Below are 144,179 nucleotides of genomic sequence, written 5' to 3'. Positions count from 1 at the left end.
GCATCAAGACTTATTTTGTAAATATAATATCTTTAGGGAGCCGACCTAATCATGAGGTCTTAGGTTTTGTATAAATAATTGTAAGATGTATGAGTGTATGTGTGAGTGTGTGTGAATATTGAAGATCATTGTGAAGAGCGAAAATAAGTAGATCCTTGTGCGAATCACACAAATATTATCTGAAGGTTGAAGGAAAGGTTCTAAAGGTGTTTGGCACTCATGGTCAGAGCTTAAACTAGTACTGAATCCAGCATTGTAGATGCTATACTAAAGTAGTACATTGTTATTGGATTTAACCATCCAATTGTAGTCAGTGTGACTCCTATTTTGTGATTGAGCAATGAGCTCTAGGTGGTTGGCCTTTCTGCTTGTGCATACCCCATTATTGTATTCACTTACTATCTGCAATAGTATCATCTTATTGTGGGTAAGGTTTCCCACCATGGTTTTTCCCCTTACAGGGTTTCCACATCAAAATCTTTGTGTGATGTGTTGTGGATGTTTTTTCTTTCTGTTTCATGCATTAAGTTGTACTGCTATTGCTATAACTGTTAATCTATTTTACCAGCATTGAGTTTTAAGTTGAAATAATTGGTTTTGGGTTAAATTTATTGACAACTAAGTCACCCCCCCCCCTCTCATTTATCCTTCCCAGTTCCTAACAAGTACTTCTTATGATTTGTTCATAAATGCGAGGAGTAATCATAAGGGGATCATCTCTATTGTTAACCTTTACAATAGGCAATTCATCTTGGAAGAAAGTTATAGCATGTGGTCTAGAAGAAGGATTAGGAACCACCTTTTGTAAGTCTTCTTGAATTAACTTATGGTTTGAAATTGAAGTTTGAATCAAGTCCCAAATGGAAATCTTAGCTAAGATATCTTGAAGTTTCTCAACAAGATCCTTATCAACTTGTTTCATAGCTTGAGGCGGGGAAGTAAGGCATGTTGGTAAGAGACATTGTATTGGAAGAGATAAGTGCTTAAGGATTGTTTAGGGGTTGTCATTGATGGAAACTTAGATCCGAAGCTTCATCCAAATTATGCATAATCATCCTACTAGAATCTTTGCTTAAATCTAGAAGGTGGAACACAATGTTCGGGTACATTGAGTAGAACTCAATTTTGGGTGCACATTTTTCCTTGTGGTGGAAGAGGTAATTGATTTGATGATTGGAATAGCTTAGTCCCCAATCTTAGCCTTCGGTATTGATCCTCGTGCAAGATTGAAGATCTGGTATTTAGCATTTCAAAAAAACAAGGCTATTTGGGTGATTAGTGTTGTAGCGTGTTATGCAGAATCTTTGGGATGAATTTGTTGATTGGTTCTAAGTTTGAGATTGTCGAGCTAACATATGTGAAGCATATAATCAATTTGTTTTGGTCCGCATGTGCATTTGTAATCAGATTGAGCCTACTCTTTTTAACGTTTCGTGTTTTATAAATATTTTTGGAGCCGACATGTTGGTGACCTAAATCAAGTGATGTAGATATATAAGACCAATTTGTTTGATCATTTTGGTGATCTATGTTAGTGTGCGATGATTTCATAAGCGTTTGACTGCAGTTTCACGTGCATTGTCTTTGGATCTACACTCCAGTGTATGATAGAACAACAAAACTGAGCAGCGTGCCAGAATAGTGGAAGTAAGATACTTTGTGCTTAACCAGAACTGCACTTTAGCATTTGTAGATGCTATTCATCAGTTCAGACATTCAAGTTGTTATTTGTAAATATTTGTAGGATAGTGAGTCCTCCGGGGGTTGTAGCCCTCTCTTGTATTTCAGCAGTGAGCTCTAGGCAGTGTGTCTAAATGCATGTGAATTCCCCTTGTAATGTTACTATACTCCTGATCACATTATTTTAATAATGGGGGTATCAATCCCACCATGGTTTTTCCCTTTCTGGGTTTCCACATAAAAAATTTGGTATTATGGTTGTGTGCTTGTTTGTATTGAGTTTCTACACTTTACTTTTGTTCATTTGCATCAAGTGGTTTAAGAATCAATTCACGAAAGTTAAATATTGCAGAACACTAATTCACCCTCCCTCTCAGTGTTCATTGATTCCAACAATTGGTATCAGAGCCTAGTTCCTCGAAGGAATCCTAACAGCTTGAGGAAGATCTGGGATAGTGAATCGATGGACTTCGGTTTACAGAAACAACTCAGTGTGTCACTAGAAGATCTAGATACAACAAGAAAAGACCCAAATAGCCGAAGAAGAAATATGAGCAATGTTGAAGACTTCATTGAATCATTGAAGGAAAAAGTGAACACATCCAGAGAAAATAAAAAGAATCTTATGGAAAAAATAAAGGAAAAAGAATACCAAAGCATTGATAACCAAGCCCTAAAACACAAAACAGATGAATGTGAAAAAATTGCTAGAGAGAATATTGTCTTGAAGAAAGAAATGCAATCCATTGTGATGAAGTTGACAAAGGAGATTGAAGATAGGAAGAAGAATGAGGAAAGTTTGACTCAATCACTAAAGGATAGATCTAATGAATGTTGTAGACTAATCATGAAAATGACCTACTAAAGCTTGAATTGATACACTCCAAGAGCAATGAGCAAGAGCTTAAAAGGAAGATCATAATTCTAAGAGATGAGCTTACCACTCCTAATGAGTACAAGGAAAAATTAAATGCTATCTCAGCTAAACTAGATCAGATGCTACAAAGTCAAAAGAGTAAAGGTGATATGGGAGGACTTGGATATGAGAAAGGAGAAAGCTTTGGATCTAGTCAAAGAAATGCTAAACCTCATCATCAAAAGAATAAGAGATCATCGGTAAGATAACCTAATGCTTACAAATTCAATGGTAAATGCTTTGTTTGCAATAAACTTGGTCATATGGAAAGTCAATACGGAAATAGGGCAAATCATAATAGTTCATCATTCTCCAGACAATGTTTCAATTGTAATAAATATGGAAGTATGGTAAATAGGAGAAATATGAGATTTTATGCTTGTGGAAGATTTGGACATATTGCTAATCAATGCAGTTCAAGGATAAATCAAGGTAATTCTAGGCCTAATCAGAGAAACAACATTGTTTGCTATGCTTCCAATGAATCCAGTCACATTGCCAAATTCTGCAAAAGTAATAATATGCATAAGAATGCTCCGGCAAACAAGAAAAAGTAAAATGATAAGGGCAAAGTGAAGATTGAAGAGATCAGAGAGCAGTACAAGACAAAATGGGTCAAAAAGGGTGATTCAAATGGAGTAAATGAGGTAGTACCTGATTCCAGTGTTGGAACCTCATCCGATAACTAAGGTACTTGACCTTAGAGGGAAGCTTTTCATGTAGATTCTTAAAACCCCCTTTCTAATATCTGTAATTGGTTGTGGCAGGTTGCAGATGATTGTGAATGATTGTTCAATCGATCCTAAAGGTTCTCCAAAAGACTTCATGCCGACTTGAGACTCCAAAATATTATTCATGAGATATAGAGCATCCAGAAGAGTTAGGGTTGAGTATGTATTACACCTAAAAGCTAGGTATGTTATGGATAAAAGGGTGGTTTAACTCTCATTTCTCACATTGCGTTCAAAGCAAAAGAGCAAGAGAGCCTGGAAAAGAAGACTATGTAGTGAACCCAGAGCTTTGAAGAGATTTGGCAAAGATTTCTTGCATCCAATTAGAGACTAAAAGGTATTTTTAGAGTTCGATAACTTTCTCTATTTATAACCTAAAATTCGACAATGGAATCATATGGTGTGGTGATTTCGTTGGTTGTTGACATAACTGATAGGGCAAGGCCAAAGTTTAAGAAACACCCATATAAGTCGATGGAAGATGATCTGAAAGGAGCATTTTCATCTGTTCCATATGATATTAGGGCTTACATCCATTGTGTTGGTGTAAATAAATATTCATCATGGATATTATTACACTTTACTTCAATTAACTTAGGATAATGCATCTCTTCGTAGTTTGGATATGAGACACTTAGGGAAGTGTGCACATAGGGATATAGCTTGTAGGAGAAATTCCACCTTTTGTGGTCTGATCTTGTTGTTACACTCCACATTTTGTGGGTCATCCACCACTTGTGGAATATTATATTATTTCTCCTACCTACCCCTAGTATTTCTTACCTACCCTTGTTTCTCATTGAGCCACATGTCATGATTGTGTGCTCGTATATCCATATAGCCTTGCCTATATAAGAAGGCTCATATTCATTGTATTGGTTAATCCAGTTGATCATTTGTATAGGGATGAGAATACAATTTGTTCTTGTCATTCTATTGTCTCTCTTTATGTTTTTCATTGTGCCCTTGATCTTGGTAAAATCTCACATGGTGTCAGAACTATTGAGGCTTCATTGATTGGTTTTGGGAGACATTTTGGAAGGCTTCTATTTTCGGATCTGAGGTACTACACATTTTGGAGGCATCTTAGAGCATTTTTTACCACACCATTGTGTCTGAAAGGTCGTTTCCATGAAAATCGAGTATAAACTCAACCTGTTTTGGCGAAAGTCAAATTTTGGGTGTTGGAGAAATTTTTTGCCCAAATGAGGTGGTATGGTAAGGAATTTTTGGATTTTTTCAAAAACAAAAAAAAGGTTTTGAATTTTTTTTAGGGGGGGGTCTGTACCTTCTGCCCAATCAATAGCACACAGTCAATGCCTAGTCAACCTAGTCCAGGGGTGCGTCGGCCATTTTAACGATCAGATGACCATCAAATTTAGCACAGTGTTTTGCTAACGTCAACATTTTTTGAAAATTTTATACCCCTCTCCATTGAGCAGTTTGGATTTTTGGGTCAACTTTGGAGGCTCATAACTTGCTCAATTTTGCTCCTTTTTGGGTGCACTTTTTTTTTATTTGGGCTAATTTTTTATGCTCTTTGCAATGGTGTGGTTATTTTTTGATTTTGGTGCACAGGTCTTTTGGAATTTTTGGATTCTCTCAGTTGTACCTATCCAATCCTCAATTTTGCAACTTCAAAGGCTTCATTTGAGCTCATACGACCTCCTTTTCAGGTGTCGTTTTTTTTTAAAGTGCATATTTTTTTGTCTACTTTCATAATCTATGATCATTTTTTAGATATTTTGAGTGGATATTGTACTTTCATATATTGGTCTTTTTTGGCCTATTTGGTACTTGTAATTTGCTTGGATCTTAGTTTAGATCACTTGCATTATTAGTTTGAGTCTCATTTGGCCTTATTAAGGTAGTTGTAAAGTTTAAATCAGAAGTTCACTTTGCCATTTTTTGCAAGTGGCCCATTGTACACACACTAAGTGTAAAGTGCCCCATCATTTTATTTTTTTTGGGTGGGGGGGGGGGGGTTCTTTGATTGAGTGAATTTGGGGGGTGTCTTATAGGATTGTGCCTCTCTTTCCTTGTGCTCTTTCATTTTTGTTGCAATGAGTCCTCATAAATTTCCACCTTTAACTCCACATAATTATGCATCATGGAAAATTAAAGTATGGAGAAAATTAATGGAAAAAGGTCTCATGCATTACATAGATGGAACAATAGCAACAGCACCTGATCCTAAGGTTGATCCTAATGCTCAGATAAAATGGATCACTAATAATTGCATGGCTCTTGGAACTTTGTGTAAGTATGTATCAGATTACCTCATTTTTCACATTGAGAAGTGTACTACAATCAAAGAGGCTTAGGATATGTTTCAAAAATTGCATGGTCAAGTTGTTGAAATCAAAGGTTACAAGATTGACAATGAGCTCACCAACTTGGATCCCAAGAATTTTGATACAATCAAAGATTATGTCACCAAAGCAAATGAGCTAAGAGCAAAGTTTAAGGATTGTGGAATTGACAAAAAGGATGCTCAGTTGATATTCAACTTGTTGGAAAAGCTTGCACCAGAATATGCAGCATTTGTTTCAAGCTTCCAAACTCATCATTTGACAATGGGGAGTTCCTATATTATGCCTTCATTTGATGCTTTCACAGAAATCTTGATATTGGAACAATCTAAGTTGTTGAACATGGGGCTTCTCAAGTCTTCAAAGTTCAAGGCTTTGGTGGCTAATCAATGGAGTCAAGGCAAATATTTCAACAAGAAGAAGAAGCAATCTAAGTCAAAGCCATAGCAAGAAAAAGGGCAATCATCCTCTCCATCACAAGGCAATTTTTCATCTTCTTCCAAGAAGGGGACTCCACCTAAGAAGGATAAACCAACTTGTACTTATTGCAAGAAGTATGGTCATGGTGAGCATAGATGACACACCAAGCAAGTTAATGAGTTGAAAAATCTTCTTAAGAAAAACAACATCAACTTGTCATCCACCTACACAAAGAAGGATTCATCTCCTTCCTCTTCCTCACAATCTAAGGGAAAAGGGAAAGTATTTGTGGCTACAATAGGTTCTTCACAACAGTGGATACTTGACGTGTGTTTCTCTTATCACATGGGTTCTACAAAGGAGCAGTTTTCTTCATTGGAGCCATGAAAGGTACCTCACATTTACATAGGTAATGATACACAAGTTGAGGTTGAAGGGGAAGGTTTAGTTGACATGGATGATGGAACATTTGAGAATGTTCTCTATGTTCCTAACTTGTTTTCAACCTTCTCTCTATCTACCAAATCACTCACTATGGGAATGGGAAAAAGGTTGAGTTTACACCTGATTCAGTTGTGGTAAAGGAACTTGATGATGATGCCTTGTTAGCAATGGGACAAGTTAATGACAACTCAAGGCTTTATTCATTCTCCCACTTTGTGCCAAGTTCTCCTTCTAGAGCCTTGCTTACTCATTCAAATTTAGAAAGTAAGCTATGGCATGAGCAGTTTGGTAACCTTAACTACCGCTACCTTCAATAGCTCAACACTAAAGACATGGTCACAGGTCTACCTTGAATCAATTTTTTAGAGGGTGTATGTTTAGGTTGTTCCATGGGAAAGCATCCTGAGGAGAAGTTTGATAAGGGGAAAGCTTGGAGAGCTTTGGAAGTTCTTCAACTTGTTCACAACAATGTAGCAGGTCCATTTCCAGCACCTTCATTTAGTAAGGCCCGCTATGTCCTCACCTTCATTTATGACTACTCCCGCTTCACTTGGGTCTACTTTCTTATTCATAAGAGTGAAGTATTTGACAGATTTCAGGACTTCAAGGCTCGTGTGGAGAATTAATCCGAGAAAGTGGTCAAGATTCTTTGTACAAATAATGGAAGGGAATATGTAAACAAAAGACTTGAGGATTTTTGAATATTTGAGGGGATTTATCTTCAACATTTTGTTGCATACACTCCACAACATAACGGAGTTGCAGAGTGCAAGAATAGAACACTCAAAGAAATGGCTAGTTGTATGATGCATGCACGTTCTCTTGATCCCACCTTTTGGGTAGAGGTTATCAGTTGTGCCACACACATCCAGAATCGGGTTCCTCATAAAGATTTACAAGGTATTACTCCTTTTGAGGCTTGGGCTGGTAGGAAACCGATTGTGAGACATTTTAGAGTCTTTGGGTGTCCAACATGGGCTCGCATACCTCAGCAAAAACACAAGGCATTGGAACCTCAGAGTAGGCCTTGCATATGTGTTGGATATCCTGAGGGTTTTAAGGCATATTGATTGATGGATCCTAAGACACATAAGGTGTTCATTGAGAGGGGTGTTCATTTTGATGAAATCTCTCCTAGCTTAGCCTCTCTACCTCCTCCACCTTCCTCCATTGTGGATAGTGATGCTAGTGATTTAGATGATGAGACTCCTTCAACTCCGATTTGTAGGGTCCACTTGTAGTTGAGGAGCCTCGTTCTCCACCTCCACCTAGATCTCGTTGGGCTCGATAGACACTTCAGTCTTATCATACACTAACAAGTTTTGTCTTAACTATGTTTTGAGTTAACTCTAACCTCTAACTCAAGTAAGCGAAAATAATTTAAATTAAATGAGGAATACTAAAAGAGTTAGTTATTATCTCATCAATTTTAATCAATAAATTAATTTAACCAAAAATCTCTAAATTAATTGATAAAGGTAGTATTAATCTCCAATATCCATTAATTGCTTTTAGAAACTAAATAAATTAGTCCTAGCACTTAGATTATTAATGCCTATATTTTATTTTAACAATAAATAAAATGTGATTAATCTAATTCGACTAAAGGGTCAATTAAATCCATAATGTAAATTGCCCTATAAAATTTAGTCTTGAATAGCCTAAATTTAGATGAACCAAAATAATAATCTCCTATGGCCAAATAACTTACAAAGCCATTAAAATTCCCTAAAAGATTAAACTCCAAAATAATTAGAATTTAAAACATCATTTTTTTAAATATACCCATATGTTTATTAAAAACATATATATAATATAAACACCTAATAAAATAATTAATCTACAATTTGATCTCTCTCTCTCTCTCTCTCTCTCTCTCTCTCTCTCTATATATATATATATATATATATATATATATATATATTCATATTATTATAAAAATACCCATGAAACCCTAGCTAAAATATATTATAAAATGCCCCTTACATTTTATAATCTTTTCTTATTTCTTTCATGCTACCCTAACCCTAACCGGGTTAGGGTTTTATCTTTTTCTTATTGTGCAAGGCGGAGGAGTGTTTGGTTGTGTAGGTCACGAGAGGTGGCGGCCATGGAGCGCTCGAAGAAGGGGAGGGAGCAGTGGCGGTGCTGGGTGTCGCCCACTGTGTGTCCACACAGTGGCAGCGACGGGCCGACCACTGTGTGTCCACATAGTGGAGGCCGCGGGCCGTCCACTGTGTGTCCACACAGTGGTTCGGCCCTTCAGCTCCCCCCCAAATAGTTTATTTTTTATTTTTATAAAAAATTTAAAGATTCTTTTCATCTTTTTTTTAGGGGGTTTTAAAATGTAAAAATACATTTATTTAAATATAGATATAAATATATTTTAAATATATATACATATATATTGGATGCATATTAAATTTAGGGCTATCTCTACTATGCAATATATATTATTTTTGTTTGAACTTTTTAACAGATTGATTAAAATATTCAGATTTAAATCAATGTATTTTTTATTTTATTTTTAAATATCTTATTGCTAAAATCAAAGATAGACTATTTAACTTTAGATTTATTTTCTGCATATAAGTAAATGACAGAATTAAATAAATTTAAACATTAACTATATTTAGACTAGAAAGCATTGAAATAAATCTTAGAAATAGACATGTTAATTTTTAGATTTATTTTCTGTGAATAAATAAAAGGGAAAATGACAGAATTTAATAAACGATATTTGCATTTCCATAAATAGGACTAAATGTTTTATTTCTAGCTTACTAACTTACATACTTTCTACTTTACTCATTTCTCATTTTTCCAATTTGCATAAGGAGATAAAATGAACCTTTATTTTCAAAACTAACATGCATACTACAAATATTATTTTAGTAACTATAGGGAACTTAATCCAAGATAAACATTTCATTTTTTTTCAAACAAAATAATACTTAATAAAATTAATGCATTTCTTTAAAGTGTGTTTAAAATACAATATAGCCAACAATACAAATGGGTGATATACCCAACTAGTCTCTCTTTTCTATTAAATGAGGACTTTGAATAAAATAGATACATTTTCTTTTTAAGGTAAATACAACATGCGACTTTTTATTTACATTCCTGCAACTGAAAATATAGCATCCCTTTTCTTATTCTTTTTCTGCAACCCAAATAAAAACAACAACTCCTAGCTTGACTTTTTCCTTCCATTTCAAGCAACCAATAATTAAATCATAAGGCTTGACCATGGAGTGCTCACCTCCCAGCCTAGGCTTACTAGAAGCCACCCCCGAGCTTGGAGAACCAAGTCCTAGACAGGTTACATACATGCAAACACAACAAGCAAGGGAAAAACATACAACAACACTTTCCCAACCAAGGCTACACTTCATCACAAAATGTGATGATTTTACATGGGTGGTAGTGGACCAAATACCCTGAGGAGACTGCAAGAATGGTAGATCACAAGGCCACCTCATGGCAAATAGAGATATATCACAAGTTCATTAACCCCACATCCTTATGCCCCCCAAGGCAGTCAAGCCATACTTTCTCCCCTTATGACCCCCAAATGTATAAACCAGGCCATGCAGCAAGGGTCACATATACACCCCTTGAGTTCACTCTCAAATGAGAGCCTCTCACTAAAGGGTTGTCAAACTCCTACCACCCGCAAGACAATCCTACTCTCCCAAGAGTAGAAGGCCTTGGTTACTCCCAAATCATAAGAAATGCACAAAAGAATAAAAGAAAGGTCGCATAATATTTTTTTTTCAAAAGAAATTATAAGACAACAACTTTTTCATTCAAACAATCTTTCCAACATCAACATGCAACTTAAAAAGAAACAAAAGAAAAAGATGAACCAACCTTCAATCTGCCCAAAGGTTTTCTAGAACTAGTTTGAGGATGAGCAGCCCAAATCCACAAATCTTCCTTTTACACTTAGCCAAAATTCTATCCCAAAACTAACTTTTCAAAATGCGTAGTCTCCAAAAATGGAGAGTGGGTGATTACCCACAAAATCTATCATTCTTGCCTAAGAAGACATCAATGAGAGTTCTCACAGGTTTCTAAAACTGAAAAAGGAAAAAGTAAGAAAAAGTGGAAAAAGGATCTCTCATCAAAAAGGAAGGTTATCTAACCTAGATGGCACCTTCTAAATTCAATTTTCGCTCACCTTAGGAAACCCACTTTTTGAGGTGACTAAATAGTCACATGGGAGTAGACACATGCCTAAAAATACTCCTAACCCATAGGTATACCTTATGAACTTTAGGGAACAACTTTAAACTACCCCTAGGAGTCCATTTGACCCCTTATAAACCCATCTGAAGTTAAATTTCGGGTCAAACCTGTGTTTGACCACTCCAAAGACTCTCTACCCAAGGAAAATTTAGAAACACATTCAAATGTTTGAAAAAGCTATGGTTGAAATAACTCCCTCCAAGAGACAAGTCAAAAATCAAGACATAAATCAACACGTGTCAAGTGACAATAAAATACATTACAAAATTACACATGGAAATTGTCTCTTGTTGGATTTAAATAAATCAATAAATAAAATTTAACACACATGCATCATTTACTATTACAAATAAAATATGATACATACGGGGTGTTGTCTCTCCAAATAGACAACCCCTGGCTTTATGAACGTACATAGGTCTAGGTTTGGTTCTCCGTAATGTTTCCATGGTCAGATGGATAATTTTCCTGCGCGTCTCAATTACACATTAGTAATTCCAATAACGTCATATAATATTAAACACATGAATAAGAATACACATCAAACACTCTGCATACAATTTACATTTAAACAAATCGATATATCTCATATCCAAATAAATCCACATAAGCAATTATCATAATCCACATAATTCTGATCCATACATAAAACATGCATCCTATTTCTATCATCATAGTAAAGTCCTGCAATTCCAATAATGACATACATCATCACAAAGTAATCCTATTCTAGAATCATATAGAGTTCTATATCTATAATGCATAGAAATGAAGCATCAATATATATCAATGTTATCCAAATCATGGAATCATATAAGTTCCAAATCCATAATGCATAAAAATAAAGCATCCATAATAGTCTCAACATGACAAATACTAAAATGCTAGGATGATTCGGGGTAGACCCTCACACCCTCCCCCTCTAGGCATGAACTTCTTCCTGGAGTTCATAAAAAAGATGGGGGTACAGTGATCTCATGCATGTTGCATCCTCCCATGAAGTCGTAACCTCATTATAGCAATCCCACTGGACCCTAACCTGGTCCAGCACTCAACCTCGAAGGGCCAGCGTCCGGCATGCCAAAATGCGAATGGGATCCTAAGCTAGTTGTCCATCTGAATCCACCTGCAAGGCATCCCAATCTAAAATATGAGACTCATCGTAGATATACTTCCTTAAAACTGATACATGAAACACGTCATGGATGTGTGACAGGCTAGGTGGCAATGCTAAACGATAGGCAATTGATCATGTTGTTCACCAAATCTGGTTAACCCAAGAACACCTGCAAATCTATCTATGAGATAGCCAATCTCAATGAATTAAACACTTCAGGGCCTAGACAACATAACATAGGACCCTAATTGATCCTCCTGCACTTTACATTCTGCTAGACCTAGGGGGGACACCCTTTTGATGCATGAAATTAACTCATTTACTCACCATGACAGCATCAATGAAGCAAATAAACCATTCCACAAGCTCACCCAATTTAGAAACACACTACAGATTGGCTAAATCTGTATAAACCATAAATGAAAATAGAGCTTGGAATGAAAAGAACACACCCCTACACATAAAAGGAAATAGGTTTGTCTTTTAAAATTGTTGATCTGAAACTATCCCCAAATCTGCACGACCAGTGCCTTGTTCATTGGACAACAGAGTCACACACAAAATTGCAAATATGTATCCTAGTTACAAAGTAGTTTTCCTTGAACAATATCCCTGCATTAATACCTTATACTAGTGCATTACTCAATCCATTCACAAGATCATCAGATCTAGGACACATTCCATTATTCATGACTGATCATAGAGTTTAAAACCTTCATTGAAGGATACCCACAAGCAATCACACAACCTCCTTGAGGATTGAATTCATAATAATGAAATGCATATACATAGACAATAATGTGGGAAACTTACTCATGCCTGACACAAGTAAGATCTGCAACTAGAAAACAACATCTACAACACTGCATTGCAACCTCTATACCCTGAATAGATTCATAAAACTTTACAAGTTTGGGTCAAGAAACTCAGAAATGGAAGCCATGAAAATTGGAGCACTTCCTCCAAAATTTTGGGACCCTTACAATGAGAAGAAAATTGATATAAGAAGGAAGAGGGAAAAAATTAGGTCTGCAACCGAAATTGCCAAGTGTCTCTTTCTCTAACTAAATTTCATTCCTGTGAAAATTGCTCCCAAAATATCTTATCTTTGTTAACATTAACTACATAGCTGCATTCCTCATCTCAAGAGCTTTCTAACAATATATAATACTTGCCATTTTGAGTAAAAATAGAGCATTGGGAAAATTAATCACTCATGTGTGCACATCATTTAAATTTTTTGAATTTTTAATATAGTTTGCACTATATATTTAATCTGACTTTAATCTTCATTTTTGGCTCCTTTTTTGCCCTGATGCCTTGCCATGTGGTAGCCCCTGATTGATCGATGGGATCCACTAGGCGCCACCTAGGATGACACCTCATCACTGCCACGTGCACGCTTTGTCACTGCCACTTGTCTGTCCACATGTACGCCACATGTGCACCAACTATGTGCCACGTCACCGCCACCTCAGTCACATTGGGATCTGGGCCCCCATGCGTGGGGTCCTCTTGGGCGCCCAACAGGCACCGTCTGTCAAAATCCTTGAGGCTTTGACATTATACTTGGATGGAGATTTTTATATAAATATAAAAAAAAAACACTTCCCAGTCAATGTGGGATATATAGTTTTGCCTAGGACTGCGATTTTTTGAAACTTTTCCTGAATGTCTTCATTTTCTTCTCACATCTCATGTCATTGCATCAAAGAGGAACACACCATGTTGCCTTTTGTTGTGTCCAACGTGGGAGGAGGGAGTGTAGTTAGTGTTTGATTGCATTTGCTTGAGGGTTTAAACCATTATTTCCACTTCCACGCAGCAGGGGAGGGAAGATTAGTTTTTTGACGCCACCAACAAATTTGGTGAAAGGTTTTCAGATTGCCACTGAATAACACAGGGAGGAAAGACATGACATTTACACCTTGCAAATTGCACTTGCATTCGAAGGTTTTGAAACACGCCTTTTCAAAACAGGGCAGCCCATTTCATTTGCTACATAGAGGACAGTGACTGCAATACACCTTCCAATAATGACCACCTCCAGCAATAAAAAGGCAGTGGTCTCTATATGTTGTGATGACACAATCTATTTGGGATGTTACCTCCTTGATGCCAACAATAGTTGCCTCTGGTCCATCATGCAAATGACACAAATCCTCTGACTAAACTTGACTTGTAAAGTAAATCTACAGCTATTTCCATGTGTCTCATTGTAGACATATCCTTATAGAAAGACATCAATTCCTTTGGACTTATTTCAACACTTCGAGGAGGAGTTTCACATTTATACCCAACAAAGGGAAGTGTGGTTTCAACAGTAAAGGGAATGGTGATATTTGTTGAATTAAATGAAAATGTTCTCCTTAAAGAATAAAGATATCTGTATGTACTCTTGGAATAAGCCAATTTTGCCAAGTACAATGCCATCATACTTTTGTTGAAAGGCTTCAATTGCTTTGGTAATTTCTAATGATTTATTACCTTGGGCAACCACCATGCTGCCAATTGCCAATTTGCTTGCAATTTATGTTGCCCTCTTGCATTAGTATGTCATATGTTCCGTTTCCAGCCAAAAACAGTGGATCCCCAAATAGTTCTCATTCAAATTCACAATGAAATGTCTGATCACTTATCTTGTATGAGCCTCCAGCAGCATCTTTGATGTTAAAATCTTTTAATTTGCCACATACAAATTTGCATTTGGTGTTGGACTCTCTCTGCTCTCTCGTTGTTCAACTGGCGAATTGAAATCAAGCCGGCATTGATACACATTACCATGAATTTAAGACCATTTTCGCCATAAAATTAATGCACAGGCATTTATCCAGGTCGGGCCCTGAAGTGGGTCCGACTACAAAAAAAATTGTTTTCATTCAACTGGCCTTAGAAAAGCCTCAAGAACCTTAAACATACCTCTGGAAACTATCGGCATCATTTTTGGATCATTAAACTGCATTTTACAACTTTCAGGCACTTACGCCACATTTTCGCATTTAATCGCGAAGACATATTTTTCAAACTAGTTAAAACATCTTTCTGGACCTCGCTATCTGACAGGCGTGTACTCTAATATACAAGCATGAATTCTACTAAACGGTTTCTCAAGACAAGTCTCGAGCAAAGAGATGTTAATCATCAAAAAAGACCAACAGGCTTTGTGGACACTGCGGACCTGATGAAGTCAATGTTCTGGCAACACATGATGTCTTTCTCAAAAATACCAAACGACCTCCGTAGACCCTCAAATTTGAAACACAAGTACCTTGAAGTACATATCAAAACTTAGAACTCTTAGCTCAACTAAAAGTCTGACTGGGTGCAAATGGTGTGCTCATGAAAATGGCTACATTAACTGGTATAACACTGAAAGTACGGATAAGTGAAAATGATGACTCAATGAACCCTTTTGAAAACCGATCAAACGGATTGGTAGAGGCTTGAAACTTGAAACATTGCTTTTTATTCATACCAACAATATCCCAAAATAAACTTTAGGACATGAAACTCACTGAGGAAACTTTTACACTTGTGCAAAACAGGGCTCCGACTAGTTGTCGAAACAGGGACTTGTCAAACCATGCAAACTACAAACAGATTGATCTTCAAAAACTGAGAAAATGGATTCATTAAGACTTGATATTTTGCACGGAGGCACACTTTTATGCATAGAATTCAATCCATTTTTAAATTATTCATGGCGATCAACAGGGCAAAAGATGCAAGCACTCAAAGTAGGCTACTCAATAAAATCTGCATTTGCACCTAAAATGCACTTTCAGCTCACCCCTCGAAATGGGTACTTGATCAACCGATCCAAACTGAATTTTGAAAGTTGCACATCACTGCATAGGCCAAATGAAAGGTGTACAACAATTTTCCAAGCCTTACCCCTTGAAAAACAATTGGCTCCATTTTGCCCTCTCTCTAACTGGGCCATTCAAACTGACTCATTTGGAAATGCAAAGCAAAAATTTGAATTGGGCCTCAAAACTTGACTCAATTTTAATGATTCCCAACAGTGGCTCTGACTGGGGATGGTTGATTGCTAGATCAACACAAGAATCTAGAATCTATGGTTAAGTAGACCACTCAAGAGGATCATTCTCTTCTCTTCTCAAAAGCAAGGCTTCCTTATTCTACCCAAATAGCAGGGCACTTTATTGAAAACCACACAACTGAAGCAAAGCGACTTTACAATATATACAAACATACTTACAACTGATCATAAGTTGCTCCACTTTCCTCAACATTTACCTCTGTCAAAAATTTAATTTTCATCTCTTGATATCATGATCCAAACAAAAGCACCTTCCGGTAACAACTGAGCATAATCATTATAGTCAAACCTTACCATCATACTATTGAAACAGTTGGTGTGCATGCCCTTTGCCTGATTTTGAACTTTATAACCACACACTAATTCAACAAAAGTAAAATCATGAGATAAACCACTACAAAGGCCTTCCCACAAGCTGCCATACCTTTCACTGTCCCACTCAACTCTATCATTTTCAAGGGCATCATCATGCTGAACTTCAAAAATAAAACATTTATTCTCAACATTGTAATTTTCATCAACACATACCTTACTATCATTTAAATCAATAGAGTGAGGGACACTACTAACTAACTGATGCAAACAAGGGACATAAACATTTTGGTTTAGATGTGATACTTCCCTATGTTGATCACACTCTTTACCATCCTTGTTCATCAAGCTCAAAACCTCCACATTCTCAAAATCCAATTCATGAAAAAGAATGCATACCTCTGGCTGAAGCAAATCCTCAACTGAGTTTTCTTCATTCAAACTTATATCCACTTGAAAAACTTCCATTTGTGGTCTGAAATAATCATCACACAACCCATGCCTCTTACCTTCATCATGAATTAATTTTTTACAACATGTGCTACTGTTGTTTGGAATTTCATCAGCATTATGGACCGGTTCATCATTTACAACATCTGGCTGATCATTTATTTCTTCATACAAAGGGTTAGAAACCAAATGAAAAATCCCTTTATGAACATTATGGCACGAAAATGGTTGGTTCGTATCTATATCAACATTGAATAAAACATTAGTAAAATTGCTAAAGATACCATTCGCCCTATCATCATAATCATCTTCATCAGACAAAGAAGAAATTGAAACTAGGCTGGGACAATCCTCAATGTTCCATGTTTCACATCCATAAGATTTCATCCTATGACCATCATTTTGAAAATCAAGATAATCATACTTATCTTGCCACAACTGATCTTCTTTACCAATAGAACACTCGTCATCAGCCAAAGAACAAAGATGAATATTGCTATCATTTACTTCATTTGATGAGTTTTCAGCATGTTCACTAAAATTTTCTGTCATAAAACTATCTGTTAGATCAGCATGTTGCTCATCAAGTGTACAAGCATTCAATTCACAGTCCTTTTCTAAAGAATCATCTTCACCATATTGCAAAAGGTCTTCATTAACAACTCGAAGGCTCTCCAACATTTGAACCTTCTTGTCCACAACTTCAAGAGCTTTCCTAAGTTCTACAATCTTCTGGACTTGCATTGCACTTTGTTGTTCCATGTGAGATTTTGTAGAAATTTGTCCATCCATGTGTGTTATATCTTCATTGCAATCATGTGTACCATTGATATTTTCTAAATTTACTTTGTGCATAACTTTCAAAATAGAAAGATCGTCAACATGATTAGAAGAAGTGAAATTTGAAGTGAAATCTGAAAATACATTTACTTCATCCTCAACACAATTGACATTATCAATATTTAAGTGAGGATCAACTATTGTTTGCACTAAACAATTCTGATTTTCATCATATTGCACATTTTCACTTGCACAAACAACAACACTTGGTAATCCCTCTGTATTTGGTATTTCAACATCAAATACATCAGCAGCATGTAAAGATCGATGGTCATCACCATCATTGTTTTCATCATCACTAACCTTGGGAGATGCATGATTAACTTGATAATTTGCAATCACATAGTCAGCATAATCGGCATACAAATCAAATGGTACGTATCCCTTATATATATCTACCTCTGTATCAACATTTTCACAACACTTCCCACTGATCATTCCATCATTACTGTGAGAGACAACTGACATTAAAAGCAGAGGCTCTTGAATCTCATTCAAATTTGAATCACATGCATCAACAAAACCTTTCGAAACTGTAGAGCTTGATGCACCTAGACAAGGAATGATTTGCTCAGCTTCACATGGTATTTCACCATTGAAGGTACTTTGGCATGAAACAACAGCAGACACGAATCTCTTCAAGATCCTATACTTCAAGTTATTTTCCATATCCCTAGCTGGGTTAAACGCTTCATACAAAGTCTTGGGTTCTTTGTTTCTCAATAAGAAACTCATCTTCTCATCAAATGCACTCATATAAACATCTAGACATACTTTATCATCAAGTTTATACTTTCTAGAAATTTTAGACAAAGCTTGTGAAAATCTGATATTAAATGTTGGTACCAATTCATCTTCCCTGATTTGTATATAAGTGAATTCTTTCAGCAAATCACAATCACTCATCTTTTCATCAAATTGGTCTATGAAATCTGAAACTAATTCTTCCCATGAGGAAATACAATCTACCAGCAAAAAAGAGAACTAATCTCTTGCAACCTCTTTCAATGACTAGACGAATAACTTCATGCACATCTTTTCACATGTTGACATGTTGATTCTGATTTCTTCCCACTGAATATGGGCAAATATTTTCTAATTTCTGTGGGTATGGGATTTGGGTAACCCGGAATACCTTCAAAGTTTAGAGCAGCAATAGTATTTCATACCGAAACTTTTCCTATTATACGGTTGTGACACTTCACTAGGCATGGCTCTATGTGGAAATAATTGGGGCTGAAAAAGTTCACTACACATTTCTTCCTACTCCCACAAATAATTATACGATCTTGGTAAAAAACTTCAAGCACATATCCCTATTCAAATCTATTCATTAACATTGCTTGACATAAGGTTTTCCAAATTTGCATACTATGGAAGATCATATACACTGGATATTTTAGCATCATAGATATGCAAATTAATTTTGTGATTCCACTTTCCCTCTAGACTAGTGTTGTTCACTAAATGGGAAAACAACATTACACATTCAAATTTTCAGAACAAATATCTTTTGCATTTGAAACCTTTGAAAATACTTGGAGATTTGCAGCTATATAAAACTTGTAGATCTGAAGATTTACTTCACATTTCAGCACTGTCTTTTACCTCAGAGTCGTCACCTCTTACATAGAGGATATTTTGAACAGCAGAATACCATTCAATCACAAATTTAAATTCTCTGTTTCTCTTTCAATCTCGCTGCAATAAACACTCTTCCAGACTATTTAACACTGGTATGAACCATAGAGTCACCACCCAAATAAGGAATCAGGGAAAAGTTTGCACACAGCTGCAAGAACTTCTTACAACTTTCAACAATGAATTTATTGTTACTCCTTCATAAAATATGACATGAAACACAGATCATTCTGCAGATCTAGAATAAGGAACATTTATTTCATCATAAAATCACTTTCAAACTCTGTGCATACACAATGGCCTGACTAACTGGATGAAATCAAGCAATTTCTATTCAACTTCCCCAGCAGAGTTGCCATTTTTGTTGTTCACCAAATCTGGTTAACCCAAGAACACCTGCAAATCCATCTATGAGATAGCCAATCTCAATCAATGAAACACTTCAGGGCCTGGACAACATAACATAGGACCCTAATTGATCCTCCTACACTTCAGGTTCTACTAGACCTAGGGAGCACACCCTTTTGATGCATGAAATTAACTCATTTACTCACCATGACAACATCAATGAAGGAGATAAACCATTCCACAAGCTCACCCAATTTAGAAACACACTACATATTAGCTAAATCTGTATAAACCATAAATGAAAACAGAGCTTGGAATGAAAAGAACACACCCCTACACATAAAGGGAAATAGATTTGTCTTTTAAAATTGTTGATCTGAAACTATCCCCAAATCTGCAAGACCAATGCCTTGTTCATTGGACAACAGAGTCACACACAGAATTGCAAATATGTATCCTAGATACAAAGTAGTTTTCCTTGAACAATATCCTTGCATTAATACCTTATACTAATGTATTACTCAATCCATTCACAAGATCATCAGATCTGGGACACATTCCATTATTCATGACTGATCATAGAGTTTAAAACATTCATTGAAGGATACCCACAAGCAATCACACAACCTCCTTGAAATTGACAAATTTCATCCTCCTTGAGGATTGAATTCATAATAATGAAATGCATATATAGAGACAATAATGTGGGAAACTTACTCATGCCTGACACAAGTAAGATCTACAACTAGAAAACAACATCTACAACACTGCACTGCAACCTCTATACCCTAAATAGATTCATAGAACTTTACAAGTTTGGGTCAGAAAATTCAGAAATGGAAGCCATGAAAACTGGAGCACTTCCTCCAAAATTTTGGAACCCTTACAATGAGAAGAAAATTGGAATAAGAAGGAAGAGGGAAAAAATTAGGTCTGCAACCGAAATTGCCAAGTGTCTCTTTCTCTAACTGAATTTCATTCTCATGAAAACTACTCCCAAAACATTTGATCTTTGTTAAAATTAACTACATAGCTGCATTCCTCATCTTGAAAACTTTCCGGCAATATATAATACTTTCCATTTTGAGTAAAAATAGAGCCCTAGGCGAATTAGTCACTCATGTGTGCACATCATTTAAATTTTTTGAATTTTTAATATAGTCTACACTATATATTTAATCTGATTTTAATCTTGATTTTTGGCTCCTTTTTGCCTTGACACCTTGCCACGTGGCAGCCCCTGATTGGTCAATGGGATCCACATGTATGCCAACTGTATGCCATGTCACCGCCACCTCGATCGCATTGGGATCCACGCCCATGTGTGTGGGGTCCTCTTGGGCGCCCAACGGGCACCATCCATCAAAAGCCTTGAGGCTTTGACATTATACTTGGATGGAGATTTGTTTATAAATATAAAAAAAAAACCATTTCCCAATCAATGTGGGATATATAGTTTTGCCTAGGACTACGATTGTTTGAAACTTTTCCTGAATGTCTTCATTTTCTTCTCACATCTCATGTCATTGCATCATAGAGGAACAAACCACATTGCCTTCTGTTGTGTCCAACGTGGGAGGAGGGAGCGTAGTTCGTGTTTGATTGCATTTGCTTGAGGGTTTAAACCATTATTGCCACTTCCACGCAGCAGGGGAGGGAATATTAGTTTTTTGATGCCACCAACAAATTTGGTGAAAGGTTTTCAAATTGCCACTCCATAACGCAGGGAGGAAAGACATGACATGTACACCTTGCAAATTGCACTTGCATTCGAAGGTTTTGAAACACACCTTTTCAAAACATGGCAGCCCATTTCATTTGCTACGCATAGGATAGTGACTGTAATACACCTTCCAATAATGACCACCTCCAGCAATAAAAAGGCAGTGGTCTCTATATGCTATGATGACACAATCTGTTTGGGACGTTACCTCCTTGATGCCAACAGTAGTTGCCTCTAGTCCATCATACAAATGACACAAATCCTTTGACTAAACTTGACTTGTAAATTAAATCTGTAGCTATTTCCATGTGTCTCATTGTAGACATATCCTTATAGAAAGACATCAATTCCTTTGGACTTATTTCAACACTTCAAGGAGGAGTTTCACATTTATACCCAACAAAGGGAAGTGCGGTTTCAACAATAAAGGGAATGGTGACATTTGCTGAATTAAATGAAAATGTTCTCCTTAAAGAATAAAGATATATGTGTGTACTCTTGGAATAAGCCAATTTTGCCAAGTACAATGCCATCATACTTTTGTTGAAAGGCTTCAATTGCTTTGGTAATTTCTAATATTTTATTACCTTGGTCCTTTGGCAGCAGATAGTGCCTCCATTTTTTCAAAGCTTGAACTAGTGCATACATTTCTAAGTCATAAGAAGAATATTTTCTCTTTACCTCATTGACTTTTCACTAAAGAATGCTATAGGTCTGCCTTCTTGGCTTATGACTGCTCCTATGGCCACATGAATATCATCACATTCAATCTAAAACACTTTGTTAAAATTAGGTAAGGCAAGTACCAGTTGTTGGGCTACCTTTTTCTTGAGAGTTTCAAATGCCTCGTTTGACTCCTTTGTCCAAGAGAACCTACACTTTTGACCATCTTTTATGGTTTCTAACATTGGAGCACATATCTGACTGAAACCTCTTATGAACTTTCTATAAAATTTGGCTAATCCATGGAAACTTCTAACTTCATCAATAGTCTTAGGAGTAGGCCAAGAAAGAATTGCATTTTCCTTATCCCGATTCATCTTCAAGCGACCTTTGGAGATCACAAATCCAAGGTAGATGAGTTCTTCTTGCATGAACACAGACTTCTCCATATTGATCATCAATTCCTCTTCACTCAACTTTTTCAAAACCATGTCTATATGCCTGAAGTGTTCTTCCTTTGTCCTGCTAAATACTAAGATATCATCAAAATACACTATTACAAACTTCCCTGTGAATTCCTTCAAAACTTCATTCATGAGTCTCATGAATGTACTTGGGGCATTAGACAAGCCAAATGGCATAACCTTCCACTCATACAACCCTTCATTTGTTTTGAAGGTTGTTTTCCACTCATCACCAGGCCTAATCCTAATTTGGTGGTATCCACTCTTTAAATCTATTTTAGAAAAATATTTTGCACCTCTGAAACAATCAAGCAAATCCTCTATCCTAGGCATTGGAAATATATACCTTATGGTGATCTTGTTGAGAGCTCTTGAGTCAGTGCAAAGCCTCCATGTTCCATCCTTTTTGGGTGCCAAAACTGCAGGGACCGCACATGGGCTAAGGCTCTTTCCAATTAGGTCAGAATCTAGCAACTCTTGAATCTGCCTTGCCATCTCCTCATTTTTTTGTAGTGTGAGTTTGTAGGCAGCCTTATTAGGCAATGTAGCCCCTGGGATCAATTCAATACTAAAACTAATCTCTCTCATTGGCAATAAAATCCTTGGCACTCCATCTGCAACTATTCCTTGGTATCTACCAATGATCTCCTTCAAGTCCGAACTGAGACCCTTGTCCTTTCCTTCTGCTCTGTCATCTGCAGCAGGCTTCTCCTTTGGGGTCGGTACTGGGAACAATGCAAAGCATATTCCTTCTTCCATCTTTATCTCCTTGAGGAATGGTTTGCCCACCATCATCATCACTTTGGACTCAGTTTCTTTCTGCTCTTCATTGTTTTTAGTCAGGAGTAGTAGCTCTATGATGTTGTCATTCTTTGTGATGGAATAGGTATTCCTAAAGCCATCATGGTGTGCTTTGAGGTCATATTACCACGGTCTTCCAAACAAGAGGTGACAAGCATCCATGTTAACAACATCAAACAAAATCTTATCTTTATATGCACCTATCTAGAATTCTACCCATGACTGCTCTTCTACAAGTGTTTGTTGCCCCTTTGTGAGCCAAGACACCTTATAGGGGTGTGGGTGGGGTATCCTCCTCAATTTCAACTTCTCTACCATTTCTATTGACAAAAAATTCTCAATAGACCTTGAGTCAATCAAACCTTTACATACCTTTCCTCCTGATTGGCAAGTGGTGCGGAAGATAGACTTCCTTTGGGGTGGCTCCATAGGTGTCGGTACCTTCAAGAGGGTTCTTCTCAAAATTAGTGCCTCGCGCATCTCTGGATAACCATAAGAAGTAGGTTTACTCCCACCTTGGAAATTTGATTCTTGGGTTAAGTTGGCTCTCCTTTCTCCTTGGGAACTAGACCCCATCTTCTCTGGGCATCTGCTGGCAATGTGTCCCTCTTGGTTGCAGTTGAAACACTTTATTGGTCCATCTCCTCTTCCTGATGATCTATCTCTAAAATTAGGCCTTCTCCCTCTGAAGTTACCTTTGATATTGCTATCATTCCTTGAGGAGTCTTGACTGCTCTCTCCTTGAAACTCAAAATTGGATCCTCAACCTCTGAAGTTGCTCCTTCCTCTTGGTTTCTTACCCCTTCCTCTACTACTCTTCTCTTGTCTTCTTTTGAGCTTCTCCTCTACCTTTAATGCTAATTAATAGCATTTATGAATAGTGTCAGGGCACAAGAGGTTCAACTCATCTTGTATGTTTCACCTTAGGTCGTTTAGATACCTTGCCACTCTTTCACTTTCATCTTCAACCTTCTTAGACTTTATACTCAATTTCTAAAATTCTTCAGTATAGGAACACACATCCATCTCTTTCTGTCCAAGATTCTGCCTTCTCTTGTGTAATTGGACTTCATAGTCCTTAGGTACGTATACTCCCTTGATCTCTACAATCTTCTTCTTCCAAGAGGTGATCATTCCTCTTCCCTCTTTTACTCTTTCCCCTTGCACAAAATTCCACCATGTCAAGGTTGCTCCCTACATTTTTGACTTGGAAATCTTCATCTTTTGGTTGTCACCAATGTCGTCACATTCAAATAAGTTTTCCAAGGACTCTATCCAGTCCATCACTCCATCAACATCCATCTTCCCACTGAAAATAGGAAGGTTTGATTTTTGGTCCATGGTTCTCCTCTCCACAGACTTCAAGGCATTGACCAGGTACATATGCTCTACAAGAACTTCCTCTTCTTCCTTCCCTTGTGGGTTATCCTCTTCTTCTCCCACTTCCTCTGAGCCATCAAGTCCTCCTCTCTCTAGTATGTCTTGCGAGTTCTCAATCAACTTCCTAAGCCGATCATTCTCTTCTATGTTCTCTTGCACCATCCTGGCAAGTTCCACATTTGTCATCTTTGGAGGCATTCTTCTAGCCTCACCCTCTAATTCTTCTGCTGACATGTACTATTCTTCTTCCCAAAAGGACTCCTCCTATGCTCTGATACCAATCTGATGCAGAGCCCTGGTATAGATATAGGATAGGTTCTCCTAATCCAAGAGCACACCGAGGACCCTAGCAATCACAAAACACTACCAGGGGTCAAGGAATATCAGTTTGACAAGTCCCACATCCCTTTCTTCCAAAAAAAAGAAGGTTTCCTCACAAGGTCACTTCTATTGAGTGTCTCATAAGGTCTTTTAGAGGTTCTTAAGGGCCCTATAGACAGCAATGGATAGGTCCCTTCTCCAATGTATCAATGACTATTTAAGGTTTGGTTTGAAGTCCCTTAGGTTAGAGAGACCCCCTTCTATCATTGATTTAGGTTCCCTCTACCGGTTTGGGGTAATTGTTGCAATAAGGCCTACTAATCCTAGTAGCCCTGCCAGACTGGTTTTCCACACTTAACTCCTTATTTCCCCAAAGGACTCAGAAAAAAAACTCCAGATTTGGATACCCTTTTGAGATTTACAAAACATGTCCCAAGGGTTCTAACTGGTTGGGAACACAAGATTCCAAACCCTATCTTGGTTAGGAGACCTGATAGCCCCAATTAGGCCTCTTTTACAAAGAAGTGTGTGGACACAAACCTTAAATTACCAAATAAATTAAAGGAACACCCTTAGGGCATGGTAAATCCACCAATTCCTAAGTTTTAGGCCATGATCAGACCTCTAACCCTTGATGTGAGACCTGTTTTCTTACACTTACACAGTGGCCACATGGAGTTGCCCACCTTAATGCATCAAACCCTTGCCTCCAACTGGTCTTAACCTGAAAAAGGCCTTCAAAATCCTAAAATACATTGGCCATACTTGCATCCCCTCCAAATCCGTGAGCCACCAATGAAGGATCAGCAAGATGAGGGCATTTCTTTGCAAAACCCTAGGCAAAACTATCAAATCTAGACCACTTCCAAAAAATTTCAGGTTTATCCCTTGTCTTGGTGACTTAGGACCTCAGACTTGATTGATCTAAAAGGTGATTGTCCACTCTAACACATCCCATTGGTTTCCTAATTCCAAAATGTTCGTACAGTACAGTACATTGTGCAGAACGACAAAATTGCAGGAAATTCTCAGAATTCTATTGCTTCAATGATGCCAAAATGTTTACAAAACTTCCTCTCCCCCCAATGATGATTTTTAGTGACATTTTATACCTTACTCAATGGTTATCAACCACCTTTTGAAATGAGGTGACCGTTGGAAAGAAGTAGCTATCTATAACCAAAGTTGTCATGTTTGAGCAACTTTTGACACATGTTAAGTCTGCCTACCTAGAGTGGTTTCAACATGTCTTAAGCCTTCCTAAGACACCTCCAACACACAAGCACCTAGAAAATACTCAACTAAATAGCCCTAGGCCCATATGGCCATGGTGGCTTATCAATTTGTCAAATCCATGTCATTGGGTGACAAGGTGGGGTTTATTACAAAAATCAAACAAACAAGACTACCCTATTACATAGATTGAAAGGTCATATTCCCATGTGTGACCTTTATCCTTTATTGCCCTTATCATCTTAGTCATGAGGTGCTCCTGCACCACTTAGAATTCAAATTTAGAAATATAAATTTAAACTTCATTCTATTGAATTTTGGGGATCAAACCAAATCAATCCCAAACTAGTTTGAAATTAAGCTTGAAACCACCTTAATAATTTTGAATTAGAGAACGAATGTATAAATGTAAGTGTGAATCATGACATTATAATAAATAATCAAATAGAAAATATATAGAAATAACTTCAAAGATGGTGAATGCAAATAAATAAAGATTAGATTGTTATTGGCAATTGGAGGAATTGATTATGTGTTGCATTGATGTTTTGTCATTGATAGCAACATTGGTTGTTTTGGTTGTTTACTAGTTTCTGGTAGGTTCTGGTAGAGTGGTTGGATTATGATATTGATCTGGTATGCTTTGGTATGCTTCAGTTTGTGGAATTGGTTTGGATCTATCATCATGCTATTTAGATGTGTATCATGATTAGTTGGTTCAGGATTTGATGACTCGGGAGCTATCATTTGTTCTAGTAAGCCTTTTGGTCACTGATAAGGGGTCTACCAGTAGAGCTTTGTTGAAGATATTTTGATGCACGTGATAAGTGGTGTTGGCGTGACTTCTAGATGGCTTTCAGGATGCTGATGGTTATCGTGTTCATGTTCTTGTTGATCGGTGGTGTTGGATTTGGGTCTTGACCTAATGTTATCTTATTCGGCTAGGTTATGGACTGGTTTATGTAACATGTTGGTGGATGATCCCGATGCATTTCTGATTGGATCTATTGATTGGATTATGTTGTTTCGGTCTTAGGCCAACTTGGTTGATCATTGGATTACGGGTTTATGATATGAATTTATTGTATTATCTTTTAGGTGGCCGACCTAATTGCTTAGGTCCCGGGTTGGTATAAATATGATGTAAGATCTCTTTGTAGATCGTGGGTTTTTGGGATATAGGTTTATCTGTGTGAAAATAAGGTTGTAATTTTATGTAGAGGTTTTGGTCGATCATAAGTGATCGAATTGGGTTGGTGAAAGAGGTTTAAGACCTCTGGTACTGAGCTTAACCGAAACAGTATTCATGCATAGGAGATGCTATTCTTCCAGTTCACTCTTCTTTCCAGATTGTAGTCTGTATTTATTTTCTAGTCAATGAGGCTCCTTTTGTGATGAGCAACATGCTCTAGGTTGTTGGCCTTCCTGCATGTCCAGGCCCCACTTTATGTAATCACATACTTACTGCAGAACTATTATCTGACTATAGGTAGGCTTCCCACTGTGATTTTTTCCTTTACCGAGTTTTCCACGTACAAATCTTGGTGTTATCTTTTGTGGATGGTTGGTAAATGTTATGTGGATTATATTTGTGCTTAACTGTTATATCTGTTATTTGGGTAATAAGGTCTTAATGCTTAAAGTTCTATAATCTGTTAACAACTGATTCACCCCCGCCCCCTCCCCTCCCCACCCCTCCCCTCTTAGTTGTTCACCAGTTATCTAAGTTGTCTAACAATTGTAAGCTAAACCAAACAAAAAAACATATTACTTATCTTTAGATTATTAAATTTAAATCATTACATTTAAATGGTTGTGGGCTTGTCAAGACCCGATCCTCATCCCATGGGGTTATAGGAGGGCTCACCCTATCTTCAGTTTAGTTCCAAATCACAAGACTATTCACTAATTTTCCTTGTAGAACTTTTTTTTAAAAGTAAGTCATTTTATCAAAACAAACACATTCCTTAATGAAAAATAAGGTGGATACACAAATTTCACCCTTTGAAGTGAGATCACTATTTCCAGGCCTAATATTGTAATTGAAGTTGCGAAATCAAATTACGAACTGTGTTACCTTTGCGAAGATGGTACTTAAAACCAACATAACTTTGATAAAGAACCAACTTTAATCTAATTGTGAGCTTGTTATGACTCAATTTATCATCCCTAAAAGTTATAAGAAAAATTTACACTATCTTAAATTAATCTATTAATTTCCTTTCAAAATAAAATTATTTAAGTCATCCCATCAAAACAAGCACAATCCTAAATCAAAAAAATGAGATGGGTAACACAAATTTTACCATTAAAAGCATATACAAAGTGAGATCAATGTTTCTAAGCCTACCCTTGCAATTAAAGTTATGAAGTGGGGATTTGATGAAGTCAAATGTATGGCAAGGGTCTTCGTAACAACACGGTGCTTAAAACAAACATAAATTTGATTTTAACGCCAACTTTTATGTGGGTGTGAAATTGTTAGGGCCCATTCTCTCATCGCTAGAGATTATAGGGAAGGCTTGCTTTTTCTTAAGCTAATATGTTGATTTCCCTTCAAAAGAAAAAGTTCAAATCATTCCATCGAAACAAGCACAATTCTTAATGAGAAATGAGATGGGTAACACAAAGTTTAGCATTAAAAGCATATATGAATTGAGATCAGCGTTTCGAAGCCCACTCTTGTAATTGAAGTTGTGAAGTTGGGGTTTGATGAAGTCAAATGGATGGCGAGGATCTCCCTTTCAGAAAAAGTTGCTTAAACCAACATAAATTTGATTTTACGAACCAACTTTTATTCTCTCAGACCGTTTTACGTAACCGCCGACATTCTGTTTGCAGATCGACTTGCGTGAAGCCCCGCATTTTTCTGAATCGAAAGTATCTTGGTCGCTTCATTTCTGCATCAAATTCTGGTTCTCAGCGTGACGCTGGTTTCATTCTCTGGGTATCTCAATTGGGTCCATGTGAGGGCATTTCATTATCAAAATGGAATATGAATGCGCAGGAAAGGAGAAAAAATGTCTAACTCTCAAAGCAGATAACGAAAGAAGGCCATTGTGGGTATCAGCAATGGGCAGCATAATCTTGGAAACATCTTCAGAATTTTACAAAGAAGCCGCCGATTTCTGCATTGCAATTGCAGAGCCGGAGAGCAGGCTTCGGCACTTCCATGAATACAAAATCACACCAGCTTCATTATACGGTGCAGCCTCTGCGGGCTTGGATGCGGAGAAAATGATAAAGTATCTCAAAATGCTGTGCAAGACTGATCTTGCCCCTGAGATTATTCATATGATTCAAAAGCACACTGAAAATGTGGGGAAATTGGCTTTGTATTTGAAAGATGGGAGTATTGTTGTGGAGGGCATTTCAGTGCAACCCATTAAGACCATTTTGCCCTACGTAAGGGACGTTGTTATAGAGAAAATATCAGAAAAGAGTTTCAAGATCGAGCCATTGAAGATTGAGTTTGTGAGGCAAAAGTGCAGGGAAATCAATTTTCCTCTTGTAGAAATATATGACTATAAGAATGATAAGACTTGTCCTGACTTGGGCATAAAACTAAGCCCTAAAGCGCAGCTTAGGCCTTACCAGAAGAAAAGTGTGGATAAAATCTTTATAAATGGGAAGGCCAGATCTGGGGTTATTGTTCTTCCCTGTGGAGCGGGTAAATCGTTAACTGGGGTTTATGCTGCTGTTCGGTTGGGGAAACCATGCCTGTGCTTTGCAAACACATCAGTGTCTGTAGATCAATGGGTTTTTCAATTCAAGATGTGGAGCACAATTGGGGCTAATAGAATACAAGGGATTACAAGTAATACCAAGGCCTGTGAGGTTAACTTGAAGGCAGATATTTTGGTTACTACTTATAGTATGTATGGATACACTGGTCATAGGTCTAAGGATTCTGAGGAGATTATAAAGGTGATAGAGGGAAGAGAATGGGGGTTGATCTTGATGGATGAGGTTCATATGGTTCCTGCAAGGAATTTTAGGGATGCTGTTGCGAGGACCAAATCACACTGTAAAGTTGGGCTGACTGCGACGCTTCTTAGAGAGGATGAGGCTATTCAGGATCTTGAGTTTATCATCGGCCCCAAGGTATGTAACCAAACCTAGAATAACTGATATGTTGGAATGTTGTTAATGGCCAAATGTTTGAATATTGTAAAATCACTTATACATTTCAATTCTTAAACTTTTTCTACACAAATTCTAACCCAAAAAAATCCATATCATTAAATATCTTAATTGCAACATATTTATCATTCTAATTATGAAAGAAGGGTTTTAGATATTTCTAGTGATTCTTTTGAGTAGGCATGTGACATTACCAAAATGTATCAATTAAGTAGTGAACAATTAGCTTATATAATCTTATTATAACCATTATTTTATTTGTTGATTACACCAAAGTTATTACTAAATGAGAGACTTGTAGATTATGCCACTTTAATAGTAAAAAAAATGTTGTAGAAAAATGCAACTCTAAAACCTTAGCAAGATTAATATAATGAATGTAATATCCTCTAAATCACATGTATAAAATAACATTTAGAGAATGTTAAATATCATTTTATAAACACCCTTTCTCTTGTACACATGCTTGACTATTTCTAATATCTACCCATATCACACTAGCTACGTTATCACCTTTCATCTAATTCTAAAGAAATATATTGGACCACATAATTGTATTTCTTAACCCCCAAAAAGTGATAATGTATTACTATCTAAGTGAATCCCCTAGGTGAAAGCCTCTTTATAGACAAATATGCATTAGATTAATAATGCTATAATTCTTTTGTGAACATTGCAAGTGAATTTTATTGCTCATTTGAAGAATGGGATACAATACACATATAGGATCCTTCATTTAGTTGTGACTAAAGTGTTCATTTAAAAAAAAATCATAGAAATTACTAAATACTTTCTTAGACATTATTGATGAATTTGCTACTATGCGTGCTTATTTGTAGATGAGGATGAATTTTGATCCTTCGAACATGTTCATCACTCTTTTTTATTGTTCTCTAAATTAGATTGTGGTCCAAATTACTTAAATTTTTACCACACTCTTTTAGTTTAGAAAGGATTCCTAATGCATTCAACATGATTTAGTCAACTAGGCATATACCACTAATTATTTACCCTCAAGAAGGTGTACCAATATTTGATTTTATACCTTTATACCTTGGTGAATATCACTTAAACACTTATAATTATTTTCATCATATGTTTGAAGGAAACTATTGTTATTGCTAGCTAAAATTTGTGCCTCAAGAACAACTCCTTAATTGGGTGAGTTATATCTGCTATTATGTTTTAGGTGGAAATCATTTAAGTTCTAGTATTATTTTCAAGTTTAAGTATTAATATGTTTATATATGAGTTTTGGTAGAATTTTTTAGTGGTTGGACAATTCAATATATGTCAAGGTAAATCCTATTATTAATTTTTCATTACCTATGCCTATGATATTTGGTTGAAAAAAATTATGGTTGCACCATTCAGTGTGTATCTCTAGCAACATATTCATATGAATTATACCGGGCAATGTAGATATTTTGTTAGAGAATGCCAATGAATTGACCTTGAAAGTGTAGATTTGTGATGGTTTGACCATAAAGGAAGTATTACATATTTATTTGTAAGTGGTAGGAAATGATTTGCATAGAAAAGATCCTTGATGTAGCAATTACCACTAACACACATCATCATTTTCATTTTGAAATGGTTATAACATTGAATACTCAATAAAAAATATTAGTATAAATGAAGGACACTAGCATTACATCTTTGCAAGCTAGCAAAGGTATTGGGAAAGGTGTTTTATACACCTTGTTAATAACATTACAGATGGAAAAATATATTTAATTGTGATGTACCTTAAATATGTCAACATCACAGTGTATTAGATATCTTCTAGGACACTTTTATGGTTTACATAACATTGAAATAAATACATATTATGGATGCCACATTGGGAAAATCTTTAGTATTGATAAAAATTGATGTTAAAACACAAATATGAGACTCGTGGTTTTGAAATATCATGGTTTTGAGGCACATGGTTTATATTACAACTTGGTTATTGTGAAACATTGCATCTACAACAATGAGCACATGAGTAGTTATGGAGTTTGGCCCATATAACCTTTGGATCTTTTATTAAGGTGTGATTGAAAATATCTTGTATTTATATGTGAAAGCATGGATTGGGATGTGTAGATACATGGTTCTCATTTTCTTATTCACATGTAGGATACAAGAGTGCTTGGTATTTTAGAAGACTTGAATGTGTTGGGATTAAGGTGTCTCAACCTTAGAGTCCAAACATGTTTGTTTTATTTTATTTTTTATTTATTTTATTTCACTCACTTTAAAAGTCTTAAAAATAGGTGACTAATGTCATAAATTGCTATGTTGGAACTATGATGGTTTCTTTTGCTTAGTATGACGGTTACTAGTTCAATGGAAGAGTCATGGAGATTTATTATTTGGTAATTGATATTTATTTTTTGAGTTCACATTTGACAATTGGTGAAAGGTAGGTGTTGCATATGGCAAGGTGACCATTATGGATGAAATATGTTTTGTTTCTTTGGAAGTTTCTATTAGGACTATCAATTTTGTCTTTTTTCATATTGGTTTATTCATAGTAGGTCTTCCGAGTGCAACAATTATTTGAATTTTAAAAATTTAGTTAAGTGTTTGAGCCCAATGTACCTTGAATTGGCCCTTTTTTTCTATTTTATTGTTGACATGTTCAATTGGTTTTATTTTAAAAGGGGGTCCACTTTATGGGTTTTTGTTTGTGTCATGACTAGCCCCCTCTATGACCTTAAGATGTATTTACTGGTTGATTAAGTTTTTCCCTAGGTAGGGCTTTGTTTTATTTTCCTTATCTTGAACCACATGGCTCTTTGGCCAATCATTTGATTTAATTTCCCCATGTGGCCAATAATGCTTTATGAAGACTCCATTTTCTCGCGACACTCCTCAAAACATCCAATGTTGCAGTGCGGGTATGCGGGAACAAAGGGAAAAGAAGACACATAAAGAGATGTTGACCCTGCAACCCCACGGTGTACTACCGCGTTGTCAAAGTAATGTGCGGGTTTACAAGGAGAAATGAAGGGGAGACATATAAATGGATGTGAGCCCCACACTCCCATGTAAGTCACATGAGAGGGATTAGGTATGTTGCAGGTGTGCAGGAAGAAGGAATCCAAGGAAGATATTGACCCTTCACTCCCACCGTATAATGACGAAGCACCAAAGTATGTTGCAGGCTCGCGAGGTGGAATGCGAAGGAAGAGGCCACAGAAGACGACTACCCCACATTATCACAGGATTCATATAAAGGGAGCAGAGTAGCTTGTGGGTATGTGGGGATAATGGAAGGCAAAAATAGAAAGATCTTGTCTTCCCTCGAAGATGATACCGAAGGAGAGGTGTAGTGCAGATTTGTGGGGTTAGTTTCAAGCAATTCAAAATGCCATGTGGATGTCCTCGATGGAAGTCAAAAACAGTTACGTCATTGGATTTAATGCAGGAGAAGGTGTAGATGAAGCAATATGCAAAAGGCGCCAGCATGCTAATAGGCCGGGAATGCAAATACAACGGCCTGAAAATGGAAGCTCCCGATGAATCACTTGTAGAAGATCATCACCAGTTAAAACAATCAGGAGACTTGATGTGTGATAAGCCCAAGAGAGGATTGCAGTCGCATGAAAAGTTCCATAAATAGGGATGATGAGTTGTCACAAAGAGAGACTAAATTGGTGTTTAAACAATCATAGCAGATACGTTGTAATTTTTTTGAAAAGACAAAAGCTAAAAGGATGCTTTATATGCATGAAACGATAGGCTTTGCTATTTTTAAGGATTATCAATTTAGAACTCTGAGTTCTTCTAAGTCATTGATTAATGCATTGATCAAGTAGTGTTACAAATATCTCCCTTTATGCTTTTATGAAAATTGTCTCAGAATGGATTGTTTATGTGTAGAAAATGATTGTATGCCTATATGATGTAAATTCAATATGGAGAAAATTTCAGTAGATTGTCTTGTAGCCAAAGGGATATTGAAAATACGAGAGGTAGCTAAAGGGATATTGAAAAGCAATCTCAGTTGCAAAAGGCCTTTCAAAAGCTACCTATTTTCATCACTTCATTATATAAGGACCAAGAGGCAAAGGGAATGGGGAAGAGAACAAAGAGGATAGGGGAGAAATAATGGACCCCCTATTCTGATCCCCACATTTTCCTTTTAGCTTCTCTTCTAGTTCCTTGAGTTACTCCTCTACTTTATCTAGTGAGTATCTCTTGACCTAAAAGTCATCAACAATGTGATGATGGTGTGGCTCAAGTAGTTGGTATTCAAAGACATCTTATTCTTAGACATTAATGTTTTACAATTTACAAACTTGTTAAGTTGATTGTTGAACCAGCAGATGCATAAGAATGAAAGTAAAGTGTTGAAACATAAAGCAAACAACCACACAACCATAACACCAAGATTTTTACGTGGAAACCTGGAAAGGGAAAAACCACGGTGGCATTTTAACCCACAATATTATTATACTATGGCCAGAAGTATGATAATATTACATAAGGGGATTGCACTTACATTTAGGCACACTGCCTAGAGCTCACTACTCAATTACATAAGAGGGCAACAAACCCGGAGGACTCACTATCCTAAAAATGAGATAAGGGAGTAATTACAATGTCTGAACTGGAATATAGCATCTACAAATGCCAAAGATCAGTTCTAGTTAAGCACAATTTGACTGTCAAATGCTACTCTACCTTTTTGCCCTATTTCGTAACACAGTCATCTACCGGAGCACCAATTCTACATTTTGATGCTCATTCGCATACCACACATCCACATTCGCATATTCTATCCCAAAAATGATCATCTGGATTGACATTATATATCTGCACAACCTAATAAGATCTCAAACATGTCGGCTTCACAAAAACCGTATAACACGCAACATGAAACGTGTAACCTTAAGTTGGCTCAATCTATCCACAAATCCATATGCTGAACCAAGAAGAATGATAAAATGATTCATACAAGTCGGCTCAAACTCCTCGAACACGAAACCAATCACCAAAATCAACCCAACAATTATGCAACACATGTTACACAAGACTATCTCTGTTCTAATTGAATTACCAGATATCGAACCTTTAATCTTTCTCACGAATCAACACCGGATATCAAGATCATGAAGTAATCTACCTTGAACCTCGATTCATCTTCCTTAATCACTGCAACCAAAATTACACCCCCAAAATCAAGATGTGCACAATGATCTCATGCTCTATCGGTTATTGTGTTCCACCTTCCAGACTTATATGACTTCTGGTAAGTCAAATCTATGTACACCAGATGTGATTTCCAAACTGGGTTGCCATCAATGACAACTCCTAAGCATCTCTCATGCATTGATCTTCACCAAAACAGTGTCTCTTGCCAACAATCTCCCCCTTTGGCATTGATGGCAACACTGTGAAAAATTAACTGTACACTTAGGACTGCAAACCTTTAACTGCAAACCTTTAAAATTTAAAACTCTCCAAGAATCTACAAGCTACCCCTAAGAATTTACACCATTTTTCACTGTGCTCTCCCCCCCTTTGACATCAATGCCAAAGATAGGAATCAACCAAAACTTATATACATGGATATGTACAATTTCTCACAAAAACTTGAAATTATCTGCAAAAATTGTCCTAAGGGACAACAAATGGTTATCCCATGCCTTCTTCAAACTCTCCAAAATGTTGATCATCCCACTGAAGAGATAAGTGTGCATCTCAGATCCATGTTTGTCTGCCAGAACACTCTTATTCAGAGAATCCTTAGCATCTTGCATGCTACTCATCAAAGAATCTATCTGGGGAGTGATAAGACTCCTCACTTCACCTACTCTACCCAAAAAAATTTCCTTCTCTTGGTTTAGACTCTTAATAGATTATCCAATATACTCAAAACTTGTGGTTCAAAATTGCTAGTCGAGACTGATTGGGGTGCATATTACTGAGATATGCTAGCAAGATGCCCTTCACATTCTCTTATTTTCTTGTCACTGTCTATAGTAAACTTGGGCATAATTAGACATGACTTGTATATATGACCACCTTCATCTAATGCATCTTGAATACCTTTCAATCTAGTTACTAAGCTTATTCTATCATCCTCAATCATCTTCAAAAATGTTTTCAATCGCATGGCATTAAATTAATTCAAAACTCTAATATCTGCTGCCTTCTCCAAGGACTCAAAATGAGATTCTACAACATTCAACATACTCTTAAGCTTACCGGATGGATTATCATTGTGTCCGGTTTGAAAGATGGCAACATTTTCTCCAAAATATCTCCTGCCAATGTTATTAAGTCTTTGTCTGTGGTGTCGAACTTAAGAAAATCCTCACTGGCTTTTGCTTGTGTGAGAGTTGATAACTTTAATGCTTGAATCGGAGATAGGGAACTTAGATCAATAGGCCCTTGACCAAAATAATATGAATCAGTAGCAATCTGTTATCCTTTGTTAACAATAGTCTCTCTTGCCACTATCACTGGAGCCTGATCTACCTTCTCCTCTCCTTTCTCCTTTCCTTCTCCCTCTGCACTTGCATCTTTACCATCATCCTTCTTTGCATCATCTGTCTCCTCAGTTGCCTTCTCTAAAACAATTTCTATCACCAGAGGATCCTATACAACTTCACCGGAGTCATCAATATTAACACTATTAGGATTATCTGCTACTATAGTTTGTTCATTTGGTTGCCCTTCCAGAATGACCTTCTTAGATGATTGATTTTCCTACTTATCAAGAACGACTGCATGCACTTCCAGAACATATGTGTCCTATGATTTCTCTCCTAGATTCACATCAATTCTGTGATCTATCAAAAATTCTCTCAAAATTACTTTTGTCTCTTTGGTTACCTCATCTATTTTGTTGAGCATAAGTTTATTGACCCTCTTCTTGCTTCAGAATCTCTCCTTTGCAAGCTTTAACAATATAACAACTTCCTCTTTAGAAATGATAGAGGATAAGTTTACTAATACATACTCCTTTATTCTTTCATCCTCTAAACTTGTTGTACACATCCTTGCATCCAAAATGTCATACAAGCTTTTGGGTATCATGGATGACAGTTCTATTAATGCTTTGCTATAAACATCCATGTACTGAACAACTACTTCCTATGTGGCTCTTTGTTCTTTATCATCAAAATGTTCATAGTATACAAGCATATTTTTCAAGTTACCATCCTTGAGCACTTCATCAATTATTTCTTTCAAAGTTATTGGTGGCATAACTTCATATGTACCTTCAACTTTGCCGCATTTCAGAGCTTCATCTAGTTTTGACTTCTATTTCTTGCTCGCTCTGGCTCTACTGAATGGCTCAACTTCATCTCTTGGCTTCTTTGTTGGCTGGGCTCCACTAGATTGAGGCTTCTCACTACTCTAGCATAAGTAGCTATCTTCTTTACTTCTCTGACCTCTTCATCGGATTCGATTTATTCCTCTGCAGCTACATATTTTCTTTGTGGCTTCTCTTTCTTTCTCTTCTATGCTCCACCGGTTGATGTTGTTTATGGCTTGGGTGGAGGAATAGACTTCTGCACATCGGAGGTAGGTGCAGACTTACTCTGTCTTGGCTTGGTCTTCTTGGGAGGAGTGGAGACCGCTTTAGTCTTGGACTTCACCATGTCTTTATCCTTCAGTATGTTTTTCTCCCTAGCCCTTTGCACAACTTCTTTGGTTATTCCCATCTTCTCTACAAGTTGTTCAACTTCCTTTTTTACTTTTCTCTTCTTTGTCGATTCAATAAATTTCTTGTGCAAGTCAAGATCCTTCTCTATGTATGTACCAAACCTTTCTTCTTTCTCATCCATCGGATGACTCAATAGGTGTTGAGCATATGCATCAAGTGTATTTGCATCCACCTCATACCCCATGGGCATGATCCAAACAGTCCCCAACTCAACTGCCTCCATATGACATTGATCCTTGTCAATCATGAAGCAAATTTTTTTCTTATATTTCTATACAATCTCTTTTGGGATCCTCTCTCTTCTTTGCATCATGGCTTGAAATGATTTAAAGTAACCCCATAAAGCAGATTTATGAGTTACTATGTCACCCAATCCTTGTAAACCTTCCTTTATTTGGACTGCCACCGGTTTATCATAAACCCATTGAATCTTTCTAATATCAAGGATCTCATTTAAGAAATAAAGTTCTAAACAAATAATCAGAGAACCAAATTTGAAAACATGCTTCTTGTCCTATTTTATCTTCTTTATGTTGCTCATCAACTCACTAAGAAGCACTCCACATAGGTCATATTTCTTGTTCTCTTTGAGTGTCTGATAGGTTGCATAAATTGCAGTACCATATACTAAATTTTGTCTGCTAGACTGGTAGACTTTGTATCCTATGACCATTGGGGCAAATCTCACATCAAACTCAACAATATCACTAAAAGTCATAGACCGTTTGTCATGCTTAGATCTGGTTACCTCCATTACAGTAGTATTCTATACATGCCTAAGTCCAGGGATCTCATTGGTAGCATTCAAACAAGTAACTACTTGAATGACTTCCTTCGTGTTTTTGTGAGGTCTATCAGCCATATAAATTCATCATGGATTCGACTCAGAATATATATCACCCATTCGGGCTCATCAAACGCCAGGAAATGAACAAACTGAATAAAACCCTTATCTTGCAATGACTTGAAATCAGGTTTCAAATTCCCAAAGTCATCCATCATGTGCTTAGTATAAAGTGACAACATATCCGCATTACCCTACTCCTCAATGTTGCAATGAATGTATGCCCTAACATCTTCATTATTGAACACATCGTAAGGTACAGAGGAAAACACTTCGTTCAGATCGTCTTCAACCGACTTAAACATGTGTTTATTAAATATGGGCCATGCTCTCTCAGTGATTTCAACGACAAGTGGAGTTGCAATGCCATAAGATGATGCCATTTCAAAAAGTAGGGTATGAATAGATAGCTCGTAAATGGATAAATATCATTTCAATCTCAACCAGATGCAAGGAGTCACTGTCAGATCACTCTTAAGCTTTGATTTTGTTGCAAAACACAAGCAGAAAAATAAGAACCCAAAAATACAAAAGAATAAGGGGAAAATTATCCCAATAATTAGGACAAGATATAATAGGTGTTTAGGATCATACATGATCATCCCTAAATTTTCTAATTTCTATTTGTCAAATAGGACAAATAACAAGGTCCTAGGTGTCACGGATGGGCTCTGGTGAAACCTTAAATGAAAATGAATGCCCCCAACACCATCCAAGCTCACTCAAAACCTAATGAACACCCTTCAAAGGGTTCCCTAAAATTTCTACCTTCGCAATGCATCTAAAATTGGGTCAAACTGACATCTCTAGCCTCCCAAAATCATCTCTAAATTGAATAGGAAAGTATGAGCTCTCGAGGTGAAACCAAGAAAAACAACTGGACACTAGCAGGCTAGAGGGACATTAACATAGTATGCTTGGTGTCCTCTACCTACACTAGTATATCGAGACCATGTTGGAGTCCCAGAACCGTGTTGTTTTCCTCTAGACTAATGAACTTGCACTGACATCCACAACACGCGCATTGGTCCAAAACAAGTGAGCTTCTCAGATTGATTTTTTGAATCCCTAGATACAAAAAAACCCTCTAGTGAATTCTAAAAGAAAATTTGATCCCTGAATCAAAAGAAAATTAGAAAACGATGAGAAAATAGGTGAAGTCTTCAAACACCGGGTCACTGGATGACTCCAACAACACAAGGAAGAGTCTGGGAAGACTCATTTCACCACCACTCAACCCAATTCACCCACAAATGGCACAAATGTACACTTAGGTGTCTAACACAACTAGAATCTACAATTGGACTCCAAGAAACACACATTGGGTGGTTTCGATTAACCCTGGATTGGCTCCCAAGAGCTTAATCCAACAAGGGTTTGGTCAACATCACATGACCACAATAGGATATGACCAATATAACTCTAATACAATGAGAAACACATGTATATTCTTTTTAAGCACCAAACCAAGTGTTCCTATGATATCAACATATAAATCATCAAATGAGAGGCCTACAATATCATCCTTGGTGGTCGATTCCAACACTAGACCATGTAAAGACACATCCATTCTCACAATATATATCATGATTACATAAATCTCTTGGAGTTTTCCATATACAAATAATCAATGAATGTAAATCTTCATCAAATTACATAGATTAGAACTTGCATGAATTGAAAGAGAAGAACAAGTGTTGTGGAAGGAGAAGGAACTCTTCGACTGCTCATGATCCAAGTCCTCTAGCCCCTGACAATAGATGGTAATGCCACCCAACCATGTGGAACCCATAGGTTATAACCTCACCATGCTCATGCAGATTGTCAAACAACTAAAAAATTCATACACTCAAGCAACAGAGGCAAATAGGCTCACACAAGAGCAAACATGGAGTAACACTCAACATGAACAAATGATCATCTAAGAACATAAAGCTACATCAATAAATGTGTGTGTGTGTGTGTGTGTGTGAGAGAGAGAGAGAGAGAGGCATAATCCTTAATTCAAAAAAAACAAAAAAGTTCAAGAATAATCCAATCTCATCAACCAAAGAGATCACGATGCCAAATGGCTGTCAAATATGGATACCTCTAGAATCCATCAATAAGCACAATCACATGGAAGACAAATCCTCTTTGTGGGGCTAATCATAACTACAGGGCTGGGTACATAGGAAACAAGAGAAGAGAGTGTCATCACGCAGCTCAAAGGGATGACTCACATGGAATCAAGTAGTCCTCTCATATGAATGATGAGACTCAACCATTCCTAAATAATGCCCTATGTATGACTAGGCCTTCCCAACTCATCCTTAGTATACATGAGCACTCAATGCCATGAGAGGGGAATCCACTTTATCTTGGTTCATTTTACTAATGTGTCATTAGTTTTCACTTGATTACAAAATGTCCAATGAGTTACCCCTGCAGTCCCTTTCTACCTGGCCCCCATTAGACACCACTCCTTCATTGGTCCAGTTATTGACCCTAGGCTCAATTAAATCAAAACATTAAATTCATGACATAATAAAAACATGTAAGACCATATATTACCACAATTAAGCCCAACAATTCCTAAATTCATCAAATAAACACAATATGCATTGGCATACCAACAAGCATCCAAAACATACTGAATTGGTTCTAAAGCCAAGAGAAAGGATCTGTATCGATCCAAAAATAAATTTTTATTATATAATACTATTATTATGTGGAATAATTTCACATTATAAACACCAAATTCACATTTTGATCAAAAGGCTAAATTAACTAAAAACCAGTCATAGAGGCCATCCACCATTGATGAACCTCCAAAAAGCTCAAACTTTCAAACTTGTCCAATCAAAAATTCAAGAAAACCCATTGGTCCATAGGTGAACAACAACTCATTTATCCAATAAAATATAAAATTTGTGTATCAAATGAAAATTTGGCAGAGTTTCCTTTTGCAAAACCATGATTTCAAAATCAAATTCATCAAGAGAGCTCACAAAAACTGGGCAGTATAAAGAGTTCACCCACATGAATCCAAAGAGCTTCTACCCACAAATTTCCTTCAAGAATTTTCCTCCTAATCAACAAGTCAAAATCTTCATTGTAGAGTATTGTCTAGACATCCACAAATAAATCAAATACATATATTAATAAATATACATATGTGATGGATGTAGTTCTTGGTGGGTATTGTCTAGACATCCATTCATCACTCGTCCTATCACTATGTTGATTTATAGTGATATCTCTTTTTTGGAGAGGATTTTTGTCCCATGAGATTTTTTACTTCTATTTATTTGTAAGAGATTAGTAGCAGGATTAGTTATACATACTACCTAACATAGCCTAGTTGTCAAGATCCATCATTATCATTTCATATTGCACGTTTCTCCCTAAGTTGCACTTAAGGTGGGGTGTTCCCTATTTACAGTACTTAATTCCAACTTAGGCACATAGTATTATTACATGTTTCTAGGTGAGTATGTAGAGTTTATTATTATTTTATTAGTGCAATGCATCTAAATTTAAATTGTGTCGGGTGGTTGTCCTACCCTCACACCTCATTGGTGCTCTCTTTCTCACTCACGCCTTTATAAGAAGAGCATATGTACATTTGTAGATATCCCATGACAGTATCAATATCATTTCTAGTTATTTATATTTTCTCTTGATTTTGGAAGTTGTAGTTGTCGTTGATATTGGCTTGGGAGCATTGCTCCAATAATTAAATGTTTGCATGTCATAGTTTTTTATGGGTATGTTATCTTAAAATGATTAAAATTTTATTCTTCAAGTCCCCAAATATTGATTTTGTGATCCTTTGATTTAACTTTGATGTGTAATATTTTCAAGAAATAATTTTCTAATATGTAAATTTTTAATTTTTATTATATATGAGAAGATATTGAATGCCTAATTGTATAATTTTTCACCTTAACTACTTTATGCTAACTATTATATTATTTTGTGTTACAAGGTTTATGAGGCGAATTGGCAAGAGTTGGTAGAGGGTGGGTATCTTGCAAATGTAGAATGCTATGAAGTGTTATGCCCCATGTCCAAGGAATACATGAGAGAATACTTGAAAACCTATCACTCATATCATGGTGGGGGTTTCTATGGTGAAGACAACAAGAATATTCAACACACTCTCTATAGTTCCAACCCCAACAAGCTCATGGCTTGTGAGTATCTCATTAAATATCATGAGCAACAACGAGACAAGATCATTGTTTTTTCTGATAACCTATTTTCTTTAGACCAAATTGGTACTCGATTACAGAAGCTCATAATTCGTGGAGAGACTAGCCACCAAGAGAGAACTGAAGTCATCAAAAGGTTTAAAGAGTCTGATAAAGGGTTCACTGTTTTGCTCTCGAAGGTGAAAATTTGATATTCCTTATTCTCTTTGATTTAAAATTAATTTACATTTACCATTAATATGTTATATCTAATTTTAATGTTGAATCATGTCATGTGTAGTTTTGTTTTGATATCTCGGTTTGATTTTTGGTTAGAATGACCTCTTGCATTACACTTTTACCTTCTATACTTATTCATACTTGTCATAAGAAGTTGCTATGTTGAAATAAAATTTATCTTAAGATTGAAAGATTACTAGTCAACTAAATACAATAGAGATATGAATAATAATATTGAACTTGAAGGAATTTATTTCACACCTAAGGAACATGAAAACAAATTGAACAGTAGATTCCTCCATTGATTTCTTATTGCAATTACCTATTGTCTAACCTTATAAATTTCATATGATTATAGGATTTTTTTTCATATTTGTGTTATTTTTGGTGTTCATTCATGAAATTATTTAGTTTTATATAATTTCATACATGTGTGTGTATGTGAACCTATTCATGTATGTGTACCTATGCGTGTATGTGTATGTGTAAGTTTACATGTATATGTATGTGTATCTTACCTAAAAGTTCTTTTATTTGTCATAATCTACCATAATTTTCAAATTCTAATAATTTTAATTTATATATGTCTTCTATAATTTTAGATAGTCTATAATTTAACCCTATGTAAATTAATTTCCTATTCACTTTCTTGAATCTTTGACTACTATTGAATAAATCATCTTTAATTATCACTTCTACTTTTGTAATATATACCACCATTACTCATGCTTCTTCCAACTATAACTTCTAGCACCATCAGATAAATTTTTGTAAAAAAAATTAGAGTTCATGAATATTGAACATTGTATTCCTCTATATTTCACATAAAGGTTCATGTCTTCCTTACCTTTATTCGTTTAATCTCATTCATTTTATTATGTCCTACTATTTGTTTTCAATTTCTAACATTTTTATTTTAAATTTTATTTCTCTTCTATGTTCTATTTCCTTCGTTTCATGGCATTGGCATGATGTGATGGTTAAATTGTGGTGTTGTTGTTCTTTCCATCAAGGTTCATGCCCCACTATAATGCTATTGTTGAATGTACAAATGGGGATGAGATCACATTTTTTTTTAGCTCACCAATCCATAGCTCTAGGTTAAAACTGTTTAGCCCTTAAATAAATATTGCCTTCATTTTTTCAATTATTGTTACACAAATTTTGTTTGTATTCCATGTGACTAAAAGACTCCATATTTTAAACTCAATTGATGTTAGTAGTAAATTTCCCACTTATCTCCCTATCCACTCTTCTCCTACACTCACCTTCTACTAGGAATGTCCTAACATTCTTTTAATAATTTTAATTCTATTATTTTCTAATATCTCAATCATTATCCTCTTGACTATACTATTCAATCTATTACCTTCTAGTTTTATACATCTCCATTTTTTCTTCTCTTGATGCATTGATATTGAATATCTAAATCTATTTTGATAAGAAAAACACACTAAAATATTAATTATATAAATAATAACTAAAGGTTTCTCTTTTAATATTACTTATCTATCTTAGTCACTTGTTTGTTTTATATCAACTACACCCTTTATGGTATACACTAATTTTTTTCTCTTGATTCTTCTTTTAAAAAGAATATTTATGTAGTGTTGTAAATTATATACCTTTACAATGTCACACTAGTTTTGGACTCACTTTGGTAGATGTGCTTAATTTATGCATGATTGGACCTAGTTTTAGGATTGTTTCCATAAACTTGATTTATTTCTCTATTCCCAACCATTTTATGGCTCAATTTGCTAGGACTAGGGAACCCAACACCCCTATCCTCACAATTTTAGCCCAACTTTGAAGAACAAAAGTTGACCTGGAAAATAATAGGGATTTACCTTTTTTTTTGGTCCTCCCCCAAAGATTGATTTCCAAAATATGTAAGTTGCATTAAAATACAACTCCCTCTCTCAATTCAATAGCCTACACATCCATACATCTAAAAATTCTTTCAAAAAGCATTTTTGAAATTGAAATCATTCAAGTGTACATATTTGCATTCAATGGGCAAAAGAATTCAAGCATACAAGTTTGTTGTACATCAATCATGATTAATTATATTGTGTTTTTTTATATTGAAAGGATTCACTAACATGTTACAAGATTTCACTCCATATTAAGCCTTGTGTGAGATTACATGGCAAGGTTTCATGCTTGAGGTAATATATTGTCAATTAAACCTTTCACTATTGGTTTAACCTCTATCCTTGTGAGAGCACACGCTCTGATATCATCATTAACCATTTTGGAAGTGTAAACACTTAGATGTGGTTAAAATTAGGAAAGCTCCTAAATGTTTGTTTTCATTTTTCATACATGCAAGTTCAGATTTGACAATAAGAAGGCTACAAGAGCACAGAGAAAACAACTACAAGTTGCAATAAACTTTGAATGGGTAAAAAATCATAAATTAATTCACCCAACGCAACTATCTTGTTGTTTTGAGTTGAGTTTTTAGGAGACAATATCATAGAGCCTCCTAACCAAATTTCTAACCACCTTATTCAATTTTAGACACATTCATACTAGGCTTCCTAGCACCCAGTCTAGCATAGTTTGCTCTAAAGTTTAGATCCAAGTTTCACTCTATATTTTTATTCTATATCTAGCTTATTATTTTAATTATTATTTTTGTATCTTTTATTTTCTATCAAATTCAATCATATTGCTATCATTAATATAGTCGCATACATACACTTCATAATCTCATTTATTTTGCAACAAAGGAACATAACCCTAGGTGCCTATATGTCATATTAGGATTATAAGTAGGCCTATTGTGTTCCAATTTTATGAAATGAAATTGAGATCATTAGTTTTCAATGATCTGCCTAGGATCTCATTTCCCTACATTCCAATTTATAAAAACTTGTGTGACTTTCATTTCTTCTATGCTATATTACTTTCCTACATATTGTTACTTCATGTAAGTATTTGAGTCTTAACTACTAGCTATTTGAGTAAATAGGATAATGATCGCTTAGTAATTAATGAATCATCAATTAATTATTTAGGCCCCCTATTACTTTATTCATTGAAGCTAACTTGGGAGTATTTTTCTATATTTATATTCAGTTAATTATAGGTCATGGTGTCTCATAACATCTAGGTCATGGTGTCTCGTAACGTAGGATTAGTTTTTGTTTATTTTTTTGATTATCTCTTTTATAGTTAGTAGTAGGTGTATGCATCTAAAAATGGTCAATGCTTGCAGTGCCATACTTTAACATGATCGTGTGACCATATTTTAGGGTTTTCACATTTTTACTAACATTTCCTCTATGTCGTGCATTTGGTCTTTATCATTTGTTGGCATCTTGTCATTCTTCTGCAATTCTTCCCCTTTTGATTTTAATCTCTCGCATTTTGAAATATGTCTTGTTGGTATTATTTCTGAATTGCAATCATTGGTCGTAATCAATCTTGTCATATCAATTGGACATTGCCGATCCTAATTTGTGTCAAATTAGGGTTTTGTCCTAGGTTTCAATCATCTTCAATCAATTTCGATCATTTTGGATCCTCTTTCAATTGTCAATTGTCAGTCAATCTTGTCAATCTCAGTATCATGCCAAATTTCATCAAATCGACCTTTTATCAATCTTTAATAGATTTTTCATCAATCTCAATCAATCATCAATCCTCGTCAATTTTGAATCAATTAGTCATTGATCCTTTATCATTTGTCATCTATCAATTTGGTCCTTCTGTCAATCTTGATCAATTTGTCATTGATCTTCATCAATCAGTCAACATCGGTTCTTTATCAATTATTAGATCTTTATCATTTAATTATGATCAATCTTATATCAACTGTTTCAATCTTGTCATGACCTAATTTTCATTTCTAATTTTTCTTCTAGGGTTTTATGATTTAATCATTTAATCCTATTAACTTTTCCCTTTAGGTTAAATAAATTTATTTATTTATCCTAGGTCCCTCTTGTCACAATTAAAGATTTTATTTAATTGGCTAATTGTGTCCCCTTTGTGAGTTAATTAATAAATGAGAATTTATTAATTAATGTCACCTAATTTCCTTTTTCGTTTTTCTTAATTTCTCCAATTTCTCTCTTTTCCACCTAATTTCTAATTTTTGAATTTAAAAAATCCCACTAATTTTCCCTTCCTAACTTTTCCCACTAATTTATCTTTTTTTTAAGCTTCCCTTTGTCATGATTTGTGAAGCTATTTTTATGGCTAATATGTCATATAATTTGAAAGCTATTCTTCCTCAATCACGTCATAAGCCATGAAGCAAATTTTGTGCATAATTGTGTCATAATTGATGAGCACAATTTGCTCTCAATTTGTCATATTTTAACATAGAAACTTGTCAATCAATTTGTCATCAATTTTGTCATTCAATTATGCCATTTTAAAATCAATTTGCCTTTTCCGAATCAATCATTCTAGTTTCATGATTTTTCTCAATTTCGGTCTATTAATTCAGCTTCTTTCTTCATCAATTCCAACCACAATTCGAGTACCCTTATGTTTCCGCTTTCAAATCCACCACTTGCAATCATCTTTCTTGCAAATCTTTTGCATTTGTAGGTGAAACGCACATAATTTGGAGGAGAAAGAATAACAATGGAGGCCAAGGAAGGAGATTTCTACATGTGGTTTGCGCTTTCATTTTGAAATCTTGTCTGTTCTTCCTTTATTTAATGTATTGGGATTTATTTTCATAATTTGTTAGTTTTTTGTGGTTATCTAACTCATGGGTTATGGATCTTATACTCAATTTTCCATGTACATTTCTTGGTGAACCTGATGTACTGCATTCCTTGAAACCAGACAACATGATCATCCCTTCGTCACAATATTATCAACTTTTGACAATGAAGATTAGAATGTTTGTTTGACTTGTTTGAATTTGCGAGTTTTATCTTTCATTGATTTATCTTCGACCATGTTCCTATGTTGCTCGATGAAGTCACTGAGTGATTTAGAGTGGTCGGGATGGCTCATGGTCCTTTTTTGTTTTTGTCTTTTGTTTATGGAGTGTTTCTAGCATTCTGAGGCAAGTATGTTTTGGGTGTCTGTGATAAGTACGTTCGCTTTGTGAACACCGCACATGCCTTGAACCTTGACACACGTAATGTCTTAGGTTGTTTTTTACTCATTCCTTGTTTGCAATGTGTCTGTTTTATGCAAAGGGATTGCATTATCACCCTGGCCTTCATTTCCATGGTGCGCCACATCCATTTTGCCATATTAAATAAAGGCTCTAATTCAGTAATGTGCACTTGTGAAAGCAAGGTTTCTTCCCTCTTTTTCTTTGTCCAATTTCCACTTGCTAACATTTCTTCTATCAATCATTCAACTTTTTATCTCTAATCAACTAACTATTCTTATGTTCCCTCTCTAACATTTCTTCTCTTCTTTTCGAGAGATCATTCATTCCTTCCATACATAAACAATCTCTCGAGGGGGCATCCCACCTCCATCCCTCGACCTACTGGGCCGTGATCTTTTTAATTATTCTTTGAAACAATGCTCAGAATCACATTGTCTCAAGAGGGGCAATATGTAGACACTCAAAATTGGTCATCACTCCTATGTTGCTAACCTAATTTTTAACATGTCTTCTATGTTGCATTTGATCTTCATCATATGTTGATATTTTGTCATTCCTCTAGTTTTAGTCCATTTCAAATCCAACCCTAATCCGTCTTCTTCATTTGCATTTGGTCCTAAATCATTATGATTGACATTTTATCATTTCCAAATCATTCGAATCGGTCTCATCTTGACAATTAGAGTAAATTCCCTCTTTGTTGATAATTAATCAATCAATAATTATCAACCTCATTATCAATCAATTTCAATCAGTCCTCTATGACACTTTATCAGCGTTTCATGGCACTTTACCAATCGATCTTATCAATCCTTTATCAAGTCATTGTCAATTGATCTTATCAATCTTATCAGTCTCTTATCAAAATCATTATCAATCTTGAGTCTTTTTTGATCCTTTGTTCTATTTTGTTGTCAACCTCAATCAATTGCCATTAATTTTTATCAATTATTAGCCAATCAATCATCATTATTAGGGCCTAGTTCATCTTAGGGTTGGTATCTTAAATTATTCAAATCATTTCCCTAGGTTGATTAATTAAATAATTAATCAACTCCTTTGTTAACATGCCCCTTTTTGAATTTAAATAAATATATATCTATTTATTCACCCTCTTTGTCCATGTCACAATTAGTATTTTTATATATTAATTGGCTTATTTGAGTTATGAGTGGAATTAATAATTAAAAATTATTAATTCCACCTCATTTCTCCCTCTCCCACTTCTCCTCCTCTTTTTTTAGCTTCCCTCCTCTTTTCTAGCTTCCCCTCCTCTTTTCTAGCCTTCCACTTTCCTCATTTTTGAATGACAAATTTCCCTCCACAATTCACTCATTTTGTCATAAAATGACATAGCAATTCGTCATAAATCCTTGCATAGCAACTTGTCATAGTTCTTTGCATAGACATATGTCACAAATTTTGACATAGAAATGTGTCATATTTTGTCATAATCATTCCCTTTTTGAATGAATTTTCCCCTTTCACATTTTCATTCCAATTTCATATTCTCATGAACTTGCCTATAAATTGAGCCCATTTCTTCATCAGTAACATCCACATTTTGAGTAACTATACGCTATCAAATTAACTTCAAATCTTTGAATCTTCTCGCCCTTGCTTTCAACACATTTTCAATTTGGAGTTTGAGAGCCACATACAATTTGATTAGAGAAGCAAGAAGGACAATGGAGGGGATCATTTCAAGCATATGAAGGATGGTTTGCATTTTCTTACCTTACTTGCTTATGTTGTATTTTGTACCTTCATTGATGTGGGATTTATGGCTTTCATTTCATGCCTAACTTTTCCTACCTCACAGTAGGCATTTTAAGTATTTCTTAAGTAATTGGCTTGCGTGCCATAAGCATCAGACTTTTATTACTGTTGAAAACTCTGTTAAGTTTGTTAACTCTTTATATCATCTTACTACTAGCAATATGTTAGGTAGAAGGTGGTTAGCTCATAACAGTATGTTTACTTACAAGGACATAATGATTTTTGAAGTTATTTTTTAGAGTGGATGGTAGTGGTTCTTATGCTAGCTGTGTGATGCTAGACCTTATGTTGTTGCTCTCTAATTTTGTTGTTTTGTAGGATTCAGGGCCTTCTCCGTGCTAACATAATAAAAAACATAGGATGAGAACACTTATCATGATCTAACTCAATCCTCATCAACAATTTAATCTAGTGCTTAAATTATATTTTTCCTTTATAAAAATGTATTCCTTAATTGTAATTATCTATTTTAATCTAATTGCATCAATTCACTAGAGGTTAACCTCAATATGAGATGTTTGTGTGGATCAATTCCTTTCTCAAGGTTGCATAACACTTATTCATTCCTTTCTCTCTTTAGATGTGATATGTATTTTCATTGCATGTGATTTTGGGAGATATGGGGTTCACTATTAATCCAACATGGTATCAAAAATAAGATCTATAAATTCTTATCCAAAATCAGCTCATCCTAGAGAAAAATGGGTATCATTGTTGGATCTAAATGACCAAAAAGTTTTAAAATGCCTATCAAATTGCTAAAAATGAAAAAAAAATATTTTTGGGTGGCTAGGCATCTTGCACAAAAAATCCATAAGTCCATACTATCTTATGGTCTTGCATTGACACCAAACCACCATGAATACTCTTGGTATATCTTGTAGATTAGGGTTTCATCTATTCTCTAGTTTTGCTCTTTATTCTCTGAAAGAAAACTCAAAAAAAAAATTAGTGGTCAACTCAAGTTTGGCAAGGTCTCCTTTGGTTGATCTATGGTAGCTATTAGCATTGTTGGCCACCCACCCATTTGTGATAATCCTCCCTCCATCCAATAGTGATAATTTTTCAACCAATGAGAATAGGTAAAACTTCCTATAGCAACCATCACAATATTCAACAATTCCATATCAATAGAATTTGGTGGTATAATTTTTTTCCAACATAAAATATTTCACTATCTCCACAAAATAAACTAGGAGCACCTTATACATTCTAGTGACCAATATTTACTTTTATAACCATATTTTTTTGCTAGCCCAATTTAATATTCCCAAAATATTTGCTAACATCAATTCATACAAATAGCCTAGGTTACCCCCTCTTAGTCCCCATTTTCCCTCAGTATCTATTTTTTCTTTTGGCCATAAATTGGGTGTATGGCATTGAAATCAAGAAAACAAGATATCAATAAAAGGTTGGTCCAATTAATTTTCAATAGTATAGGTCTTTTCAACAAATTTTGTTGTTATTACATTTTATGCTCAGTTAAAGTTAGGTCATCATTTTTCGCTTATAACTTACAATTTTTTGTTAGATCTTTGATATTTGCAATCTTACAACATTGGAAAGGTATTTTAGAACTTTTTAGACCTATATATGCAATTGTTCTAGAATCTATCATAGGTAAATTTTATTTATTTTTTGTGTTTTCACATTCTAATGAATTATATTGACATATTGGCATTTGCGAAAGGATTTTTTTTCATGAGATGATTTATTTTGATCTAGTTTACATGCAATGAGGTTAATGGTTTCTATTTATTTATTTATTTAAGGAGATATATGGGTTTTTAATATTAGACTCCTCTCTCTAATACTATCAGTTAACATCAACCATTCATCTCTTGACAAATCTCAACCCTTGATCAATCCTCCTCCCAATCTATAAATTGTATCCCAAAGCCAAAAACAAAATTCAAAGTCATGTTGTTCTATGAAGAAGAACTAGATATCATCTCTCAAGTACAAATCCATTGAAGCACAACCACATACATAGATTGTGTGCGCAACAAGATGTTGTGTGTGAGAGATTTTAAGATTATTCTCAAAGTTTATCCAATATGTTTGCTTAATGGAGTTACAATTAAGTTTCAATTAACTTTTTATTCCATTTCTTAAGCCTTTTTAGCATGTATATATTTTTTATTCATAATTATATCTGACCACATCAATAGGTAACTACTTATCTAATTGTTAAAAAAGCCATAAATATATGTACAATTATGTCTCTTTCACATCTACAATTTAAATGAACATATAATGAAAAGTATACAAAACATTTGCAGCAAGATATCAAAGAAATTATTAATATGTTGTATAATTTAATATGATTTCAAGTGGTCATGTGCTTTTCAAATGATTATTTTATACTTTGTTAATGACTTGAGACTTTCTAAAAATACATATTTCTAATATTATATAATATCTGATATGTCAATTTCTAAATAATTATAAGATCCTTACACAATACCTTGAAACTAAAATATTTTACATTTGAATTAAATACATCATATTGCAGTGCACAATCTAACCTATTAAAACAACATATTTAAAATTAGAATTAGATCGATCATATTGCATTTCACAAACTAATCCATACTAACAAGACCTAATGATCAAATTGATATAAGTGATGGATAAATAATTGAATTGATAGTTTAAGAATTATAGTTGTTTTGTGCTATTGAGTCATTATGATGTATTATTTCACAATTTGTTCACATTATCATTGTCTTAAATGAATTTAACAACAATTTCTATTGATGAAAAGTAGTATCTAGCCATGAATATTATCATGCATCCTTGAATAGCCATCGATATTATCATTTTTCATCTTGCATGCTTTCTAGCTATTGTCATCCTGATGATGGATCCAATGTTGATGCAAAAAACTTACACAGAATTGAATTCAGAAACAACTGATTTAGATCTTATGAATTGTGGAAACTTAATGTCCGTTATCATATGAAATATTTAAGGATGTGTGTATCGAAACAGGTGGGAGATACATCACTGGATCTGCCAGAGGCGACAGTGGTAATTCAGATATCATCTCAGGGTGGATCAAGGAGGCAAGAAGCCCAGCGGCTAGGTCGTGTTCTACGTCCAAAGCCCACCAAAGACAAATTTGGCGTTATAACGGGTGGCCAAGCTGTTTTCTACTCTCTTGTTTCTCAGGACACCATTGAAATGTGCTTTGCCAGTAAAAGACAACAGTTCTTGGTGAACCAGGGCTACACTTTCACCTCTATGACTAACATTCCCACAAAGGAGGAGTCTTCTTCACTCTTATTTTCTAGGGAAGATGTTCAGGCCCAGCTGCTTCACCTTGCTCTCCAAAGCAAATGTGATCAGGAACAGAAACAGCCGCCTGAGAAGAAGAAGAAGAGAGAACATAAAAGTAGTTTGTTCAAAAAGAGGTTCAAATGATTCCTCTTAAGGCCTAACTGGTTGAAATTAATGGGTTTCAATTCTAAATTAGTTTATACTATATGGTATTGATCTCTATTTTTATGCTGATAGGTCTAAATCTATGATAACAATAAAAGAGACTTTCTTATCTATTTTTAAAAAAAAAAACGCAAGTTTGATGTAAACACATTCTGCTTTTTCGAAGATCAAAACTTCTACCATCAACTCTTCTTCCTCTGCCTTGTCTATGAGATAGAGATGTTTTAGCCAAAACAGTTCTTTCAAGGCCACTAAGAGAAATACTAAACAAAATAGGTCTGTCTTTATAATAACTCTCAATTTTGTAGTTGATAATAAGAAATACCATATGTCTGGTTGAGAAGAACATAAATAATATATAATTTAATAGTGACAGAAATTAATGAGCTTAAGTATTTCTTAAAAAATATGTGAGAGGAAAATCAAAATGTCTATTAGTTCAAGGGGTTGAGCTTAATTGGTTAAAACACTGGATTCTCACTATGGAGATCCAAGTTCAATTCCCAATAAGAACATCTAAAAGGAATTCTCTTAGCGGACTTCGACCTATTACCTACCAAAAAAATAAAATCAAAATGTCTATTAAATAGAACAATCTAATAATTTTAGTGAGTGATTCTTTTTAAAATTATAAGAGTTATTTAAAATAATGTTAAAAAATAATAATGCTATTTAACTCTATATTTAAAGGTGGTTACTTCTAATATAAAGAATTGATTTTTTAAAGGGTATTGCAAATTTAATGTCTTAGTAAATTTTAAAAATGTTGTTATATTTGTTTATTTAATTTTTCAAAATGATCCACTTTTTTACATAATGTATTGTAAAAATATGGACATCTTTAATTGTAATACTATTATAAATATATAGAATCATACATATGATTAAATGATGTTCTATAGTTCAGCAAGAAAAGTTTTAAAATTGTATGATTATCCTTTTATAGTCTTTTTAGCTCATGAATTGTCATCTCCATGTATCTCTATATAGTGCCTTGCTTCCAATCATGGCATATTAGTTCCTCTTTGAGCCCGAAATAACCTTGAATCGCATGTTTCTCACAAATCGCCTTCTCTGACCGAATTCGAAGTTCACCAATGTGCCTTCATTTTGCCTAAGTATCCCAAAAATCATGACGAACTCTAAGATCGTGAAATCCTTCATCAGACTGAAATGGCAAAGAGTTTAAAATCACGCACTTCAAGCATTTAGGCCAAACTTTCTAATCTGACAAAATCCTCCATGCACTCGAGAATCAACTTAAAATCTATAAAATCGGCTTTTGGGCCGAAATTGGCAGGAGGAAACTGCACATTCTGACCAGTTTGCCCGAAAACCACTTAAAAGCTCTCAGAAAGGCTCAACTTGCCGAAAATGAAACAAGTAGAAAATCGCACATCCATACTCGAAATTGAATTCTATTTGTTCATTTTAAAAAAAAGAACTACCAAGATATGTCTCTATTGATACATATGATATAAAAGAAATATGTAGAGTGCTAATAACTATATTTAAATTTAATTGTAACATTTTGAAAGATTGGAATCATCAATATATTGTAAAGCTTGTTTTAAATATCAAGTGGAAAAATATTTAGCTTCAGTCATAACCTTCTCCTTTGAGAATGTAATAACGCTCAAAGTAAATTTATAATATTGTTTACTTCTTTTTGTGATTAATTACTTGAGTTCAAGAATTGCCCATCTTTATCCTTGAAGCTCTTCAACACATCTTACCATTAAAGAAATAATAATATAGTAATTGGTAAATTTAACTATAAGAATGTAGCTACTTTAGAATAGATAAAAAATTTACACTTGTAAATAGTAAAACAATGAACTAAAAACATTTTATGTTTAAGAACCTAACTACACTAAACTAAGGACAATTTATTAAAACAAGTAAATAAAAATTAGAGATAACCTTTTTTATGAGAAATTACAAAACATGGAAATAACAATCATCTAGAATCTAATTACTAATAAACTAAGGCCAATTGCATAGTCCAGAATGCCAAATAGAATAACTAAACCCTAAACCATACCTCACATCAATCTCTCCCTTTTGCCTTGGGAGAAAAGGACATACTATGTATTAAATTCTCATCTGTTTCTGGAGGAATATTTTTTCGTCTATACTACCACCTAATCATTCTTTTCCCTATGGATACAATCAGTCACAATGGACTTTAAATAAACTTGAACTTCTTTTGGAGAGGTGGGAGTCACATTCTCCATGGAACCCAAGGACAAGAATGGAATGTTTGCTGACAAAGATTCACTTGGACCCTTGCTAGCAAAGCCATAGGAGACTAGCGCATACTGTTCGACACATGGCTATGGTGAGGGGGTCCCCTTCTAACAAGGATCAAATCAAATCAACAGTGGAGAGGCTCTACCCCATGCCATCAAGTCCAACTCTTCTTGTTGTGCAAGTTTTTAAAATACTTGAAGCCCTTCTTGAATAGTAGGCTGCAAAATTTTCATACTAGAATTACCTTCTAACACCTGAGGGGATGTTCACATAGTCAAGTATTGAGACATAAATTATTTGTGCTATTTCTAGATTCAACTATGTGAGATTCTTTTGCATCAATGTTTTGAACCACAATCTACAATCCATCATCAGAATACAAAATGAAAGCTGAAGGAAAAAAATCACTCATCCAAATCCAAATCCATTTTGATTAAAAATTTTGTAATTTACTAGAGTAGATTTTTAGTACCTTCTGAAGAATGCAAAAAATTACAAAATAGATTGTCTATCATTTCAACCCAGAGTCTCAGGTCAAGGGAGGTGAAGCCAACATTGGGATTGTGGCAGAGTCTCCCTTAGGACCAAAAGAAGGGTATCCATGTTTTAAATATATAGTGTTTATCCTGTGACCCAAATTCTTATATTGGATTATTGTTTACTTTTGTTTTGCAACAATAATTTAAAAACACTTATCCCATGATTCCATGAGACTACTTAAGTACAATATTCACTTAAGTTTAGGAAGTTGGAGTGTTCTCATGCATTTTTTAATGGAAAAAAGATAAATTAGAATCTTCCTCTATTTTAGTGTAGCGCATGAAAATAATCTTTGAAAAAGAGGGGGCTAAAAATAAACTATGTAGTGAGAAAAATGACTCTTACCTTCATGTAAAAAAAAAGACCCTTGTCTTCATGTATATAAAAAAAAGACACTCGTCTTCAAAAAGAAATTGCCTCTTTTTTATTTGTCCTATTTTTTTCTAAATTTTAACTATAGAATTTATTAATATTATTTTTATTTAAAAATATAATTTAAGATGACTGCTTAAAAATAAGCAACAAAATTGAATACTCGTGGGAACACCAACTCCATAAATTGTTGCTTAAAAAATAAAGCAGTGGTTGCTAGCCAAAATAAGCCAAGCAACTCTATGGGGACCTACCCTTAGTGTAGGGGCAACAAATCAATTTGAGAGTTAATCAATTGCTTCTATTTCGAGGATGCCCATTCATGTAGACATTTCAAGTTTGGACATATGTCATAAAATTTACCAATGATAGCCTAGTGTTTGAGTGAAATTTTAGTGGTGTTCGCCATTGCTTTCTATTAAATATCCACAAATCTTGCTCACATATTGATTCAAGGAAAAAATTTCAATTCTATTAATTATCCATATTTGATTTAAGTGATATTGAATAAAAAGGGTAAAAAAATTATTGAAAATCAGAAAAAAGCATTACACAGAAAGGTGGAGCCCCGAGGCCCCAGAGAAAACAACCAACCCAACCACAAATCAACCAACTTCAAAACCATCCATGTCCTCAGTGAAAATCTTTTGCAACTCTTGATAGTAGTCCCTAGAGAGATGCTCCCAACCTTCCACTTTCCAATCACTATCATGATCTGAGGCCCACTTGGCCAAACAGTCCGCCACTCCATTCCATTCACGAGGAATATGGATGAAGGACACCTGCTCCATTTAAGAGCTAATTTGGAGATTTTGTTGAGCAATCCCTGCCAATTGCCAGTGAATCCCACTCACCTTCTGCTTAGACAACAAGTTAACAACAATTTGTGAATCTGCTTCCTACAACCCAACGCCAAAGCCCGCTCCAGTGCATAAAGAATCACTAAACCCTCCATAAAATTATTAAACTGCCATCCTTTATGCACCAAAAAGAAGAAAACAACCTCCCTCCTGTTGTTCCTACCAACACCCCCTACTCCAGCAAGGCCTGGGTTACCCCTAAATGATCCATCAGTGTTAATCTTGATAAACTCATCCTGAGGGGGTATCCACCTTCCCACCCTTTGCACCTTCTTAATAGCCCGTCTACCTCTCCTAACATAAGCAGAGGTCGGAGATAGCTCCTACAATCTAAGCATACTCACAATATTTGCCTCATTTCTACCCAACGGGAAGTTTACCTCACACTTAGCTTCCACTGTCTCCCGAATCATAACAGTGATCCTATTCCAAACTTGTTGAACAAACAATTTGGCCTCACAAAAAATCCTCCTATTCCTTTCGAGCCAGATCTGCCACAGAATGAAGATGGGCCCAATATACCAGATAGTCTGGATGAAGGAGGACAGAATAGGAGGTCTGTCCAAACTGCTCCAAAATTCCACCAGAGAATCTGCATGGACACAAGGATGCTTCCACACCCCCCACCAATAGTGCCAGATAAGCATAGAGAATGGGCATCTAAAGAACAGATGAGAGGAATCTTCCTCTCCATTACCACACAAAACATAGATAGAAGGCCCCAAGAATCCCCGCTTGCAGATATTGTCCCAAGTAAGACATCTATTCCAAGCTAAAGTCCAAGCAAAGCAGTGTCACTTCGACCAAGAAGCATTATTCCACACCTGTTTCCACCAGTTCACTTCTCTTCCCTCAAGTCTTCGGCTCATCAATTCCCAGTAACCATTAGCCACATAAAAGACACCCTTAGGATTTGGAGACCAAGCAAGCCCATCCCTACTCTTAAGAGAGCTATAGTGTCTATTCGCCAAAATGTCCTGTAGCTCAGCACATTCTTCCTCCATCCCAACCACCGGCCACTCATTAGGATTCTTCCACCGTTCCAAATCCAGCTGACTGCACCTATAGACAACCTTAAAATCACTCACCCTTGACCATCCCACGTCCAAAAACCTCTGGCCCATGTTTCCAAGGTTAGGAAACTGATCAAGGATGGGAGGGTAACCATCCCAAGAGTCCTTCCAGAAAAGGACCTCTTCCCCCCTTCTACAAATCCAAAAAAGCCCTACCTTAATGAGAGAAGCCCCCCTCTTTAGCGTGTTCTAGATCGATGAGCCCTTTCCTTCAAGTGGATATCTAGGGATTTCCTCCAACGGGATCTTCTGCATATATTTGTTGGTCAAAATCTTGGCCTAACCTCGATCCTGCTCAACACACCACCTCTAGTACAATTTAGCTGCAAATGCCTCCCCAAAAAGAATAGACTGCCTTAACCCAAGCCCCCCCGACTGCTTCGGGCTACACACCAAGTCCTAATTGACCAGACTCCACTTGGAAGAGGAGAGATTTCCTGCCCATAAGAACTGCCTAGCCAGAGAGTCCAAACCCTTCAAGAACCACTTAGGAGCCACCTGAAGCATACATCGATAGGTCGGTAGAGCCTGAACCACCGACTGAATCAGTTGAACCCTCCCCGCAAAGGATAACCATCTATGAGTCCAGTGATCAACCTTTGATCAGAATTTATCCAAGTTCCCCTGCCACGACTCCCTAGGAGGGTTGCTAGGAGAGATAGGAATTCCTAAATAAGTCAAGGGTAGGGAGCCAATTTGGAATCTCAGAATAAAAGCAATCCTCCTTTGGATATCTTCAAGAGTGTTGAAAAAGAGGATAGAAGACTTATCCTCATTAATTAACTGGCTAGACACTGCAAGATAAACATCCAGGACCTTACGCATATTAGAAATTAGAAGCTTCGTTGATCCGAGCTAGCCCCATAAGGGCTGTATCATCCGCAAACTGCAAGTGAGACTGCGGCTGCAAGTCATTACCTCAACTCCAACCTTGAATATTACCCAGGCCCACATTATGCTTAATCAGCCTCCCCATACCCTCAGCAAGAAGAATGAATAAATAAGGGGAGAGGGGATCCCCCTGGCAGAGACCCCTTGAAGCCCCGAATAGCTCAGTATGGTCCCCATTGATAAGCACCGAGAAAGAGGTGGACGTAACACAACTCATAACCCATTGGATCCACTCATCAGCAAAACCAAAAGCCGTGAGGATCTTCTGAAGGAAGGACCACTGAACTCTATCATACGCCTTAGCCATATCCAACTTGATAAACATAGCCTTTTCCTTGGAGGTTGCCATAGAGTGAATGGTCTTCGTAGCAATGACCACCCCATCTAGAATTTGGCAGCCTTCCACAAACCCACTCTGCTCCTCTGAAATAACACTCCCCAGGCACTTCTTCAATCTATCTGCTATCAGTTTAGAGATGATCTTATAAATCACATTGCAGAGAGAGATAGGGCGAAACTGGCCTAACCGGTCGACCCCTTCACACTTGGGGATTAGAGCAATGAAGGTCGCATTCAAAGCCCTAAGCATCTGCTTATTTCTCTGGGACTCCTGGACAACATCCAATAAATCTAGCTTAATAATACCCCAGAACTCTTGAAAGAATTCAACTAGGAACCCATCTGGTCCAGGAGCCTTCCCTTTCCTCATATGGAAGACAATCCTCTCAAGTTCTTCCATCAAGATAGGACGCAAAAGCTTCTCATTCATCTCCCTCGAGACAAGAGAAGGGATGCAAGCCAGAACCAGATTCTCCTCCACTGTTTCCCCCTGAGATTCTTCCCTAAAGAGGGATGGAAAAACTGAAGGGACTCCCTAGACATCTCCTGCAAGGATAAGCACTGCTCACCTCTATCATTAACTGGAACAGGAATGGAATTTTTGTGTCTCCTTGCTTTCACAGAGTTGAAGAAGAAAGCCGTATTCTTGTCCCCCTCCTTCAGCCAATCAATGCGAGCTCTCCGCTTCCAATAAATTTCTTCCCTAATCTCCCATTCCTCAACCACCTTGACAGCCTTGTCTTCCTCTCTAAGCAATTCCTCCGACAACCCATGCTCTCTGATTTCCCTAGTGATCTCATTCAACACAATTTGGGCAGCTTTCTTCTCATGAAAGATGTTCCCAAACCCTTGACGGTTCCACTGTTTAAGCTGACGCTTAACAAATTGCAGCTGCTTGGCAAAAGAGAACATGGCAGTGCCAAAGGCCGACCTGCCTTTCCTCCACCAATCTGCAACCAGATCCTGTAAAGAGGGGTCCCAAAGCCACATAAGTTGAAATTTGAATGAAGGCGAGCGAGCAACCCGAGCCGAGGACGAAACCAACTTGATGGGCCAATGATCCGACCCACTCCAATCAAGAATCTCAGATGTTGTGGACCACCCCTCGCCAATCCAAAAGCAAGAAACCAAAAAGCGATCCAACCGTTCAGCAATCCAATTCTCACCCACCCTCCTGTTGTTCCAAGTGAACAAGCCATTGCTAGGCTTGATGTCAACCAGCTGCAGCAGGGAGATACTATCCTGGAAAAGGACTGAAGAAGGTTCCAACCGTATTACACCCCCCTTCTTCTTGCTCAACTCCAGAATGGCATTGAAGTCTCCTGCCATAATCCAAGGATGAAAAGGGGCCAACCTTTGCATACCAGCAACATGAGACCATAAGTTTTGCTTACCCTGAAGATCAGTGGGAGCATAGATATTTGAAAACAAGATGACTTCCCCAGTCTCGCGACTAGATAGCACCCCGGATAACAAGGATCTGGAGGCGGCCCACCAGATAGGGTGGAGCCTTAAAGGGTTCCAAAGACAGGCCACCCCTCCCGAGGAACCAGCTACCCCAACACACTGACACTCACCTCGCCCCCACAGCTTTGGCACAAGACCCATCATACTCTCCACTGAAAGTTTAGTTTCTTGCAAGAAAAGGACATCAGGTGAATGATTCCTAATCAAATCTTGAACAACTTTTTGTCTAGGGCCGTTGTTCAAGCCCCTTACATTCCATGAGAGTACAATCATTTGGGAGGGTTGGAAAAGTGAGAATCCAAGGTCTTTACTAACCCTGACTCAATCAAATTCTCTCCCATCATTTTGATTTTATCCACATCCTTCTTTCTGCCAACCTTTGAGATTTTTTCTGAGGCACTTTTCTTAATATCTTTCTGATGAAGACCCAGGTGAACAAAAGACTTACTAGTCTTAGCTCCAGCCGGTTCCAATTTCAGGGCTATTGGGGACCCCTCCCCCCCACCCAAATTCACCTCCGAACCAGGAATGAGTCCCAACTCGGCCCCTATAGCCTGCTCCATCTCCATTTGTTGGTTTCCAGTCACTACCAAGGCCTGGGAAAAGTCCTCCCTAACTCTTTCTGGTGCCCCCCCTGAAGCCCCCTGATCCAAAGGGGTTAACCCCGAATTCACTTCTTGTTGGCTAAGGTCATCTAATGCTTCAAATCTGTTAAAGGTATCCTCCTCCTGTCTCTCCTGAAGGGACCTCTTCTGGCCTCGATTTTTGTTCCTTGTCTTAACTGGAACAAAACCCTCAGCACCCACAACATCAGTCACCATAGCACTTTTTCCTTTATCAACCCTATCTTGACTCTGGGTTGGTTGTTGAGGTTGGTGCACCACTGGTTTATATGTAGGGCATTTACGTTGTAAATGACCATACTCATGACACAAACGACAGTGAAAAGGTAAAGTCTCATAGTCTAGCTGTTGAACCCATGAGTAAGAACCCACACACATATCTATAACATCTGGTAATGGTTTAGTAAGATCAATTTCAACACAAATGCACGCAAAGGTCATTACCTTTCTCCCTAGGGTTTGCGATGAAGATCCCACTGGTTCCCTAGCAGTGCTGCTAGCATTCGTAACACGTCCTCTCGATAGCATTCCACTGGAAGACGTGGTAATCGAACCCATACAGAAACCCTGTTTGGGAGCTCCTCTGAAGGGTTAAACCCCGCATGCCAAGGTTTGATGAACAACCCCACGTGGTTGTAAAAATACGGGCCTCCTTCAAAAACCCTATTTTGGTCCTCCATATAGTTGAATGTAACCATGAAACAGTTGTTCGCCAGCAACATAATCTCCATTTCCCCATCTGGTGCCCAAGACCTCTACGCCCAGTTTTCCAAGAACTGCAGGGAGACCCTCATTCCCATAAATTTGCAGTAGAGCGAGTGTTTTGAAAAGTACTCAACGTCTTCATCTATCATCTTCGGAGGAATAACCAGCTTCAGCCTTTCACTGCATCTCTCCAGACACCCATTAATCTTCGTAAGGCGAGAAATACCAGTACTTCCAGACCCCGGTTCTGAGGAGAAAAGGTTATTGGAAAATGTCTTCATATTCTGAGGTGGGGGTTTAGAACCCACCGCAGCATGGAAGTCCATGGCTGGAGCCACCTGAGAGGCCTCACCACCAAAACCCTACATCGGAGCTCGAAAAGATTTAAAAGGTGACAAAGGGTAACCAAGGGCCCCAACCCGAAGAGCCCCTTGAGAAAGCGCTGCCCCTAAGGCTCCCCCCTTCCAAGCTCCTCTAATAGATGCCCCCAAATGGACCCCCCAAACCCATGAGAGCCCCACCGGAAGTCCAGTGCCCGCAGCACTCCGGAGCCCTTCCTCTCGCGCAGCCAACCCTTACTCCTGCGCAACCAAGCCTCCCCCTGACGGCCGACGAAGAAGCCCTATCCCCCCAGCCGCTCCCAGCCCACCGCTCTCCCCTGACACCCTTCACTTCCCTCCCCCTCTGCACCTGCAACAAGAACCTCCAGCGAGCTAGGGCTTCGAAACCCTAGCTCGGCCGCTCGAAGACCTCTGCACGCGCGCCATCTGATTTAAGTGATATTGATAACTAATTAGAAGATAGATTTTCTAGTGGTGGTATTCATGATTAATACATATTTATAGTTACATAATACTTCTGACATAAGTCGCATCATCAAGGTCAATTTACGATGCAACTCAATCCTTTAATTTCTTAACCTTACTTTTACATTTAGAGAGGTTATTGAGATTGTGCTTGAAGAACAAATGTCGTAGTCTCTTCACATCTAGCAACACTCCTTGTCCTTGCTTTCCATCCTTCGCTTGATCTCCTCCACCTTAGGTATCAAGTTTGGCCCCTCATCTCGCTTGGAAGTGTTTTTGACATGTAATTTTATATTAGAAATTAATAGCCTAGTTAAACTTGTCCAAATCAAATAAATCATTCTTTTTACCTTATAATGTATTACCCACTACCTAATAATTACATTTTAGCTTGGTATTGACACATGGGTTCCTAGGGTTTATAAGATATTTGTCTAATTTTGTAAAATATTCAAACCTAGCAAATGAAAGTGCACTCACTTTTAGTTAACAAGTGATTTCAAAAGTAATAATTGTAGGTGAATTTTAAAGAATATTATAAAAATAAAGATTAACTATAAATAACAATTACAATTATTTCCATTTCCAAAATTTTTGTAGTGACAAGAACTAATCACAACACTAATTATTAATAGAAATAATCACACAATTGTTAAGAATATATAATTCCATTAAAGACATTTTTAGCAAAAGAAAGAAGATAAAAGATGAAACAAAAGAACAAATGAAATATCTAATTGAATGCATATCCCACAAGTAAAGTAGAGATAAATAAATTTTTTTATGGATAAGTTCCACAAACATATATGGGGTAAAGGCTAGGGGGAAAGAAGAAACATTATCTTTAGGAGTTCAATACCACATGTGATCAAAATAGAAAGGGAAGTCATGAATTTAAACAAAAAGGGAGGTAATGGGTTTAATTTGTGGCCATTCCTTTGGTATAGTGGTATCTTGGGAAGGTGGTGTACATATTGTATGTTAGGAGGGAATTTTAATTTGGTAATAAAATAATTTATTATAACATTTTAATTTATATTAAACTCTAGATGTAATTATCTTGCAATCATGGTATATCATGAGATCACATTTCTTTGAGACATTTTATAAAACAGTTTACATGTTTATGTATGCCTCTGTATTTTGGTCTTCAAAGTATGAGAACCTAAGATAAAATTGTGAAGATGAAGTGCTCAAAGTTGCACCTAACTCATACCTTGGTGCAATAGGAAACTACAAGAAAATTCAAATCAATTGAGGTTCATGATAATTGATAAAAAAATCTTTAGATTCATATTCAATGATTTTTTTATATTTATGAATACTAAATATTTTGAAATTCGATATTTCTTGGTGTATCTTACATATATTTTTTAAAATATAGGCATACTAGTGGATATAGATTCATATTCAATGATTTTTTCATATTTATGAATACTAAATATTTTGAAATTCGATATTTCTTGGTGTATCTTACATATATTTTTTAAAATATAGGCATACTAGTGGATAAGTTCTACAAGCACATATGGGGTAAAGGGTAGGGAGAAAGAAGAAACATTATCTTGAGGAGTTCAAAACCACGTGTGATCATCAACAAAAGGCATACATAGGGGGCTAGTATTCCATGTAGAGCCAAAATTCTTATTGCTTAGTTAGAAACTACCTCTTATCAAGTTTGATGTAAATGAAGTGGCGGATTGTGTATTTTTTACGAAGCAGTGAAATAAAAGAAACTATGATGCCTGAAGGGACATCAAAAGAACATCAAAGACAAACATGTAAATATCTTGACATACAAATTCTTGGTATAATTTATTCAATAAGATGAGTGGTGAAAAGTTGAAGGAGCTCATCATCAATTTGAATAGAAAAAAATATTTGAAATTTAGAAATAAAAAATGATAAGACTAGATGTCCCATAAACTATTGTTAACTTTGTTAAAAAAAATATAAAAAAATATTCGACAAATAAAAATTGACATAAATATCTAAATTTCACCATTTAAAGAACATGCATTCCAAATAAGAGATGTTGAGCGAAGAAAGCTTAAACAATAGGCAAGGATACCTTCTCCTAAAGCCAAATACACAGCATTGAATACACAGACCAACAACTTCACTTAATTTACACCAACCTTACTGAAAGTAAAATCACTTTTCTCACATGGCGATAGCTCGCTCTTCTGACTACAGGAAACTTTGTATTCTCCGTCAGAGTACCAAAGGAAAAATATGCAAAACATACCCAACATCCAGCAAACGCCTCCCTAAATTCCACCAACCAGGGCCTGTGCTATACATAATATAAGTATAACAGGTTCCACTTGTTTCCATCGTCACATAGTTTTCTTCTTCATTTTTTGCCATCGTTTGTTATCTTCAGTTTTCGGTTTTGTTTTGCATTGATGGGAGCTGCAACAATGGCGTCCACTATTAATTTGTCCCCGGCGGCGATTTTGTCCTCATCTTCTTCGGTAACGCGGCAGCAATTTGCAGTTTCGGTTCGATCGGCTTGCGTGCAAGGGAGCTCGATTTCCATTTCGGGAACGAAACTGGCGAAAACCGCAAAAAATTCATCGAAATATTTGGAACCCCAGATAGTGCGATGCGTCGGGGTAGAGGATGGTAGTGCAACAACTATGGATGCCGCTGTGGAAGACGATATTCCGATCGAAAAAAGTATGTATGCGTCTTTGCCTGATTTCACTCACGTATACCTAAACAAAATGAAAAGAATAGCTGTTCAGACTAAGAATCTAAGTTAGGGTTATAATTTGAACTTTTAGTGTTATTGTTCTATAATTCAGCTTTTATGATTCCTTGTTTAGTATTTTCTGCTTTATCGGATCCCTCTGAAGCCCTTCCTAGCCGAACCAGTACGAATTCAATATGATCCCAGGATAGCAGCTTACTAATTGATTGACAAAGAAATCCAATCAGAAACCAGTCATATCATCTATAATTAATCAAGTATGGAAGCCTTTTCATTTTTTCATTGTTTGTGCATCAGGTGCCCAGCTGACAACTTGATATCTCGCACCATTTAAGTCTCCTTTCTAAAATTATACTCTTGCTTTGGCCTCTTGTTGAACTGACACAAAATCCTGGGAAGTAAAGAAAAATGTCTGAATTGAGGGACAAACCAATATTGATTACCATCTCTTAAAGTTGAACGAACTTGGGAACTTGGCAAAGGCATATTCATACCCTGCCAACTAGTGTGTCGATCCATCCCAAATCAATCAATCTCTGATGTTGTAAATTTGATCTTGGACCTGCACATCTACGCAACTAAAAGTGTCTTTTTTGCAACATATCTAACTCCATCATGATGTGTATATTTTCTTTTGCTTGAACCAAATGAACTGTTTTAGGAAAATTAGGCACTGAAATTTGGTCAATGGAGCACAGTAATCAAGGCCTCCTTGATTAAAAGTTAATTTTCTCTCTTTCCAAGCATGAATAACAAAAACTGCTTGGATATCTAGTTGCAAAATTATTATATATGTCTTTATCAATGACAAGATTAGTATTTTAACGACAGCAACAGGAATAACTACTCCATTATTAGTGACATGTACATCAAGTTGCTTCTCTAGATTTTGTTTCTGTTTGTTAGCATGAGTTATATGTTTTGATGTTTGTGATTGGTTTCCTGAAGTTCAAGAAATTCTCTTTCTTTCCAAATGCTTCTTCTAAAACCATAACATTTTAACTCTTTTGAATCTCATTTTTGAAACATTTGCAAGTTTTAAATTAGCAGGGCCAATAACTTCTTGGAATCTAATCACAAAAGAAGCTGTAAGAAAGCAACTGCCTGGTTTATAAAGAAAACACCAAATCCAAAGTAGGGAACCTGAAGCCCACATCCAAATAAACAGAAAAATCGATAGCCTTCTTCCTCCAAATACCAGAAACTTTTAAGTATACCAATTAACCACTTAGAGATCTGTCCTTCTAGCTCTAAAATATGCAGCAAAAGAATTATATAAAGGAAGAAATGCATGAAACCAATTACAACCCCAATGGGGGTCTAATAGGGTTCCCACTGCATATGTTACAAGTGTGAATTGAATATAACAAGGTTTTTCCAGTGCATTCACCCAGCCAAATTTGGGTAACACCTTAAATACACTTGCATTGGGTGTGGGAGCATAATGCAACCCTTTCTGTACTTTAGTTGTACTGAATACATCTCTAATTTGGGTATACATTGCCATTTAAGAATATTGTGAAAATGCCCAAAACAATGAAATCTACTAATGAAACAGCAAGGTTACAGGGACAAACAGTTAATGGTAACAAGTATAACCCGTTTCTTTGAGGCTCCAAAGAAAATGTGATGTTGTGAATTCAAGGCTCAAAATTAAATGATATGTCTTGTTTTCAACTTTAGCAGGTTCCCTAGTCTTTGTAGTGTATTTGGCTTAATTTTTCTAGTTTTTGCAAGTTGCTAAATGTTGGGTAATAATACACCAATATTGTTGCAAGTTACAAATCAACAATTGTTGCCAAAAATTATTTTTCTGTGCTATTCTTGTATAAATTATCAAGTAGGAATAGGAAAGTTTCCTCCTTTGTCCAGCCAGGAAACAATCACAAACACTGAGGTGGGAAGTAATCATGTTGCATTAACACAAAATTTTGTCTCAGCCCCTTGTCACACAGATGGTTTTCTGACCAATCATCCTCTAGCCCTTTGTTAAGGATATAATCTTGAGTTGCATTAACTCACCCACTGAAGGGGAAACAGATGGGATAGAAATTTGTTTTTCTCATGCAGTGCATTGATGTGAAAGGTTTTTAAGCCTACATTTGGATTTGGCATCCATTTTACATCTACTCCTAAGATTGAAGTGATAAAATAACATACAAATAAGCACCCTAGTTGATTTCCCCTTCCTCCACATGATCATTATCGGAAGCACAATCTGCAATAGTTTCTTCTTATTCCTTATCGAATTTAATGAATAGACCAAGCTCTTTTAGAGGATATCTTCCCTGCAATGGAAAATTCATCAAACCATCGGCAGAATTAACAGGACTGATATAATCCCTGGACCTTGGAATGTGGTTGACAGGAACGCAGCTCAGCCTTTAATATTATGAAGGACCTTGTTTCTTCAATTTCCATTTGCCATCAGAATTTTTTTTATGGATATGGCGCCAAATCAGCAACGGTCGCTTAAAATTATTCTTGAGGCAATACAACACATCAGTAACAGGTGAACAGATGCTATACATTTTGCAAGGCTAGGCAAGCAGCCTCTTGTTCCATCTTTCTCTCTTTGCAGCATCTTCAGCCTCTGTCTCTGCTCTCTTTCTCACTGTTTCTGCAGCCTTAGCTTCAGTTTGAATTCTTGCTTTTTCTGATAAGTAAAAGTATGCATCAATATTTATAAAAATAAAGTAGCCAAATTTTGAAACCTATCAACTAAGCCCAAAATGGCTAGTACTTTTCAGATTCACTAACCTTCTCTTTTATATTTTTCCAGTCATTGGTAGCCTCTCTGGATCTCCCCTGTTATGCTGAACACATACAAATGCAAGAAAAAATGGCACATCCACTCTCCAGGACTTAATTGCACTGTTTTGAAACAGCAAATCAATTCAACTATCAGCTTGATTTCAAGCAAATTACTTGCCCAACACCAATTTCCTGCCCAAATGAAAGGCAATGACCAACATTGACCTGGTGAATTCCCCAGCTTTTAAAATTGTGTCTGCAAAGCAACTCTTCAACATGGCAGCCCAGAGAAGTCTGTCTGGGGAGACCTGCCTCCTAGCTGGAGCACTCTCCCCCAACAAGTGATGATACTGAGTTAAGGCCATATGTTGAAATGAAAAACATTAAATTCTACTGATCGTTATCATGATCTTTTGTGGAGAAATAACCTTCTTGTTGTGCAGCATCTGTAGCAGAAATATCTGCTTTCTTTCTTCATCTACAACATTCACAGCACCTGTGGAAACAAATAGGAATATTTCATATTTCAGTTAACATAATAGACATACTGAACCACAGCAACAAACTTTTGAAAATGAATTTTCACACCAGTAGTCTCAGGATTAGATTGGACCATCTGCTTGCTGACACTAGTGGACTTTAGAGTTCCCTGGAGAAAGCATGCTTACATTCATATTGATGCAAATCAGAAAAAATTTAAATACTTTACATTCCAAAAAATATCAAAGACATGAGTCAATTTCTACATTAAACAAAGAACCAAGAAATATGAGGAACAGTTTATGTTTAGAAGTTAAAACCAGTGATCCCATTCATCCATAATGCTACTTGCACTACAACATTTAGAATCCCACCTTAGAAGGTGCATCTGCATAATGCACTTCACCCGTAACCAAGTCACTTCCTGATGAGCTTTCTGAATCAGAATCTGCAATCACAAGGTTGAAAGGAAAATAAGAAATAGGATGAAGTAGAACTGAATTATCAAAGCACAACATCATAAATCTGACCCTGCAATGTCCCACTGCCAGAGGAAGATCCAGAATCACCGCATGTGTGAAAATCAGAGATGATTCATTGGTAAAAACTTGGTTTATTAACTGAGGGAAGAGATACATTTATAGGAATTACAAAATATCTTAGCTATTAAAGAAGTTACCTACTTCTAACTACCTGTTACTGTAGACATTTAAGATGTCTAACAGTCAGTTACATAATTGACCATTAGCATTAATAATATAAAATATTATTCTAACACCCTCCCTTAATGGTCAACCTATCAAAAACACCAAGTTGCCCCCTAAATTTTACAAACTTATCTGGGCTCAGAGACTTGGTGAGAATATCTGCAGTCTGATCCTCTGCTGTCGGAACATACTGCAACTGAACTGATCCATCTTCTACCAGTTGGGGGATGTAGTGACAATGAAGTTCAACATGCTTGGTACGTTCATGGAAGACTGGATTTTTGGCCAGTTTGAACACCCCTTGATTATCAGTATACAAGGGAGAAGGACCTGCTTGCGGCATCTGCATGTCAGAAAGCATCCTTCTGAGCCAAACTGCCTCACATGTGGCCTTGACTGTTCTCCGGTATTCGGCTTCGGTTGAGGAAAGAGCCACGGCCTGTTGCTTCTTGCTGCTCCAAGTGATGGCACCAATACCCAAACTGAATACGTACCTGTTGTGACGTTTCCACACATCGCCCCATTGCAAATGGGGACCCTTGCTTTTTTGCTTTTTAGGGTTTGTTTTTTTTGGTCTTTTAGGGTTTTGTTAGTTAGCCTTTGCATTTTGAGTGCTGTCGGGGAGATCAATAGGATAGCAGGTCCTGCTGGAGTGAAGTCCTGATCTTGAAATTTGGCTAAGTCTGGAAACTGAAAAACCTCAAAAAACTAGATTTTGCAATATAACTCCTGGAGGTCTGAAACCACTCTCAAACATCCTGAAAGTATATATGGAATATAACTTAAAGTATAAGTGTTTCTTCTTTCTTATACTTAAATGTTATATTCCATAAAAATTATCCTGATAGAGAGTTCAAAAAGTCAAATTTCGCTCCTGTCCTTCACTGAGGATCCAGAGCGAATTTCGCTCCTGTCTCTCTCCAAGGGACCAAGGCGAAGCGCTCCTGTCCCTCACCAAGGGTCCAGGGCGAAAAGGCTTATTTGAGTCATTCCTGACTTTGTTTGGTCAAACTGAAAAATCAAAGACACAATGAAGGACGAAATGAGCATGATAGAGCATCCAGACTTGACAATGAAATGATGAAGTTTTTGCCTAGAAGGTCAAATTCGCTCCCGTCCCTCACTGAAGGACCAGAGCGATTTTCTTTATATGCACAATTTTAAACCTTTTTTGGACATTAACTTTTATTCATAGCATGAAGTAAGGTGAAATCTTCCCTAGCAAAGGAAATTTGAGATGAAAATTGTAGTGATTTGGCCTTGAGGACAAAAATCGCTCCTGTCCCTCACTGAAGGATTGGAGCTTGAATTTCAAATTTGCACTGTTCTTGCAGGATCAGGACAATTTTAATGATTGGAAGAGATCAAGGAGGGCATGTTTTGTCCATTGAATATAATTTAAGCAGTCTACAAAGGAGTAAATCAACCCAGATGTCAAAAGTGCTCCCGTCCCTCACTGAAGGACCGTCCCACTTTACCAAAAGTGCTCCCGTCCCTCACTGAAGAACCGTCCCTCTTTTCTAAAAATACAAATTTCTTGCAAAGGCAAGGCAAGTTGCGTGATTGAAATGAATGAAAGAGGGCAAGATTCATCCATTGAAGATAATTTGGAAGACTAGCAAAGGACGAATTGGCTTAAAAATGAAAAATCGCTCCTGTCCCTCACTGAAGGACCGAAGCTTGAATTCCGAATTTGCATTATCCTCGCAAGATTTAAGTGATTTCGTGATTTGAAGAGGTCAAAAGAAGTATGTTTTGCCTGTTGAATATAACTTGAATGAGTCACCAAGGAGAAAATCAATCCAAGTTGCAGTAGGCGCTCCTGTCCCTCTCCCAGGGACCAAGACGATTTTTAAAGGAAGCTCCTGTCCCTCACCAAGGGACCAGAGCGATTTTCTCACAAGACAAGTTTTTGGCAAAGGAAAAGCAAGTTTTACGTTTGACATGAATGAAAGAAGGCATAATAGATCCATTGAAGATAATTTTGAATGTTGGCAAAGCACAAGTGAGCCCATGATGGCCAAGACGCTCCTGTCCCTCACCCAGGGACCAGGGCGAAAAACACATCATCAAGTCTTTTCCTCCAAATTTGGATGAACCCAGGCCAAGGCACAAGATGGCGATGATATTTAAAGCGCTACAAGGAAGGACGAAGTTGCAAAGACCACAAGACTTGATAAAAATGGCTAAGGCGCTCTTGTCCTTCACTCAAGGACCAAGGCGATTTTCATGGAATCAACCATTCCCTTCCAAAACCACGTCAAGGCAAGGATATGCAAAGTCAAAAATGTCTTTCGAGGGACGATGAACAAGGAATTGACTCCAAGAATCGACAATCTTGGGCACAAATGCAAGATTCGCTCCTGTCCCTCTCCCAGGGACCAAGGCGAGATTCTTAACAAAGTGATATTTTCATCATGCTTAGGCGCCAATATCCTTCAAATTGTATTAAATGCCAAATTCGCCAAATCCTTGAAATATTTTAATTAAATTTGCATTTAATAAATGTGCGTTGATATTTAATAATTAACTTAAGCCTTTAAAAAATCAAAATTTTTAATTGTAAAGGCATTTTAAATTAATTATTATTAAATTAAATTTAAAAAGAGAGCGCTTGGGATATTATTTTAATATTTTATAAAGGTCGGCCTCTCCTTTTATTAAATTTTAATTATTTTTGGCCTGTTTTCCAAGTCGGCCTATGGAGAGATGTAGAAGGTTATATTGGAGGTGTTGTTTCACAATTCAAATCATTCAATCATCCTTTCAAGTGCGATTTGGAGAAGCAAGGAAGGAGGTGCGAAATCTAGCTTGTGTGGAGCGAATTTCTACCAAGTGTGGAGACTAAGGAAGGCGAAATTCATCTTGAAGGCTATTGGAGAGGCGCATTTCTTGCTAGATTGGAGGATAAATTCCAGATGTTTTGAAGGTGTTGAAGGCTAGAGGTGGTGGAGTTGATGCTTGTGAAGACTAAAGGGGGCGCATTTTGCTAAAGGGAGTCTTGATCTACATTTTGCCTAGCGAATTCTCCTATTTTTGCATCATTTTTTAGAATTAATTCCCAAGTGGAGGTATGGCGTAATCACCTTGGCACCATTTTTTGAAGATTTAAATTTTGCTTTGAAAATCCTAAATTAGGAAATGATAACTCAAGATTTATCATGAAGTTTCCTAATTAAAATCTTGAATCTTCCTTTTAAAGTTTAATTTTTAGATTTCAAGATATATTACTAATTTTGAAATGTTGTGTAGGTATCAAGATGGCGACTCCAAAGCCCGGAAGATCTACAAGTCGAAAGACTCTCCTCAAGGAAAATCAAGCTAGATCAAGGACGATCAAGCAAGGACAAGGACGACCTTCTTCGATCCAGCCTAGCATTGACAAGGGCGACCTCTTCCAATCCAGCATTCCAAGGCGAGGTACATCATCATCCTGCACATCAAGGACACAAGAAGTTAGAACAAGGGTTCGTTGAAGAAGCAGATAGTTCCAGATGAATTAATTAAAGCTAGCTTCTCAACAACATCAAGTTGAATATTTACCAAGTTACAAGTGTCAGACGAGGTGGCATCCTAGTCATCACTTCTCCAATCAGTGTGGTCCACCTCAGCATTTCCAGATTCAATGTACCTAACTCATGGAAGGTGGCACAAACTCCGATGTACCTACCCCGGCTACCCATTGGTCGATTTTTCTAGAGAGGACATGTGTCCAAGCAATACAATTTTTATCATTGGTCAAGCATTAAATGTTATGTAATGGTTGTAATAAACCCTAATTAGGGTTTTCATTGTTGAATCTTGGCCATTGATCTCGAATTGATCTCAGCCATCGATTTGTATTGAGGGCACTATATAAGCCCTGGCATTTCATTTGTAAAGGCATTAGGAGTTAGAATATAGTTGGAAGCAGTTAGAAGATAGATAAGTAATAAGATAGAATAGCAATTAGAGTAGAGTAGAGAGAGAAGGCAAAGATTGTTGCCAAGAGGTTGTTGTAAAAGACTTGTAACTTCATTGAAGAAATGGTGAAACTTATGGGTCGATTCGACAATTTGCATGGTCCCTATACTTCTCATATTTGATTTCATGTTTTTAGATGAGTGGAAGAAATGTGCTTGATTGATGGTGAAATTCGTATATCCATACTACTAGCAGTTTGTTGATTGCAGACTTGCCTTGTGTAGTCAACTGGAATCATTCAGCTTAAGCTTAACTTCAATTATCGCTTCTTCATTGATATGCATCAACCTGATGGTGTCTATGCTTGCAGTGATGATTTGAACATCATAAAGCTTTCCTTCGAAGATCGCACTAGCCTTGTGGAGATGGTCCTGCGATGTCAAAACAAGACCTAGTTAGAATTTCATCAAAGATCATTCATTGCTCTTACATTCTTAGTGTTAGGATTAGATCTTTTCTTCGCCCTCATTTTTTTTCCTTTTTCAAGTCAAAGCTAGTAAAATCTTGTGTTCCAGCAATATTCAAAGCAGATCAGAAGTTCAGGCATCAAGTGTAAGTCCCCTTGTGATTCCAGCAAATCACATCATACCACAGAGAGCTTATCCACACGTAGAGACCCTACATACAAGAACCTTGAAGTCATCCCGATTGATCCTTTTCGCGACATCTTCAGCATTCAGAGGCTTTACTCAAGAGAGGATAAGGTACCTTTAGGTATTTTATTCTGTGTTTGATTGTGTACAAAATACACGTCAACAGTACCCAGAAGTGGATTTTCTATCATCCACTGATCTTGCCCAATTTGAGTTAGTGTAACCAATCAACTTTGGATCGTTGCACTTGCTATACAAAATGCCATAGTCGGAAGTGCCTTTCACATATTGCAGCACTCGCTTCGCTGCAATCCAATGATTAGTTTTTGGGGCTGTCATGAAGCGAGAGATGTAGCTGACAGCAAAACTGATGTCAGGTCTAGTGGCAGTGAGATAGATGGGATTGCCTACTAGTTGCTTGAATTTGGTCTCATCTACGGCAGGTGCATCAGACTTGGCTGATAACTTCAGCTCTTTCTCCATAGGTGTGGAAGCAAGTTTACAATCCTGCATTCGAAACTTGTCAAGCAAACTGCGGGCATACTTGGATTGTGAAATAAAGATACTGTCATCAGTCTGCCAGACTTCAACACTTAAGCAATAATGAAGAAGCCCCAAATTTGTCATGTCAAAAGCTTGGCACAAGTCCTGTTTGATGGCTGTAATCAAATGTGCTGAATTGCCAGTAATGATCAAGTCATCGACGTACACAACAAGAAAAAGGATATCATCACCAAACAATTTGACATATAGATTAGTGTTAGAGGGACTGCGCTGAAAACCATGTTCAACCAAATACTGATCAATCTTTAAGTACTAAGCCCGAGGGGCTTGTTTCAAGCCATAGATGGCTTTTACCAATCTGCAAACCTGATGTTCCTTATTAGGAACCTTGAAGCCACGAGGTTGAGTCATATACGCTTCTTCTTGCAAGTCACCATTGAGAAATGCACTCTTAACATCCATCTGATGAAGTTTCCATCCAAATTGAGCTGGAATGGCGAGAAGAAGACGAATTGTACTCATCTTGGCAGTAGGAGCAAAAGTTTCCTTGTAGTTAATGCCCTCCTGTTGTGTAAAACCCCGAGCAACCAATCTGGCCTTGTACTTATTCAAAGTACCATCTACATGATACTTGACTTTGTAAACCCATTTACAGCTGATAGGTTTCTTCCCAGGAGGCAGATCAGAAAGAACCCAAGTTTTATTCTTCAGAAGACTATGGTATTTTGTGTCCATAGCCTTTTCCCACTCAGGAACGCCTTTAGCGTCGGTATACGTTTGGGGCTCATGGATGTTGTGGATGTTGGCCATAAGTGCAAGGTTGACTGTATTTTGCTGCTTTCTCTTGCGGTGAACTAATCTATCCTCAAGAAGCTCATCATCACGAAGATCTCATATAGTCTTGGTCCACCATTTAGGCTTGAGGGTAGAAGTACCAACATCCCCTGGAGTTGCTGGAACAAAGTCATCTGGATGCGAATCTTGTGAAAAATCAGGTGTTGCTGGATCAATAGATTCCTCATCTTCAGAGTCAAAATGCTTTGAAGCCCTTCCATCATGGGAACCATGAGGAAGACGAACACCAACATCAGGAGTTTGCATAGATGTATTCACAGGACTAGGAGTAGAAGGCATAAATGGACTAGTAGTCTCATCAACCACAACATCACGACTGAAAATGAGACGATCTTTCTCCACATCAATCAACCTGTAGGCCTTGTGGTTGTCGCTGTTACCAATAAACATAAGTGTTTGGCTCTTTGAATCTAGCCTAGCACGCTTAGCGTCTGGAATCCATACATGAGCCGTAGAACCAAATACTTTCAAATGGCCCATTTTAGGCTTGCGTCCTGACCAGGCTTCTTCAGGAGTCATCTTCTTAACCATAGTTTTAAAACTCGTGGACTCGCCACGGACTCGCGAGTCCATGGGAGCCACGAGTCGACTCGCCAAGGACTCGTGAGGCGAGTCCTGGCGAGTCCATCTGAAAGACTCGCGAGTCTTTTGCATGGACTCGCGCGACCCAGAAAAAAAGCCATGCAAGCTTTAAAATTGAGTTTAACATGTGAAAAAATTTGGTCTCTCCTTTAGGATTCATGTATGGAATATAACATTTAAGTATAAGTTTCTTATACTTTAAGTTATATTCCATATATACTGTCAGGATGTTTGAGAGTGGTTTCGGACCTCCATGAGTTATAATGCAAAATCTAGTTTTTGGAGGATTCTTCAATTTTCCAGACTTAGTCAAATTTCAGGATCCTTCGGCGATGCCCCTTGATCCCAACTTGGGGGTGCTGCCCCCAAACCCCCGTCAAAAAATATAGGGGGAAATTGCGCCAATGGAAGTAGGGAAAATTTAACCTCCGAGTCTGATTAGGCTTCATATAAAAGCATAATTAGCATTGAAGAAATCTTGGTATTATACATTTTAGAGTTGAAAGTTTGAAACTATGAGTATGTGACGTGTAATGTTTCAATTATGGCTCTTATGTTCTTTAAATGCATTAATTTCTTTATGTTTTTTTGTAAAACTACGGTTTTTTTTTTTGCCGAGTCCTTGCCGAGTCTTTCATGAGTCTTTCACGAGTCCGAGTCCGAGTCCAAATTTTTGGTTTGCCGAGTCCGTGGCGAGTCCGAGTTTTTCAACTATGTTCTTAACGACATGTGTAGGTGACTGATTTAGCAGATAGATTGTAGTGTAAACTGCTTCAACCCAGTATTTCTTAGGTAGATTTCTATGTTCTATCATAGAACGAGCCATTTCAGTAATGGTGCGATTTATACGTTCAACTACACCATTTTGCTAAGGGGTGTATAGTGTGGTGAGTTGGCATTTAATACCATGTGTAGCACAAAATGTAGAGAAGTCATTGGAACAAAACTCGCCCCCCATTATCTGACCTTAGAGTGACAATTTGAGAACCAAATTCTTTCTCAACTAAGGCCTTAATTTGCTGAAATGTACTGAACACATCTGATTTATTTTTCAGAAAATATACCCACATTTTACGACTGAAATCGTCAACAAATAACAAGTACCTACAACCAGTAACAGATGGAGTGTTCATTGGCCCACATACATCAGTGTGAACCAATTGAAGGACCTTGGAGGCTCGCCAAGAATCACCATCTGAGAATGGTGTCTGATGCTGCTTCCTAGCTTGATAGGCTGCACAAACTCCATGATTTTGAGGTTGGATCTCAAGTAGACCAGCAACCAAACCCTCCCTCTATAACTCTAAGAGACAGTGCACGTTTAAGTGCCCATAATGCTGATGCCAAAGTGTTCTGATGGATGTACTCCTAGCAATCGAAGCATTTTTTTGAGAATCACTGGAATCAACAAGTCTATACAAACCATGATCTTCAAGTCCCATAGCGATTGTAGTACGAGTCTCCCTATCAATGATGCTCCAGATGGACGAACTGAAGACACCATCTAATTGAGGAGAATGCCTCATGATCTAATTGACGGAGAGGAGATTGTGTTCCATGCTTGGAACATAGTAGACTTAAAGAAAAATTAAATTTCTACCTCCTAAGTGAATCTGGACAGTGCCCTTACCAGCAACTGTGTACTCTTCCCCTCCTCCGAAGATTACTGAATCTGAGAATGGTTCAAAATTTGTGAACCAATCCCAATGATGAGTAAAATGCCGCGAAGCTCTTGAATCAATATACCAGGCAGAAGAGTGTACTTGATCTGCTGTTCTCTTGGCCATAAAAGCATGACTCCATATCATCCTTATTGAGCAGAATTCAAGACACAGTCGAAGCTTGGGAAGATATTGAGGATATTCAGAGAAGAATCATTCCATGTCTGAAAGCAATCAAAGGACTTTCTCAACAGGATCTTATAGACAAAAAAGTCATCCAGCCCAGTGACCTATATGATTTCAATACTTGGTACTTTGCCTTGGTTACAAGGGTTGAATCTTTGAGAAAATCCGAGGTTGTGTTCAGAAATTAAAAAGACCATCAGAGATATTCAAGACAAGGTCTTCTTTGTGGCAGCTGAAATATTGCAATAGGATGAGGTGCGAGAGAAGCATCTGCGTGTAGAGAATTTAAGGGCCAAAGTTCAAGGAAACTTCTTCAAAGTTTCAGGGCCAATTCTCAGGGAGGATCTCTCCAGAGTTTCGAGCTTCATATGCATAGACAAAAATTTCTTGACACAAGCAACTGGCTGGGAAGACACTCTCGCCACTTGTACTGATGATGTAGGTATGATCGACTTCCAAATTAGCAACTTGCCAAGTCTCACCATAGAGGAGGGGTGACTTCTTGTGTCCAGGTACATGGAATCTACAAAGAAGGAAACTGGACACTCACCTCAGTGAAGCTAGCAGCTGCGCCACTTGTCTCCTTCATTTTCATTTTAACTGTTAGAGTTTTTGAAATATTGTTGCATGAAGGTCATTTCCAGATAATATATTACATGTTTGCTTTCTCTCAAGGCTTTGTAATCCCTATTGTTTGAGTGATTAAGCCAGGTTTTCAATTTCTTCAACACATTAGTTAAAATTTATTTCATGTTATTAGATTGAATGAAAGATCTGATAAATATTGGTTTATGGTGTATCTCCACTCATACTTTTGGTGAATGGATGATTTTCATTTCCCAGAGCAAAGTTAGTTTGAACTTTTCATTTAGTGAGGTGAAGCAAAGTGTGGTTACTGAGTTCACCAAATCAATACCGTCTCTGGAATTCTTAGGAATAGATTAGAATTTCTAAACCCTTGTCTCCTTTTCAGTTTTTTCCGTGATCCAATTCCCAAATGATAGAGCTTCATTGTCTAAACCTTCATTGTGAATTGAACAATCCAAGCATAAGTCCCTTTGTGTGTTACGAGCAAATCACAGCGCCCATTGAGCTTATCCACACGTCAAGACCTGACAAAAGAAACCTTGGAATCGCCATATGATCTTCTAGCAATCTTAGCATATGCGGTGATTTTTCAAGAGAGGATAAATTATCTTTGGGTACTTTATTCTAATGTTTGGAAGATGATAAAATAGACACCAACAGATCCCAAGCCCGTCCATGTTCTTTTGTAAGGCATTTCAATAGATTTCCCAATGATCTATTAACAACTTCAGTTTGACCATCCGTTTGTGGATGGTAGGCTGAGCTATAAGATAATTTTGTGCCAAGCTTCTTCCATAAGGTCCTCCAGAAGTGACCTATAAACTTGGAATTCGTATCAGAGACAATGTTCAAGGGTAAACCATGTATCCTCACCACTTCTTTGAAGAACAAACCTGCAATCTGAGATGCATCATTAGTACACTTGCATGGAAGAAAATGTGCCATCTTGCTAAACCGGTCAACAAACACAAATACACTGCCAAAACACATTCTCCCAAGGCCTATTGGGAATCGGAAGGAGTTGATAAAGCCTTGCATTTGATGAGGTTCCTTTGGCCTTTTGACATATGGAGCATCCTTCAACATGCCTCCTTACATCCACTAGCATTTTTGGCCAATAATAGAACCTTCTAACCTGATCCAAGTCTTGTCAAGCCCAAAATGACCTCCTAAACTCCCACTATGCTTCTCTTTTATGATATTATCCCTCATTGAGCATCTAGGTACACATAATTGACTCCCTTCGAAGAGCAAACCATTCTGAAGTAAAAAATCAGAATACTCACTGTGAAAAGTATTCAAAAATTGGTTACAAACCTTGTAAATCTCTTTGAAATCTGCATCATCATGATACATGTCTTTGAGTGCATCTACCCCCATGCTTTGTAGTTGTATTTCTTGCACCATGAGTGCTCTCCTACTAAGAGCATCTGCCACTTTATTGGCTTGGCCTTTCTTGTGCTTTATGGTAAAGGTGTAGGCTAGCAAAGATTCAACCCACTTCATGTATCTATGGTTGAGTTTGTCCTGTCCATTCAAGAAACTTAAAGCATGGTTATCAGTAAAAACAACAAATTCTTTGGGTAACAAATAGTGCCTCCACTTTTTAAGTGCTTGGACCATGGCATACAATTCTAAATCATATGAGGAATACTTCCTCTTTACCTCGTTGAGCTTTTCACTAAAGAATGCAACCGGTCTGCCCTCTTGGCTTAAAACAACCCCTATTGCTTGATTGCTAGCATGACACTCAATGGTGAAAACTTTATCAAAATGAGGGAGCATAGGGATGGGCTGCTGGGATACTCTTTTCTTCAAATATTCAAACCCCTTATCAGCTTCATTGGTCCAAGAAAACTTACCCTTATCACCTCATTTGATGGTGTCAAGAATTGGTGCACATATGTGGCTGAAGTTCTTTATGAATTTCCTATAGAAGCTTGCAAGTCCATGGAAGCTCCTGACATCTCCCACTGATTTTGGGGTTGGCCAACTGAGGATAGCATCCACCTTCGAAGGACCCATTTTCAAACTTCCCTTGGAGATGGCAAAACCAAGGTACACTAGCTCTTCTTTCATGAAGTCACACTTCTCCAAGTTTATCATCAGTTTCTCCTCATGCAATCTTCTCAAAACCATGTCAAGGTGCCTTAGATGCTCCTCTTTGGACCTGCTAAACACAAGAATATCATTTAGATAAACCACAACAAACTTTCCAATAAAAGGTTTCAATACCTCATTCATTAGGCGCATGAAGGTACTAGGTGCATTTTACAACCCAAAGGGCATCACCAACCACTCATAGAGGCCCTCATTGGTCTTGAAGGCTGTCTTCCATTCATGCCCTTCTCTAATCCTTATCTGATGTGTAATGTCCCCTACTAGGTCTAGCCTTGTTTTCCCCATAATTAATCCATCTCAACATACTTATGCCTTAAACTAAATTGATTAGGAGACAAACTATCTTAAATATCGCATTTTCCAACTTCTTAGATACCGACAGTCATAACAGACAAACATAATCTTCTTTCTAATATTGAATTAATAATTCAATTTGGTTTATAATCTTATATTTACTTGTTTATTTTCAGATAATATTATAAAACATTTTACTACAAAGCAGTTCCTATAAAGTATTATAATAATTATAATCATTATATCATATTATTTTCTATAATTATATTATTATTAAGTTTTTTCTGATTATACCATTTAATATCGTTATTGGACTGATTAACCCATATATATATATATACATAAATTAATAAGTAAAATCAAATTATATTCTCTACAATATTATTAGCACTGCCAATTGCTAAATCTCTAATTATTAGTTATCTAGTAGCTGCAACAGCAGGCAGATCTGACATGCATCAGATCTGGTCTGCCACTGTGAATTTGGCCAAGTATGACTGCCTTATGTATTATATAGTGTATAACTTACTTTACTGTTAATTAATATAGAACATTTCCAATGGTTTAATTCAGATTTTATATTCACTATATTAGTAATCAACTAGTTTATACCTTACGTCTTACTTGTGGATTATTTGTTATTTTTATAGCAATGTCATAATATTGCTCTAATATGACACTGTCGGCTTTAGATTGTGATTCATATCACAGTTAATTTACATATGTGCTGATGTATTGAAGTAATGCTGAATATTATAATGCAGATTATTCACTGATAGAGTAACAAATAGTTAATACGTAATTTGTGATGAGGCTTTAGTATTATTAATACCAATTTATATAATAATTATCATGAACCTTCTGAGGCATTAGGCACTTACCTGGAGCGAATTCCTTCTTAAAATTACCCCCCGCCTGGATAGGTCGATAACGTCCTCTTATATCATGTGTTGGGAATGAGAAGACATATCCCATGCCTCTTGGTAATGATCACACCATTTTATTATTTTATTATCACTCCCATTATTATTATAAATTACCAAATCGATAATAACTTCTTAATATTCCTTTGTTAACAGATGGCAAATAATTGTTTTTTTTTTATTATTACAATTACCATTATGTATCGAAGTGCATTGACTAATGGTTCGGATTGATCAATAGTCTCTCCTTGGATCATATCTTAATGCTTCATTCGATCTTCTGGAAACAGATGCCTGGGATTCGAAGGATATTGGCATTTGTAATACTTTGATTACTCATCTCTGACTTGGTCGATTTCTTCATTCTTCGATCCTTATGAAACAATACTTATTATTACATAACAATTATATTAGGTGTCCATTTACTCTTAGCATCAGATTTTTATCTCTATCCTCCTGCCTAGGTGACGTAAGTGGGTCTCAACTCTTATGGTGGGCAATGATATTGGATTGGTTACTAAAGATTATAGGGAGTATGTTTTGTGCAATACATTAAGTCTCTTACATAAATTAATAATAATTATTAATATTAATAAATTAAATTACAAAAATTTATATTAATAATAATAATAATAGTAACCATAATAAATATTAATTAAATAATAATATTTTATAAATAAATATTTAATGATTCCAAAAAATCATTCATTAATAATTATTGTATTAATCAATAATGATTATTTCATTTCGGTTATATATAATGATCAAGGAGGTGACATGACATGATGATACTCGCTTTTCAAGTGAATCTTTGAAAAGTAGCATGCTCCTCCTAAACAATCCATGAGATCCTCCATTCTTGGCATTGGGAATCTATATTTGATTGTGATTTGGTTAATGGCTCTTGAATTAGTACAAAGTCTCCATGTTCCATCCTTCTTGGGTGCTAGGACAGTAGGTACATCACATGGGCTCAAACTCTTCCTCACTAGGCCCTTGTCCAACAATTCTTGCACTTGCTTTGCAATCTCCTCATTTTGAGCCGGTGTCATTTTATAAGCAGCCTTATTAGGTAGTGTAGCCCCTGGGATCAGGTCTATATGATGACTTATATCTCTGATTAGAGGCAGGGATTTGGGTAATTCCTCCACTACAATGCCACCTCAATAGGTATGGCTCCTCCTTTGGGTTTAGTTAAATCTGATCTATTGTTTGGCTTCACAATCAAAGCAAATCCTTGGCCCCCCTCTTCCTTCAAGGTCTGTAGAAACTCCTCCTCACCTACCACCATGACACTAGAGCCCACTTGCTTATCCACACCTTCATCTGGTAAAGGATTCAAGGTAAAAGACTCACCATTCTTGGTTATGGTATAGGTGTTTTTCTGCCCATCATGTTGAGCATTGGGATCATACTGCCATGGACGCCCTAGAAGCAAATGACAAGCATCCATGGGGATCACATCACATAGGACTCTATCCCTATACCCCCCAATTTGAAATTCTACCCAAGATTGTTCATTTACAAGCACTTGCTGGCCCTTACTCAACCAAGACACCTGATAAGGGGTAAGATGAGGGATTCTCTTCAATCCTAACTTCTCAACCATTTCTAATGACACCAAATTATCTGTAGACCCTATAAGAAGTTCTGAAAAGTGACTTCCTTTGTGGTGGTTCCTTGGTACTTGCACCTTCAAGAGAGTTCTCCTCATCATTAGGCTCTCTCCAAATTCTGGATTTGCAGGCTTAGGTGGTGTGTTGACACTTTGGCAATCCTCCTCTTGCACTAGTTGGTTCCTCCTATCTCCTCCATGAGAACTAGAGGCTTTCTTTTCAGGACACTTGAAGGTTGGATGCCCTACTTGATTGCAATTATAACATCTACCAGTGAAGGTGCTTGAACTTCTTCCTGATCCACCGAATCTTCCTCTTCCATTGGGTCTCCTCCCTCTAAAACTTCCTCTATTACTTGAGTCCTGTTGTGACCTTTTCACACATCGCCCCATTGCTAATGGGGACACCCTCTTTTTCGGCTTTCTGCGTTGTTAGTTTAGGGTTTTGGCTGCTTAGTGGACAATTTTGCGTTTCTCGTGCCCGAGTCTCGAAGTTTTGAACATACCTAGTGCCGTCTAGGGTTTTTTTTAAAGTTATAGGATCAAGTTGCAAACGTTGATATTTTAATGATCCTAAGTTTTGTCTAAGTGTTGACCTTTTGAGCGTTAACGTTTTTTTAAACATGCGCATCGGTGATTTTAAAGTACCAAGGTATTCCAAGACCTTTTGGAGTTGTTTTCTCGCTCCTAAGGTACTATTTAAATTGATTTTGCACTCTATCCCAATAACTTCTTAGCGTTTCGCTCATGTTTTTGGAAAATTTGCCTAAGTCCAATCTAATTTTGAAGTTTCTAGGTGATTTTGAGTGGTTAAAATGATAAATTCCTAAGGGAAATCCATATTCCAAGGGTTAGAAGGTCAAATTCCTTGCTAGAGGTGCTTTTCTCCTCATATTCCAGACTACCCACCCTTTTCTCCCACTCAAAATCCACACTACACATGGGTTTCCCCTGAAATCCATATTGGCTATTATTTTCCACCACTGTTTATCCATACTCGGATCGATTTTCCCCCGGAAGTGCTAAAATTTGGTTAAGTGTTAGGATTTTTCCAGACTGCCTTGGATTTTCTACTAGGAGTGCGGACAACGTTAAGGATGAGTCCATGCCTGGGTCAATTTTCCACCAGGATGTTTTGTGACAAGTTAGTGCGGATTTTTGTGCAGACTCTCAGTCCAGACCCAAGTCGATTTTCCACTGAGAGCATTTTGATGAGTTTTGAGTTCGGATTTTCATCCAGACTGAGGTTGATTTTCCACCAGGGAGTATTTTTTGCAAGGAAAGTGAATTTGGAGTGTGGATTTTGTGTCTAGACTGCCATCGATTTTCCCCTGGGGTGTTTTTATGTGCATTTTGATGAATTTGAGCATGGATTTTTATCCAAGCTAGGATCGATTTTTCCCTTATGGGGAAATTTTTGACATTTTAATGATTTTTAAAGGGATTTTTTAATCCCAACTTAAGTCGATTTTCCCTTGTAGGTTCAATTTGGATTTAAATTGAAATATTTAATAAGTGAGCCCCATTTAATTGCTTTTAAATAATGATTAATGATAATAAAAAATTTTAAAAGCAAAATTAAATAACTCACAATAAACATTTAATATTTAAATCTTCTAGAAGCAAGTTAGTTTTTTACCAAACAAGTATTTAAGCAAGTGTTTTACCCCACATTGCTTGTGTGGTGAAAGTGAGAGGTAAAAGCAAGTATAAGAGAGGAGCCTTTAGCATTATTTTATTATTTAAATCTGCCAGGTGTCTCCATGAAAGGCGATTTTTCTCCAAGTTGGGCGAATTTTAGCAAAGTGTTGAAGTAAATTGTTGGGTTGAGGATTCTTTCCTCCATTTTTTGTAGCTTGCTGATCCATTCCCCTTGCTGCCATTGAAGACCATTTCCAGATTTTCGATTTTTCAAGCTTGACGATTTTTGGTGAAGGGTGGCGATTTTGTGTTTGGAGACTTGGGCGATATTTTCCTCCTTTTGCTTGCTGTTCGACCTCCATTGTTGCAGATCCAAGCTGCCATTAATGACATTTTCAGAATTTTAGTTTGGCACCATAGTTGGGAAAATTTCGATTTTGTTTGAGTGATTTGTGCCACATTTTGGTGGATTTCTATGCATGCTTGGTGGCTGCCATCATTTACAGCTTGCTGATTCGCTTCAGATCTGAGGTTTGTCTTCAGATTTGACCTCCATTAATGGCTGCCCATTAATTTTTAGACTTCAACTTTCTTTGCCTAGTCAATTCCAACTTAGGCGATTTGCATTTGGAGGTGTTTTATGGAGTTTTCTGTGCATTTTCAGACTATCTTATCGTTGTTGCAGGTCTGAAAACTCCATTGTTAGGCGGTCTTAAAAAATATTCATTTCCAGCGACCTAACCACTTTGGCGATTTTGCTTGGAGCTGATTCGTTAGCTACTTTTCATCATTTTCAGGGATTTTTAACTACTTTGCCAGGTGCTGGTAAGTCTGAAGTAATCAATTTTCAGACTTGTTCTCAGAAATTTATCTTCTACCAGCCACACATTCCTGAATATGATTGTTTTCATCATTAAAACTGATTTTTATCGAGTTTATGCACATTTTTGAAGATTACAACATGTTTCAAAAATTTGATTTTCAGGCTGTCTTCAGAATTGTTGACCTCCATTGTTGACTGTGGAAGGTGTCTTCAGACATACTTTGTGTGAAAAGACAACCTTTCACACCTTTCCTTAGTCATCGTTGATCCAGTATACTCCTTTGCATGTTAGCTTGCATATTTTCTAAGCATAAGGAGGTATTAATGAATTTATAGAGGGTTTCCATGCCCTAGTGTTGTCACACTTTGAATTTAATTGTTAAAATTTACCAAGTGTATGTATTATTTTCCTGACTCCATGCTCTAATTAGCTAAAATCTTTAGAAAGTCACGAATTTATTAAGAACATTATTTATTTTCCTAGGTCTAACTTCAAGCTTCGTACAGGTACGATGTCGAAGTCTGGATATAAGGAAAGGAAAGAACTACTGAAGATGCTGGAGACTGGATTCTATCCTGAGCTTAAGATTTCATCTAGATGGAAGGAGATCACAGATACAAACATGCATTTCCTAGACTTCGACCAGATGCAATAGCGAATGTTCGGAATCGAAGATCAAGTTCCTTCCCTAGCATATGCGAACATTATGAAGAGTGGTATTTTCCATGTCGCTGGATTTCCACAGTCCATACAGTGCAGTGAGCTTATCCTGGAATGTGCACGATGTTACGATCCGGTCACACGAATGATCAAAACTCCTAAGGGTGTTGTCATTGCCTACCTTGCTGAGGATGCTATTGCAGAGGTGTTCGGAATTCCACACAGAAGAGACATGAAGGATGTGACCAAGGATGAATATGAAGAAAGATACATGAAGAAGAGTGGATGATTGAGCCTAGGTCTCATCATTCCAAGGCTCCCAAGACACTCATGTGCGAAGACTTAAGGAGTATAGCGATTTAATATTCCTACTCAACAGACTGATGGGGATGCCGCAGGGAGCAATATTCGATGGATGGATGTTCTACTTCATCCAGGATTGTCTTAGAGGAACATTGGTAAATTGGTCTAAGATTATAAGTGACAATCTGGACTTTCAGCTAAGGAATGTAGAGCGGTCCAAGTCATTTGCCATGACTTCTTACCTGATATACCTGCTTGCACGATTTGTTTCATACAGAGGATTGATATGCAAAGGTGAAGTCGGGAATGGGCAAGGACAATTCGGGAGTCATGAATGCTACCCCCAGCTGAGCATGTATAAAATTGAAGACTATAAGAGAGTGAATGATGCATTCACTATGTACATCACACGGATGCTGCAAGGCAGAATCCATAAAAGATTGTCCAAGGAGGCAACAAAGCTAATAGAGAAATATGGATTGTGGTATATTCAGTTTCCCATTTTCACCTACCTTAGGATTCATGGGTTTCAATCTGAACCCTACAGACTTCCTAGGTATCCGACCGACAAAATGACCTTGTTAGAAGTGGTGAGACAACTTCTAGAGTTCGATGTCATTCAGAGAGAGAAGCACAGGTAAAGCATGACATTCCCTATTTCAGTTGGGAAGACGTCAGAGGTTTGCCAGTCTACCATAGCCGCCAACACTGTGAGTGAGGAGCTTGCATTCTATCGATTTGCTACATACAAGAAAAAAGAAAGTTTTGATCTAGACAAGAAAGTTGGAAGGATCAAGGGAGAGAAGCTCATTCACAAAGTTGACATAGAAGATTGTTGGGCTAACCTGATGGACGAGCAAGCAATGAAGAGAAGAATGTGGTCCAGAATGTCAATGGATTTTACGAGGAAGTGTGGACTTTTCCTCATTCCTGATCAAGTATTAGATGATATAGATCATACACATCCACAGTATGAGAGTGAAATGAAGAAGACAATCCTATTGCCTAATTGGTTAGGGTCAAAAGAGATTGACTTGAATATATTGATGAGAGAGGTCTTGAGTTTCTCCCGTGCATGGGTAGATATACAGATGAATAAGTTGGTTGATATGGGTGTTCCCTTCACTTATGAAAGGATGAAGCCTGAAGAGTCTACTTTTGAGGAAGAGTCAAGCTCCCAAGAGAAGGAAGAACACGTCAGGAGAAGTCAAGGCCAGAGGGAAGAAGATTGAGGAGGTGAAGAAGAAACAAAAGACTATCATTCCTCCACTTATCATTCTTTCACCCCCTCTTAGTGTCTCATCAATCGAAGTGATTGAAGTAATAGAACAAAACAAGGAAACCCAACAGTGTTCCAACACAGTGATACTACCAGGGAATACTTAGGAATTTTATGCCATAGCGACAATTGCACCTCCGAATGAGAATGATGATCAACCGAGATCCCCTACTGTCCTTTTGGAAGTTAGTTTGGGAAATGAGGTATATGATTGGACCAAGAATAATCTTGATGATGATGATGATGTTATCTCGACATTGAGAGGACTTGATCGAGAAATATGTCTCGATGATGGTATGGAGATGGCGGCTATTCCTGAATGGCTGATGAGAAGTATGGAGAAAAGTAAACAAATGATAGAAGTACAACCTATTTACGACATTGATGACTACCTAGCTAGGAGTGCTAAGGAGAAAGAGCCCAAGAGAGCGGAGATTTTGTCATACATAGCTAGAGATGAGACAGGAATGCGGATTGCGCAGATTGCTGTTCCTATTGCAGGCGTGACAACAAACATTGCTACTCCTATGGATTTCCAGATCACTTCAATCGCCCTTGGTCGTACATCCAGAAAGCAAGAATTTCAAGAGGTTGGTGAAAACCTCAAGGCGAGTGATGCAAGGTTAGACAGAGAGATTGCGGAGAAAGAAAGGTACAAAGAAGAGAATATCAGACTTAAGAGAGTATATTGTAGGGATAAGGCGTGAAAATCCCACCCTTATTTCCCCTATTGCAGTTGACCATGGAATGCATTCACACTATGAGGCAGTGAGAGGTACACTCTCAGAGGTGGAAAAGTGGATTGAGAATACAAGAAAGCAGGTAGATGATTTCCTTACTCAGTTTGTCTATGCATATGATAGGACAGCAGGGCTCGCATTCAAAATCCAGTATTTGGAGGGAGTTTGGGAAGAATTCCGACCTATTCAAGAGAAGACTATTCCACGCCTCCAGGCTTTGAAGAAGATTCCTAATTTCACCTTGGTCAGCGAGAACAGTGTGCATAGTGGAGATAGATACGATTTCCATGGTTGGTATTGTTCATTGGCTGTGAAGAAATCAACTTATGAGAACACCTAATCGAGTTGCATGGAGATGGAAGGATTAATTCAGGACATTCCGATGAAGATCCTTGCCTCGATTGAGGAATTATTGGGTGTTGATGTTAGTGATGCTAGTGGTTTACACTTAGCCGAATTAAGACACGATGAAATTTATGTATTTTTGCCAGTTGGACTCTTTGAAGAAGAGTCAGATAGATAACTTGGTCTCTTTGTTGATTCATGTTCATAGTTCGCAGAAGCTCATGCCAGATTGGGAGAACACTTTGGATGCTTGCTCGGATTCTCTGGACGTGATTGATTTACAACAGGATACCTTGCCTAGCATTTCCATGGAGTTAGATTCAATATTGGCTAGATTTTTGGAGTATGCTAGGAGAGAGAGAGATGCACGGAGGAATCTTCTAAAAGATTCCCTATTTGATGACTAGGTATCTTTTCATTGGGCCATATGTTGGTGGCACCATTTTTGATGTAAACCGTAATTAGGGCAATTCTAGGGTTTTGTTGGTATGATCTCGGCCGTTGATCTTGGATCAATCTTGGCCATCCATTTTGTAAGAGACTCTATATATGCCTCCTTGTCTCTCATTTGTAAGGGAGAGTTTTTGTAGAATTCTTGGTATATGCTGCAGCTATTTGAATCATAATCATTGTTCAATTGTTGGTGATTTTGCTCTTCAAGTGTTGTATTTGCATTCATGGTTCTCAATTCCTCCAATTTAGATTAGAATTTATTTTCATGTATGTTAGATTGAGTGGAAGATTTGTTGAATTTATTTGTGTGGAATCCTTAATCCATACCACTAGCCTTTTGCCGCTGGTAATTGCGCCTTGTGTGGTCAACTGGAATTTAAGTAAGCTTAACTTCAACTATTACGCGTCCCTTGACAAGCATCAACTTGGGTGGTGTCAACGTTTGATGGTGACAGCTTGAAAATCTTTAAGTATACCTTAGACAATTGCACTAAGCTTGTGTCAATACCTGATTGTGAGACCTTGCCTGGTTTGATTCCACTAGATCCATTCATCATTTGCTACATTCCTAGGCCTAGAATAGGTTTCTTGAACCCTATTCCTTTTGCCCATTTTTTAGTAAGAAGTAAATCTAGAGCCATATTGATAAATCTTAAGTTGTTAGCACACCTATTCCGCATCATCATGATAATCCAAACATTTGCGTAAGTCCCCAAGTGAACACAACAATTCACATCGACCATTGAGTTATCCACTCGTCAAGACCTGACATGTAGAAACCTTGGAATCATTTTAGTTGATCTCATTCTTAGTATCTGAGGTGATTTTGTTCAAGAGAGGGTAAATTATCTTGGTAATTTATTCTGTATTGTTATGTGCGTAAAATACACATCAACAAGTCCCCACTTTGTTCATTGTGGCGAGACTCTCATTGCTGTCTTTGGGACAGATTTTTGCCCCCAAAAGTTCCCCTCTCTGAAACTTCTACCTCGTCCTCTACTTTGCTGATCACTCTTCCTCTTCAACTTTTCTTTTGCCCTCAATGCTACTTGAAAACACTCATCCACGGTCTTGGGGACTAAGAGGCTGGTTTCATCTTGGATATTGGACCTTAATCCATTAAGGTTTCCAGCCACCTTTTCTCTTTCATTCTCCACGTCCAGACCTCATGTTGAGTTTATGAAACTCCTTAGTGTAGGCAGCCACATCCATGTCTTTTTGTTTCAGGTTTTGTATCCATCTGAATACTTGAACCTCATAATTGACCAATGGGATCCTAAATTATTTACATTCAAGCAATTTGCATGAATGCCTACAAAATGACTTCACATGATTTCATAATGTTTCAAAATGGTCCTCAAGACCTTATTACGTTCCAATTGAAAAACAAAACATGAAAAAGAAAGACAAACTCCTGATAGGCCCCTTGGACCCATAAGTGCTCCTGCACCACACCCCTCCTAAGTGCAACTTAGGGAGTAGATCTTATGCAAAGATGCAAGATTATTATTTGTCTCAACTACAAAACCATGTTAGGTACTATTGTGACCATTTCACACATCGCCCCATCAGAATGGGGACCCCCTCTTTTTCTTAGGGTTTTTGCTTTCCTTGGTTAGGTTTTCTCTCTGCTTGCTGGGTTTTGGAGTGAAGTGAGTGGTTGCCTGGGCTGGCTAGATTAGGGTTTATCTCTGAAAGCTTGTATTAGGGTTTCTTTCAAGCTGAGTCTAGCCTAGTTTTGGGAGGTCGTTAGTTGTCTGCCTGAAACCTTAGGTTTGCCTTAGTGAAGCTTTTCCTTTCAGGAGAATGAAGGTGCTTAGATTGAGGAAAATTCTGGATAGGTCTCAGGTCAGGATAGGTTTGGATTAATAGCTTTCTTGTCAAAGTCCTGATTTCCTCCAGGTCTGAGTCGATTGAGCAGAGTCGGTGGTCAGAGAGAGATGGAAGTGGTGATTTCAGAAACTGATGAACAAATGCTCTTGATGATGATTGAAGGAGTTTTTTTTTTTTGAGAAGATATAGGTTGTTGACTTTTGAGGCGTAATTGGGAAGGTTAATACATGTTTCGCATTGAAGAAGAGTTTTTAGATTTTGAAATGATGAAAGCCAGCCTGGGAGGAGATTTTCGCTCTTGACCCTTCCAAAGGGTCCAGAGCGAAATCTTCCTTTCTTACCTTCCTTTGGCCCTGAAAACCTAGTTGCACCTTGCTTAGACCAAGTTGAATGAGGAATTGTCTTGATTATGAAAGGAGGAAGACGATTTGATCAAATTTGGAAGAAAATGAGATGAACCAAGGTGAGAAACTAGCCAAGAATAGGGATTTCGCTCCTGACCCTTCCAAAGGGTCCAGAGCGAAAATCCTTGTACACCTCAATTTATCACTTGTCAAGACCAATTTCGTAGTTCCTTAGGCATGTTTGGGGGTGTCTTGACATGTTCTAACCTTAGGAGGTGAGTAAAGGTGGATGAGGTGAAGATTTTAGCTAGGAATGTGAATTTCACTCCTGACCCTTCCAAAGGGTCCAGAGCGAAATTCTTGAAAACTCTCATTTTTCCCTTGGCTAAAGTCAGGATCTTGATGGAGATGCGTGAAGAAGGATCTATGTTTGCCTCTCAAAGAGAATTGGAGTTGAAAGGGTCAAGAGTCAAGCTCAAATCTTGATTTTCGCTCCTGACCCTTCCAAAGGGTCCAGAGCGAAAATCTTTGTAGCCCACATTTCCTTCCCAATTTTGGCTAATTGTTGGTTTCTAGGACTTGTTTGAGGATGAATTGGTATGTTCTTGCCTTGAGATGGAATTGGTTGATTTTGAAGGGCAAGATTTTGGCCTAAAGGAGAATTTCGCTCCCGACCCTTCCAAAGGGTCCAGAGCGAAATTCATCATAAACTTCATTTGCTACCTTGTTTGAGCTTGAAACCTTGTTCTTAGGTGGAAAATGATCTAAGTTTGCTTTGTGATGAGATTTGAAGTTGGAAAAGTGAGTGATCAAGCCTAGAATGAGATTTTCGCTCCTGACCCTTCCAAAGGGTCCAGAGCGAAAATCCTCTGAAAGCTCATTTCCTCCCTAGTTTGACTAAGTTTTGATTTGCAGGGTATCTTGAAAGGAGGGATGGACATCTTGTATGTAGCCTTTGGAAATGTTTGGAAGCATTGAAATGTGAAGGATTTTGGACCAAAAGATGAATTTCGCTCCTGACCCTTCCAAAGGGTCCAGAGCGAAATTCCTAAAAACACTTATTTTTCATTGGAGGGGGTCAAATCCTTGGTTTCTTATGGTGTGGATGGAAGAGAGCTAGCATGCCTTTGCCTCTTAAGGTTGTTTTGAATTGGAGAAATGAAGGATTTAGCCCAAATCAAGATTTTCGCTCCTGACCCTTCCAAAGGGTCCAGAGCGAAAATCTCCCTAGGATGCATTTCCTCCTTTATTTGGCGAAAATTTGATGTCCAAGGCATGATGAGAAGGAGAATGAACATGACCTTGCCTTTGAGAGTGTTTGGTAGCTATGAAAATGAAGGATTTTAGCCAAGAAAGGAAATTTTGCTCCTGACCCTTCCAAAGGGTCCAGAGCAAAATTCCTTGCAAGCCTACTTTTTGACCTTTCTTAGGCTTAAAACCTTGTTCCTAGGGCGAAGAAAGATGAGATTCTACCTTGCAATGAAGTTTCAAGTTGAGAGAATGATGATTTTTGGTCAAAGATGAGATTTTCGCTCCTGACCCTTCCAAAGGGTCTAGAGTGAATTTTCTCAAAACCTCTCTTTGCTATCAACTTTGTGCTAGATCAAGTGTGGGCTAAGGTAAAATCAAGAAGAAGATGTCCCTAAGAGTGACTTCAAGTTGCTAGAAATCATTGAAACTAAAGGAATTGAACCAAATCAAGATTTTTGCTCCTGACCCTTCCAAAGGGTCCAGAGCGAAAATCTTAAAATCACCTTGTTTTCCTTACAAAATCAAGTCAACTTTGACTCTTTATGGGTGGATGAGTGTGAGGAGAGGTGTTCTTGCCCTGTTGAAGTTGATTGAGGACAAATGATGAAGGAGTAAGCTCAAGTCAAGATTTTCGCTCCTGACCCTTCCAAAGGGTCCAGAGCGAAAATCCCAATTTCACCTATTTTCTTTGCAAGGCAAGTTAAAATTTTGATTTTTATGGCCTAGAGAGGAGTGAGTCAAGGTGTTCTAAGTCTTTGAGGTGATTTGAAGTTGAAAGGATGGAGAAATAGCCCTAAAACAAGATTTTCGCTCCTGACCCTTCCAAAGGGTCCAAAGCGAAAATCCTAAAATCTACATATTCCTTTCAAATTTATGCTAAACCATGCCTAGGCTAAGGTCAAAGATGCCCTTGAGATTACGTTTGAGTTGATTGTTGTCTCCAAAATGATGATTTTGGGCTAAGAGGGAGAAATTCGCTCCTGACCCTTCCAAAGGGTCCAGGGCGAAAATTCTTCAATCACCTTTTTCTCTTTGCAAAATCAAGTCAAAATTGGATTGAATGGGAGAAGAGAGATGTTTCCTTGCCTTGTGAGGTGAATTCAAGATGAAATGATGAGGAAATGAGCTACAAACAAGAAATTTGCTCCTAACCCTTCCAAAGGGTCCAGAGCGAAAAACCCTAAAACCACCTTTTTCCTCAAGATTTGAGAGAAGTCAGACCTAAACAAGGGTGAGAGATACCATTTGGATTGCCTGGGATAGACTCTTGACCATTAAAGATGCATATTTTGAGGTAGAATTGGAATTTCGCTCTTGACCCTTCCAAAGGGTCTTGAGCGAAATTCTGGATGGGTTCTATCCCTGGCTAGGTTTTGAGCAAATTTGACCTTTTTGGCCTTGTGAGGATCAAACCAATACTGCCAAGTTGAGATTGCCAAGTTGAGAATGGTCCCTGGAGATTGCCTTAGAGAAGGTTGTTAATCAAACAAAAGGTGGGTTGTGACCTAAAGGGTGAATTTCGCTCTTGACCCTTCCAAAGGGTCTAGAGCGAAATTCCCATTCTCACCTAATTTACCCATGTGAAAGGCTAAAAGGTTGAAATCCTAGGTTTTGTTAAACCAAAACAAGCGCATGTTCACCTTCCGGAGGATTTTGGAGAGAAAAATGGGATATTTAAGGCCTAATAAAAAAAATCGCTCCTGACCCTTCCAAAGGGTCCAGGGCGAAAATCCTTGAAGACACCTATTATTCACCTTTTCAAAAGAAAATTGCAAAATCATGATGATAAGAGCATGAAGTGATGGCAAATCTAGGTTGTAAGGATTTTGATTAATGAAGTGAACAAAACCTAGATAAAAAGTTCAAACAAGCCTCCTTGGAGAGACCTAAACTATGAACATTCTAGTGCCTAAGGAGAATGAAAATTCATCAAACCTTGATCAAGCTTTAGCATTTGCTAAGCTAGCCTCTATCTTTTCATTAAATTTGCCAATTAAACACATTTGGGAGACTAAGACAAATTTGCATAATTTGAGGCATTTATAAATGGATCAATTAATTTTTCTAAGCCTTGAAATAAATGAAGAATCCACCTTAACTTTGAAATTAATTTAAAAAATTAAAAAATCACACTTGAGCGCTCAAAATTCATTATTTTGCCTTTACAAACAAGTCAGCCATGCTTATAGAGGAGTTTTATTCTATTTTATTTAAGCCTTTACAAAGTCGGCCTAGAGGGAAAATAGGGTGAGCGCCCTATAAAGGGAAAAGGTGTTCTTTTGAAATTTTAAATCATTCATTCACTTTCTCTCATGCGAACTTGAAGAGCAGACCTATAAGGCGAATTTCTTACTAGTTGAAGGCAAATTTCCAGATCTTGAAGGTTAATTGAAAGCGAATTTCTGATTAAGAAGGCGAAATTGAGCAGATTGAAAGATAATTTCCAGATTTTGGAAGATATTTGAAGACTAGTTGAAGGCGAATTTCTGATTGAGAAGCTGATTGAAGGCGAATTTCCAGATTTTGAAGGAGGCTTGAAGGCTGATTGGAGGTTAATTCATCCAAAGGAGGAGTCTAAAATTCAGATCAAACATCTTTGTCTAGCAAATTCTCATTTTCCTTTATTCATTTTTCAAAGGTTGATAGCTTAAAGTCAAGGAAGAGGTATGTATAATCAGATTTTGAAATTTTATTCAAAATTTAGTTTGATTTTCCATAGCAATCTTTTGAAAGTCGAAGTACAATCTGATTTCAATTCTCAATTAATATTAATTTAAAAATTCATAATTCTAGGATTTAGCACATTATTTTCAAATTAATATTTAGATAATTCCTTGAAAAGACTTGAATCCCATACCTTAAGGTATTATGCTCAAACCCTAACTTTAAGCTTTTGTGTAGGTATCAAATGATGACCCCCAGGGCCGGAGGATCCACTACTCGACAGGCTCTCATCAAGGAGGATCAGAAGAACGATGAATTGGAGAGCAGGATCGTGTCCAAATGGAGTAATATCGGAGACACCAATCTAGGAAACTTCAATGTGAAGAAGTTTCGGGAAGCGCCCTACATCGGCAAGCCATCACCCGTCGTGAAGAGGATAATTGAGAGTGGTATCATCAAGGCCGCAGGTTTCCCTCCTGCAGTCAAGTGTCATGAATTGATGATCGAGTGTGCCCAACACTATGATTCACACTCAAGGACAATCATAGCCAAGGATGGAACTATCTTAGCCTACCTTTCAGAGGAAGCTATGAGCGAAGCTTTTCATCTCCCAGAGCATAAAGACATGATCTACAAGAGCTTGGAAGGAGCTAGGTCTATCTACGAGGATGATCCTAATTCCTGTTTGAACTTCATCAACAAGAATTGGTTGCTCAAAAGTCGACGTCACTTGAACAAGATTCCCAATACACTACATAGAATCGACTTCCAAGAAGAATTCAAGGACTTGATAACCTTGCTCAATCGGGTCATGGGTGCCTCTCAAGCTTTCTTCTTCGACAAGTGGATGTTCTTCTTCATACAACTGATCGTCCAAGGAAAGGGAATGCTCAATTGGGCTAAAATCATTAGCAACAACCTAGACGTACAGTTGAGAAGGCTAACTCCTACCAAGTTGTTTCACATGAGTTCATATGTTATATATGCCTTGATCAGAAGTTTTGAGTACGTAGGGTTACCGCACAGAGGAGTTGTTGGGAGAGGACTTGGAGAAGTAAGAGTTTGTGATTCTTATGTTCAATTGCATCATCCGCCAAGGAGTGACTACAAGCTAGTTAATGACACCTTCACGATGTATATCACCAGGACATTGCAAGGGAGGATTCACAATCGACTGTCTCTGGACGTGCAAGAACTCGTGAAGAAGCATGGTGCTTGGTTCATTCAGTTTCCAAAATTCACATACATCAGAGTTCATGGATGTCCTTCACCTCCCTACATGTTGCCGAGATATCCTACAGACAGGATAATACTACTTGAGGTGACTAGACAGTTGGCAGCTTATGCAAAGGCATCAAGACACAAACACGGAAATGGAATTCCCGTACTCATCCTACTAGGGAAGTTAGTTGAAGTATGTCCTAATACTCAAGCCGTGGAGGATGCAGAGAAAGAATCATCTCTATATTCATTCACATCCTTCGCCTCAAGGGAGAATTCCGATCCTCATGGTCATATAGAAGAGATAGTCGGGAAGAAGTACAAACATGAGTTTCAAGTGGAGGACTTTTGGATGAATGTCTAGGATGATGTAGAGGTCAAAAGAAAGATGCATTCCAGATTACCCTTGGATCTCATCAGGAAATGCAAGATTTACAAAGTAGCCGATCAAGCCCAGGACAGTGGTAGATACCTCCAATCATCCTATGAGAAGGAAGATAAAGAAGTGAAGGTAGATTGGAATGAGCCCGAGGTTTTAGACCTAAGAGCTTTGATGGCTCTCGTTTTATCTTGCACTCGCAGATGGGTGGACGTACAACTCAAAAGTTGAAGGAGCAGAATGTATCCATGACATTCACCTTGGAAACAAGACCACAAGGAGAGGCAAGTGTGAGTGAGAATACTTCTCATTCCAAAGGTTCAAAGAGGAAAGAAGGACCTGAGAAGAGAGAACCTTCCAAGAAGAAGCAGAAAGTGAATCCTGATCGTCCACCAAGCAAATCTTCTAGGCATGAAAAGGAAGCAAGTCAAGGAGAAGATCAGAGGCAGATAGTGTATGAAATTGATGAGTCTATGGAATCCATGGTACAAAATGATAAACAAGGAAAATGACAGACACCTCAGCATTCATTGAGTCAATCTCCCTAGGTTGGTGCTAATGAGCAACAAGAAGAAAAGAATGATGATGAAGCAACATCTCCTTTCAGGGTAGTTGTGGTCGAAGAGGAAGAGCAAGTATTTGACTTGGAAAGCCTCATAGGAAATTCTCATGAAGAAATAGAAAAGAAGAAGGCCACAAAGATGTCAAAGGTAATTAGAGATGAGATAGGATCCAGAAAAGTGCAGATAGCTACACCAGTGGTGGACAAGTATGAAGATGAGATTCTAGTAGAAGAATACGATCTGGAAGCATTCGATCTTGGTCCACTTACCACCGTGCAAGCCATGGAAGAAGCAACTGGTTCACTGAAAGCACTTAATGAAAAACTCAAAGAAGAAATGGAAAAGAATAAGAAACTAGAAAAGGAGGTCAGTGCTTGGAGGAATTATTTTAGCCATCTTAATCAACCTTTGAGATGACAGGATCCAGCAATATCTCCTTTGCATGCACTTCCTCTTGAATCAATAAATGAGGCGGAAAGGGTAAAGAACTTGGTCCAACTCATGAGTTCTTGGATTGATGAATCTTACAAGGTGGCCATGGAATTTGCAACAAGGATGATGAAGACAGTCCACTGTGCTATCCAAGTTCTTGAGATCATCCATAATCTATTGGTAATTGTGGATGCATTTGCTCACACTAGAGATGTTGTCATCCCGGTCTTGCAAGTGATAAGGACTCCAAGACAGGTTCTAGCGCAAGAGAAGATAATGAATGGAGAAGCCCATAGCCTTCTGCAGTGGTCAACTTTGCTCCAGATAAAGGAAGTTCTTTTCGAAGATATCAGTTTTTGATGTGGCCGAGTTGAGGAAACCATCCACCCTATTCAAGACAAGGTGTTTGAGGTATTATGTACGATCCTTGGCAGAAGAATTGAGATCGAGACGGATGTAGACATCCAAGAATTGGAAGACAAGATCAAGATCATCTTTTTCAAAGAGGAGAACACAGTCACCGAAGAGCAGCGAAATCAGATGCATGCTACTAGGTGGAGCTTGGATGGGAGACAACTCTTCTCACTGCCTTTGATCAAGTTCTTCACTTGGAGGAACGGATGAAGAATCTTCCTGAGATTCCCATTGCTGAGATTGAGGCGGTCACGTCCAGATTCATTGAATATGCTAGAAAAGAGCATAGAAATGGGAACAAAGTTCTAGATGAAAAGTTGTTATAAAATGATGTGGTAAATTAATTCCTATTGGTCTATGTCTCCTCGTTATTTGTGCCAATTCCTATTGGCTATGGATTGATAATGTTTATCTAAATGGGGACTTTTTTGTAACAAACCCTAATTAGGGTTTAGGTGTCAGAATCTCAGCCATCGATCTTCTTTTGATCCAGGCCGTTCATTGTATTTGAGAGTGCTATATAAGCCCACACTCATTTCATTTTAAGGAGTTAGAAAAAAGTTAGAGAGTTAGAGAGAAATAAGTTTAATATTAGCAGCAGAGAAATAAGGTGTGGAGAGAAATTTGAACAATTGTTGTTTTATTTGGCTATGACATCAATAAAATATTGAAGTTATGGTGTTTTATTGCAATCCTTGTGGCTATTTTCATGGTTGTTTATTTTCTTGAATCACTCTTAGTAGAGATAGCATTTAAGTTTTAAGTTTGAAGGACGAATGTTGTACTTGATCTTTGATAAGACTCACATTCCAAACCACTAGCTCCTTACTGATTGTAAGAACGCCCTGTGTGGTCAACTGGAAACATTGACATTGTTTAAGAGATCAATCATTGTTGGAGGCATTGATATGTATCTTACTGATAGTATCTATCCCCTTTAGTGATTTGAAAATCATTGAATCCCCTTAGAAGATCGCACCAATTCCAGTGGAGTTGTAACCTCTTGGCAATACTGAAATTGGTAGACAACCGTCAAGACCAATCATCATTGAGTCATTCTTAGGATTAATTTAGTCTTGCCTCTTTGAAACCTTTATCTTTTGATCTTTTTTTTGAAACCAGTTAGCGTTAGGAAAATCCTGTTCCCTCATTTGAAAAGTAGTCACATGAACAAGCTTTCTCTGAAAGTACGTAAGGCCCCTTGAAAAACAGTAAACACAACGACCACTGGTGCTTATCCATGAGTAGATAACCTACTTTAAAGAACCTTGAAGTTTCACCGATTGATCCTTCTTTGCGATATCTTCAGCATTCGGTAACTTTACTCAAGAGAGGATAAGATACCTCTGGGTATTTTATTTTGTGTTTGGTCCTGTACAAAATACACATCAATAGGTACCCATGTATAATGCAAATCTCTCACAAACAAAGAAAAGGGTGAACCCCATTGGGACGAAAGTCCTCCCTAAAAGAGGAAAAATACTTAAAAAGGATCATGTATGTAGGACTCAATGATAAACCCTAAGGACTACATCCATCATGAAATTACAATCAATGATCCCCCCATGGGAAGGAAAGAGACAAACTATATAGCCCCCTCACAATGTATAATGTCCTTAGAAATGGTGAGTGCTTGAAGACAAAACATTAGTCCAATGTCTACAAACAACATTTCTCACCTTGGGAAAAAGATAAATCAAGTACAAATGTAACAATGCTTCCCATTTTGAATAGGAATTGGTAGAGAAGAATCCAAATGTAGAATGATGTCTCTAAAAATTGCTCATGTGTTGCCAAGTTCTTGGACGATGAAGATGATGCACAAACCAATCAGGTACATGCCCAACCACAACAAAAGGTGACAAACAAGGAACAAATGGTAACTGATTTTGAACAAGCTCCAAAGACAAATATAAAATGGCAACAATTGTGCCATTTTTGTTATCAAATAGGAGAGATAACCCCTCAAATTGGTCCTCCAAATCTAAAATGTGAGACTCCACAAATAATGAGGCAATGTCTTTTAGAAAGGAATCCCAATCAGGAAGACAATTAGATACTTGTTGCAATGAATCACTAGAAGTTCTCAATGAATCATCAACAAAAGATGAATGTGTGATCTCAATTGGAGAAGCCTTTGTTGGAATTTTTGTCATTGATGTCAAGGTTATTTTTGAAGTTTATTTGAGCTGCTCGTCTTCTTGGGTGCTTGAGGAGCTTGACCAGCTTGACAAGCTTGAGGTGCTTGAGCAGCTTGAGCTGCCCGGGTGACTGCTTCAGCTGGTTGTGTGTTTGCTTAAGCAGTGTGAGTTGTCAGCAACTATGTCATCCGTATTTGCCACATCATCGGCTGAATGTTCAAATATGTCGGCAGCCTTATTTTAGTTTCATTGAATTACTCTATGCACTCCTTAATATTTTTATTTGGATCGATTGATTATTCCATTCTATATATTTTGTGTGGTGACTATAGGCTCCAGCTGTATTTAATGTGCTGGTGGATGTCATTATTTTCGGGGGTTAATGGTTCTATGTAGGAAGCGATCTTTATGGAGGCTTTTTTTTTATTTGGCTGGCATGATGCTTTTTTTTTTCTTTGTGTGGGTTATGTTTCTCTGCATGTTCTTGAATAGGTGGAGTGGTGGATGTGAATGGATATATGAAGTGGCACTGTTTCTAATGATTTTTGTCGGAATTTAAAAGGGAGGCATTTTCCCTTGAAATGTGTGTTGATATTTTTGAGGTGTCGGCAAAAATACAGGTTGCTGTAGCTTTCGTTTTTTAATAAAAAAAACGGATATGCTCCTTTGAGAGTAACGTTGCTGGTTGCATGGAGATATTGTTGTTTTCATGGCATCAATATGTGTTGAAGTACCTTGACAGGAGTGTGGAGTTATTTTTTTTCCCTTTTCCTGTGCGAATTAGTCAATATTTTTTAAAAGATGACAATCACGAACTCATAAAGTGAGTTTTATTTTTGAAAGGGTGATACAAAAAGTTTCTGTGGAAGGTGTTTTGATGTAACTGTGGAAGGTGTTTTGATGTAACTGGACGTGGAGTTGTGGTTGGAGTTTTTCAGATGCTGTGATGTATTGTTAGGGGTGCGCTTTGAAAATAGAAGTGCATTGAAGATTCTCTTGATGTCGGGAGTCATTTCTGGAGGTAGAGCGTTGAAGTTATTTTTAACACAACAATTATATCATGCAGTGGTGTAAAAAATTTCTGGGCATTTTTGATGGATGTGGTGTTCGCTTTTTGGTTGAATAAATTTCCGAAGCTATTTTGTGAAACGTTGATATTGGGGAGAGTTGTGGTAAAAATTGGAAATAGAGGATTATTTTTTAAAAAAGATGAAAAATATATAGCCGTATTCTGATATACGATTTTAATTTTTTTTTTGGTTTAGGCTCTTTTCTATGCTTTGCTATGCTTAACATGTGGTGCAGTATGCGATTGAAAGAAATCTGGTTCTGAGCAAATATCTTTATTATATATTCGACCCTGTGATATTCTATTTTTCTTGGGAGTAATAGTAAAAATTTAAGTGTGGGAGCAGTGTTGAACCTTAAAAGGGGGATATCATTTTTTATCTTGTAGAAAGCATAGTAAGCATGGTGTTTTTAAATAGTGTTATGGAGCAGTGGTTATGTTTTTTGTGCAGAAGTGTTGCTATCTGGGTGTTGAGTGCTACATGCTTATTTAAATTTTTTAGTTCATCAATGTCTAAAATAACAATCCTGAAGGGAGTTGGAGCTCTCTGATAATTGAATCTAGTATTCCGATTAATATCAGTTGGTGCTGAGTGGAGAGTTGGTGCTCTCCTGATAATTGTCTCTTTGTAATCTGGGTTAGTGCCCATTCCAAGTTATTGGAGAAGTTTTTGCCATGGTTTTCACCCGAGAGGGTTTTCCACGAGAAAATCTTGTGTTGATGTTTCTGAGTTTTGCTTGCATATCTATATTTTGCTTCAGTTTGTTTCAAGTGTTATCAGTTGGTTTTAAAATTCACAATACTTGATTCAGCCCCCCCCTCTCAGTATTGTCTGTGTGATCATCATTGTATTATTTTATCCCCGGTTCAGTTGTTGCAGGCTTGTTTATGGATTTGTATTAGTTTCCGATTGGTTGCAGCTTTGTATCAGTCATTGATGTCAAAGGGGGAGCATGATCTCAAGGGGAGAAGTTTTGTTTTCTTGACTTGAGGAAGTTGCAGTTGGAGATGGAGTTGCCATCAATGACAAAGGGGGAGTTTGTTGGAATTTTTGTCATTGATGTCAAGGTTATTTTTGAAGTTTATTTGCGCTGCTTGTCTTCTTGGGTGCTTGAGGAGCTTGATGTGCTTGAGCAGCTTGAGCAGCTTGATGTGCTTGAGCAGCTTGAGCTGCCTGGGTGACTTCTTCAGCTGTTTGTGTGTTTGCTTAAGTAGTGTGAGTAAAATTGTCTTTGTCAGTAGCTATGTCAGCCTTATTTGTCACATCATCGGCTGAATGTTCAAATGTCAGCAGCCTTATTCTAGTTTCATCAAATTACTCTATGCACTCCTTAATGTTTTTATTTGGATCGATTAATTATTCCATTCTATATATTTTGTGTGTGGCAGCTATAGGCTCCAGTTGTATTTAACACGTTGGTAAATATCTTTATTTTCGGGGGTTAATGGTTCTCTGTAGGAAACGATCTTTATGGAGGCTTTTTTTTTATTTCGCTGGCACGATACTTTTTTTTAAATTCATTCTTTCGTGGTTATTGTTTTGCTTGTAACTATTTTGGACACAAGGCAACAAATTGCAAGATGTCTTTTAGAAGAAAATTCAGTTTTGCAAACAAGAACTCTTTTGCTCCTCTGAGAGATTATAATTATGTTTGCTACAAGTGTTATAACCTTGGACATAGTGCAAGATTTTGTAAGAATGACAGGGCAAATTTTTTGAAGAAGGATGTTAAGAACAATGCAAAGGAAACCAATGTATGGAGGAAGAAAGAGAAAGAGGCTGAAACTAAGTCTCTAATTGTGCAAACAACTCTTCTTGCACATAATGAGAGAGATATATGGTATGTGGATAGTGGCTGTTCTAGACATATGACCGGAGATGAGAATAAGTTCTTAACTCTCAAGAAGTCAAATGGTGGTAAGGTAAGATTTGGGGGAAACTCATGTGCTAGAGTTATTGGTAAAGGTACACTCATGTTGAGTGATGGTAAGAATAAAGTTGAGAATGTGCTGTTTGTTGAAGGCTTGAAACATAATCTACTTAGTGTTAGTCAGTTGTGTGATCAAGGTCATAGTCTAACTTTCAGTTCTGACTGTTGTAACATTAGTAAGGATGTTACTTATTTTGCTGAAGCAACTAGGGCTGCAAATAACTTATACATACTTGATGACTCTAAAAGTGTAACTTCTTGTTTGAGTGTGCATGATGAATCTTGGTTGTCGCACAAGAGACTTGGTCATATGAACTTCGATAGTCTTGTGCAGATCAGCAAGAAGGAAGTGGTGAGAGACTTGCCAAATCTCACTAAACCATCCAACACAGTGTGTAAAGATTGCCAATTGGGCAAACAAACTCGTAGGAGTTTTAAAGCAAAAGAGTACTCAAGCACAATGCCTCTAAAGCTGGTTCATATTGATTTGTGGGGACCAACAAGGACAACAAGCATGTAAGGTGAGAGATACTTAATGTTATTAATTGATGACTACTCATGTATGACTTGAGTGGCCTTTTTGAAGGAGAAATCAGAGGCCTTGGAGAAGTTCAAAGCTTTCTTTCAAAGCTTTGGTTGAAAATGAGAAGGGATTGAAAGTCAAATGTCTTCGATCAGACAATGGAGGTGAGTTTACTCTAATGAGTTCGTGAGCTTTTGTGTGAAGTATGGCATTAAAAGACAATTTTCAGCTGCTAGGACACCTCAACAAAATGGAGTGGTTGAGAGAAAGAACAAATCAGTCTAGGAGATGGCTAGAAGCATGATGAATGAATCCAAGTTAAGTGATTGTTTTTGGAAAGAAGTTGTTCATACGACGGTTTATATTCAGAATAGAAGTTTGGTAAGGCAAAGCTTAACAAGTCTCCATATGAATTGTGGAATGGTAGGGCAGCAACTGTCAAGTATTTTAAAATTTTTGGCAGCCCATGTTATATTAGGAGAGATGAAGATAATTTAGGCAAATTTGATCCTAGAGCAGATGAGGGTATTTTTCTAGGATATTCTTCAAAAAGTAAGGCCCATAAATGTTTCAATAAGAGATTGCATAAGATAGTTGAAAGTACCAATGTGAAAATTCATGAGATTGCTAATTCTACTAAAAGATTGCAAAGTTGTGATGATAGCTTGTAGGGTGATGAAGTTGAAAATGTTGGCCAGCCAATTCTTAGCAATCCACAAGGTGGGACAACAAGCAACAATGTTGGAAATATTGGTTCACATTTTTGATGGATGTGGTGTCCGCTTTTTGGTTGAATAAATTTCTGAAGCTATTTTGGTGAAATGTTGATATTGGGGAGAGTTGTGGTAAAAATTGGAAATAGAGGATTATTTTTTCAAAAAGATGAAAAATATATAGTCATATTCTGATATATGATTTTAATTTTTTTTTGGTTTAGGCTCTTTTCTATGCTTTGCTATGCTTAACATGTGGTGCAGTATGCGATTGAAAGAAATCTGGTTATGAGCAAATATCTTTATTATATATTTGAGCTTGTGATATTCTGTTTTTCTTGGGAGTAATAGTAAAAATTTAAGTGTGGGAGCAGTGTTGAACTTAAAAAGGGGGATATTGTTTTTTTTTATCTTGCAGAAAGCAGAGTAAGCATGGTGTTTTTAAATAGTGTTCTGAAGCAGTGGTTATGATTTCTATGCATAAGTGTTGCTATCTGGGTGTTGAGTGCTAGATGCTTATTTAAATTTTTGACTTCATCAAATCTCTAAAATACCAGTTTTGAAGGGAGTTGGAGCTCTCTAATAATTGAAGCTAGTATTCTGATTAATCTCAGTTGGTGCTCTCTTGATAATTGACTCTTTGTAATCTGGGTTGGTGCCCATTCCGAGTTATTGGAGAAATTTTTGCCGTGGTTTTTCACTTGAGAGGGTTTTCCACGAGAAAATCTTGTGTTGATGTTTTTGAGTTTTGCTTGCATATCTGTATTTTGCTTCAGTTTGTTTCAAGTGTTATAGTTGGTTTTAAAATTCACAATACTGATTCACCACCCCCCCATCTCAGTATTGTCTGTGTGATCATCAGTCTTTGGATCATCAATATGCTCAATATCTACATCATACACAAACTCCTCTAAGGTTTCATCATCAAAGGGAAGATTGTCAGCATCATCAAGGGGAATGAGGCAACTTGATAGAGGATCATCTAAGAATGTAGTATTATTTGGACCTCCAAAATCTCCCAAATCTTGGTCCAAACTGTATGGGTATCATTTGAACACGACTCTTCCTCATTGCTCACACTTCCTCTGATTTGGACATCATGAGAGATTGGAAAGACATGTATGGGTATACCAAGTTTATTTGTTGTATTGCCATCGCAACTTAAATTTATATATTTTCTCTAATGAGGGCTTGAATCCTTTGAGGGCATCTCAGACTTGAATCTGCCAGGAGCTCCCAAATTTTCCAATTTCCTATAAGGCTGACTCCTTCCATTCCACTTGTACATATTTTCCATTAGGCTAGGTCCTAAGGGTAATTTAGATTTATGTGAATATTGTATATAGAGCCCCTTACCACCTTGTGAACTCTTCCACAATAGTCTCTGATCCTCATCACTATATTTATGTTACCTTTATTTGAGTTGGTAGCCCAAAAGCATTTCCAGCTTGGCTATCCATTGCATCAGAAAAGAACCATTGATGATGTCTTTGGTCCTTTGGAAGAAATAATCCTTTCTTTTGTCAGAAGTTGCTCTCTCCTTCAATTGAAATCCAAATGGAATGGGCAGTAATGGATCTCTTCTGTCGAGAAGCAGTGAGTGCTTGTAACAATTTTTAGCCAAATGACCAATTTTGTGACAAGCATGTTTTCTAAAGGGTGCACCTTCATAATCCATTTCCTGCAAAAAATAGTGAGAGGCTGTAGAACAGCATAACCTTCTTTAGCAATGGGATATCCAAATCTAGCCCAATCTTCAATTATGCATAAATCTTAAATATAGTTGAGTAAACTTGATCCATCACAATGAACTCAAGAACACAGAGACACAATACAAAGTAATAAACCCCTCAAAAAATCACCAATGAACTGCCCCAAGAAGTTAATTTTGACAACATATTTTAGTGCATTCTCAAATCTACTGCTTATAGACATGTAGTGATTGTGATCTTGGATTTCATAGTTTGTAATTGAGAACAATAATTTGACACTATATTTTGAAAAAATGAGGCAAAACTAAGAGCACTAATGCAAGGTACATGAAAATGGACTTAAAAAAAAACCTTCACCAAAAAACAAATCTGTTTCTAGAAGGTGCCAAAATGAGAAAGACTTTGAAATTTTTTGATAAAATTGCAATTTCTAGGAACATAAGCCATAATTAACAAGAAAAAAAGATTATCATTGCATAGCTATTGAAAGAATAGCTACTTTCGTTTTTTCTGACCTAGACCAAAATCTAGATGAGTGAGAATAAGCCCTATGAAGTTCAAGTGTCAAAATAAAATGCAAAACCCCAAATTCTAGATGAATGGCAAGGAGTTATGAAGTAGGTGATGATGTTAATAGGCTGACATGGTGCCATACAAACTGCTGATGTGGTTCTCTGTAACAAAAGACGAGGCAACACGTGGCAGATTGTAGATTAGTGGCACTGATGTGGACAACTGATGTTGACCTGTTTGACAAGGTGGTTGTTGGTACTGATGTGGATGCTAACAGGGACAAGTGTACAATAAAATTTCTACCATGGGCTTTTGGCGAATTTGTTAGCAGTTTCCAGGTGCATGCATGCAACTCCAGGGGTGCTCAGGTCTAGATATAGTGTTGTCAGACTTTCAAACACATGCTGTAAGTGCAGTGCAAATAATTTTTTTAGTTTTTTAATTTCAATTTTCTCCTTTATTACTTTGGGCTGCATGTCATATGGCATGAATTGGAGAAATTTTATTGGACAATTTGGATGCAATGGTGAGTTTCGATTTGCCTTAACATGTTTCTCGACAAAGTTACCTACAAAAGAATTATAGATAACAAACAATTTTTAATCCTTGTTAGTTTGGCCTCTGGGTGCTTATTTTAGATGAATGAAAGGCAAAACCAACTTTTTTAGACTCCCTAGACACAATGGTGAGCTTAGATTTGTTTCACTTTTACCATGAATAGAATCCTGCAAAAAGTCACATTTCTTGGGTTTTGTTTTTATAAAGAATGAAAATAAACTAGCCTAAATGCAAACTTAATTTGATACCATGATAGATTTTTTAAAATAGCCCCTGGAACGAATGCCTTGAAGCTATTTACAATAACCTATTTGTTCAAGGAAATGACATAACTTCAACATGCAAAAGAAATGACTGAAACATGCAATGAACAAATTTTGGCTATTCCATTCATAAAAGTGTATAAGATAAAAATTTTAAATGCAATGAAGTTGACGGAAAATGTGAGGAGAAGATGACAACTCACCCTCCAAGATGTATCCTCCCACGGAGAGAGGCAACATCTCACTCTTCAATAATGGAAGTGTGACTACTACGAATAGGGTGACACTTAACACTCTAAAAAGGACAAGCATAATTCAATCTAAGTAAGCTTAATCTATGGTATAGTACATGCATTAATGCACCATCTTTACTCCATTAAACAAACAATGTCTTATTGGCATCAATTCCATCATTATCTTGACTTTTCTAGCTTGAGTACCATGATTGGAATGATACTCTAGGGGGTAGATGGGATCCTCTCCTCCATCCCATGTATTGGACGATTATCAGGCATATAAGTTATCTTTTCTCACTTAAACCTGCCTCGAATCATGTCATTCCCTGTAGTTTTAATAAGTGGCCAAGGAAACCTGCAAAGCATAAAGTGCAAATTTATCCAACATGGGTAGAGTTGTGTTGAGATCATGACATTCCGAAATATTTGTGTAGTAGAAGAGAATCAAGAGATTGCATGCCCTCTTCGCTTTGTTCATCATGTCCTACACAAACTATCCTCCATTTGCTCGCCAGTACACTAAACATCTTCTTGAACTCCTGCATGTTTTCAGCGGAGCTTTTGTCTTTATGGTCCTCCACAACACTTTTTGTTGTTTGGCATCTTTGTCTTTTTATAACTTCTTGTGCATCATCCTTCATATGGCGGAAGTGTTAGAATCTTTGATACCGGGAGAAAACTGAGAGGGGTGGGGGGCGGATCAGTTTTCCACAAGTATAAGAAATTAATGCAGATCAGTGAAAGATAAAGCATGAAAGCATAGATCACAACACCAATATTTTTGACGTGGAACCCGGTAAATGGAAAAACCACGGTGGGAAATCCTACCCACAGTTAGATAATACTTCTGTAGCAGTATGTGAAATAATTACAATGGGGATTGCACTTGCAATCAGGCCAACCGCCTAGAGCTCATTGCTCATCACAAAAAGAAGTCTCATTGACTTACATAAACATCGGAGTACAATCCGGAGAAAATGAACTGTGAAAGTAGCATCTTCTAATGCTTGATACAGTTCCGGTTAAGCACAGATGTCTGCCCTGCAATACTAAAACCTTCACAAACCTCGCTGAATGATATAACCTTGTTCGCACAATTACCTCTCTCTGATAATGTAGACATAACCTTACCGATCTACAAATTACATGAATAATTCGCCTATAAATGTTAAAGTCCCAAGTATTGCCTGTCTTCTTTCTTCTTTTATTATTATTATTTTCATCTTCCCTCAATGAGATCACACATCTCATAATATATATGCAAGAGGTACTCTTTCACCAAGGGACACCATACTTTATTATAATATTAAATAATTAAATGTTAATGATTATACATATATATTAATACAATATTAATATATTATTATATCATTAATAATTATAAGTTTATAACTATAGTTATATTATAACATAATATAATTATATTATCTCACAACTAATAATATAATAATTATCAATATAATCACAAGCTTAGTGTTATTTATGTAGGCCTGTAGATTCCGACCACAGCTACAATAAAATCAACACTCCCTCTTAGCTAGGGAGGAATCCTACTTGACATCTTCAATAAGTAATAACACCTTATAGTAAACACAATAGCTCCATTTATTGTGTGAGAGAAAGATATCACCTCACTGTGATATCAGAGGTTATGGCATATCCACGGATATCACGTCACATGATATCCACCATAACAACATAATGTAATATCCACCATTATGGCCTGTCCACAGATATCACGTCTCATGATATCCACCATTAGGGCATTTAAAGATATTACTTCATGGCATGTCCACGGATATTACATCACATAATATCCACCATGAATATCTCTTAATTTAATATCAACCATCATGGCTTATCCACAAATATCACGTCTCATGATATCCATCGTGATGGTATGGTCAATCAATATTGCAAGATCATCACCTTACAATAATGATCAGAAGTACAAGTGTTCATCATTGTGAGATCGTCACCTCTCAATAATGTTCACATGGGCTCAACAAGCACCGAACCAATGAAGTCATGGAGTCTCACACATGACATCCACCATGAACCATATCAGAGGGTGGAGATAAGGACTTTCACCTCAAGTCTCTCTCAAAGAGAAATGTACAAATAAATCACAGAAGATCACTAATGTTGAGCCTCCCTCTCAATTAGAGCTTCATTTTTTCATATCTCCAAGCTTGTCTCGAAGGTTGCATCACCCTTGGTGAATCCCAAGCCCACCAAGTATCCATCCATCAAAGGATATCACATGGAACTCTATCTCATGAGGGTGAACTCACAATACTGGTTCCTACTTTTTGACCAACTTTGACACTTTGATGAATATTTTGAAAAAAACCTTCACTTTCTGACAACTATAACTTTTAAACCGTTAAGAATTTGAAGATGATATAAACTAGTGATTTTTAACATCTTGTTTGTAGATTCTAAATATATTTTTTCCAAATTTGTTTGAATAAAATTTTATTGATTTTTCCATCTCCCTCAAAAAGTAGTTGTTTATAGCAAACAACATTTTTTAAGAGTGATGTGTATCCCGAAACGCATAATTTTTTTCTATGAATGATAAAAACTCAATTCTTTTGAATTTTGGTTTGTAACATCAATACCCAGGGCATGCACTTGGTTTGATAGTGATATGTTGAATATTTTTTATTTTATTAAGTTTTGAAGTTCGACTAATTATAATTTGGATATAGGTGTACGTTTGAACACATAACTTGTTCTATATATATCAAAATTCAATTTTCCTTTTTTTGATAGAAAGAAAACACCAATACCTAGTGCATAGATATTTTTCAGAATTTTTTTGAATTAGTTTACTATTTTTCCCAATGCATTGAACAAAGAAGTTCATGTTCGGTGAAAAACCTACATTCATAAGAAACAAAATAAAAATATATTAAAAATTATACTACTTGGAAAGTTTATAATAAGGTCTAAATACTTAAAAAAACAAAACTTTTAAATGAATTAATTTGACCCCCCAAAAGCTAATGTAAAATTGGTTTTTTATCAGCATTTGATAGATGCAAAGGAGACTCCATTGCAAGCATGATTTAGAAGTAGAGAGGTTCTATCCAAGAAATTTTGATCTAAGAGTCTTTGATTTAACTCTCTTCAATTAATTATTTCAAATGGGACCTCTTAAAGCTTAAATCATTATATTTTAAAAAAATTTGTGATTTCAGCAAAAATCAGGACGTACCAAAAAGTGGGAACCAGCTTTGTGAGTTCACCCATGAATCATAGATTCCTCTAACTGCTACAATTTCCTGATCACTAGAGAAACCATCTCGACATGGTCTACTCCCTCTAAATCAATATGATCAAGATCCTTGGAAATCAAATAAAGCAAATCCTCTAGCCGCTCCCTCTGAAGCTTGAAGTATTAACCTCAACCTCCTGACCTTCTTGTCCAAGGTTGCTTTTGTAGGTTTGTCAGACTCCCTCTGAATGTTGATTCTTCCTCTTCGAAGAAATGCAAGCAATTATCAAGATTTCCCTTCCTTGAATGCTATCTCTCATCATCCTTATGCTCCCTAGTCCGTCCTGAAAGCATTAAGAGAGATTACTAATAGTTCAAGACTATCTCGAAGAGAAACATGAATGCCAAAATCATACATGATTCACTATCCCAATAGCATGAATTAATAACAGCATGAAAAATTCATAAACATTATTCAACCATAAAAAATACTTATCTCTTATAAGTCATTCTTCAACATTCTTTCCTAATTTTGCTCAGCAACGAAATTTATGTCCATACGAAAGGATCTAGCGATGATCTGATGGTTGCATGGCCTTTGTCCCTCGCCATCACACATCATCTACCTTCAACTTAGCGACGACATATTTACGCTGTCGGTTCCGTGCATAGCTTAAGCATCATTTGATGAACTACCTCATCTCGATTGTCAAGGATATGATGTTCTTCGGCACATAGATTGCACAACATCCTTCAATATCATCCACAAATATACGATTTCAACAATGCTGCCTTCCTACAAAGAAGACCGAGATATGCAACTTATGTTTCAAGACACCTCAATAAGTGGTCAGAGTCACATCCAACAACTGTATATCCATCGTGCCCGTCCATTGTTATGTTTATGAATATATCTTCCACCAGCAACCGTATTATTTAGGCATAGAAACAATAGTGAATTCAAGAGCCATGACATCCCTTATAGCTGACTCGGCCAGGATCCCATATAATCTTACGTCTCCTGTGGCCTTCATAAACCAGATTATAGTGTAGAGGACATGACTACATTGTTCGGATGTGTCCCACTGTACTAGCCTCTTCACATGCGTCCTAAATTTTGGATCTTCTATTAGAGCGATGAATTCATCTTTCAGTATCTCTCCGTCACAATGCTCCAAAAAATTTAGAGAGCGACCTTATAGCTGAAAAATCGTGAGAATGGATGAATGATTTGAACCAGAGTTACCCGGGGACGCGTCCCCGACCTGAAAACCCCCGTCCCCGTCTCGGGGACGTTTCCCCCCGTCCCCAAATTGCCCTATATTTTTAGGGGACGTCCCCGAAACGGGGGGACGCTTGCCCTAGCCTTGGGGGACGTCCGTACGTCCCGGGGACGGCTGGGGACGGCTGGGACGTCCCCAATCCGTCTCGGGGACGGCTAGACGTCCCCCTTATCTAAGGCCATTAAAAAATATTAAAAAACTAAAAAAAGTTGTATTTTCAAATTTTTTTAAAATTTTTCTAATATAGGCCCCTTATTAATTCAAATTGTTAGTAAAAATAAAAAAATTAAAAGATAACATTAATTTAATTCATAATTTTGACAATGAAACTATATGGCAGCAGTGTAGCCTTTGGGCATTTTGACACAGAGATTAGAAAATCACCCAAAAATCGCCAAACTCGGCGAGTTAATAGAAAAATAACACCCAACACCTTTATGAAAGAATAAGTTTTTTTGGCCTCGCGGGGCGCTGCCCCTCGACCCCGCCCTGTATCGCGACAGGGAGCGCGCAAGGGGCGCTGCCCCTTGACCCCGCAAGGGGCGATGCCCCTTGACCCCACCTTAGGGGCGCTGCCCCCAAACCCCCGTTGAAAAATATGGGGGGAAACCGCGTCAATAGAAGTAGGGAAAATTTAACCTCTTTGTTTTGACATTTTGTATGTTATTTCTTTAATATCTATTATGATATGCATATTGACAATGTGAATGAATTGAAATTCTGATTTATGAATGCATAATTGCATATTGTCTATTGAGTATTAACAATGTTGTATGTTCAGAATTTACATTCTAAAGTGTCTTCAACTTTTCATAGTATCATACACATGCCATTTCCATGTTTTATTGTTTTCATATGAATATAATGTATGTATGCATGCTTTATCCATGTTTTCATATGAACATTTAGAATTTTGAAATTTTCCTATATATTTTAAATATTTCCTATATTTTAATAGCCGTCCCCTTTGCCGTCCCCCGCCGTCCCCAAATTTGGCAAAAAAATTTGCCGTCCCGGAAACGCGTCCCGCCGTCCCCGTCCCGGAAACTCGGGGTAACATTGATTTGAACCCTTGCAAAATCTCATGCCTGCATAATTCCACAACATCTCGTGGTGTATTTACCTCGAAGATGCCCCCTATATAATTCTTCGCATTTTTCTTGATTGTGGTGTCCTCAGGATCTTGAATAATAGAGACCATTTGTTTGATAATCATTTCCACAAATATTATATGGTCGACGTCCTCCTTATCAAGCCTTGCAGCTAAATCTGGTGAAGGTTTCAATCCCAGACAAGAGAGCACATCTCCAATTCGGGTTTCTTCCGCAACACTCCAATGAATTCCTTGCAAATATTGTGCATGCATTTGTTGATGGGGTCATCAGCCAACAACTCAGAAGCAACTGAGAGAATAGCCAAGCATTCCTCAATATTGGAGAAATACACACGCTCGCCATACATGAATTCAGTTGATTTCAAATAGTCATTAAAGTTATGAGAAGTTGTTACACTTATTTCCGTTGGTTTACCCGATGACCAGCGCTTCGACATCATGACCGAGAGAAAAACATATTTCCGGTTAACTATAGAAATGATGCTCATAGAGTTTCCCCAATTGCAGAGTTGTCCACATGCTAACTACTCATGGCAACCATAGTCCACGAAAGAATGATAAATTGGAAATGACAGTTCCTACATAAACCGACTGTGTAGATTATTATAGTTTTATCATATATAATTTGAATGAATATTCTGTATTTGCAGTAAATGTATAATATATATGCTGGTCCTCCGCAATGATTCTGTTCTGATTTGGTTACAAACTGTAGCTAATATATCCCAAACGAGTTGGGCTGCGACAGTAATATAATTCCTCCTCCATGATTTGCTGGTTAAGAAGTGAGCACTGAGGTTCTCTCGGCTTTTACTTCCTTGTGAGCCACATTGATGGTCACCTGCAACGGTACTTCCTTCTATTTTGCCCTGCAAACAGGGCACACTAGGTTTCCATGCTTCACGTTCGAAGCGATGTAAGGAAAAATGGAAAGCGTGAGAGCTTTCCGCTGTAAATATTGTGTGCCCTTGCCTAGGCTTCATCGTCTGTTAGCACATTGCACAGGTACTCCGGTTTAAAGATTTTCGCATCATGGCGACCTTGGCGAGTCTCTCGGCTGCTCTCCAAGCTGAGGTTGGAGTGAGTGCTTCGCCATTGCTGTTCGTCTCATAGTGCATGATGATATCCAGAACTGAAGAAGATGTAGGGGTGGTGGGTTCTTTGTGCAGTTGATCGCAACTCTCTCTCTCACGGATCATTCTGGCCTAAATACCCTTAATCTCTACCTCCAAGGCACTCCCCATATGGTCCACGGTTCAAGTCGCGACAACACAGTTCAACATTGCTTTTGCTTTGTAGAGGACCTGTTGAGCTCTGTTGGCATCACCGCGATCGACCAGGGTTTGAGCCTCGCCAATGGCTTGTGTCGTACGGAGCTTAATTTTGTACTTGTCGAGTTGAAAGTTGACGCAGTTAGGGAAGCCATGGGTGCTTTTCGGGCATGGGATGGATAAAGATTGTTCCCTCCCGTACATTACTTGTTGTGTGACAGGATCCTTGAAAGAGCAATTCACACTAAGAACATTCATGGAATTAGGATACCTGACTGCTGGAACTTTAAGCTCCACAATTATGTCTCTTTCTTCGTCTGCGTACAAATCTCCGAGCTTTACAGTTCCGTAGTCGTCGAGAACCCTGGTTTGAAAGCTCTTGGCATAAATGCTCTGCAACTCTGATAACAATAAGCTCATATTCCAGCCCTTCTCGTGAGAGAGTCAAGGCTGTCCCCGACTCTGATACCATGTTAAAGTCCCAAGTATTGCCTATCTTCTTTCTTCTTTTATTATTATTATTTTCATTTTCCCTCAATGAGATCACACATCTCATAATATATATGCAAGAGGTACTCTTTCACCAAGGGACACTACTTTATTATAATATTAAAGATTATATATATATATATTAATACAATAATAATATATTATTATATCATTAATAATTATAACTATAGTTATATTATAACATAATATAATTATATTATCTCACAACTAATAATATAATAATTATCAATATAATCACAAGCTTAGTGTTATTTATGTAGGCCTGTGGATTCCGACCACAGCTACAATAAAATCAACAATAAATACAGATCATCAACCTTGATAACAAGGTCGGCTAAACCCTAAACTCAAACTATAATTACAAAAATTACATCACACGATACAACCAGACCAATATTATGATTTACATTACATAGCATGGACCTAATTCAAATTCCCGATCAATTATATTTGTCGGAAATTCCGCTAAGACTTATATCAGTACGTTTCACCAACCGGTAGAAACCCTCAGTGCAATAACACAGAATAACCAACCGGATCCAAATAGGACCACCAAATCATCACACTAGCCAATGCGAAGCCACCAAACAATTAGGACACGATCAAGAACGCCTTCAGCACGTTAGGAACCATTTCTATAAGCTGGACCAAAATCAGTTAACCAAATCATCGAATATCACCAATCGGTAAAGCCAATCGGTACCAGGAAATACCAACCGGTAATCCAAAATATAAGCGATAGCTTTCGGAGCACCAAATCATGAACCAACTAAATGTGACAAGCATATAACCAACTTGAATAACCATCCAAAACAAAAACAACCAATCTGATCATACCGGATCAGAATCATTGATAACCAAGTCCAACCGGGACAGATCCAACCAGGATAGCAGTAACCAATCGAAGGATAGTGTTGACATCAATGACAACACATAATCAATATTGCCAACAATCTCCCCCTTTGGCATTGATGGCAACACTGAATGTGAAAAACATCCAAGTGCCGAGGAATGCCAACAATCTCCCCAAACAATCAAGAACCAACAAAATATCTCTCCCCCTAAAATTTTTTGATTTGCACATGAACACCATCTCCCCCTTTGACATCAATGACAAAGGGCTGATGCCAAACCAAACAGCTGACTACCCCCTCTGAGCAGCAACATCAGCCCATCAACTTGGATTAGAAGATGTTTCTAATAATCTCACCGGATTGATGCATCCCTGCATTTCTAAGTTTCTTCCAGAGGGGTGGTGACCCCCAACTGATCTCTGAGATATTCAAAATTTTTTTTAGGCAATGGTTCTGTTAGAATATCTGCAATCTGTTCCTTAGTAGGCACATAAACCAATCAGACTTCCTTTGCTTCAACCTTTTTCTTCAAGAAATTATACCTTATAGAAATGTGTTTTGACTTGAAATGAAATACCAGATTCTTTGACATATCAATAGCAGCAGTATTATCATAGTGAATGACAATAGGCTCATTATAACTTACCCTTTTATCCTTCAACATTTGCTTCATTCATAAAATCTAAGTGCAATTAGTTGCAACAGCTACATATTCAGCTTCAGCAGTAGCTAATGAAGTGCACGATTGTTTCTTGCTGAGCCATGAAACCAACTTCTTCCCAAGAAAGATTGAACCACTTGTAGTGCTTTTCCGGTCATCCACATCTCTTGCCCAATCTGAGTCTGTATAGGCACATAATCTGAAATCATCATCCTTTGGATATTTGTTGATTTGTTTTTTATGCACAAAACATTTCAGAATAAAGTACAAAGGTAATTTACCCTCTCTTGAACAAAATCACCTCAGATGCTAAGAATGAGATCAACTAAAATGATTCCAAGGTTTCTACGTGCCAGGTCTTGACGAGTGGGTAAGTTCAGTGGTTTGATGTGAATTGTTGTGTTTCACTTGGGGACTTATGCAAATGTTTGGATTATCATGATTGATGCGGAATAGGTGTGCTGACAACTTAAGATTTATCAATATGTGCTGACAACTTAAGATTTATCAATATGGCTGGGAAAAAGAATAGGGTTCAGGAAATCTATTCTAAAACTAGGAATGTAGGAAATGATGAATGGATTTAGTGGAATCAAACTAAGCAAGGTCTCACAATCAGGTATTGACACAAGCTTAGTGCAATCATCTAAGGTATACTTAATGATTTTTAGACTATTACCATCAAACGTAGACACCATCCAAGTTGATGCTTGTCAACGGACGCATAATAGTTGAAGTTATGCTTACTCAAACTCCAGTTGACCACACAAGGCGCACTTACGAGCGACAAGAGGCTAGTGGTATGGATTAAGGATTCCACACAAATGAATTCAAGAAATCTTCCACTCAATCTAACATACATGAAAATAAATTCTAATCTAAATCCTAATCTAACTTGGAGGAATTGAGAACCATGAATGCAAATACAACACTTGAATAGCAAAATCACCAACAATTGAACAATGATTAGGATTCAAATAGTTGCAGCATATACCAACAATTCTACAAAAACTCTCTTACAAATGAGAGACAAGGAGGCATATATAGAGTCTCTTACAAAATGGATGGCCCAGATTGATCTAAGATCAACAACCGAGATCATGCCAACAAAACCCTAGAATTGCCCTAATTAGGGTTACATCAAAATGGCGCCACCAACATATGGCCCAATGAAAAGATACCTAGTCATCATATAGAGAATCTTCTAGAAGATTCCTCCTTGCATCTCTCTCTCTCTTAGCATACTCCAAGAATCTAGCCAATACTGAATCTAACTCCTCCATGGAAATGCTAGGCAAGGTATCCTGTTGTAAATCAATCACTTCCAATGCATCCGAGCAAGCATTCAAAGTGTTCCCCCATTCTGGCATGAGCTTCTGCAAATTATGAACATGAATCAACAAAGAGACCAAGTCATCTATCTGACTCTTCTTCAAAGAGTCCAACTGGCAAAAATACATAAATTTTATTTTGCCTCTTAATTCGGCTAAGTTTAAACCACTAGCATCACTAACATCAACACCCAATAATTCCTCAATCGAGGCAAGGATCTTCATCTGAATGTCTTGAATTAATCCTTCCATCTCCATACAATTTGACTGGGCGTTTTCATAAGTTGATTTCTTCATGGCTAATGAACAATACCAACCATAGAAATTGTATCTGTCTCCATTGTGCACAATGTTCTCGCTGACCAAGGTGGAATTAGGAATATTCTTCAATGTCTGGAGGCGTGGAATAGTCTTGTCTTGACTAGGCCGGAATTCTTCCCAAACTCCCTCCAAATATTGGATTTTGAATACAAGCCCTGTTATCCTATCATATGCATGAACAAAGTGAGCAAGGAAATCATCTGCCTGCTTTCTTGTGCTTTCAATCCACTTTTCCACCTTTGAGTGTGTACCTCTCGCTACCGCACAATGTGAATGTATTCCATGGTCAATTGCAATAGGGGAAATAAGGGTGGGATTTTCATGCCTTGTCCCTGCAATATACTCTCTGAGTCTAATATTTTCTTCTCTGTACCTTTCTTTCTCCGCAACCTCTTTGCCTAACCTTGCATCAATTGCCTGGAGGTTCTCACCAATCTCCTGGAATTCCGGTTTTTTGGATGCATGATCAAGTGCAACTGAAGTGATCTGGAAATCCATAGGAGTAGCAATGTCCGCTGTCATACCTGAGAAGAAAGGAACAACAATTTGCGCAATCCACATTCTTGTCTCATCTCTAGCTATGTGCGACAAAATCTCCGCTCTCTTGGGCTTCTTCTCCTTAGCACTCCTAGCTAGGTAGTCATCAATATCATCAATAGGCTGTACCTCTCTCATTTGTTTACTTTTTTCCATTGTTCTCATCAGCCATTCAGGAATAGCGGCCATCTCCATACCATCATCGAGACATATTTCTTGATCAAGTCCTTTCAATGCCGAAATAACATCATTATTATCATCAGGATTATTCCTGGTCCAATCATATACTTCATTTCCCAAGCTAACTTCCAAAAGGATAGTAGGGGATTCCAGCTGATCATTATTCTCATGAGGAGGTGCAGATGTCGCTGTGGCATGGAACTACTAAATATTCTCTGGTAGTATCACTGTGTTGAAACACTGCTGAGTCTCCTTGTTCTGTTCTATTACTTCAATCACTTAGATTGATGAGACACTAGGAGAGAGTGAAGGAATGATAAGTGGAGGAATGATAGTCTTTTGTTTCTTCTTCACCTCAATATTCTTCCCTTTGGCCTTGACATCTCCTGGCGTGTTCTTCCTTCTCTTGGGAGCTTGACTCTCTTCGTCTGCATGAATCTTGACATCGTTGATAGTCCTCTGATCATCCTCGGAAGTAGACTCTTCCGACTTCATCCTTTCATAAGTGAAGGGAACACCAATGTCAACTAACTTATTCATCTGTATATCCACCCATAGGCAGGAGAAATTCAAGACCTCTCTCATCGATATATTCAGGTCAATCTTTTCTGACTTTGACCAATTAGGCAATAGGATTGCCTTCTTCATTTCACTCTCATACTGTGGATGTGTATGATCTGTATCATCCAATACTTGATCAGGAATGAGGAAAAGTCCACACTTCCTCATGAAATCCATTGACATTTTGGACCACATTCTTCTCTTCACTGCTTGCTCGTCCATCAGGTTAGCCCAATAATCTTCTATGTCAACCTTGTGAGTGAACTTCTCTCCTCTAATCCTTTTGATCTTCTTGTCTGGATCAAATCTTTCTCTCTTCTTGTATGTAGTAAATCGATAGAATGCAAGCTCCTCACTCGGAGTGCTAGCGGCTATGGCGGATTGGCAAACCTCTGACATCTTTCCAACTGAAATAGGGAATGTCATTCCTGTTCAGTGCTTCTCTCTCTAGATAACATCGAACTCTAGAAGCTGTCTCACCACTTCCAACAATATCATTCTGTTGGTTGGATACCTAGGAAGTCTGTAGGGTTCAGATTGAAACCCATGAATCTTGAGGTATGTGAAAGTGGGAAATTGTATATACCACGATCCATACTTTTCTATTAACTCTGTTGTCTCCTTGGACAATCTTCTGTGGATTCCGCCTTGCAGCATCCGTGTGATGTACATAGTGAATGCATCATTCACTCTCTTATAGTCTTCAATTCTATGCATGCGTAGCATTCATAACTCTTGAATTCTCCTTGCCCATTTCCGACTTCACCTTTGCATATTAATCCTTTGTATGAAACAAACCGTGCAAGCAGGTACACCAAGTAAGAAGTCATGGTGAATGACTTGGACCGCTCTACATTCCTCAGCTGAAAATCCAGGTTGTCACTTATAATCTTTGACCAATATATTAGTGTTCCTCTAAGACAATCCTGGATGAAGTAGAACATCCATCCATCAAATATTGCTCCCTATGGCATCCCCATCACTCTGTTGAGTAGCAATATCAAATCACTATATTCCTCCTTAAAATCTATGCACATGAGTGTCTTGGGAGCCTTGGAATGATGAGACCTAGGGTCAATCATCCCCTCTTTATTAATTAAATTCTTGCACACACCCATCTTCTTCGTGTGTTTTTCTGCATATTCCTCCTTGGTCACATCCTTCATGTTTGTTCCGTGTGGAATTTCGAACACTTTTGCAATAGCATCCTCAGCAAGGTAGGTGATGACAACGCCCTTAGGAGTCTTAATCATTCTTGTGAGCGGATTGTAACATCATGTACATTCCAGGATAACATCACAACACTGTATGGACTTGTTGATGTGTTTTTTATGCGCATAACAATACAGAATAAATTACCAAAGTAATTTACTCTCTCTTGAACAAAATCACCTCAGATGCGAAGAATGAGATCAACTAATGTGATTCCAAGGTTTCTACATGTCTTGTCTTGACGAGTGGGTAAGTTTAGTGGTTGATGTGAATTGTTGTGTTTCACTTGGGGGCTTACGCAAATGTTTGGATTATCATGATTGATGCGGAATAGGTGTGCTGACAACTTAAGATTTATCAATATGGCTATGGATTTACTTCTTACTAAAAAAGGGGGAAAAAGAATAGGGTTCAGAAAATCTATTCTAAAACTAGGAATGTAGGAAATGATGAATGGATTTAGTGGAATCAAACTAGGCAAGGTCTTACAATCAGGTATTGACACAAGCTTAGTGCAATCATCTAAGGTATACTTAATGATTTTTAGACTATTACCATCAAACGTAGACACCATCCAAGTTGATGCTTGTCAACGGACGCATAATAGTTGAAGTTATGCTTACTCAAACTCCAGTTGACCACACAAGGCGCACTTATGAGTGGCAAGAGGCTAGTGGTATGGATTAAGGATTCCACACAAATGAATTCAAGAAATCTTCCACTCAATCTAACATACATGAAAATAAATTCTAATCTAAATCCTAATCTAACTTGGAAGAATTGAGAACCATGAATACAAATACAACACTTGAAGAGCAAAATCACCAACAATTGAACAATGATTAGGATTCAAATAGCTGCAACATATACCAACAATTCTACAAAAACACTCTTACAAATGAGAGACAAGGAGGCATATATAGAGTCTCTTACAAAATGGATGGCTCAGATTGATCTAAGATCAACGACCGAGATCATGCCAACAAAACTCTAGAATTGCCCTAATTAGGGTTACATCAAAAATGGTGCCACCAACATATGGCCCAATGAAAAGATACCTAGTCATCATATAGGGAATCTTCTAGAAGATTCCTCCCTGCATCTCTCTCTCTCCTAGCATACTCCAAGAATCTAGCCAATACTAAATCTAACTCCTCCATGGAAATGCTAGGCAAGGTATCTTGTTGTAAATCAATCACATCCAATGCATCCGAGCAAGCATTCAAAGTGTTCTCCCATTCTGGCATGAGCTTCTGCGAATTATGAACATGAATCAACAAAGAGACCAAGTCATCTATCTGACTCTTCTTCAAAGAGGCCAACTGGCAAAAATACATAAATTTTATTTTGTCTATTAATTCGGCTAAGTGTAAACCACTAGCATCACTAACATCAACACCCAATAATTCCTCAATCGAGGCAAGGATCTTCATTTGAATGTCTTGAATTAATCCTTCCATCTCCATACAACTCGATTGGGTGTTCTCATAAGCTGATTTCTTCAAGGCTAATGCACAATACCAGCCATGGAAATCATATATGTCTCCACTGTGCACAATGTTCTCACTGACCAAGGTGGAATTGGGAACCTTCTTCAATGCTAGGAGGCGTGGAATAGTCTTGTCCTGAATAGGTTGTAATTCTTCCCAAACTCCCTCCAAATACTGGATTCTGAATACGAGCGTTGTTGTCTTATCATATGCATGGACAAACTGAGTAAGGAAATCATCTGCCTACTTTCTTGTGCTTTCAATTCACTTTTCCACCTCTGAGTGGGTACCTCTCGCTACCTCGCAGTGTGAATGTATTCCATGGTCAACTGCAATAGGGGAAATAAGGGTGGGATCTCCACGCCTTGTCCCTGCAATATACTCGTTGAGTCTAATATTTTCTTCTCTGTACCTTTCATTTTCCGCAATCGCTCTGCCTAAGCTTGCATTGATTGCCTAGAGGTTGTCACCAATCTCCTGGAATTCCTACTCTGGGGATGTACGACCAAGAGCGACTGAAGTGATCTGGAAATCCATAGGAGTAGCAATGTCTGTTGTCATGCCTGCAATAGGAACAACAATTTGTGCAATCCGCATTCCTGTCTCATCTCTAGCTATGTGCGACAAAATCTCCGCTCTCTTGGGCTCCTTCTTCTTAGCACTCCTAGCTAGGTGGTCATTCATATCATCAATAGGCTGTACCTCTATCATTTGTTTACTTTTCTCCATAGTTCTCCTCAACCATTCAGGAATAGCGGCCATTTCCATACCATCATCAAGACATACTTCTCGATCAAGTCCTTCCAATGGCGAAATAACATCAACATTATCATCAAGATTACTCTTGGTCCAATCACATACTTCATTTCCCAAGCTAACTTGCAAAAGGACAGTAGGAGATTCTGGTTAATCATTATTCTCATTAGGAGGTGCAGATGTCGCTGTGGCATGGAATTCCCGAACATTCTCTGGTAGTATCACTGTGTTGGAACAATGCTGAGTCTCCTTATTCTGTTCTGTTACTTCAATCTCTTCGATTGATGAGACACTAGGAGGGGGTGAAGGAATGATAAGTGAAGTGATAGTCTTTTGTTTCTTCTTCACCTCCTCAATCTTCTTCCCTTTGGCCTTGACTTCTCCAGGCATGTTCTTCCTTCTCTTGGGAGTTTGATTCTCTTCGTTTGCATGAATCTTGACTTCACTGACAGTCCTCTGATCATCCTCGGAAGTAGACTCTTTCGGCTTCATCCTTTCATAAGTGAAGGGAACACCCATGTCAACTAATTTATTCATCTGCATATCTACCCATGTGTGGGAGAAATTCAAGACCTCTCTCATCAATACATTCAGGTCAATCTCTTCTGACTTTGTCCAATTTTGCAATAAGATTGCCTTCTTCATTTCATTCTCATAATGTGGGTGTGTATGATCTCTATCATCTAATACTTGATCAGGGATGAGGAAAAGTCCACACTTCCTCATGAAATCCACTAATATTCTGGACCACATTCTTCTCTTCACTGCTTGTTCGTCCATTAAGTTAGCCCAATAATCCTCTATGTCAACCTTATGAGTGAACTTCTCTCCCCTGATCCTTCTGACCTTCTTGTCTGGATCGAATCTTTCTCTTTTCTTGTATGTTGCAAATTTGTAGAATGCAATCTCCTCACCTGCAGTGCTGGCGGCTATGGCGGATTGGCAAACCTTTGACGTCTTGCCAACTGAAATAGGGAATGTCATTCCTGTCCTGTGCTTCTCTCTCTGGATAACATTGAACTCTAGAAGCCGTCTCACCACTTCCAACAATATCATTCTGTCGGTTGGATACCTAGGAAGTCTGTAGGGTTCTGATTGAAACCCATGAAGCCTGAGGTATGTGAAAGTGGGGAACTGTATATACCACGATCCATATTTATCTATTAACTCTGTTGCCTCCTTGGACAATCTTCTGTGGACAATTTACAAAGTGTATGGATTATTTTCCTGACTCCATGCTCTAAATTAGCTAAATCTTTAGAAAGTCGGGAATTTTCATTACGAATATTTTCCTAAGTCTAACTTCAAGCTTCGTACTGGTGTGATGTCAAAGTCAGGAAACAAGGAAAGGAAAGAACTGCTGAAGACATTGGAGACTGGATTTTATCTAGAGTTTAAGATTTCATCCATCCTAGAAAATGATTGTTTTAATCAATAAAACTGATTTTAATCAATTTTATGCACATTTTGAAGATTGCAACATGTTTTAAAAGTCTGATTTTCAGGTTGTCTTCAGAATTTTGACCTCCATTGTTGACTGCGGAAGGTGTCTTCAGACATTCATTGTGTGAAAACACAATCTTTCACATATTTTCCTTAGTCATCATCAATCCGGTATACTCCTTTGCACTTTAGCTTGCATATTTTCTAAGTATAAAGAGGTATTAAATGAATTTTATGGAATATGAATTTCCCTTAGGATTTTATCTTCTGTTGCCTCCTTGGACAATCTTTTGTTGCCTCCTTGATCCTTTAACCTTTGGAATATGAATTTCCCTTAGGATTTTATCATTTTAACCACTCAAAAATCACTCAACGACTTTAAATTTAACTGGACTTAGACTAATTTTCCAAAAATATGAGCGAAATGCTAGGAAAATATTGGAATAAAGTGCGTAACCAACTTAAATATCACCTTAGGAGCGAGAAAACAACTCCAAAAGGTTTGTGAATACCTTGGCACTTTAAAATCACTTGATGTGCGTGTTTAAAAACACGTTAATGTTCAAATAGGTCTACACTTAGACAAAACTTAGGATCATTAAAATATCAACTTTTGCAACTTGATCCTAACACTTCAAAAACCCTAGACGGCACTAGGCATGATCAAAATCCTGAGACTCGGGCACAGGAAACGCAAAATTGCCCACCAAGCAGTCAAAACCTTAACCCAACAACGCAGAAAGCTGACAAAGAGGGGGTCCCCGTTAGCAATGGGGCGGTGTGTGAAAAGGTCACAATAGGAGTGTGGAAATCTAGCGGCATGGAAAATGCCACTCTTCATAATATTTGCATATGCTGGGGAAGGAACCTGATCTCTGACTCCGAACATCCGACGCTGCATCTAGTCGAAGTCCAGGAAATGCATGTTTGTATCCGGGATCTCCTTCCATCTGGATGAAATCTTAAACTCTGGATAAAATCCAGTCTTCAATAGTTCTTTCCTTTCCTTATACCCCGACTTTGACATCACACCTGTATGAAGCTCGAAGTTAGACTTAGGAAAATAAATAATGTTCTTAATAAAATTCCTGACTTTCTAAAGATTTAGCTAATTTAGAGCACAGAGTCAGGAAAATAATCCATACACTTGGTAAATTTTAGCAATTAAGTTTAAAGTGTGACAACACTAAGGCATGGAAGCCTTCCATTTCATTAATACCTCCTTATGCTTAGAAAATATGCAAGTTAAAATGCAAAGGAGTATACCAAACAAATGATGACTAAGGAAAGGTATGGAAGGTTTGTGTTTTCACACAATGAATGTCTGAAGAAACCTTCCGTAGTCAACAATGGAGGTCAACAATTCTGAGGACAACCTGAAAATCAGACTTTTAAAAACATGTTTTAATCTCCAAAATGTGCATAATCTTGATAAAAATCAGTTCTAATGATCAAAACAATCATATTCAGGAATGTAAGTATGGCTGGTAAAAAAATTAATTTCTGAGGACAAGTCTGAAAATTGAATACTTCAGACTTACCAGCATCTTGCAAACTAGTAAAAAATCCCTGAAAATGATGAAAAATGGCTAAGGAATCATCTCCAAGCAAAATCGCCAAAATGTTTAGGTGGCTGGAAATGAAAATTTCTGAAGACAACTGCCTAACAATGGAGTTTTCAGACCTGCAACAACGATAAAATGGTCTAAAAAATGCACAGAAAACTCCATAAAACATCTCCAAATGCAAATTGCTTAAGTTGGAATTGGCTGGGCAATAAACACTTAAGTCTGAAAATTAATGGCAGCCATTAATGGAGGTCAAAATCTGAAGCAAACCTCAGATCTGAAGCGAATCGGCATGCTGGAAATGATGGCATCTACCAAGAATGAATGAAAATCACCAAAATGTGGCATAAAATCACTCCCAAAGCAAAATTGAAATTTTCCCAACTATGGCGCAAAACTGAAAATCTGAAAATGTTGTTAATGGCACAGCTTGGATCTGCAGCAATGAAGGTCTGAACAACAAGCAAAATGGTGGAGGAAAAATCGCCTAAGTCTCCAAACATGAAATTACCAATTTTCACCAAAAAATGCTAAAGTTTGAAAAAAATTGCCGAACTTAGCAAAATCGAAATTCTGAAACTGGTTTTTAATGGCAGCCAAGAGGAATAGATCAGCAAGCTGGAAAAAATGGAGGAAAATAAATCCTCAATCCCACACTTCACCAAAAAACGCCTTGCTAAAATTCACCCAACTTGGAGAAAAATCACTTTCATGAAGACACCTGACAGATTTAATAATAAAATAATGCTAAGTCTTCTCTCATATACTTGCTTTCACCTCTCACTTTCACCACACAAGCAATGTGGGATAAAACACTTGTATAAATACTTGCTTGGTGAAAACCTAACTTGCTTCTAGAAGGTTCAAATATTAAATGATTATTGCAAGTTATTAAATTTTTCTTTTAAATTTTAAATAATCGTTAATAATTATTTAAAAGCAATTAAATGGGGTTTATTTATTGAAATATTGCAAATTAAATCCAAATAAGCCTCCAGGGGAAAATCGACTTGGGTTGGGATTGAAAAATCCCTTCAAAAATCATTAAAATCGTCAAAAATTCCCCATAAGGGAAAATCGATACATGCTTGGACAAAAATCCATGCATAACTTCATCAAAATGCACACAAAAAACCTCCCAGGGGAAAATCGATATGAGCTTGGACAAAAATCCAGACAAAAATCCACTCTACTTGCAAAAAATCACCCCAAGGGAAATTCGATATTAGTCTGGATTGAAAAATCCACACTCCAAACTCACTTAACTTGGAAAAAATACTCCCTGGTGGAAATTCGACCTCAGTTTGGAGTGAAAATCCGGACTCAAAATTCTTCAAAATACTCCCAATGGAAAATCGATCCTTGTTTGGATGAAAATCTGAACAAAAATCCTTACAAATGCTCTTAGGGGAAAATCGATCCCTGTCTGGATGGAAACCTAGACAAAAATCTGCACTTAGTTGTCACAAAAATCCTAGTGGAAAATCGACCCAGGCATGGAATCATCCTCAACGTTGTCCGCACTCCAATCCGCACTCCTGGTGGAAAATTGATGGCAGTCTGGATAAATCCTGACACGTAGCCAAATTTTAGCACTTCCAGGGGAAAATCGACTTGGGTATGCATAAACAGTGGGGGAAAATAGTAGCCAGTATGGATTTCAGGGGAAACCCATGTGTAGTATGGATTTTGAGTGGGGGAATGGGTTGGGTAGTCTGGAATGTGAGGGGAAAAGCACCTCTAGCATGGAATTTGACCCTTTAACCCTTGAAATATGGATTTCCCTTAGGATTTTATCATTTTAACCACTCAAAATCACTTAGAAACATTAAATTTAGACTGAACTTAGGCAAACTTTCCAAAAAGATGAGCAAATGCTAGGAAAACATTGGAATAAAGTGTGAAATCAACTTAAATAATACCTTAGGAGCGAGAAAACAAGTCCAAAAGGTCTGTGAATACCTTGGCACTTTAAAATCACTGATGCGCGTGTTTAAAAACACGTTAACGTTCAATAGGTCTACACTTAGCAAAAACTTAGGATCATTAAAATATCAACGTTTTACAACTTGATCCTATAACTTCAAAAACCCTAGACGACACTAGGCATGATCAAAACTCCGAGACTCGGGCACGGGAAACGCAAAATTGCCCACTAAGCAGCCAAAACCCTAACCTAACAATGCAAGAAGCTGGCAAAGAGGGGGTCCCCGTTAGCAATGGGGCGATGTGTGAAAAGGTCACAACAATACCATAACCTATAATCTGTTGTTCTTGCCAAATATCTGAATATTCTTTTAACAACAATATCATGACTTTCTCTCGGATCAGACTGAAATCTAGAAGCAATGCAGACAACATTCATTATATCCGGTCTGGTCTGAGTTAAGTACAACAATCCACCAATCATTGATTTGTATCTAGATGGGTTCACTCTCGAAGATTCATCTTCTTTTGATAATTTGCAAACCAATCTAGCCTTGTTTCTTACTAGCTGACCTTCCTCATTTAATTTTTTCCTGAAAACCCATTTGGTTCCAATAACATTTTTATCTTTAGGCCTAGGAGCCAATTCCCATGTTTTATTCTTTTCTATCTAATTCAATTCTTCTTCCATAGCTATCATCCAATTCTCATCTTTACTTGCTTCAATAAATGATTCCGATTCAATTTGAGAAATTAAACATACCTCTTCAGCATCTAACCTTCTTTTTGTCATCACACCTTTCCTCGTCTCCAATGATATGATTTTCAAAATGATTCAACTTCACATACCTGGGAGTCTTAGGATTTTCTTGACTTTCTGACTCTTTCTGCTCATCAACAGTCACTGTGGAATTTTCTGATGTTACCAGAGCAACTGTATCAATACTCAGAACTGATTCTTGCACAACCAGTTCTTATCTGACAATTTCATCTTCCGGTCCATAGTCATATGATCTGATTTGATTTGATTATTATCTTGCTCATCCACTTTGACATTTATGCTTTTCATTATCCTATTCAATCTTTTGTTATAACATCTATATGCTTTACTCTTAGTAGAATAACCCAAAAATATTCCTTCATCACATCTAGGATCAAATTTCCCTAGTGCATCATCTCTTCTAATATAACATTTGCTTCCAAAAATTCTGAAATATTTGACAGTAGGAGTATGATCGAACCATAATTCATAATGAGTCTTACCAGTATCACCCGTTGGCTTCCATCATCATTGACTTTGCAACATCTAAGATGGTTATGTTCTTCCTTTCCACTATTCCATTTTGCTGTGGAGTGCTAGGTGCAAAAAATTGTCTTCTGATTCCATGCTTCTCACAAAAGTTGTTGAACTCACCGGATGTAAATTCACTGCCTTGATCTGATCGTAAACATTTTATCTTCAATTGTGTTTTTGTCTCAACCATAGCTTTGAAAATTATGAATTTCTCAAGAGCTTCAGATTTTTCTTTAAAAAATGCAACCCACATCATTCTAGAGTAATCATCAATAAGCAACATAAAGTATCTATCACCTTGAAAACTTTTAGTCCTTGCCGGTCCACACAAATCAGTATGAATAAGATCAAGAATTTCATTAGATCTATCATGTATTCTTCTGAAAATTCTAACTTGCTTACCCATTTGACATTCTCTACATACCGGAATATGAGGTTTGATAATCTTGGGCAAATCTTTGACAACCTGAGTTGAGCTGATCTTCACTATGCAATCAAAATTCACGTGACACATCCTCTTATGCCATAGCCAACTTTCATCAATCTGAGCAATCAAGCAAGCCTTCTCATCGGAGTTCAAATGAAAGATGTTTCCTTCGGTTTGAGTTCCAGATGCAATTTCCAAACCAGATCTATTGATAATCTTGCACTTAATCAGATCTATTGATAATCTTGCACTTTCCATCTTTGAATTGTAAATGAAATCCTCTATCCACAATTTGACCTACACTCAAAAGATTATGCTTCAAACCTTCAACATAATAAACATCGTCAGTATTAGTCTTACCCTCCAAGGATATTGTTCCTTTGCCTTTGATCCTCCATGCCTTGTCTCCAAATCTGACTAGTCCACCATCAAATTCTTGCAAAGACAAGAATTTCCTCTTGTCGCCAGTCATGTGATGTGAGCAACCACTGTCTATAACTCATTCATCCTTCTCTTCAAGTTTAGTAGCTAGAGCCTTCTCCTTAGAATGATTTACATCAATGACAGGTTCTGGAGAATCATCCTTACCGGAGCTTCCATTACCGGATACACTCATAGGTTCATCATCATCAGTAAAGACCCAATCTTTACCGGAGCTTCCATTACCAGATACACTCACAGGTTCATCATCATCAGTAATACCAAAATCATCATCACCAGCATAGTAACGTGATTTATCCTTATTCTTTCTAAATCTAGGTGTGCTTTGATATTCTAGATTAGGTTTATAATTCCTCATAAATCTTTCTTGATTCCTAGCAGCTCTTTCAGGACATCTAGAAGCAAAATGACCAATCTTATTGCATGAAAAACATTTAAAAGGAACTTTTCCTTCATACTTACTTCTAATTAGTCCTTTAGGGATTCTTCTGGCAATTAGGGCTTCCAACTCTTCAAGTTCTCTGTCTTCTCTCTCAATGTCTTCTAATTCTTTAGCATATAACTCCTTTAAGTTTGTCTTTTGCTTATCGGAGGCAAATGCTCTATATGCAGTCTTAGTTTTAGTAGCACCTTGATCTCCAAGTTCTTCAAGTTCAAAAGCAGTCAATTTCCCAAGTAATGTATCTCTGGTAACTGGGGTATTTGACATTGTCTGTAGTTCATTTATTGCAGTAGCCTTCATTTTGTAAGACACAACCTCATCCTCATTAACATTTCCACCGCAACATTTGATTTTCCATGACAATCTCATTCACTCTATCCATTAAAGAATTTAACTTCTCATTTTCTTCCATCTTCAAAGTTTCACATCTCGCCCAGTAACCTTCAAGTTTTGCAATCTTTACTGCTTGGTCACCTCCATAAAGAGTTTCAAGCTTCAACCAAATCTGCTTTGCATTTTCCAGTTCTATGACATTCAACAGCTTCTCATCTGATAGGGCACTTAACAATGCTTCTTTCGCTCTGACATCATTATCAGCTTTCTTCTGCTCATTAGGAGGTGCCGAAGTTCTTGAATTAGGATGAGGTGTATACCTTTTCTCTGTTATCTCCCAAACTTCAGCTCCAAGACATCTTAGATGAATCTTCATTCGCTCCTTCCATATATTGTAATTTGTACCATCAAATCTGGGACTCTCCTTCCAGTAGTGATTAAATGTAGAAGTTGATGCCATCAGATCTCCTCAAGCGGTTAAGCTTGTGTAGAGAGGACCTCACTCTGATACCAATTGTTAGAATCTCTGATACCGGGAGAAAACTAGGGGGGGGGGGGGAATCGGTTTTCCACAAGTATAAGAAATTAATGCAGATTATAAACCATTTACCAGAGCACAACATAAACAACATAGTGAAAGATAGAGCATGAAAGCACAGATCACACAACACCAATATTTTTGATGTGGAAAACCCGGTAAAGGGAAAAACCATGGTGGCAAATCCTACCCACAGTCAGATAATAAGTCTGCAGCCGTATGTGAAATAATTACAATGGGGATTGCACTTGCAATCAGGCCAATTGCCTAGAGCTCACTGCTCATCACAAAAAGAAGTCTCACTGACTTACATAAACATCGGACTACAATTCGGAGAAAATGAATTGTGAAAGTAGCATCTCTTAATGCTTGATACAGTTCCGGTTAAGCACAGATGTCTGCCCTGCAATACTAAAACCTTCTCAAGTCTCGCTGAATGATATAACCTTGTTCGCACAATTGCCTCTCTCTGATAATGCAGACATAACCTTACCGATCTACAAATTACATGAATAAGTCGCCTATAAATACAGATCATCAACCTTGATAACAAGGTCGGCTAAACCCTAAACCCATAAACCATAATTGCAAAAATTACATCACACGATAGCACCAGACCAATATTATGATTTACATTACATAGCATGGACCTAATTCAAATTTCCAATCAATTATATCCATCGGAAATTTCGCTAAGACCTATATCAGTACGTTTCAACAATTGGTAGAAACCCTCAGTGCAATAACACAGAATAACCAACCGGATCCAAATAGGACCACCAAACATCACGCCAGCCAATACGAAACCACCAAACAATTAGGACACGATCAAGAACGCCTTTAGCACGTTAGGAACTATTTCTATAAGCCGGACCAAAATCAGTTAACCAAATCATCGAATATCACCAACTGGTAAAGCCAACCGGTACCAGGAAATACCAACCAGTAATCCAGAACATAAGCGATAGCTTTCGGAGCACCAAATCATGAACCAACTGAATGTGACAAGTATATAACCAACCTGAATAACCATCCAAAACCGAAACAACCAATCTGATCGTACCGGATCAGAATCACTGATAACCAAGTCCAACCGGGATAGCAGTAACCAACCGGGAAAGAACCATATCCAACTGGAGCATAGTGTTGACATCAATGACAACACATAAACAATTCCAGCATATTGCCAACAGGAAGTTCACCTTCCATACAAGAAAAACAAAGAATGTCATTTGAATTTTTTAATTTCAAATTGTACAATCAGACGTTGGCTCCTGAAAATGCATATTATCAGTAACATATAGACAGCTGAGTTACTGTTGGTTGATTCTCTTAATATCAAATTGCCACAATCTTTTTCTCAAAATATTGCTTCTTCCAGTTATAAGAACGATGGATTTTATTATATGCCTTGAGGTTACAAAGCCAACATTATAGTGTCTTCCTTCTCATTTATCTAGATCAATGTGAAGGCTGGCAAGATGATCTAAACACTTATTTAAATGGCATCTCATATGAACAAGATCAATAATCAGCACTTTAGACTTCTGCAAGCCATAATAGTTAAGAGAATGAATTTCAAAAATAATTACAGACCAGAGCTCCTTATATCCTCCCAAAAATTTCCAGCTAGGGCATTCCCAATTTGTCACAGATAACATTGCATATGATCCCAATGGAATATAGTGCTTTTTCCAATCACAATCCTATGCCAAAACAAACCAAATACATTTGGTGGTTAAAACTTAAAACCACCAGTAAGAAATTATGTAAATGCATTTTCCAAATTTTACGGATTGGTTTCTGCGGTAGTCCATTTCAGGATTTTCAAGGATTTAGTCCTGCAAAATACCTGTAATTTATGAAGATTCTCTTTGCTATTCCATGTGTTGTATTGTTTCAATAAATTGGAATTTTACTTTTGCAACAGGGGATCTAAATTTTAACAGCATGATTATCTGAGTGATGTTCTGACAGTTCACTATGGTTCATGACAGAGTACCCTGCATTTCCAGCGGTGCTTGATATCAATCAAATTCGTGATATCTTACCCCACAGGTAAACCCCCTTTTGTTTAATATACTAATATTATTTCATCTGCACAGAATAATCAGATAATGCCTAATGGTAAATTATCTAGAGCTATATTTTCCGGGTTTTTATTCTGTTACACAGTTGCTTATGGTTAAGTAAATCTGTGATGGATTTCCATATGTTGATTATGCCAAAAAAGCACTAGGTTTTGTTTAGTGTCTGTAGTGTGGGGTTAAGTGGTTTTGTAGAATGTGATTTTCCATGTGAAACCTCTACCAATCTTAGTTATGCGTTTGCGATTTCAAATGACAAGTTATGCTAATGCTAAAGGTTTTTCATTTTTGGATTTAGATTTCCATTTCTGCTTGTTGATCGAGTGGTGGAGTACAAGCCTGGTCAGAGTGCTGTTGCCATCAAGAATGTGACCATAAATGATAATTTCTTCCCCGGCCATTTCCCTGAGAGACCAATTATGCCAGGAGTTCTTATGGTAGAGGTAATTTTTTCTGTCTATGTTTGCCTTGTCTGAATGCTCATATGTATCACATGGATTATTGTTGAAATTCCTTTTCTTGCCGACCAATAAGTAACAGCCAGGTCACCATGCTGGATTAAGACTAAAATACAAATGAATTAAAAAAGAATCGGATATATTTCAATCATTCCTTATGATCTTAATGGATTTAAGTGCTCTAATATATCTTGCTCTCTTAGAAAGCATCAAATGGATTGCAATGCAGTCATTCTATTATCAAGCTGTCATGGCATATATTGTATTGTTGTATAAAATGTGCCACCTTAAAAGATATTTTAGCGTGTTGTCTTTATGGGTTCTGTAATGTTGGGAAGATTATAGTCAAACCTGTCCAAGTAGAGATTATTTTGGGTAACTAGATGCTTGTTTGTTAGTAAAACAAATCAGCAAAGGAAATATTAGGTTGTTTATTTTATATAATTTATTATTATTTATATGAAATTTATCACAATATGTTTCTATCTTGTTCATTGGACATAGAATCCTAATTACAGTTTATTATAATGCAAACAATTGGTGGTGTAGGCAATGGCACAAGTTGGCGGCCTTGTAATGTTGCAGCCTGAAGAGGGTGGTTCACGTGAGAACTTTTTTTTCGCAGGAGTTGACAAAGTGAGGTTTCGAAAACCTGTTATAGCCGGGGACACATTAGTTATGCGCATGAATTTGGTAAAGTTACAGAAACGCTTTGGTATTGCAAAGATGGAAGGGAAGGCTTATGTTGGTGGAGAAGTAGTCTGTGAAGGTGAATTTATGATGGCCATAGGGAATAGTTAATGTATGTGCACTTGACAAATTAGTTTTATCCATCTATTTTTGGAGGATGATCTTTTTTCATGCAAAGTAGGACTGATGATTCTTCAGTTGCATGCTACTATTTCTGGATGTCTGGCTAATCAGTACTGATATCATACCAAAGCATGCCGAGCCATTTTATCGGGATCACAACTGTTATGAATTTGATAAAATGTGAATTGTACTAATCTTATCCTGGATATAGGTCCCTTGTAGATTAGATTCAATAAGCATGCATGCTTGTCTGGAGAATGAGATTTAGGTTTGTAACAAGTTTTTTGAAAGTGGACTTTACTTCAATTTCCATTGAAACTTGTAGATTTCATACGTATCAAGTGATAATGGCAGACTATGTAGCATTTCTACCCGACTATTTCTAGTTAATTAATTGTGACATTTCAATGGCTTTATGGTATTAAATATTCTGTGGCATGCAAATTGTATAAAAACTCTACTTCAGCCAAGTACATCAGAACTTTGTATTATGACATTTAAATGCAGATAAAAGAAGATGGCACACATCCTCTGGGCATTCATATGGAATGATCTCAGTACAGATTCAGAGAAATATGAATGCTGGTAAGGTTATTCATCGGTTCACAGGATCAAACTTTGAAGCTTCACGAGCTTAAGGAAAGCAAGGCGCGCTAAATTCTTCTTGTTGAAACTGAAAGGACTATCAACAAATTAATGACGGAGGATATGAATACCATAGTATGTTTGATTGGGCTTGACTAAGCTCGTCGGTGGCAGGGAACATATTGCTGATGGTTTGATTGTTTTTAAAATTGACATTTAATTCCTTTAGTCACTCTTTTGATTTTAATAATAATTGTAGTTTATTTTTTTCTTTGAGATTTGAAAATGCTTCTAGCACCTATTTTCAGTTTCCATAAGTAATTAGAACCTGAATGTTTGTGGTCTTCTTATGTGTTCCCTTGAGGAATGATCCAGCTTTGAGATTAGAAAGTGCTTCTACCTTCCGTGCCAATTTTTTAGCCATTTGGAAAGATGTTCATCTTGGTTGCACTCTCAAACTAACGTCTTGAGATACCCATTTCAAAGTAAATTTTCAATCTAAGCATTCACATATGGTTGACGATATGCATGGCTCCATATTTAGGTTACGGACTCCGTGGATGTACCTTCAACATATTTCTATGTGGTTGGATATTTCTATGTGGTTGGCCTGTTTCACAAGTTTTCTAACTATAATAATTACCTCTAAGTTACAGCCTTTTCTTTAATAACTTTTCCAACTATGGTCATGGTGACGATTGTGCGTTACCCCTCTTATACTTACACTAGAATGTGGCAAGCTCCCAATTTCAAGGTCACCCTTAGATCCATATCCAAATCTCAAAGGTTCATTTGTAATGTTCCAATCTATATATCTCTTTTACAAATCAAAGGTTACATAATTCGGACTCCAATAATATATCAAACACATCCTCATATCTAAGATAAAATCGGAGTATTCATTGAGCTTATGTTTTGATTTTAATATATATCGATAGCATTTCAATCAAGTATTGGTTCCATGCCATCATTAGTATGCTAAACACACCAAACCATGTTCTCATTATAATTGGCTCAATCATACACCATTTATACACGTGGCTAGCTTTCGCTTGTGTCACTCCAACATAGGTGGTTATCTCTTATACACAATATAGATATGCATGGAGGTTAGATCAAGCATATACAACCTATACATAGGGTGATTCCTCTGTACCCACATCATAGGTACACATGGTGACTAGTTTAGAGATTTTACATATACACAGTATGGATACTTTACACCCATACTTTGTGATAACTATTGCATGCATCACATATAAATAGTGACTAATTCAAGCACTCAATTCATATACAATGTGAATAACCTGATAACCTTACAACTATATATATAGTGATTAGCTAGTGAAAAGGAAGTAGTTCTAGGAATCACATATTGCATGCATCACACATAAATAGTGACTAAATCAAGCACTCAATTCATATACAATGTGAATAACTTGATAACCTAACAACTATATATAGTGATTAGCTAGTGAAAAGGAAGCAGTTCTAGCATTATTGCAAGATTAAAAAAAAAAAAGGAATGTTGGTGCATTCCATATCACATGGGTTTCATTCATTTTCCAATCCAACATTGCTTATGATGGCAAACAAGCATTACATATTATTTATTGTCATCATTGGCGAGGCCATAAATATAAAACTGTGCACAACATCTAAGATTATTTTTATACAAGTATATAATAATTGAATCACACATACATAGTAGCTAACTAGTAATAGGAAGTGGACGTGTTTATTGCATACATCTCACCATTAGTTAGTTAATTAACATTTACTTCTTAAGTGCATCTCAATTAACAAATCTTTTTCAATGCATCTCATATTACACCATAAGTCTCATCATTTTCCTTGATTCTTTACATCAACTGTGATGATGAGCAAACATTACATACTAGTAGCCATTAACAGTAAGCATTAAGTGTCTCAATGCACATCACATAAGGTATTTAATAAGATTTTCATAGGTTGTTAAACCTTTCAAGTCAATAGATCTTGACATCAATCACTTCCATGCCTTGGCCAAGTTCAAGCTGGTATGGGGTAGCTGTTGACATTAATCACTTGCTTGGTAATGGTGAAGGCCAATTAAGTTGTGTTATACAATGAGTTGCTATTGGCATTTGTTGCTTCTGTGCTACTAGTGACATTTAGCTAGACCTTAAGATATGGTGGTTAGCCCCTAGAATTTTTCACCTACATGATAGTGTGACAATCGATTAAACAAAATTTACATCATATCATGGATAACTCCTCACATCCTTCACTTCCATGCTATTAGTGAAAGCTAACTTAGAATCTAGCACATACATAGTACATGTGATAATCAACAATTTGCATTTGTATCTAATTTTGTTTTGACAAGTGAAGTTATCTTATAGCTAAGTACACATAATCTAGGTATCACTAATATTCACAAATATTGGTCAAGTCGACCTAGCCACATACAATGATCTATAAACTTATAAATTATGTCCTATAAATATAGAGGGCAAATTACCAACATACAAGTAACACATTGAAACTATACAAGTGGGCGTATAGTCAAAGATATGTACATTGTTGGCATTATGTGAACCGGTATGAGGACATAATGATATTGTATGTTGTCATTGATGTCAATATGTGATATGAAGAGAGAATCGACATATGTGAGAATCAGTATATATGCCAAAGTAAAGCGGTATATTTGTTCAAGGTGAACCGACATGTAGTCATGGGAACCAACACATGGAAGCATTGTATGACTACTGGTTGGTAGGTAGTTTCCACTTTAGGATTTCCGGTTGGAGTACCTCAAGCCTGTGTGACTTAATCGGTGATATTTGTGTGATGAGTTAGTAGTATAACAAAGAACAGATCGTGTTGCCACGTCAGCCTTGTGCACGTGAAGGATCTTGCATGAAGAAGACTATCCCTATCTACCTCGGGAATGTGCGAATTATGTAAATGGTGAAAACGCGTGATGGATTATCAGCCGCCATGAAATCGGTGGATAATGAATGATGGAGAATGTCTTGAGATTTATTCAAGATCTGTTGCATGCAATACAGTATGATCAACGGTCAGGATTGAACTGTTTGAATTCTTTAACCTAACAGGTCTAGGGTTTAGGGTTTATGCTACCGACCTGTCTGTTGTTCTATAAGGTTGATGTTGTGATTCTTTCAGAACAGGTTGGCAAAAACGTTGTGTGTGAGTATCCAAGGGAAGGGATACGTGATTCTTGCCAGACCAGAGGAGAGAAGTGATACCTGCAGAATGTAATTGTAGAAGGTGAAAAGGAGCTTAAGAGGATCTGCATTGGCATTGAGTACTGTTACCAGATCATTGTAATACCTGTTGATCTCTAACCACCTCAACAGTTGGAAAATCCCCTAACAGGGTAGCCATAAGTGGCTTGTTGTAAATCCCTTAACAGGGTAACTCGAAATTATTGAGATCTAGAAAGCTAGAGATCTCTGGAAATCCTTTAGCTATTGAGTTCTTGAAATCCTCTAACAAGGTACCCTTAACAGGGTTTAACCCTTAACTGGGTATTGTAGCCATCCCTTAACCGGGTGATCTCTAACATGATCGGTTCCTAGTAGAACCTTTTGTAATGTCTTTAACCGGACAAGGCTCCTAACAGAGTGAACTTCCAAAGAGTTCAAAAACAACTTGTGGGTATTCATCCCCACCGTGGTTTTTCTTAGTTGGGTTTCCACGTGAAAAATATGTGTGTCATGTGTGATGCTTTTATCTTGTGATGCTTTGTTATTGCCTGTTAAGCATATGATGGTTCTGTGTTTTATGCCTGTCAATAAAATATGTTGAACTGACTATTGTGAAGATATGATGATAGATTGCCTGTTCTTGCATAAGGGTGAAATGGTAGTGTAGTTTTGAGCTGAGTGGAAAGCTAAGTGGGTAACTGGTTTATGATTGTTTTAATTGTTCTGGGTTTTACTGGTTGCACTCTGTTTCAAACCGGTGTCACTGTTTGCCAGTCATTTGGAGTAATTATCGTTGAACCGGTTTAGGATAGTCTTTTGTCTATACTGATTCACCCCCCCCTCTCAGTACCGGTTTGGTACTATTCGTTCATCATTGAGTTATCAATTGGTATCAGAGCATCCTCCAGGTCCTCTGTGTTGTAAGCTTAACCGCTTGAGGGAAAGATCCTGTTGTAATGATGAAGAGGGAAGGTGCAAAGTTTAACAAAGAAAATTTCAGTATATGGAAAGACAGAATGAAGATATACATCAAAAGCATGGGTGCTCAACATTGGAGCTATGTTGAGAATCCCTATGTTGCCCCTACTAGTACTCTCATCGATGATCAAAAGAGAGAGATACAGGAGAATGACCAAGTCATGGAAGCCCTAATCAGTAGTTTATCTGATATTGAGTTCATTGATGTCCAAGATAAGGTAAATCCCAAAGAGGTATGGGATGCTCTTGAAATATCTATGGAGGTGATGAGCATGTAAAACAAGCTAAGGAAGAAAGCCTTAGAGGAAAGTTTGAAGACATGCGAATGATTGAAGGTGAAACCATTCAATAGTATGGTATAAGAATCAAAACAGTTGTTGGAGATATCAAGAGTGCAGGTGGTAAAATAGAAGATTCCACTGTGGTAAGCAAAGTCCTGAGATCCCTATTGCTGGTCTATGCAATAAGGGTTGCTGCTATTCAAGAGCTGAGATCAATAGACAAGACTAAAGTATCCTTGGACTCCATCATAGCCAAGTTGACAACGTATGAGCTAAATAGTTTTGATGGTAGTGTTCAAAAGACTTAATCAACTTTTAAAGCCTCTGCTATACCATCCAGAAAAGGAAAAGAAACTAGCACTAGTGGTGAACCTAGACAAAGCAAAGAAATGGATGATGAGGAGATTCTGATGACATTTGAAGCTCTCCTTGCCAGGAAGCTTCCTAAAGGAACCGATAAATACAAAGGTAAGCTACATTTGAAATGCTTTTCTTGTAACCGGATAGGACATATTGCTATAAACTGTCCTAATGGCGATAACAAAGACAAACTAGAAAGGTTCAGGAAACTGGAGAAATTGTTTTGTGGCAGTTGATGAAGGTGTCACAGATGAAGAATCAGAGGATGAAGAAAATGAAGATATTATGTTTGTTGTCGTCAAAGAAGATATGTCAGACAAGAAGGCTCTTGTCTCCCTGTTTGATAATTCAAATGAGTGGATCATTGACAGTGGCTGTTTTCACCATATGATTAGTGATCGGAGCAAGTTTCTATCCTTGGAGGAGTATGATGGTGGTGTGGTTCACTTTGGCAATGATGCACCATGCATGGCAAAGGCAGAGGGTCCATCTCTTTGAATGGAAAGAGTAGTGCTGACAATGTGTACTAGGTTGATGGTCTTAGACACAACCTTCTGAGTGTTGCCCAGCTGAATGACAGTGGCCTCACTCTGGAATTCAAGAATGGAGTTTGCAAAATCAAAGGAAAAGATGGTGAATTGGTGGCCACCGGCATGCAGACCAAAGGTAACCTATTTCATCTGAATGCAAATATAAGTACATGTCTTATGGTTAAGTTTGATGATAGCTGGATATGGCATAGGAGACTCTGCCATGTAAACTTTGATAACATTGTGAATGTTGGTATTTTGGTATGGTTTTGTCATTGATGTCAACACCTACTAAATATTCCTACTTTGGAGATCCAGCAACATTCACCGGTAAATAGTAAATTGTGCAACAATTACCGGTATATGATTAACCGGCAGGATATAATGTTCACCGGTACTTGGAATGACATGGAAGACACTTGGTAATGTCGAAGACATCATGTGGACACTTTATTTTGAAATAATAATCATTGGTATATTCTTATTTGCATATTTGCTTTTACTAGCAAATAGGTCTAGGTTATCTAGGGTTACACCGATAGGTTTATCTTTTCCAGATCAGCATGGCATGCTATGGAGATGATTTATTATTGTTGTAAATGCATTAAGCCAACATGTTCAATAGGTTATTGCATCGGATATTGTATTGTTTGTAAAATATTTTTATTGTAATATCTTGTAGAGTCGACCTACTAAAATTGGTCTTAGGGTATGATATAAATGTAAGATCTTATTTGTAAGATCAAGTGTGGAATGCGAAAAAGATTTAAGTAAAGGTATATGCGAGATAAAGCAGAGGCATACACGAGGACATCATTTGAAGGTGAAGTTAGGTTTTTGTAGAAGCATATCAACATTACACCAGTACTGAATCCAGCATATGAAGATGCTATTTTGTGCAGTACATTCTTATTGGATTTAACCATCCAACTGTAGTCAGTGTGACTCCCATTTGTGATTGAGCAGTGAGCTCTAGGCTGTTGGCCTTTTTGCATGTGCAGACCCCTCTTGTACACTTACTATCTATAGTAGTATCATCTGATTGTGGGTAAGGTTTCCCACCGTGGTTTTTCCCCTTACAGGGTTTCCACGTACAAATATTGGTGTCATGTGTTGTGGATGACTTTGTGCTTATGTTTCATGCATTAATTCTTACCGGTATAGCAATTTACTATTAACACTGTCTACTGGCATACTTAACTGATTTACCGGTATTAAGCATTAAGTTGGTTAATAAGTTTTTGGTTTGAATTTATTAGACAACTGATTCACCCCCCCCTCTCAGTTGTCTCCGGGACCTATAATTGGTATCAGAGCCTAGTCCTCTTTTTGCAGAAGTTTAACAACTTGAGGAGATCCAATGTCTACTAATTATTTCAGAAAGGATAGTCCTAAACTTGATGGAACCAACTATGGGGTATGGAAAATCAGAATGGAGACAGATCTGAATTGCATTGGTAAAGACATTTGGGAAGTTACTAAAAATGGTTATACTGCTGTTGTAGCTGGTCAGACTGCTCCCACTACTTTAGCTAAAGATGAAGAAAATGATTGCAAAGCAAGAGAAACACTCTTGAGCGCATTATCAGATCAACAAATCATGGGATTATCAGATAGGTCCACTGCAAAAGCTATTTGGGATCATTTGGAAACACTGAGTGAAGGGGACTCCATAGTTAAAATTGCAAAACTTTAAAGCTTCCGAGTCAGGTATGAACATCTAAAAATGGAAGAAGATGAAAGGATTTCTGCTTTTATGGAAAGAGTAAATGAAATTGTTTTAGGTATCAAATGTTGTAGAGGAACCTTGAGTGAAGATGAGATTGTTTCAAAAATCTTGAGAGGTTTGCCACCGGCATATAAAATGAAGGTTACTGCTATAAATGAGTTGAGAACAATGCCTAATACATCAGTAACTAGGGATACATTGATTGGAAAACTTTCAGCTTTTGAAATTGAGGAATTTGGTCCTGTTACTACTATAAAAATTGATTTGGCTTTCAAAGCATCAACATCATCTGCTCCATCCTTTGACAAATCAGACTGGAGAGCTTTTTATGTAAGAGAACTTGAAGAAACCAGGAAGGAGAATGAAGAGCTTGAAGAACTTGAAGCACTATTTGCAAGAAAAATGCCAAAAGGCCCAATTAGAAGTAAGTATGAAGG

The 144,179-nt window shown here is 37.2% G+C and overlaps 2 protein-coding genes across 3 annotated transcripts; both read left to right on the top strand.

Annotated features, from left to right (window-relative positions):
* The first annotated feature begins 28,815 nt into the window (after positions 1–28,815).
* LOC131073181 (general transcription and DNA repair factor IIH helicase subunit XPB1) lies at positions 28,816–53,602 on the top strand. 2 transcript variants are annotated; one of them, XM_058009581.2, is made up of 3 exons: positions 28,816–30,217; positions 42,743–43,147; positions 53,059–53,602. In XM_058009581.2, the coding sequence occupies exons 1-3, from the start codon at positions 29,102–29,104 to the stop codon at positions 53,488–53,490; spliced, it is 1,953 nt and encodes a 650-aa protein (XP_057865564.1). In that variant the 5' UTR covers positions 28,816–29,101; the 3' UTR covers positions 53,491–53,602. The 2 variants fall into 2 exon arrangements, with proteins under 2 accessions (XP_057865564.1, XP_057865565.1); XM_058009582.2 differs by lacking the exon at positions 42,743–43,147.
* An 11,859-nt stretch (positions 53,603–65,461) lies between these two features.
* Positions 65,462–136,473, top strand: LOC131073219 (uncharacterized). The gene is made up of 4 exons (XM_058009607.2): positions 65,462–66,122; positions 134,701–134,761; positions 135,089–135,233; positions 135,798–136,473. Exons 1-4 carry the CDS (start codon positions 65,849–65,851, stop codon positions 136,047–136,049), a joined length of 732 nt encoding a protein of 243 aa, XP_057865590.1. The 5' UTR covers positions 65,462–65,848; the 3' UTR covers positions 136,050–136,473.
* The last annotated feature ends 7,706 nt before the right edge of the window (positions 136,474–144,179 follow it).

This window comes from Cryptomeria japonica, chromosome 2 (genome assembly GCF_030272615.1).
Source record: "Cryptomeria japonica chromosome 2, Sugi_1.0, whole genome shotgun sequence".
In the NCBI taxonomy this organism is placed as follows: domain Eukaryota; kingdom Viridiplantae; phylum Streptophyta; class Pinopsida; order Cupressales; family Cupressaceae; genus Cryptomeria; species Cryptomeria japonica.
Note: the sequence above shows the minus strand (reverse complement) of the source record. Positions and strands in the feature narration are given on the sequence as shown.

What these genes read in the sequence shown, in the direction of transcription:
- LOC131073181 (XM_058009581.2), top strand. Translation starts at nt 29,102, where the DNA reads ATGGAATATGAATGCGCAGGAAAGGAGAAAAAATGTCTAACTCTCAAA. An exon ending in AGTTTATCATCGGCCCCAAG is followed by an intron (nt 30,218 to 42,742) that starts GTATGTAACCAA and finishes TTGTGTTACAAG; the next exon opens with GTTTATGAGGCGAATTGGCA. An exon ending in TCACTGTTTTGCTCTCGAAG is followed by an intron (nt 43,148 to 53,058) that starts GTGAAAATTTGA and finishes GTATCGAAACAG; the next exon opens with GTGGGAGATACATCACTGGA.
- LOC131073219 (XM_058009607.2), top strand. Translation starts at nt 65,849, where the DNA reads ATGGGAGCTGCAACAATGGCGTCCACTATTAATTTGTCCCCGGCGGCG. An exon ending in CGTGATATCTTACCCCACAG is followed by an intron (nt 134,762 to 135,088) that starts GTAAACCCCCTT and finishes TTTTGGATTTAG; the next exon opens with ATTTCCATTTCTGCTTGTTG. An exon ending in CAGGAGTTCTTATGGTAGAG is followed by an intron (nt 135,234 to 135,797) that starts GTAATTTTTTCT and finishes TTGGTGGTGTAG; the next exon opens with GCAATGGCACAAGTTGGCGG.